At 35.2% G+C, this 144,179-nt stretch overlaps 3 protein-coding genes across 10 annotated transcripts; 1 reads left to right on the forward strand and 2 right to left on the reverse strand.

Moving 5' to 3' along the window:
- Positions 1 to 1,728: 1,728 nt before the first annotated feature.
- Positions 1,729 to 75,710, forward strand: TMEM123 (transmembrane protein 123). The gene is made up of 5 exons (XM_074302316.1): positions 1,729 to 1,795; positions 2,132 to 2,629; positions 68,392 to 68,691; positions 71,433 to 71,583; positions 75,509 to 75,710. Exons 1-5 carry the CDS (start codon positions 1,729 to 1,731, stop codon positions 75,531 to 75,533), a joined length of 1,041 nt encoding a protein of 346 aa, XP_074158417.1. The 3' UTR covers positions 75,534 to 75,710.
- A 20,697-nt stretch (positions 75,711 to 96,407) lies between these two features.
- Positions 96,408 to 122,484, reverse strand: LOC141563400 (baculoviral IAP repeat-containing protein 2-like). Of its 5 annotated transcripts, none has more exons than XM_074304406.1 (9): positions 122,233 to 122,484; positions 114,968 to 117,193; positions 114,774 to 114,873; positions 111,935 to 112,013; positions 110,731 to 110,779; positions 106,649 to 106,891; positions 102,155 to 102,409; positions 98,041 to 98,082; positions 96,408 to 97,863 (listed from the first exon to the last, which is right to left on the reverse strand). In XM_074304406.1, exons 2-9 carry the CDS (start codon positions 115,809 to 115,811, stop codon positions 97,670 to 97,672), a joined length of 1,806 nt encoding a protein of 601 aa, XP_074160507.1. In that variant the 5' UTR covers positions 115,812 to 117,193; positions 122,233 to 122,484; the 3' UTR covers positions 96,408 to 97,669. The 5 variants fall into 5 exon arrangements, with proteins under 5 accessions (XP_074160507.1, XP_074160508.1, XP_074160511.1 ...); XM_074304407.1 differs by having other exon boundaries at positions 122,288 to 122,442; XM_074304410.1 differs by lacking the exon at positions 102,155 to 102,409 and having other exon boundaries at positions 122,288 to 122,442.
- A 7,155-nt stretch (positions 122,485 to 129,639) lies between these two features.
- LOC141563401 (putative inhibitor of apoptosis) lies at positions 129,640 to 143,034 on the reverse strand. Of its 4 annotated transcripts, XM_074304413.1 has the most exons (10): positions 142,882 to 142,952; positions 140,154 to 140,206; positions 138,142 to 139,043; positions 137,941 to 138,040; positions 135,534 to 135,612; positions 134,180 to 134,228; positions 133,582 to 133,812; positions 131,544 to 131,798; positions 130,238 to 130,279; positions 129,640 to 130,149 (listed from the first exon to the last, which is right to left on the reverse strand). In XM_074304413.1, exons 3-10 carry the CDS (start codon positions 139,040 to 139,042, stop codon positions 129,956 to 129,958), a joined length of 1,851 nt encoding a protein of 616 aa, XP_074160514.1. In that variant the 5' UTR covers position 139,043; positions 140,154 to 140,206; positions 142,882 to 142,952; the 3' UTR covers positions 129,640 to 129,955. The 4 variants fall into 4 exon arrangements, with proteins under 4 accessions (XP_074160514.1, XP_074160515.1, XP_074160513.1 ...); XM_074304414.1 differs by having other exon boundaries at positions 133,582 to 133,794; positions 138,142 to 140,206; positions 142,882 to 143,034; XM_074304412.1 differs by having other exon boundaries at positions 138,142 to 140,206; positions 142,882 to 143,034.
- Positions 143,035 to 144,179: the final 1,145 nt, after the last annotated feature.

The following is a 144,179-nucleotide window of genomic DNA, read 5'->3' on the forward strand; positions in this document are numbered from 1 at the left end:
ATACCTTATTCCCCTCCTGGTGAGGTACTCTGTGATGCAATGACCCTGCCCTTCCTCCCACAAGATATTCCATCTCCCAATCCACATCAGAAGGGAAACCTGTTTGGGAAAACCAGCCAGAGCTTGTCTTCTTCTGACATAGCCTTCTAGCCCCCAGGGTCATCTGCACAATTAAGTATCTGAGGATTTTAGCGAGAGTAATTTATTAATTACCAGGGTTTTAAGAAAGGCAGAATGACATATAATGTATAGATAATAATCTTGGAGTCCAAAAGAAGACTAGGACTCACGAGGTGAAGTTTTTGATACATCCTACCTACCTATATGTCTCTGAATAAATTTTTTAATCTCTCAGTGCCCTATTCTAATCTGGAGAAAAGGTGGTAATTTTCATTGCTAGAGAAAGCTCCTCTGGGTGAGCTCCCTGCATTGATGAAATCATAGGTCACATCAAAAACATCATCACAAACAGATTTTAAGACAAGGACTGCACAGTGAACAGCAAAAAAATATGTTTCTTGCTTGAGGAAGTTCAGGAAAATTCTGTCTGAGAATGACATTGGACCTGATTGAATTTCCACATCAAGCTACCTTCATAAAAGTCTAGCAGTTATTTTCCTATGTCCCCCATAGAATATTGTTGTATTTCTCATCTCTGACATGGTAACAAAACTGTATTCCAGCTAACTAATTTACAAATTCAAGGGGCTTAATAATTATAAAGGCACTGGCTCCTCTCCTCCCCCACCTCCTACCCCAGCTGCAGATGTATGCATTTTTTCCTTGCCAACCCAAAATTGGAACTGGAGCTGGGATCTTGTCCAGCTTTGATTAGTAGTCACCATAGATCATCTTAACTTTTGCATATGGAAATAAAATGTAGATTTTGGTGGGAGGAAATGTGTAAGGCAAATGAATTGTCTAGACAGGGCAACACATTGGGAGAACACTTAGAGTCAGAAGACCTGACTTTCCTTGTGCAAAGGGGGACAAGTCTCTTAACCTTGTGAGCCTGTTTATTCATCTGTAAAATGGGTATAATAATAATGCATGTGCTTCCTGCTTCCCAAGCTTTTGAGGTACATTCAAATAAAATATGCGACAGGTTTTTTTGAACATGATACAAATCAATTGGGATTAGTAAGTAATCTCAAGTAGTAAGTTTCCTATATCTAGCCTTCAACTTCTTAAACTGTGGTTCAAAATCCCACGAGTCTCATAACTGAATGTGGGGGTGCAAAATTATGATTTATAAGTTATTGTTTGATTTGTATACCTAGTTCGCATACCTTATATACCCAGTGATATAAACATTGCTTCAGTGAAAGGGGTCAGGAGTGGGAAAAGCTTAAAAACCCCTGTTCTAGCCTAACAGAACCAGTCTGGGCCAGCTTAGATGATCCCGCAGAAAGAGGAAGAAAGGAACAGGAAGCGGCTGAGATTAGGTTCTGCTTTAGAACATCCAGTCTCCTTTGTTTTGTTGCTTATTTCCCCTACCCCAAAGTAGACCACCACAGCATGTACATTGGATAATACTACATACAATATACGGTTTGCTCCTTAATCAAAGGTAAAAGGAAGACGTCTGTTTTTCTTGGAGGTCAAGAGAATTCCAAAGGGCTAAAGTAAGTTAAGGTCATTCCCCACCTCCCCTGGGGGTCATCATGCAAACCAATGAAAATGAATGTCTTTAAATGAAAACTCTAGTCAAAGTTCTTTCTGTAGTAAATGAAGCGCTATGTGCCACCTGGACTAAAAAACCAAGACCCTCCCGCACCGGCCCCTCGGAATAGGGGTGGGCAACTGCACCAACTCTTTTTTTTTTTTTTTTTTCCCGGCCATTCTAGCAACTTTTGTCTTCTCCTTTTCCGCTGCAGTCTACGCAAACACACCTCAAAGTCAGCCCTAGTGAAAACTACTTTTCAAAGACTTCCTCTTTCTCGGAGCGCTCCGAACCGACCGACAAGATCCACAAACAACAAACTTAGATCGATTTTATCAAAACTAGAAAATTTTCCATTTGCGAAAAGGAAGGAAAATGTTCACATGCACGCACAAGTTTGCGAGACGGGATGGCTCTGCGCTCCGCGCTCCCGCTCCCCGCTCCGCGCTCCCCGGCCCTGGCTCTAAGCTTGCCTCCGCCGGGAAGCGGAGGAGCCTGCCTTCACCACGCCCAGTATTGCGCGCTGGGCCCCCGCAGCGCTGCGCTCCGCCCCGCCTCGCGTCCATCTCGCCCTCCCCGGCTCTCCCTCCCGCCCTCCCTCCGCAGGTTCTCGGGCTGCTCCAGTTGCCCGCCCTCTTCCCTGCTCGGGGGCTCCCGAACCCTATTTGGTCATCCGGAGAGAGCGCGGAGCGAGCGAGCGAGCCCGGCAGCCTGCGCGGAGCCAGCGCTGCGCGCAGGAGGAACGGAAAGGACCACGTTGCGGGCTCCGCTCAGCGCTCGGGGAGCGAGGACTGGCGTTGGCCGCAGCCCCCGCGCAGAGCTCGCGCCACTCTGTCCCACCGAGTAGCCGGTGGCCTGTCTCCTTCGGAACAATGAGACTCTCCGCCGTAGCGACTTCTGCTCCCTTACTCGTGGCTGCGCTGCAGGTGCTGTTCCTCTTGGGAGCTGCGCAGATCCCAGAACCCAGTAAGTAGAGCAGACCCTAAAATGGGGAGCACTGGGAACACCTGGACAGCTAAAGCCCTCCCGGAGGCTAAAGTTGAGACCCAGTTGTTCGAGCAAGTTGAGCATCTGGCAGTGTTCCTGGGTGCTGAGGGTGCCGGTTCCTGAACTCAGAGAGCAAAACTAGGAGTCGGGGGAGTGTTGTGGGAGAGGATGGAAACGGGGGTTCCGAAAGAGCCAGTTGGACCTTCAGCGTTAGCCAGTTGTGGGGGAATTGTACCGAACTCGGCTACATGGCTCATCCTGCCAATGAGGTGGCGGTGTGGATTCTCACCGACTAGATTCGAGGTTTGGGGAGCAGATGTAGGTGATCAAAGTTAGGACTTCACTTGAGAAGGAAAAGAAACCTTTGTAGCATTTGATCCTGGTTAGTGTTTGGGGAGGATTTGTCTGAGGCTCACATTGGGGAAACGAGATGATGAAATCGTTTGGAAAAGCTAAACGTGTGGCTTGCCCAGTTTTATGATGTGCGAGGAGGGATTAGGCTCTCCATCGCTACACTTTTTATTTTTCTTAGTAAGTAATAACGAGCCGAGTCATTTACAGTTTTAAGGAATCATAAGGCTAAGTATTAAGAAAAATAAGTCAGCTTAAAAGTGAGATTGTGGGAGTCTCCAGTTCAATAATATGCCCAGACACCTTTTCATCAGCTTAGTTAAGTAAAGTAAGTTGCTTCCTGCTCCTATGTGCAACAGACATCTTGTCTTAGGGGGCATTTGCTGTTGTGAATTCTTTCTGTCCTGTGACAACATTGAGATAATGAAAAATATCTCTGGATCTAGCGGAAATTAAAACCCAATTCATTTTCATATTTCTCCACTGTTTGTGGTGGTGTTTTTAATGTTTCTTTGCTATTTTTACCTATTTCCTTCTTGGTGTTTTGGGGGTATTACGGTCCAGTCCTTCCTGCAAATTCTGTCTACTCTTTGCCAACTGGTATGGGACTTCTGGTTACGGGGGAATGAGTCATCTAAGCCAGATGCAGTGCTCTGATCAGCCAACCAACAAAAACTACTTTAAAATAGTGAACTCAGGTATTTCTTTGTCATAAATGCTAGTCCTAGCCATTCTTCCAAAAAAGAATTGTTTATATTTTATGTTCGTTCTACCTAGCCAAAGTTAAGTGGAGAGAGAATCTGCAAAATTGCCAAGTTAGTTTAGGCAAAACACCTGCCTTTGCTCAAATTATCTCAGTGAATCAGACAAAATGGACATTTTGTCTGAATTTGGCAGATAACTGTAAGTTGGTAGACCTGGATTATTTAAAGTAGGGATGGGTTTTATTGTCAACCCTGGCTGGGCCCTTCATACTTTTCTTTAACTCATCAAGCACTTAATCATAAAAGAAAATTGCTACATATGTTGTGTAACACTACCCAGAATCAAGATTTCTGAATACCCAAGATCTGTCTTAATTACATAAATAAATTCTTATGCCATTTCTGCAGTTATGCTCTTACTCTTCCAAGTGAGGGCTTCTTCTCTCCATTCAAGCATATACTTTTTGTTCTTTCTGAATACTGGCATTCATGTTCCACCAAGAAATCAACATAAGCTTCCAAACAGCACTATTAAGATCCTGTTTCCAAAAGCACAACCTTGGTAGTCAACCTTAGTCAAATTGAGACCTGGGAAAGATCTTAACCTAAAAAGGCTAAAGTCTCCTACTATATACAGGGCCATCTCCAGTCATTCTGATCTATATCTTACCATGAATCCAGTTGGCTATGGAAGAGAAAGTGACTTTACACACCCTTCCCTCACCTAAATCCAATTCACTTTCATTTTATTGGGTTATCCTCTTGATATCATGGTCCTTTTTGAGAAAGAAGGGAGGACAAACAAAAACAATCATAGTAAATCACATTGAGAGCTCTGGTCAGACCTGAATATCTCAATCCAGGTAAGAATTGTAAAGTGGTATAATACAGAATATTCATCTCTCATATCCTTGTTTATTGATTTTTTTAAATTCTACTATAATTATGTAACTTAGCAGTTTTATATAATATTTGTAGACTCATTCTAGAAGGCTAAAATGGTTTGGCCAATTTAAAAAATACAACAGAACCCACATATCCAGAGAAATGCTGGAGATATATATATATATATCTATATCTACAGATATAGATATATATAATTGTTATAGTTATTTGGATAGTCTTTTAAGACTTTTACATAAATTTGTTCTAATTGATATACACACATCTACCTCTGGCATTCAAGATCTTTCCTCTCAGATCTACATTTCTAGTCTTGTTTTATAATGTTACTTTTTATACATATGTTTCAGCTTAGTTGAGCTTTATTTCTGATCTTATCCAGCTTATATCTGCTTCTCTACATTTGTCTATACTACAAACTCTCCAATGTCTGACATGGCCTTCTTTCATATCTGTGACTGCAAAAATCCTTCCTTTCCTTCCAGATTCAGTTGCTACTGTTTTCTTTCTTCCTTCAGGTTAATTTACTTTCTTCTTCTCTCCCTCCCTTCCTTTCACATTTTTATTTTGCTGTCTATCATTCCTTTATAGTTGTATCTGTATCAGTGGATTTATTTTAACCTGTAAACTTAGAGGACAGTGAATAGGTTTGTGGAGATTCCCCTATGCATAGCTGTTAGACCCAAAGCTTAGGAGTCCATAAATATTTTACAGGTGGAAAGAACCTTAGAAATCATCTGATCCAATCCTGTCATTCTCCAGTTAAGGAATGTGAGATCCAATCCTAGTATGTGATAATGAGTTTGGGGACTTAGATGAGTTTTCACAAAAATGCCAGACAAGCTAATTTTTCAGATAATGGGCCTGTATCATTTCACATTTTAACTCATATAAGCCCCTAGGACTTGGGGAAACAGGGCAAGATAAGATGGATGGAAAGCAAAGAAATTTCAGGAGGCTCAGTCCTTGAAGCCTTCAGGTCTCTGAAGAACCAACTGTAAGTCACATCATGCTATGGTCCGGTCTAGCTCCTCTAAAGGGCTCAGAATAAGTCCTTGTCAGGATAAGCAAAAGTCCTTGTCCCACGTTGTGGATGCCAATTTGTAACGTGCTGTTGTCTCCAGAAGCTGCCGATCGCTCTCTGGGAGGAGATCTGCTGTGTCAACTCAAATCTCTCGGACAGATTCTTCTTCCTGTAGAGAACCGTTGTCTCCAGACAGTTGCCATTAACTCTCGTCCAAAGAAGTGACTTCCCTTCCTGCAGAGAGCTGCCTCAAGCCTGGTCTAAAGCAGAGACTGACTATCTCAGGAGTGGTGCCCTCTTTATCCTCCCAGATAATGGGCGTGGGATAATGCAAGGGCTTCTGGGAAGAACCACTTCAACCAATGAGCTTGCTCCTCCCAAGTACGCAAGCTCTTCCCCAGGAAAGGCCGGAACTAGATAATTGTCAAGTACCCGACTTAGCACTTAGTAAGAACCTAATATCTCATTATCTCATTAGCACTTAGTCTTGGATAGTCTTCAACCTAACAACATCAGAAAGAGATGGTCATTTATGATGCTTCTGAAAGACTGCTTCTTGAATTTGGTGCATGGAGATTTCACCAACCTCTCCCCCTCTCTTCCAAGTAAATGTGTAGGACACTTGAGTCCTTTACTTCCTCCCTACAGGACAGCTTGGCAAGAGTAGCAGAAAGTCATGGGTTTATGGGTGTTGCAGTTTCTTGATCTGATTGGTTTTTCCAGTGTAACCAACAGAAGATGGTAGAACTTGACCCTTGATATTGCAGTCATGCAAGTTTGAGACTGGTTACAAAAGTTTCATGCTTTCCCTTCTGCTGAGGACACAGGCATTTAATATTGGGGAAAGAGACACTTGTGGAGGTGGCCACCTTCTGCTAGTCTTCTTTCCTTTCTTCCTCCACAATGTAGGAGCTCAGTTTTCTTGAAGTAAAAAGCTTCCCTCCCTGCTAAGAGGCAGTTGGAAATGGATGGTGCAAGTGGATTGAGAGATTTTATAGTGGTAATGGCAGGGAATATCATAAGGAGTAAACCGTGAAGGTAAAAGAATTTTGGAATTCTGCATAGAACTTGGGAATCTGTGCTGAGCAGATTTGTGGTTGATCACATCCTATTGTTTGACTTCATGCAGAGACTATCTTTAGCTGATGAGTAGGATTGAATAGGTCCTTTGTGAACCTCATCTGCAAATGGATGGTCTCTTTCTAGGGGTAGCAGCAATGGGACGAGTGGCAAGTAATCATAATTTTGTTGAATAATAAAAAGAACCCTGGATTTAAAATTAGGAGACTTGATTCTGAAAATGAGTTTTGGTACTGTGTGATCTTGAGCAGAACCCCTCTTTCTACACCTGATTGTCCTCATCCATACAGTGACATTGGGATAAAATAATCACTAAGATCCCTTCCTACTCTAATAATCAGTGGAGTGCCCAGAACACAGTAATAATATGTAATTATTACAGTGTAATAAATTAGTACAGTAATAAAACACTTAATAAATGTTTATTGATTCATTTTTAAGAATTTTTTTTAGAATTACCTAAGAGTTGGTTACATTCTTTTGAGGTCTCGGGAGATTTGGGGTTGGAGAACCTGGATGCAAAACCAAACTTGTTGAATGATCTTGGGTTTACCTCCCTGAGCCTTAATTTCACCTGAAAAATAAAGAGTACTGAATTAGATCACCTGCTCTAAATTTGTTGTTCTGCCAAATCTCTGTTCTTTGAGGGTAGAGTTAGTTTTTGGAAACATTCCATTCATAAAGCTCTGGTTTGATAAATAAGCTACATGATATTATTGTCTTTGATAAAATACATTGAATCAGGTAATTATGTATTAGGTTACAAGACCAGCATTTTCTCTTGTGGTCCATATGATATCTCTGAAGGCAGTTTCATAAGGAAAGTTCCATAAATGTTTGGGGGAATGGCTGCATCATCAGAATATGTATGTACCTTCCAAGGGTGATGTGCAGATAGGTAACACCTCTTTTTGGAAGTCAAATTTCATACATTTAATAAAACAAATAACCTTTAAATGCCTATTATGTGCAAGGAACTATGATAGGCCTCCTTCAGGATATGTTCCTTTTTTTTTCCAAACTGAAAGGGCTTACAAATTTAGTGAAATCAAGACCCAGACCTTACCTCATGAAATGATCACTCTTTGCACTTGAGATGATGGTATACTTAGAGAGTGAGTCCTTGAGAATCAACTAAAAAAAACTACTCCAAACAATTAACAACTTTAGCAAAGTTTCAGGCTGCAAAATCAATCCACATAAGACCTTACCTAATGAGGCAATTAGAGTGCCCAGGATCACACAGCTAGTGTCTGCCACCAGATTTGAAATCAGGTCCTTCTGAATCCAGGACTAATGCTCTCTCCACTGTGCCATCTAGTTGTCCCTAGCTTGGATAGCTAGCTTTATGATTTTAGGCAAATCAATTTCTCTGCCTTGATTTTCTCATCTTTAAAATGTGTGCTACCTATTTCACAGGGTTATTGCAAGGAAAGCATTTTGTAAAACTTACACCATATTAGTATTAAGTATAAAAATAATAACATCAGGAAACCTTTGAAATTTCTGCAATGAAATGCTAAGTATGAGAGCAGTTGTTCTTACAGTTATCTGAGAATTTGTAGGGAATATTTTTTTTAGTAAGTTACATCTTTCCCATCTTACCCATTCCCAGGTCTATTTGTGAATATAATTTGAGATTTGAGAGAGTCATTTTGTCATGCAAAAATCCATTTATTTTGATCAATGATCAGTTATAAATGTGTGGCCAGTAACTTTCGGGTTGTAGACTGTAACCTTTATAACATTCCTATCTAGTGAACAGATTACAATTCTATCTGTGAGAAATCATGATAGTTTGCATAATAATGTTCTTATCCCATGATTTTGCATTTTTGATGATTCTGTTTAAATTTGTTAGGGAACGGGATGGTCACTTTTTTCCTACACAATTTACATAAAGATTAAATAAAGATTCTATTACCAATAATTAAGTAGGTCACTCTCCCTCAGAAACTCTTCACTTTTTGGAGCTAACTTTCAAGCATGGTATCATTTTAAAAGAATGAAAAGAAGCACAATTTTGTAAAGAAAAATTAAAAGCCCATGCAGTCAGACCTTCCTCTTCTTTTCTTATGCCTGGGCTTTTCATCTGAATTTGAAGTCAAAGTATCTGTTTGTTTTGTACAACTTTAATAGAATAGGGAGAGGGGAGATAGGTAGAAAACTGGGTCACAAAGTTATTCTATCAGGATGTTTCATCCTGTACTAACAGGCAGTCATGGGGTTTGAGTGCCATGATTCACTCTATTCCAAATTGATGGGAGTAAGTGCATTTCTGTGAAGATACTAGATTGTCTAATCTAAAACTTCCTCTGTCATTCAGCAAACATTTAGTACCTATGATGTAGCATGGTGTAAGGGATAGGACTCTGGACTTGGGATCAGAAAGACTTGTGTTGCAATTCCATTTTCCTTAACCTCTCAGTGCCTCATTTTCATCTTCTGTAAAAGGAAGGGTTTGGATTTAGTGACATCCATTATTCCTTCCAGTTCTAAATCTCCATAATCTGTCATCTCTTGATTGTCCTATTTACTCAGTCCTCATCCTTTTTTTAATCTATGTCTTTTGACACTGTTGACTACTCTTTTCTTCTAGATACTGTCTTTTCTTTGGGTTTTCATGGAATTGCTCTCTTCTCCTTCTGTCTAACTAATCTTTATCAAACTGGGCAGTCTTTTCTCTCTTTCGTTGGTTAATTATCTATGTCTTTCACCTTTGAGGTTTACCCCTAGGGTTCTGTCTTATGTACCCTTCTCTTTCTCAACAATTTCATCCCTAGACATGTGTTTCCCAGAACTATGTTCCAACTCTCTCTAATCTCACATTACCTACTGTCTGTTGAACATTTCCAACTGGATGTCTTATAAGTACTATACTTAATATGTCCAAAACAGACTTCAATATTTACCACCTCCCAATATAACCAAGTCCATTCTTTTACTTAACTTTCCCATTTCTTTTCAGGGCACAACTATGCTTCTAGTAACCCAAATTTACAACCTCAGATTATTTCAATTGTGTCCAACTCTTAATGGCCCCATTTGGGGTTTCCTTGGCAAAGAGAGTAGAGCAGTTTGTTATTTCTTTCTCTGGCATATTTTACAGATGAGGAAACTGAGGCATATAGGGTGAAGTGACTTACCCAGGATCACACAGCTGATCCATGTCTGAAGCCAGATTCAAACTCAGGAAGATGAAATGTTCTCAATTCCAAGCCTAGTGTTGTATCCACTGCAATACTTAGCTCACTTTCAAATTTCTTATCTGTCAGTCTTTAAGACTCCACAAGTCTATCTTCACATTTCTTAAATTCATTCCTTTCTTTCTGAGCCAATTTCCATCAGAATGATTTTGGTAGTCTTATAATTGATCTCTCTCTGTCTCAAAATCTCACCCTCTCCAAGAAGTCTACCTTCCAAACAGCTGCTAAATTGATATTCTAAAGCATAGATCTGAATATATTACTTCCTGTGTAGTAAACTCCATTGGTTTTCTCCTTCCTCTAGGATCATATACAGATCCCACTATTTAGCATTGAAAACTTGTTTTAGCATTTTGTTTATCATTGAAAACAGTTTAGCTCCAGCCTACCTTGCTAGGTTTTTTTATATATCATTTCTCTTAATGCATTCTATACTCCATTCACACTGACCTTCTTGATGTTCCTGATCTGTCTCCAGTTTTTGTGTCTGTCTGCTTGTCTGTCTTTCTGAAGCAATTAGAATGCCCAGGATCACACAGCTAGTATCTGCCACAAGATTTGAAATCAGGTCCTTCTGAATCCAGGGCCAATGCTCTCTCCACTGTGCCATCTCGTTGTCCCTAGTCTAGTCTCGTCTCTTTTAAAACTCAGTTCTGTTATTATCTCTTATAGGAGGTCTTTCTGCATCTCCCCAATTGGTAGTATTCAGCCTTTTCCCCAATTGTTTGTTGTTCTTTTTAAATTTAGACCTTTGACTTCTGAAATTTCTGAAGAGGAACTTCCTTCCACTGATGCAAGATGATGAATAGTTGTTTTTCAGAGGGCACTAAGAACTTTTACAAAGTCCTTTAGCCATTGTTGTGTCAGAGGAATGACTTGAAGTCAGAAAAGGGTGGGTTGGGGGGGCATTCTCCATCTACTGTCATATTGCCTTTGTATTCATGTTGTATATATTTTGTATGTATTTGTGCAATTCTATGTTGTTTTCTGTCAAAAATCTAAGTTTTTTGAAAGTAAGGAGTTTCTGATTTTTGTGATTGCATCCGTATTGCCTGGTATAAAGTATGTACTTAATAAATGCATATTTATTGATTCTGTGTGCAAGATACTAAGGTAAGAGCTTGAGGATATTGGGGGGAGGAGGAGAGTTACTGAATGAATAAGATCTAGTTTCTGCCCTCAAATAGGTTAAAATCATATAACTCAAATAACTAGATTAGATCTATCATTTTTCTAAAATTTGCAAAGTAGATAGATCTATCTTATCTAGATAGAGAGATAGAGCAATCAATCTAATCTGTAAAAGATTTGCAGAGCATTTTGCTCACAATCCTGTGAGACATGATGGGAGCTGAAGAGTAAAGAATTTATACAGACTCAGGGTGAGCCCTATAAGGGTAAGGGCATGAGTCCTACCGAAGTTGGATATCTCCCCTAGAAACAATCCTGATTAAGAATAAACTAGGACATTTAGGTACCCATTCTTGCAAGAGCATTTAAAAAAAAAAAACACCTCATTCTTGCATTTAAAAAAAAATAAACTAGGAAAGGATTTTTAAAAATCATTTTACAGCACAGGAATCTTTTCTCTCAAATAACACTTAATCACCTGGCCTGAGCATCAATGTCCTATGGCTTCTCCTGGGTACTCTTTCTTCTATTTCTCTTCCTGCTTCTGGTGGATCATGTTTGGGAAGCTCTTATAGAAACATTTTCACTTTGGACAACTTGTGCTCTAGTTCTGGATCACCTTTAGGTGCTTGGCCTTTCTAGTAGGAGGCAAAATCTGGATCAAAGGTATAAATTAACATCAAAACCATTTGGTACTAGCTAAGAAATAGAATAGTCAATCAATGGAATAGGTTAGGTCACAGGACAAAATAGACAATGACTATAGTAATCTAATGTTTGACAAATCCAAAGACCCCAGCTTTGGGGATAAGAATTCACTATTTGACAAAAACTGGTGGGAAAATTGGAAATTAGTATGCTAGAAACTATGCATTGACTCACATCTAATACTCTGTACCAAGATAAGGTTGAAATGGTTTCATGATTTAGATGTAAAGAGCAATGTTATTAGAATTAGTAGAACAAAGGACTTCAGATCTGTGGAAAAGGAAGGAATTTATGGCCAAAGAAGAATTGGAGTACATTATTGAATACAGAATAGATAATTTTGATTATATTGAGTTTAAAAGTTTTTGTACAGACAAAACTAATGTAGACAAGATTACAAGAGATGCAATAAGTTGGGAAAAATTTTTACATTCAAGGTTCTGATAAAGTCCTCATTTCTAAAATATATAAAGAATTAACTCAAATTTATAAGAATCCAAGCCATTCTCCAATTGATAAATGGTTAAAGAAAATGAACAAATTTCAGATGAAGAAATTGAAACCATTTCTAGTCATTTGAAAAGGTGCTCTAAATCACTATTGATCAGAGAAATACAAATTAAGACAACTCTGAGGTGCCACTACACACCTCTAAGACTAGTTAAGATAACAGGAAAAAATAATGTTGAATGTTGGAGGGGATATGAGAAAACTGGGACACACAATACATTGTTGGTGGAGTTGTGAATTGATTCAGCCATTCTGGAGAATAATTTGGAACTATGATCAAAAAGTTATCAAACTGTGCTTACTCCTTGACCAGCAATGTTTCTACTGTGCTTGTATGTGCTTACTCCTTGACCAGCAGTGTTTCTACTGTGCTTGTATCCCAAAGAGCAAAATAAGCAAAAAATGTTTTTGTGGCAGCCCTTTTTGTAGTGGCAAGAAACTGGAAACTGAATGGATACCGATCAGTTGGAAAAAGGCTAAATAAGTTATAGATATGAATGTTATGGATGATTATTCTGTATGAAACAATTAGCAGGATGATTTCAGAGAGGCCTGGAGAGACTTACATGAACTGATGCTGAGTGAAAAGAGCAGAATCAGGAGATCTCTGAACACAGACAACAACATGATTATGCGATGATCACTTCTGATGGATGTGGTCTTTTCAGCAATGAGATTATTCAGGCCAGTTCAGATGGTCTTGTGATGAAGAGAGCCATCTTGACCCAGAGAGAAGACTGTGGGAACTGAGTGTGGATAACAACATGGTATTTTTACTCTTTTTTATTATTGTTGTTTGTTTGCATTTTGTTTTCTTTCTCCTTTTTTTTCTTTTTGATCTGATTTTTCTTATGTAGCATGATAATTATGGAAATGTATATAGAAGAATTGCACATGTTTAATATATATTGGATTACTTGCCATCCAGAGTGGGGACAGGGTGAAAGAAAGGGAGAGAAAAAATTTAGAACACAAGGTTTTGCAAGGGTGAATGTTGAAAATTATCCACATATAAGTATTGAAAATAAAAAGCTTTAATAAAAATATAGATTAAGAATGACCAACAACAACCTTCCTTCTATACCCCATTTCTGCCAAATGAAAAAGATTCCAGGTACTCATACTGTGAACTTAGGGACTCTCTGTTTCTGGGTCCCTTCCAACTTTTAATCTGTGGTCCCATGATTCTCATTTTACATATCAGGAAACAGTCTCAGAGAGCTTGTGACTTGGCCCATGGTTTTACAAGTAGGGAGTGTCAGAAACATTCAAACCCAAGTCTAACATTTTATTGTGATCTACACAAAACACTATTACAGGGTTAAAACTTGGTAAGTTCTAAGAGGAGATAAAATAGTGCTGAGGGGTTCAAGGAGGATGTCATATTTGATCTAGGTCTGTAAAAATGGGTAGGATTTCAACAGATGGAGATGATAGGAAAAAAAAGATATTCTAAGTAGGGAGGGAATAGAAGGAGCAAATGCATGGAGTCTCAGGGCCTTATTACTTCTCTGGAAAACATAAATGTTTTTGAAGCCAGGAAGTAGTGGGAGATAGGCAGGCTATAGTAGGAGGAAGGGTAGGCTAAGAGTCAGCTTATTGAGAGTTTTGAATGGTATTTGGATGGTTTTCATTTCAGAAATTACCTTTCCAAAATAAGAAAAACATTGTTGGTGAATGCATTTCATGTTGCAATATCATTTCTCAAAAATTTCATGTTTCAGAAAAATGACATGCTTTTATTTATACAGTCCCTGTGCCAGAAGAATTCTTCTATCTTGGGTTTATTCTGTTCAATTGGAAAGTAAATAAACCCCTTTAAAAAAAAGTCTTAAGAAAAATCTGTTGGTGGCTTTCCTTAGAGTACTAAAAATAAGATTTTACTTTTTTTTCAAATGAAAAAGAAGAGGGTCACCTTAGTAACTAAGCTTGGAAAATATTCACTATCTTACATTTCCTTTTGAAATTTCAGAAAGCTCTGACACCTCAGTGTTTCTAGATGTTGACTGGCCTGTTCAACTAATATATCTAATGTTTCTAGGATGGGTTATTTAAAATTACCCTAACATTCTTCCCCACTCCCTTTTTTATTAGTTAAAGAAAGTGTGAGTTTGTACTATGTATATTTCTATAGCAGAGATGACTTGTGGATTTGGCAGTTACTTTTTCATTTGCTGTAGACTTAAAGATGGTACCATTTTAATATTCTTGAGAAAAATAAGCCTACCATTTGAGTGGATGATATGACATGGTAGTTCTTTAATTTTTCCATACTAAGTTTCATGGCTTTGTTAGCCCTGAGTTAATATAACAGACAGTAATACCAGAGATAAAATGTGAGCCCTTAAAAGTTTCTTTCTGGTATTTGAAGAACTCCATGGTCCTAAAAATGAATTAATAAAAGAAACCCACAAAAAGGATGCTAATTGTTTTTGTTTTATTTTTGATAACAATTCTTGTAACAGTCACTTTTAGAATTTTTAAAAATATTTTTATGGTGCTGTCTCTAGATTACTTGTCTAACTTACACTCAGGTTGAGTCCTTGGGGATAACTACCCCAGCTGTCCTAAAACTATAGCATTACAAGCCCCTACTGGTATTTGTACTTAGAATAGTCAGCCAATTGATACAATTGGCTCAAAGCAAAAATATTTCCTGTAATGATACAATAGCAACAGTAGCTACAAAATATTCCTCCCATAAACCTGTAGTATGCATTTCAACACCACCATCAAAAAAAAAAAAAAAAACCCACAAAAAAAACAAAAACCACACACCAGGAAGAACAGTAGAGAGGTATACACAGGACATATGTGGCCAAGTTGATATCCTTTCTCTTCTGCTAGTGTCCTCATGATTTTTCTTCTGGTCTCTGCTGAGCAGGTCACCTCACTGGGCTCCCTGACCCTTTTCCTTACCAGGCATAGTATTCCCAACTGTACTCTGGAGGTTCTGCTTTCTACTGAGTGAGGAATATCTTAGCGAGTGAGTTGCTCCACTGCAAGATACCATTTGAAATGAGCAGGGGATTAAAGAAAACCTCTCTACCCTCTTAACTCCATCCCCTTCACTCAGCTAGAAGTACAAAGGCAAAGGTTGAAGGGCATTTCCTTCTCAAGAATTGAGTTTTTATTCTACAAGATTGTGTCGTTCTTCTCAACTGCCAGAAATGTTTCTCAGCCAGAAGAGACTATTCTTTAGGAGTGTGTCGGCAGATCTGGCTACCTTGCCATAAAAGGTCACTATGGATGAGATTCTTACAATCAACCAATAGCTACATAATATATATATATATATATATATATATATATATATATATATATATATATATATATATATATATAGCTATAATTTCACCAAACTTATGTAATAACCTTTTCGTTTTTCCTCAGGGAAAATGAAATGTAGCCTCTTTTTTACATCTGCAATAACGTTTTCTAAATAATCCATTTGAGGTTTGAGCTTTTTGAGGCGGCACATCCTCTATAAGGTACAAAATAATATATTGTCAATTGTCTAGGACCTGGGCAAACAAACCATCATGTGCTATACTGATGAACTTCTCTGGGAAACCAAATTTTGCCATGATTTTCCTAAGTTCTCATGACTTAAGAGTACCAAAAGCTTTGGTCAGGTCTACAAATGTTGTTTACAGACCTTTGTTCTGTTCCTAGCATTTTTCCCCATAGTTGCCAGGTAGTTAAACACCATATCGACTATTTCTCATCCCCTTCTGAAGTCATACTAGCTTTCAGGTAGATGACTTTCTTCCAGGTGAAGGATCAACCTGTTAAGGAGGATTCTGACAAGAATCTTGCCAACAGTGACTAAAAGAGAGACCCTCTGTGACTGTCACAGGACAATCTATTCTCTTAAACTTTATAGCTAAGGACCACAGAGGCATCTTGTATTTTGTAATTTTTTTGTATCATTTTGTATAACTAAATGACCACCTTCTCCCCACCTTGCAAATTTCAACTGGAATAGAATTAGCACCAAGTGCTTTGCCACACAAAAGTTGCCTAATGGCATTCAAAACCAATGGTGTGAAACAAGACTGTGTGCTTGCTCTCATGCTTCTTAGCATGATGTTTTCAGTCATGTTGTCACATATCTTATACGAGGACAAATATGCCGTCAAAGTCAGCAATTGCACTGCTGGTAAATTTTCCAACTTGACAAGCCTATAAGCCAAAACTAAATTGAGAGGAGTGTGGATGCATGATTTTTGTTATTTGCAAATGATTGTACACTCAATGCAGTCTGCAAAGCTGAGATGCAACAAAGTATACTTGTGCTAATTTTTGCCTACCAATTAACACCAAGAAAACACAGGTACTCCATCAGTTAGCACCAAACCACCCATATGGGAAACCATCAGCTACAGCAAATGGAGAAGATCTGAATTTTGTGGATACGTTCACATACCTTGGCAGTATGTTTCCAGAAAAGTACGCTTGGATAAGAGGTTGATGCACACACATTGCCAGAGCTGATTCATTGGGAGGCTCCAAAGGGAAATGTGGGAGAGAAGATGTATTAGACGGACCACTAAATGGAAGGTCTACAGAGCCACTGTGCTGACCTATTGCCATATGACTCTGAAACCTGGACCATTTACCAGTGCCATGCCAGGAAAATGAATCACTTCCATTTGAATTGTCTTAAGATTCTGAAAATCACCTGGAGAAGGTACCAGGCACTGGGTCCCCGCCCAAAGTGAACTGCCAAGCGTTCCAACTCCACTCTAGAGTGCAACTTTGTTGGGCTGCCCACAGTGTTCAAATGTCAAACATATATTTCTAAAAAAAAAAAAAAAAAGACCATTTTCCAGAGAATTCACTCAGGAAAGTGCTCACATGGTAATCAGAAAAAGCAATATAAGGACACTTTCAAGATCTCTCATAAGAACTTGAGAATTGAATGCATGATATCGAAGACACTGGCACAGATCGCTCTGCATGGTGTGCCCTTCTCAGAGAAGGTGCTGTGCTCTATGAGCAAAGTAGAATGGAAGTAGCTCAAAAGAAATCAAGAGATTTCAAAGTTAGAGAATTCACCCCAAATTTTCACCTGGACTATTTGTGTCCAACCTGTGGTAGAGCATTTCACACTCGCATTGGTCTGATCAATCACAGCTGACTAGCATAGTGATGTCATTTTGATCTCTTTGAGAATAGACAACCAACAAAATAATCCATCCCAAACTGGAAAGGATGAATACTTTATAAGATGTCCTCTGTAAGTCATAAAGTACAAAAAGCTCAATATTTCATTGTCTCTTGTTCAGCCCTTGTGTTTCATAATTTTATCAAATGGGCTGTAAGCCCTTCAACTGATAAATGCAGTATGCTTTTGATCAGTTCCCTATTATAGTTTATTTTTTAAAAAGTCTTTTATACCACAATTATATACCAATACACATTCCCCCTATAGAATTTTCTTTTAGGACAAGAAAAAACGTTAAGTAAAACAACCCAATGTTGCTAACAAATCTGACAATTTATGTAATTTTCTATAACCATGACCTACCATAACAAGAAGAAAGGTAAGGATTCTCAGCAACTAAGATGACTTATTTGCCAGTTTTTGCTACCATCCAAAGCCCCGAGATGACTGATGATATTGGTACATTTGTATCTTTCTGTCATTGACATTCTCAGAACATTTGCCCAATAGTAGCCCTCTGAGTCAAAGAGTGTGTTTCCTAGAACAGTTTGACCACTTTGCAGGTCCTTTGATTTCTTTATTAAAGGGCTTCTCTTCCCTTCATTGATTGACTCCTTAGGTCTTTTATCTATTTATTATTGACAGTTTGAATTTTTTTGAAATTTTGTTCAAGTCTTTCTGTGTCTGTAGAAGGGGGTTGCACTTGTTGATATGTCTATCTTAATTTCCTATTTCTTGGTTATCAGAATTTTATCAAAAAAGCTTTGTGCAGAGATTTTTATCCCTGAAATTATTTTCTTCTTCTAGTTGTGCTGATTTCATCCAAACAAAATATTTTACTTTGTTATATTCAAAATCATCACTATTATTATTATTTGTTAACTTCCCTATCACTTGAGTTAAATTGTATAATGGACAGAGTCCTTGACTTGGACTTAGAAAGAAAGGCCTGAATTTGAATCCTTCCTTACATATTAGATGCAGTAAGAATTACATACTACATGACCTTGAGAAGTCATTTAATTTCTTCCTACCTTTTTCCTCTTTTATAAAATAGAGGTAATGATGACCTCACAGCATAAGTTATCTTCCCAAGCCTTAAAGATAGATAGATATAAGTATATAGATATCTATATATAGATATCTGTATATATATAACATATATATATGTAATTATTATTGTATCCTTGACTGTTGCTACCTTTTTCCATTCTCCTCATGCCTGCAATAGCAAATAGGAAAGGGAAATTCCAAATGTCAGTCCCTCAGAGGGGTTTTTGTGTGAACCCAACATTTCCAAGTGACCATTGGTAGGTAAAGAACAGGCAAAAATAAATGTTTCTTGAGTCTTTTAAATGCACCTAAGTCAGGAGTGTCCAATTTGTGTTAGGATGTGGTTAGTGTTAAAAATATGGTTTAATGCATTTTTTTCTAAATTCACTTGTGCTTTAACTTACTAAGATAGTAACACTTCAAAAGATAAACATAGGCGAATAAAATTCAGCAAAACTGTAGACATCAGAGGATGATAATCAGCAGATAGGCTAACAGATATATAAAAAGTATCATACTGCAATTGTATTCTTATTTTGTTTCAAATTAAGCAAATACTTAGGGTGGGGAGTATGGTCTGCAAATTTTCTTGAGAGGTCTCTTGTCACTTACACTTTAGAGGTAGGGTAAGCCCTGTATAGGCAACTAGGTGGCTCAGGGGATAGAGCTTTAGGCCTGGAGTCAGGAAGATCTGATTTCAAATTGGGCCTCAGATATTTACCAGCTATGTGACCCTAGGCAAATCACTTATCCCTGTTTGCCTCAGTTTTCTCAACTGTAAGATGGAAAGGACATGAAAGACCACTCCAGTATTTTTACCAAGAAAACCCAAACAAGAATCAAGACACCACTGGAAAAACAACAGTAACCACGAGCCCTATGTGGTAAAAATTCAAGTAAGAAGAATCCAAAAGAAAGGACCATTACTTTCTTCTTGGTGAAGAGAACCCTTTCTGCACTTGATCACAGCATCCTTTTGTAATGTCTTAGACACTGAGAAAGTGCAGAAGAGGGCCAGAAATGAAGTGATATGGATCTTAGGATGAAAAGATGGGCACATCCAAATCTAGAAAGATCCTGTGAAAAAAGTTCTATGTAAGCCTTAGGGGGTTTTATGAATTACTGTTTTACGTTCTTCATAATCTAGCTTCCTTGGCAAAATTTCTGCAACTAAAAATGAAAGATGGGGGCTAATCAGAAGTGTCCTATTAGTATGCAGCATTGCCACAAACCACTTTTTATGCTGACTCTCTTTGCCCATTATGCCTTATCCAGGTCATAGCAGATGACTGTTTTCTTCACTCGATGTGTTACACTTATATAAGCTCCTTGAGGTCAGCTCTTTCTTTGGACCTTCCTTTTGATCATGATGCAGTAGATATTTAATAAGTGTTCTTAACTAACAAAGATGTTTGGCAGTGCTTTTTAAGGTCTACAGTTTTTTTTCTAATGAATTCTAAAACAAGAGTCTCTTAAATTTTCATTTTCTGCCTTGCCTCAGGACAGTTATAATTCAAAATAACTGAGTTGATTGTCTTAGATTTGCCAAGGATAACACTAACAAGAAAAAGCAATTAAATTTTAGGAACTGGTTTGTATGTCCACCATGAATCATGGGACCATTGAATTTAGAGCTAGAAGGTCAACCTAGTCCAGTAGTATCGAACACAAATAGAAATTGGGCCACTAAATTGTGCATAAGGATGTTTGCAGCCAAGTATTGATTTAGAAAACCACATATGAACATTATCTTAGTTTTGTTGGATTTTCATTTTGTTAAATATTTTCCAATTTCATTTTCATCTGGTTTGAACCCCATTTGAGAGAGCTGATCTCATGTCTGATATATCTGACACCTCTGACTCCATCACTCTTGTTTTACAGATGAGAAAATTGAGGTTCACAGAAGTTGTGATTCTCCCAGAATTACACAGATGCTATGTGATGAAGGCAGAATTTGAACTTTCAAGTCCTTTGATTCCAAATCAGTGTCCTACCCCCCAACTATACAAAGTTTCAAGGATCACAAAATACTACAGAAAATGGTGGCCTTGAATTTATTATAGCCCACCTGTCCCTCCTCCATAATTTTTTTCTTAAATTATTTGAATATCTTAAATTAATTAACTAATTCTATGATTCTCTGATTGAGTGTGAGAACCTGACCTAAAAATGTCTGTTGTGGAGCTTTTGATAGTAAACTCAGAATTTGACTCTTAACCCAGCAGTCCCAATGGCAGAATTAGAATTCTGTGGACATTAGAGAATTTCCTTGACAATAGGCACATAGGTTCATAGATTTAGAGCTAGAGGGGATTTTAGAGAAGGTCATTTGGCCCAGCCCTCTCATTTTGCAGATTTCGAATTGAGGCCCAAAAACATTAACTGATTTCCATACTGTGGTCACACAGTCACCAACTTGATAAGAAAAAGCTTATGGTCCAATTGGTCCCATAGGGAACTTTATGTAGGTGACTTCCACATTAGGCCAGTATTTAGCTGAGCTTGTATTTAGATAGGGCTGTGTGAAAGGATCACCCTATTAGCAAAGCAGGATGAGTTAAACATATAATGACCTTCTTTGCCCTCACCATAGGAAGTTTCCTTGCTTTTCTTTTTCTTTTCTTTTTTTAAAATTTATTCATTTATTTATTTTGGTAAGGGTTATTTTTCAGCAAAGCCTTTCTGTTCAGGTGAGATCCTTTGATACTACCTCCATAGGTAAATTTTAAAATTCCCAAGGAGACTGATATTCTTGGTACAGTTAAAAATAATTATAGTCACTGTGTTAAAGCCACACTCTGGGGAAATATAAGCAAGCTAACCAGTATATTGACCTAATTAATATTCTTTTTGAAAGTAGGGGAACTATGAACAATTTAGAATGTGTGGAAACCAAAATATAAAATGAAATACTTTTATATCCACAACGTTTTTGTTTGTTTGTTTGTTTTCTGGGTGAGGGGTTTTGTGTATTTTTTCTATAGCTGCAGCGTCAGCCATTTCTCCAACTATGTAAAATATCCATAGTTGTTTAAACTTTCTTTTCTCCAAAAGGTATCAGAACATTCAAAACCAGAGAATTATGGAAAGCCAGGACAAACTTGGCTGACTGGGAAGATTTTCTTGGTTTTCATATAAAATTCAATTATCATTCCCCCTTTAAGTTCCAAAATCATAGCTATATCTAGAGTCTGAATAGACTTTAGAGACTATCTAGTCCAACTTCCTCTTTTATAGAAGAGGAAACTGAAGATCTCATGTGTAATAGTTTCCAAACGTCAGATTTGCGCCCATGTAGCAAAATGCATGTTGTTGCCCCAGACAAAAGAAATTAAATGGAACCTACTCTGCTGCTTCTATTCTTGAGTGGTTTGGAGATATCTCAGAAACTGTTCTTCCTTGAGTCTCTTCTATTTTCATTAGTTTGCAGAGAATTAAGAGATTACAAAGACAGTGACAAGAATAAAACACATTTTTGTTCATCTCTGTCAAGATTCCAAATGGCCTATTTATTTATATATTTATAATAAATCTTACTTAGTGTTTTGGTAGTTTTTCAGTATTGACCAACTGACCCCATGTGGGATTTCCTTAGCAGAAATACTAGAGTGGTTTGCTATTTCCTTCTCCAGATCATTTTACAAATGAGAAAACTGAGGCAGACAGGGTTAAGTTACTTGCCCACTATCACATAGCTAGTGTCAAGCTAGATTTGAACCCAAGAGGATGAGTCCTCCTGAGTCCAAACCTAGCACTTTATCCACTTTTATTCTTGACAGTAGAATTAAGGAGAGATGTTGGAAGAGGTATTATAAGCAATTGGCAAACATTAAGCATCGAATATATGCCAGACAACTTTGCTAAGTAGGCTTTCCCTTTATTCAGGCATCTTTCTTAATTCCTTGTTTATTCTGTGTTCCCTTATTAATAATTATACTCCATTTCTTCAGGCTTTCCTTAGTTCTGTTTTCCAACCAACAAGGAAGTTGAAAGTTGCATATCACATGAGTAATTTTTATCCTTGGTTTAGCATTCTAAAAGAGAAATTTTTGAAGTTCCTCTGTGTGTTGTATGTCTTAAAGACTCATAGTAATACTCGGTAATTCCAGGTAAGATGTCTAGTGGTAGGGATAGAATGAGTAAGTGGGGCATTCCAGTGGTAGAGTTCTCCCTAAATTAGAGGAGGGGGGAAGAATTAAAGATGGGATGGAATCTTAGGAAAGAGTTTCCAAAAAGGTAGCACTGAAGCAAAAGGAACAAATAAACTTAATGATATCGTGGTGTTTGATACCCAAGGAAACAAAGGAGTGAAAACAGATTAAAGGGAAGGAATATAGAAGTAGAAAGATAGAAAATTGAAATTCTGGGGAAATCTTTCAAATGCATTAAAACCCAAATTAAAAGCAGTATAGGGGAAATGCATTTGGCACAGTGCCTGGCACATATTAGTTGCTTAATAAATGTTTTTTGAAAGCTTGTACAGAGAAAAAAAATTATGTCAGCAGGCAAAAATCTGATTATTCTGTCCATCTCTGTAGTTCCCTAGAAGGGCATCATCTGAATCACAGTTCTGTCATTGTTTCTGTTTTACCAGAAATTACTAAAATTAGTTCTCTTTTCACAGAAGTTTACAAATCTGGCTAAGAAAACATCTGAAACTAAAGCAGAGAACACAAAATATCATGCCAATTTATTTTCAATCACTCCCAAACCCTCAAAAACCTTGAAATATGAATGAGTCTTGTTGTTGACTCTAGATATTAACATTAATGAGATCTGTTCTTAATCTTAAACTAGCTTCTTAAGTGATCTGACTTTTAAAGAGTGTTTTAGTCCACAAATAGTCTTTGCATAATTCTGTGGGCCAACATCTGTTCTGGCTAATCAGTAACAAATTTAAATGCTATCACCCTGTCTCAGGATCCAGAATCCAGGAGTTGCCAGGCTCTGTGTTTCTCATTCATCCCACCGTGGAGTGACTGGCAGGGGAAGGTGCAGTATTGCCTCCACAGGTGGTTCCTACCAAAATATTCTTGACTCTTTCTGAGACAATAGAAACTGAGACTCCCTTACCTTTTTTTTCTGCAGCTGCTTGGGATTACTGACCTCCTCCCTCCTTAATGGCCTGAGAATTCCCACATGTCCCTGCCCTGTTCTGTTCTTTGCATCATTGTAGGGCAGTAGAAAAGAAAAAGAGCATTGGGTTTCTTAACTGGTGATGTTGGCTACTCCAGCTTCAGAACTAACTTAGAAGCCCCCTGTTCCATATCATCACCTCACACTCCCCACTCAGAGGCCCCATTCTGCTTTCTTCAGAAAGCCTTGGCATTGCCCCACCCCCAAATGCCTAGAATAGCCTGAGTCTGGTTTTCTTCTGAAATGTAGGTTTATTTTTTAGTTCAATCATCTGTGTAAGAAGATCCACCATTAGCACCTTTCACTTAAGTTTTTTTCTTATAGAAATTAAGTATGAAAAGAGAATGGGGCAGTGTGGTAGTTATGGGAAGAATTCTTTTTCATCCCCCTTCTCTCTTGACATGTGTTTATTATACTTAAATGGTTCAGTGCATCTATAATGTCTTCAGCATTTTTAATTACATTTTAAGTGCTACCTCTTCAGGGGTGCTAGAGCAACACAAACAACTTGGAAGAATCCAACTGTTAAATTTTAAGTGTGAACACTCACACCTCAGAAATCATTGCTATAAATCAGAGATTGTTTTGTTGATTATCTAGACTTAAGAAAGTGATAGAAAAAATGTTAATGATAGAGATTAAACTTAAAAATGGTACTTAAAAATGTACCATGCCTAATTTCCCTCCATTCCTACCTTCCCTTAAATATTAAGTAATTTATCCTTGTACCTCATATTCCTAACCTACTGCTTCCATTACTAATAATCTCTCCTTTTTGAAATAACTTTCCATTACTTTGGAAAAGCTCCAAATTTACTTTCTTGTATGTAGGTTGTATTTCCCCTCTGTAATATAATACAAACCCCTGGTGAGGGGGGGGATGGAGTTCTTTTGTTTTATCTTTACACTTTGATGACTTTAAATAACTAGCACAGTCTATAGAAGGATCAAATAAATATTTATATTGATTTTATATTTATATTTTAGTATATATTATATGTTATACATTATAATGTATAATATTTATATTTTATATTGAATCCTATAGCTTGGATTTTTTCTTTTGAGAATTTGTTCATATCCTTAAAACATTTATCAGTTGAGGAGTAGTTCTTTTTTTAATTGAATCATTTCCATCTTATCCATCTGGGAAATAAAACTTTTATCAGAGAAAGTAACAGCATGCATTTTTCTCTAGTTTCCCTTTTAATTTTAATTTTACTAGATTTGTTTTGGAAAAACTATTTAATTTTACCTCTGTGGGTATTCATTCTTTCTAGAAGGGATTCTTGCTTAGGTTTGCGGATTTGTTTTTTAAAATTAAATATAGGCATATCTCTGAGATATTGAGAATTCGATTCTAGACCACTTCTAAAAATAAATAACGCAATATAATGAGTAGTCACACTAATTTTCTGATTTCCCAGTACATATAAAGTTATGGTTACACTGTGTTATAGTCTATTAAACATGCAATAGTATGTAAAAAAAACTCAATCTACATATGGTAATTAAAAATACTTTATTGCTAAAAATGCTAACCATTGTACGAGCCTTAAGCAAGTCATAATCTTTTTGCTGGTGGAATACCTTGGCTTGATGATTGCTGACTGGTAATCAGGGTGGTAGTTGCTAAAGACTGGGGTGGCAGTGGCCATTTATTAAACTAAGATAGCAATGAAGTTTGCTTTATTGATTGAGTCTATTTCATTGGCTTTATTTCAGTATTGTTGTGTTCCAGAGAATAAGAAAGCTGGGGAAAGGAAAAGAGATTAAAATGGCTGGTTGGTGGAGCAATCAGAATACATAAACTATTTATAGATTATGATTGGCATTTTATATGGGCACAGTTAGTGTCCCCCCCCAAAAAAAATTTACAATCATCAAATCAAAGATTACTGGTAAACACATGCTGTTGGAAAAATGGCATTGATAGACTTGCTTGAGGCAGAGTTGCCACAAATCTTCAGTATGCAATATCTGCAAAGAGAGATAAAAGTAAGGTACGCCTAAATTTTGATAACTATTTCAGTATAATTTGTTTCCTTTTGAAATTCTATATGGTGTTTTTTGTTTTTTGTTTTTTTTTTATTTAAAAACCTTTCTGAGAAGGATTCAGTGATAGAAAAATCTATGACATAAAGTTGAGTCTTTATAATCAATAGGAAAACCTTCCTTTTGTATTTTAATTAAGACATCATCCACATTAATAGCAAACACCTTTGGTAAGTATACATCTCTGTTTTATGCTTCACTTCAGGTTAAAAATCAAAGTATCTTTTCATGGAGTGATCATTTTTTTGCCTTTTTCCAGAAATTTTTTCTAATTTCACAAATTGTATAAGCTACTCCCTTCTTTGCTGTACTGAGTCAAATACTGTGGGAGCTTATCTTCACCTTTCAACTGTATGACTATAAAGATGTGATCTGCTATAGGGAATCATTTATGAAAGCATATTCATATTCTCCTCATTTTCATGCATGATAGTTCAGCTAAGTTTATGAATTTATTGACATTAGCAATTAAAACCTATCAGAAATGCAAACATACTGTATGCATGTCCCCTTCTGGGAAGAGATCAAAAAAGAAAATCAGAGACCTTTTGTTCCATTCTAATTTGGGGATAGGGATAAAGGAGAGGGGAAGGATAAAAACCAAGATTGGAAGCAACAGATGGTAGCAGTGAAAAGAAAAAACAAGGCAAGAACCTTAAGACCTGGGGTGAGAAAAAATGGGGAAAGCTGACTGAAAGCTAACTGGAATTTAATATTGTTCACAGATGTTTCTATTAGCAAGAAGCTCTTGTTTCCTATATGCTATAGGTGGTGACATCAAGATCAATAAAATCTGGATGATGTGGATTGGGACTGAGAAAACAGGGAATGCGAGTTATGAGCCCCCCAGCCCCCAGAGCAGTGGGTGGAAAGAGATTTATTCCCATTGGCCAATAAAAGGGAGGCTAGGGTAGCCCCAGATTCTATTTTAGGGGAAGAGACATCTTTTTGTAATTTCATTAGGAATTCTGAATGTGTTTATTCTCCAATAAAAATATTATAGTTGTTATAATTATACTAAAATACCTATAGATTAGTACAATCCATTCCCAATTCCTAACAGTTGATTTAGACAACTATTTTCAGAATATATTATAATAGTTGGGTCGATGGAAGGATGAATGAAAGGCATTTATTAAACACCACATGTCAGGGGCTGCAGTAAGCTCCAGGGATATAAAAACAAGCAAGCAAAACAGCCCAACACTATCCGGGAGTTTCCCTTCTGAGAAGGGAAGACAGGATATAAAGGAGAGCCACAAGTAAACAGATGTAGAAGGACAGACGATTACAACGTACTAAGGGATGGACTGCATAAAGTGAAAGGTCACCACTCAAAGTGGTAGTCTGCCATAGGAGTCTGACTTCAGATGGGAGAAGAGTAGAACACTGCCTTCACTAGTCTCTGTGAAAAGAAATAAAGAAAGAGGTAAAGAAATAGTCCTATAGAATGAGGTAAAAAATGATGCATATATGCTGTCAGGCTCTGGTCGTCATATTGTTGTTATTTACCTGTTTTTCTTTGGAAAAGAGCAAAGCAGATTGGAGGCAGGGGAGAGGAATATCATTAAAAAATGACAGTGATGTAAAAACAAAGGACATTGTTTTTTAAACTTGTTAAAACTTGTTTTTTAAATAACCCTTGACCTCAAGGAACTTAAAATTTAACTGGAAAGTGTGACATAAGGGAAGCAGATAAAACAGTTAGTCTTTTACAGAGCAACCCATTAACAAGTACGGATTTACCTCACTATAGATGAAGTATCTGAATCTTGTAAAGATAGGTATACCCGGGAGAGAGAACCCTTCCAGTCCTAAAAGGCATTCTGGAGGAACTGAGTTTAGTTAATGTGATTAGTGCACAGAAGTGACCCAGCAAAAAGTCCAAGCCAACAGAGTGCAAGAAATCACAAGTCTTACTGGTCCAGAAAGTTGCCACTAGGCAGCTCATCAGATTCACAATGTTGAGGATTTGACATCTGCATTAATAGAAAGAATACCCTTTTCTATTGTTGTTTGTTTGCCCTGTGTTCCTGAAAAAGACTGACAGGGAGGTGATACCATTATTGAAATATTGAAGTAAATATTTAATCATTTTATTGGCCTTAGAAAATACCTGGCCTACCCCTAGGTGGGACGAATTTTAGCATTTACTTGATCATTTTATTGTCAGGAGTTCTTAATTAATTTATATATAGAACATTTATTAAGCATTTACTATATGCAAATATGGTGCTTAGCTTTGAGGTTATATATACTAGTAATGGATACAAGCTAACTTACATCATCATCATCATCATTATTAGCATTTATAAAGTACCTACTGTGTGGCAGGCATTGTCTTGACTGTTTTTAAAAGTACTATCTCAGTAATCTTGAGAGATAGATAGATCCTATTATAATACCTATTTTATTGTTTGGGAAACTGAGGCAGATAGCAATTAAGTGACTTGTCCAAAATCACCCAGTTAGTATCTAAATCTGTATTTGAACTTGGGTCTTTCTGACTTTAGGCAAAACAGTTTATCCACTGCCCCACCTTAGCTCCCCTTTCTAATTCTAAGGGAAGAGGACAACATATAAAATGGAAGGGGAGGAGTATGATGTGGAGATGACTGGGGAATGATTTGGAGATCTGTTTCTGAGCAGAAAAGATGAAAGCTTTCCTATAGGGTTGGGAGGCTTGGAGTCCAAATTTTTCTTGAAGAAAGCTGGATGATGAGAGCAAGAGTTTAGGCAGCATGTTGTGAATCCAGTTTGAGGACAAGGATATTGCCCAGAATATAAATGTCATAGAAATTCCAAGAATGTTGATTGATTACACAAGCACTATGCAGAACTTTCAGACTTAGAAAAGATAAATCTTTAATGTTGCTTGCGCCTCAAGCTGTTAAAAAGTGAAATATGAAAGGGCTTAGAGGGGAAAAAAAGAAAAGAGTAGGCAGTATGATGAGAGATGGAAAGTCTAATACTATTTCCTGATGAATTCAAGAATGCCTTATAATATTATTGTCATCATAGGAAACTTTGGAAATATGGGAAATAACATTGGAGTTCCTAGGTCTTATTGTAGATTAAACTAAGTCTGATTCTTTCATTATTTTAGAGGTTCATTATGTTTGGACAGCTCTCATTTGCATGCTTTATATATAAACACTTTATGACAGTTATATTCACATATAATCACTAAAGTAGGAAATGTATTATTATTTCCATTTTTCTTTTGAGGAAACTGAGACTGACAGTTTAAGTGATTAAGTGACAGATTAAGTGATTTACTTAAGGATGATTTGTCAGAAGAAAGAGTAGAGCCCAGATTACTACACTTCGAATCTAGTGTTCTGTGCTAACAATATCAGATATTTATTGAGAGCCTAACCTCTACCTAGCATATTAATAAAACTCATAAAGCTCCAGTATGGGAGATTGGTTAGAAGGATGTTACAGTAATTTAGGTTAAGTGGTAATAAGAACCTCATCTAGAGTGATAGCAGTGGGAAGAGACAGATATGAAAGTATACAGAGGTGGAATCTCAGTACCTAGCAACCATTTGAATATGAAGATTGAAGGAGAAAAAGGAAGGAGTTAAAGCTAACTAAAAGATTTTGTGAAATTGGTAGAGCAACAGGACTTCTAAAAGGAATAAGGAAATGAAGGGAAGAAGGTATTTGTTGAGAAAGATGATGAATTTAGTGTTACATGTATGTTTAGTTTTAGGTGCCAGCAGGATATCCAAGGGGAAAAGCCCATCAGTAGTTGGGATACCAATTTGGAAGAGAATTTAAGCTGAGTTCATTATTTATATTGAAAGTGATCTGCTTAAAGGTTATAGTTTAATTTGGAAGTAGATGAGATTTCCAGAGAAGAAGTACAGAAAGAAGAGAAAAAGACCAATAAAAATTTAGAAAGCCATTTTAAGCCTATTCTAAGGGAGTAGGATAATGGGGAGAGATTTCTAATAGTTAAAAAGATAAATTTTCCCCAAAATGTGCACCAGTTTCTTCCTGAGGTAATGAATTTCTCTTCACTTGGAGGTTTTCAAGTAGAGAGTAGTTGGCTGACTATTGCAGTGTTGTAAAGGGAATTCTTGTTTAGCTGCAGGTCAGATTTCTTGGATGGTTAGTAGTTGTCCTTCGTACTTGGAGGACCAAAATGACATCACTGTAATAGAGTCAAGTTACTGTGTGTCCGACTATGGCTGATCAGACCTATACAAGCTCAGAATGCTCTGCCACGGTCAGGTACAAGTAGTTCCTGTGAACATCTGGGGTAGCTTTTCCAATTTTGCACGTCACATTTCTTTTGGGTTAGTTCACTTCTGCTTTGCTCATAGAGCACAGCATCTTCTTTGATGAGGGCACGCCATGCTGGCAGTCTTGTGCCAGTGTCTCCCATTGTCATCCAGTTGGTTCTAAAGTTCTTGAGAGAATACTTATATTGCTTTTTCTCACTACCTTATGAGCGCTTATCCTGTGCGAGTTCTCCATATATATATATATATATATATATTTTTTTTTTTTTTGTGGGGGGGGGGAGGCAAGCCTGCATTTGGCATTCGAATAATGCAGTCAGCCCAACAGAGCTGTGCTGTCTGCAGTAGAGTTGGAATGCTTGGCAGGTTGGTTCTAGAAAAGACCTCAGTGTCTGGTACGTTATCCTGCCAGGTGATCTTCAGAATCTTCCTGCGACAATTCAGTTCCCTGGCATGGCGCTGGTCAGACTACATGACATTGACTCAGAACCTGAGATTTGAGGATTTTGAAAGAGTGCATATATTCAGTCAGGAGTTTTTAGCCTGGATACAAATGTTCAAAGAGGTCCATGGACAGAGTTTAGGGAACCTATGACTTTGGATGGGGGAAAATTACATCTTTATTTCAATAGAATTGATTTTCTTTGTAACCTCATCTACTTCCAAATTAAACTATAACCTCTAAGCAGATCACTCCCAATTCAAAAGACCAACTCAAGCTTGGATTCTCTTCCCAAATGGTACCAGACATACATTATACCTACCCCTGAGAAAGGAGTCCCAAGGTTTTTTCCCAGGTTGCCAAATGGTGTGTGTGTGTGTGTGTGTGTGTGTGTGAGAGAGAGAGAGAGAGAGAGAGAGAGAGAGAGAGAGAGAGAGAGAGAGAGAGAGAGAGAGAGAGAGTGTTAGTTAGTTAGTTAGTTAGTTAGTTAGTTAGTTAGTTAGTTAAAAATCCTTAATTAAAGGGAAAGGAGCTGGTAAATAAGACACAAAGAAGCCCTGGGAGACACCGAATCCTGTAAACCATTCCAATGGAATTGTTCTAGTGAAAAATACGCTGCAGCAAGTGCTCCATATCATAGCTTTCAAACACCTCACAGGCTCCTTCTTGACACCTCTGTTAAACTTTTTCCAACCCATTTTCAATTAAGAATATAGGATATATATAGGATATAGGTGTATATACAGCTCAAACTTCTACAATCGGTTACAAGCTCCCTTATGGGGTCACAGCCTACCATTTAAGAAGCTTTGTTCTAGAATATAAATTGGGGAAAGAGGCTGGAAAAATTGAGAGTGCTGACCCAGAAGGAAATGGAAAAAGGGGTTGTAAGTTCCATCGAAATGAAATGGAAGCAGGAAGGAGCTGGGGGCAGCTTCCAACAGCAATCTTTTTCTTTCTTCACCTTCTTTTACCAGTTTACCCTGTTCGTGCACTCAGGGCACTACAGCTATGTTGTATGTCCAGTTTTGTTGCCTCCTTTGGTGCCCTTTAGCCACATGATGTTGAAATCTGAAAGGAGTGTTGTGGCCTCCTTTATTTGTGGCCTTATTATTGTTTCTGTAGCTGTGCCAAAGCATTGGTAACTTGGTGCCCTTGGCAGGCCAGCTGCATGTTATTTGGCAGGTCAGAAATTACCCATAGTGAACTGAAAAATCAGACAAATGGGATCGCTTTTTTTCCCCATTGTTTGAATGCTAGACTTTTCCCACAGAGACAGTTACGGTATGTATAAGTAGTTCCTAGTTGCTAGGCAGCTTCTTACACATACAGGTAATTTGCCTTCTGTTGAAAGTAAGATGAAGAAACGAAGTAGAATGCTTAAAGTTAACTAAATTCAACCCCTTGGTTTTACTCTTTTGGAAACTGGGGCTGAAAGACATGAGGTGGCTTGCCAAAGACCCCATAGCAAATACAAGGTCAAGAGTAGATACCAGGTTGCCTACTGAAGGACTTGTCATCCCCAGGAGAGATTGAACAAAATGACTTTTCATGGATTTTTTGTTTCTGCAATTTGTAACCCTCTGGACTTTTCATAACTAAGAAGTACTAGTTGTTTTAATTTATCCCTAAAGAGAGCTCGTTGCTCTCTGCACCCCTCATTGTAGAGGTTGAAGGGATTTCATAAGCTATCTACTCTAATACACTCATTTTCTAGTTGAGAAACAGACTTGAGGAAGTTACGGGATTTGCCTCTTGTTGCACCGGTCATAAGCATCAGAAGTAGGATTTTAATAAGCCCAGGCAGCGAGGCACTGAATGTTCTTTCCCCTGTACCATACTGGCTTGTTGTTTAGATTTGTTTTAAACAAATTTAATATATTTTGGAGGGTTAAATCTTTGGGTTATCTTAAGTTGACATCATTTGAAGGGCCAAGTTTTCTAATAGAATGTACAAGAACTGTAGTGATGCTGTATAAATAAGAGGAAAGGATTGCCAAAGGAATCTAGAAATATCCAGAGGATAATGGTATTAATTAGGGCAAGAAAGGTGCTTCACAGCAGGATTTCAAGACTTCTCAGGTCCTAGAGGGTAAAAGCTGTTAAGAAAACAACATGATAGTAAATTTGGGAGAAATAGTGAAATTGATCAGTAAAGGGAAATAGAGAAATGAAAACAGAGAAGGGGGAAGGAGAGAGAACTTTCTTTTCCTGTCTGCTTACCTATTTTTTATCAAAAAGGGAAAGGCAAAAGAAACAGTAAAGAAAATATGAGAGAAATGGAGGTCAAGAGAATGGGGTCACACATAAGCCAGGAAATAAAGCACTCAAGTCAAGCAGACTACACCTTTCCTGCCTAACTTACTTAATGAAGGCACTACTTGTAAGAGTTGGGGGAGGAGACGAGGTTATGACAGGAAGTTTTCTGGATCCTAATGACTCTTTTTTCCTGTTTATCACTTTTGAAAAAAAATTTATTTTCTGTGAAGGATGTGCTTTCATTTTCAGAAGAAGAAATTAGTGACCCTTTTTATATTTGTCTCTTATAAAAATAATGTTTTATTGATTGCTTTCATTGTTATAATCACTTTCAGAAATAAACCCCCATGACCAATGAGACCTTCCCTTGGTTTAAAAAAAAAAAAAAAAAAAAAAAAAAAAGTTAAGCAAAACCAAAATCATTCGATAGAGTAGACAATGTTCTGTATCCAGAGTCCCCTACCATATTGCTGAAAGGCAGGAGGTATATTTCATAGGATAGTAGATGCCACAGAGCCTAGATTAGTTAAAATTACTCATACTTCATCCTTTTTTAATGGTCTTTTGTAATATTCTTCTCTAAAATGTAATCTCTGGGAGCAGGTTTCTTTGCGGGGGCTTCTGGAGGCAGACTTGTTTCAGTTCAGTGTAATTACCCCAATGCATCCAGGAATTAAAGTCCAAATCCTTTATTGTTCTGTCAAAATCTTAATTCCTTCACTTGAGCCTCCAGCCAGCACAAAGGAGGAAAATGGGATGAATCTGTCTCCACCTCTGAGAGTGAGCTTTCCTTTAGTGGGCCCCTCCTTAAATATGCTCTCTTAAAGGTGTGAATCTTGTGGAACTCTAATAAGAGAACTGTTAAGTACCATGCTAAATTAGATAACTATTGTCTCTATCAAGTCCAGTGACTTAGCACCTTGTCTTGTTTTTTACTTTATTGCAGTCATTATGTGTACTGTGCTTTCCTGATTCTGCTTACTTCTCTCTGCATCATTTCATACATGACTTCCTCTGTTTCTCTGCCTTCTTCTTACCTTTCTTATAGCATAATAGCCCTTTACATTCATGGACCAAAATTCATTCAGTCATTCTTAATAGGCCCCCATTTCTTTTCCAATTTTTTTGTGTGCCCATAATGAGAGTTATAAATATTTTAGCATATATATAGTTTTTGTTTCTATTTACCACCCTGAGGTATATGTCCAATAATATGGCTAAGAAAATACCATATTGGAGGGACAATTAGATGGAAAACTAGATAGAGTACCCACTCTGAAGTCAGGAGGACCTGAGTTCAAATGTGGACTAAGACACTTAACACTTCCTAACTATGTGGCACTGGGCAAGTCACTTAAACCCCAATTGCCTTGCAAATAAATGACTGAATACATGAAGGAAGGAAGGAAGGAAGGAAGGAAGGAAGGAAGGAAGGAAGGAAGGAAGGAAGGAAGGAAGGAAGGAAGGAAGGAAGGAAGGAAGGAAGGAAGAAGAAAGAAAGAAAGAAAGAAAGAAAGAAAGAAAGAAAGAAAGAAAGAAAGAAAGAAAGAAAGAAAGAAAGAAAGAAAGAAAGAAAGAAAGAAAGAAAGAAAGAAAGAAAGAAAGAAAGAAAGAAAGAAATCCATCCTATTGAAGCAAATACAAAAAATCACTGTTATAGGCCATTATTATAAAACCTCCTTGGAAGGAAACCTACTTAAGTATGATACATTGAAGTCAGTGGGTATATATGTAAGTAAGCTTTGGACTTGTAATTTTCTCAATCTGGGAAACTCCAATTGTGGAAACAGCCTTCTCTGATCTGCAGTTCATGACCCTTAGCTGTGTTGGACACTGGAAGGTTAATGAGCAAGTTTTCAGTACTCCTAGTAGAAATCAAAATAGTACTTAAACCCATTTCTTCCTGACTTGTAGATTGGCTCTTTATCTTCTAACCCAATATTGCCTTTCTTTATACAATTTGTTCAGTAAAATATAGATAAAACTTAACCATAAAATAAATTTACTATGAAAATTGGAGCTTACATGGTTGAGGTGCCCTCGAACCTGGGGAAGGGTCTGGTAGACATTGCCAGGAAATTCACAGACCCTTAGTAGAAGAGAAGGAAAGATTGGGATGGAGTGGGAATGGGGAGAGACCTAGCTGAGACAGCTACTTCACACCAAACTCCTTTTACTTTTTAAGACAAAGTCAAAGAGAGGTAAGCATATGGGGGGGGAGGGGGATCAACTGGAATGTGATTTATAAACCACAATCAGGTTATACACAAGTCAAATATAGGGGAAATAGAGCTATCTGTAACTAGATCAATATGTTAATAAGAAATATGAGCCAATTCTGATAGACTCTAAGAATCTTGGATTATATTTTAATTTTGTTCTGGCCAATATTTGAAGGCAACAAGCCATTTACTGGAATTTGGAAACTTTTTATTTTTTTCAGAGAAACTTAATTTTTTAAAGCAGCACTTAGACTCAACTCAATAAAGAGCTTATCAGAAAAGAGTTACTTTGAGCTATTTTTCTTCTTTCTGCTGCTTACAATCACATCATACATTTTGGCATTGTTGTAATGGGCCTTGACCAAAGTGGTCAGGCTATTAATATTGTCAATGGAACTTAATGCCTGAATCAAGTTTTATCCTCCTTTCACCCCTTTACTCCTGGCAATCTAGTTCTCCTGAGTTGTTAGGGAGAAGCGGCAAATGTGGTTTTTATTCAATACATGGCCAATAATAATCAAAGAGCAACCTCTGAGTCCAGAAGATCTGGATTATAAATCCTCCCTCCTCTAAGGCACAATCTAGGCTGTGTAACCCTGGGCAACTCACTTAAATTAATGCTTTCAGGGCACCAATCTACTATTGTAAAGGTTGCCCATCTTAGCTGGTAGCTTTTTTACCTAGAGTTCTCTCTACTAATAAAATCATAGGTTAGCACCACCCCACCCCTCCACCCTCCAAAAAATCTTATTGTTCTTTCCTTGAAAAACTTTAAAAGACACAATTCAAGGAATTGTTTGAAAGAAAACAGATTGAAGAGGAAATTGGTTTGTTTTTAACTTTAGGCTCCAGTACTGTTTAATTCAAATATGTGTTTAATCCTTATATAAATCTCTTTTCTACCATTGGGTAGTAGTGGATGGGGCCCTAGTAGTTTGAGCCAAGCTATTAGTGAATGGAAGTCTTTTAGTAGTTTTTAAATAAAACATTCTATTACACATAAGAAGAGGAGAAAATGTTTAAAATGTTAGGGTAGTATGATAATGTTTTATTTTAAATTAAAACTAACCACTATATTTCATATTTTTATGTTTACTAACTATAAAATAAAAATTTCCAGGGCAAGTATTTAAGTTTCAGAGAAGAATGCGAGGGATCTTTCTCATGAGACTTTTGAACAGTCCAGTTTGGGAAGCTTTTCACATCAAGCTTTTCTGTAAATAGAATTAGTGTAAGTTTGAAATTGTCTATGTTGAGTGTTGCTGTATTCTATCATGTGCCTCTTGTTCTACCTTGAAACAAAATATTTATTTTTTAAAGCAACTATAGAGATTATTTTGAAAAGAAAATAAGAGTAAGCAGTAGTAAAGATCTGTGATTTCAGATTTAAAATTTAATCTTCATTACTGCCATCCCGATTGTCACATTTAACAATAGACAAGATTTTTGATTTCCATTTCATATTTGTTCTTTGTTTCCAGAGTTTTAAATAGTATTACCTATATATAAAAGTCATTGGCAAAATCACTTTAATCTGAGTAGCAGGAAGAAGCAACCAGTCACAAGGGGTCAAAGAAAGAATGAATGGTGAATAAGCTGAGGCATGGAATACAAATGATTTTTGAGTCATGCATTTTATTTATTCAATTTTTGAACAAGTGAAAAAGTGTTTATTACTATGTGCCAAGCCATGAGCTAATCACTGAGGGAATACAAAAAACAAAAAGGGAAGATAGTTTTTTATCTCAAGTAGCTACTTAGAGAGAGAGAGAGAGAGAGAGAGAGAGAGAGAGAGAGAGAGAGAGAGAGAGAGAGAGAGAGACAACAAGCATATTATAGTGTTTTCCAGAAAATGATGTTTTGATATGGGAAGTAACACAGATGGTGAATGAGCTTATAGGGATCTAAACTGATAGACCTGTACAAGGAGTACTGAGAGAATTGGTTAGATTATGGTTTCAGCGCTTGGAAAAGGGGCAGTGTATGGAGGCTGATGGAGAGATGGCCTAGAGGGAAGCTCTTGGCACAAATGGATCAAGTCCTGCAGAGCTTGGTGTCTGGGCTGGACATTATGGGGTCCCATAAAGAAATGGCAAGAATAATTAGTAGTAGTAGTAGTAGGGAGGAGAAATGAGATGAGACAGTTAAGCACAAAATAGTAGAGAGAAAAAGAAAAGAATGGAAGACTGCAGATAAGAGAGAAGAAAGGATTGATAGATGTGGAAGAATAAGAGAGAGAAGGCTACAAGAAAGATTTTGCATATTCAGGAGAGAGAGAGAGATGGAAGGAGGAAGAGAAAAGTATAAGGGGAAAAAAAAGATTGGAAAAGGGAGAGAAGCTTAAGATGCTACAGACTAGTAGCTAGTTCAGTAGTTTGAACAAGAGTTCAAGATGCTCTAACACCATTTGTGTTTTATACTTAAATTATGGGAATAGGAACTGGTTCCAAGGAAATCCCAATTAACTTTGGATAGAAAACACCATTTGTTCCAGAAAGAGAACTGTGAGATTGAATGTAAATCAACACATGCTTTGTTCACTTCTTTTTTCTTTTTTTTTCTCTTTTGTGGTTGTTCCCTTTTGTTCTGAGTTTTCTCTCCCAATATGATTCCTTTAAAAAGTATGTTTTAAAAGTTAATATACATTACACACATGTATTGTATCTAGGTTATATTGTAACACATGTAAAATGTATGGGATTGCCTGTCATCGGGGGGAGGGAGTAGAGGGGGGGGATAATTTGGAAAAATGAATACAAGGGATAATATTATAAAAAATATATAATAATTAAAAATTAAAAAATAAATAAAAAAGTTAATATACCTGCATAACCAGAAAAAAAACAATTAATTTTTTAAAAAATAATAGGAAAGTGGCTTGTGATTTCATTGGTATACAGAATTCCAGTGAGAAAAACTTCTGACAAAGAAGGTCAGCACCTTCTTATTCTAGAAATTTATCTATATCACTGAGATGTTAAGTGATTTGCCAGTACCCTACAGCCAGTAGGCCTTCCTAACTTCTACTTCAGTACTCTATCCCTTGTCCCACACTGCTTCTCATTCTCAGTTATAGGCCATGTTGCAGTTTGGGGCGGGAAGGAGGTTGCAAGTTTTGATTTGGGTAGCCCTAAAACCAACCCATGTGAGGATGGCAGAAGGGTATGAAACATTAAGCTTTTTTATCTTGGATCTTTCTCCAGCTTTTCTCTCAGTACCATTAGCCCATTGTGGTCTTAGCTGCAATCCAGGCAGAACAACAATTAACTTCCATTTCCAAAGCATATTCCTAGGAAGAATGGTCATGTGAATCCATTAGACTGTAAGGTCTTTGAAAGCAGGAATTTTCTTTTGCCCTCTTTTTTTGTATCTTAGTACATTAGTACTTAGTGCAATTCTTGGCACATTATAGGAATTTAAATGTTTGTTGACTTGACTTTGAATCAAGATAACCTAGATTCAGCTCCAGCTCAACACATCTTACCATAACATCTCAGTGCCCAGGTAACTCTTAAATTGCAGAGCAAATACCCATTTGCCTTGATAGAGAGAGTTTTCCTTCTTGTGGAACTCCATACACTGAAGAAATCACAGAACAAAAAGAAAACAGCAAATCTCACCCATTCCCCATAGCTTAGCCTTCCATTTTGCCTACTACATAAATTATAAATTTGCTGCCAGAAGACAATTCCAAGGATATGCTGGTAAATGTGTAACAACCAGCTCTCTGAAGTTGATTTTTTTTTTAATACTCATTTTAAGTTTAATCTGTATTATTATCACTTTCTCAAGTCTAGACAATTAACAAAACAAGAAATCAAGACCTGATTTGTAGCCTCTGCTGATTTCTGAGGTATAAATATTTAAACTGAAATTAGGGTATTTGAAACCACAAAATAACTAAAAGATGTTTAATAAATGCTTTCAGATAAATGCCTCCACAAACACACAGAGGACCCTGCTATCAGATTATCAGGGCTGGAAGCCTGTGAAGAGAGTTTGCTTATCTTGTCAAATTATATCCTCCCATTGCCAGCAGCTAATCAACAATAGTGTTCTCTTCCGCAAATTTAGGAAGCATGAGTCACAAAATATCTTTGAAATACAGGTTTTGTTTGAGGAGAGAAGCTTCTGATCTTTCTTAAACATGCCTGGAATTGTTCTGTGAGGAAAAGTCCTTTGAATATAGTGATTTCTCACTGTAAGCAAGGTTTTTAGTGTGTTTTGTTATTTAATGGGGCTCTTAACCCCCTACTCACTGGCTTTGAGAAGAGACTTGGGTAGGCACTAAGGAGAGACCAAAGTTTTTCCTTTCTTACCTTTCTTGAAATTCTTTGGTTTTAGTCTTCGTGCTGCATTTAAGTTTTAAATAATTTTAAAATTATATCAGCATAGATCCCTCCCCCTTTATTTGTGAAAAGTGTGACTTCCCTTACTCTGTTGCTTTATTTTTGTCCATAAGAACTTATTTTTTTTAAACTGGATAATTTGAATTACATCCTTTTAAAAAAATTTATTATATTTTATTCCCCCTTAGTTACGTGTTAAAACAGTTTTTAATGTGGTTTCTTTTTGAGTTCCAAAATTCTATCCCTTTCTCCCTCCCTCTTTTCCCCTCTCTCTGAAATGATAAGCAGATATATACATGTGCAATCATATAAAATACTTCCATATCAAGTATTTTGTATAAGAAGATTTAAATTTAAAAAAGAATTAAAATTAAAAGTAGCATGCTGAAATCTGTTTTCAGACAATGTCAATTCTTTTTGTGGAGGCAGATACTGTGCTTCATCATTAGTCCTTTGGGATTTTCTTGGATCATCGTGTAGCTGAGAATAGCTGTCGTTCACAGTTCTTCATTATACAGTGTTGTTACTATTTATAACATTCTCCTGGTTCTGTCACTTCACTTTGCATCGTTTCATGTAAGTCTTTCCAGGTTTTTCCTGAAATCATCTTAATTGTCATTTCTTATAGCCCAATTATTTTACATCACAATCCTGTACCACTGCTAGTTTATTCTCCAGTTGATGTCCATCCTCACTACCCCTATATATCCTGCTTCATGTACAAATGTATTTTAGTAACAGGTCTTTTTGTCCCAAAAACCAAGGTTTAGAGGATAGTCAATTAATGATATAAGTAAAGTTAGAGACTCAGAACACTATCCTTCATTACAGTCTGAGTTTTTAATTTTTGTTCTTTTGGATTTGTTTTGTTTGTTTGTTTGTTTTATTAGAAGGAAAGTGATGTTTTACCAGGATTTTCCTGTCATTGTATTTGGGCTTACAGACCTTGGATCCTGTAGGACTTGACAAGTATTGCAAATGAAATCACTTGCTTGGGTTTATTATAGCTATTCTAGCTTCCAAATCCAAAAGAAAGACTGAAGGTTAGAAGAGTAATTCTGCCTGCCTTTTCATTATCTACCCCCAGCTCTCTGTGTTGATCAAGCTGCTAACTGTTCTTTGAGTTAATCCTTTATCAGCTCTCAGCAAGGTGTGTTTTGTTTAAAGGAGCTTCTTCTAGAAAAGTGGCTGCTATTTCAAAGTAGAAAACAGTGGGAGGGAATTAATTATACTAGGAAAATATTTTCCTTTATTCCTCTGTTCTTTCTTGCAAATTGATAGGAAAGAATTGTAGGTACAAAATATGTGCATTCATCCTTCCTAGAATGATGGCAATGCAATTTTTATTCCAACTCTTTCTTCTTCCCCTTCCTCCCCAACCTGGTTTGTACCCCTCCATCTTTTGGCTTTTAAAAATTAGCTTTTTCCTTTTTTTGCTGAGGTATGGGACTCTAAAGTATTCCTTCCTCAAGAAGACCTCATTACTCCACCTTTCCAGTTCTCCCTTTATATATATTTCATTCCTTATTACATTAGGAATGTAAGCTTAGTGAGGGCAAAGACTCATATTTTGTATTCCCAGTGCCTAGCAAAAAGATACTTAATATTTTATCTTTCCATCTTTCCCATTTACCATAATGATTTCAGTACCTGAATTATCTAGCTTTCCACTGTTTCTCCACTATTAATCTTCTGCAAATTAAAAAATACCATTTTCTTTAATTTAATATTTAATAGTCTCTCTTTTAACACCACAATTTCATTGTTTCTCAAAATCCTCAAGTATTTTGACCATTAGGCTATTAGTTGACCTTTCACAACCATCTTTCTATTTAATCTTTCCATCTTTTTGACTTGTAAACTATTACATGATTTAAATTTCTTTCTCAGAGCAAGAAGGCTAATTATCTCTTTAATCTGATCTAACAAACTTTTTGCTTCTTTAATATTGTAGAATATTTTAATTTTAGGATCTGTTGTTCACGTATACAACTGTATTTTTGCTTAAACCAATCCCTACTAAATTAAAATCTCCTTGAGGGCAGACATGGTCTTATTTATATTATATGCTTGGTACAATGCCTTGTATTTGGTAAGTGTGTAATAGATGGTTAAATGAACAGGGTGAGAAAATGATATATCTGGAAATTAGTGTGATGTAAAAACAAAAGAATTCCAAAAACATGAAAAGGATAGTTTTTAAAAAAAAATACCAGAAACTTGATATAGCTACTTATCAGTACTTTTTTTTAATCAAAATAACTTTTTAAAATTTCCTTTGGCTACATCATATGCAGTAGAAGTAAGGGGAGTTTCCTTACAAGGGAGTTTCCTATAATCAGTGAAACCATAACTCTAGTCTCTATCCCATATCTAGTAGCATATATGGTATTGCACATTTAAAGACATGTATGAAGTTCTACCAATATTAGACTCCAACTGCATTTGCCATTAGATAAATATATTAATGCCTAATTTATCCAGAATTATTGTAAGAATGAAATACTTCCACATAAATAATTAAAACTTATTTCTAAATTCAAATGATCCCAATTTTGTTTCATCCAGCTTTGCCAGAAACATTTCCAAAATGTAAATATTTACTCCCTTGCCATCCTAAGTAATACACTGAAGCATAATTAATCCTTTTCTTGATTTCTTGGGGTCATTATGAATATTATTTGTAAAGTGTACTCTAAAATTAGCACATCCTCAGAACCTATTAAGATTTGCTTGTTCCTCTAACAAGTGATCTGGGCTGCTATAAATTTTGAATTATTGTGACTACATATTCTTGTTTTTCAAGCTCTTGGCTCTTCTTTCTCTTAAGGGCTGTCAGATGTCACTGCTCACGGCTCTTATATTAAACCTCATTCTAATTTATTGATGCTGGCCAGGAAAATAAGACAGTCCACCACAGAAAGAGTTGTAAGTCTCTGAATTAGAGTCTGAGTAGCTCACCTATGAGTAAAGTCTAGGATCTTTAGTGCAAAAACATTTTAGGATAGGTATCATATGATGCAAAGGTCTAGTTTGCTTACTTCCCAATTTTCTGGTGTTTTCCCATAATTGAAGTTTGAGTAGTAAGTTATTTCAGACAAAAGTTACACTTTGTTTCTAGGCTGGATCATACACAGAAATTTTAAGACAGTAATATAGAAAATATGCATAAAACAAACCTATGGAAATACAAAAGATCAAAGACTTTTGTTTGATACCATAATAAATATTAAAATTGAAAAAGCCTCTATCTTTAATGTTAATATTCCTTTTAGCAGAATGAAACAAATCTAGTAGAGTTGTAATTATGTTTATTATGTTCTGCTGCAGAAAACACAGGATTTCCAGGAGTTTGTAATAAACAAATTAAGAATAGATAAATTGTTTCTGACTATACAAATTGCTTTTATTTTGATTTCATTTATGAGACTCTATCTTTAATATAGCGGAAAAACATTTGTTTTTAGTAACTACAAAAGTTGATTTTTTTTTTCTTTCATGTATTTGATACTAAATCCTTAAAAGTTTTTTATGCTATCACCCAGTGAATAAACATTTCAGTATTCAGGGATTTGGGGGGTAGTGATTTTTTTTTTAATAAAATTCTATCTCCACCTCTTTGGGGATTTTTTTTGTTCTGAACTTGAGAAGCTGGTTATTTTAGAGGGGATTTTGTGCCAACATAATCACTCTTTCTTGTATTACAATACTCCAGCTTATGGACACCATGTGGCTGTTCAGTGATGGTAATTCACATATATTTTTCCCCTCTGAAGTCTGTTCTTCTGACTCTAAATCTCAGGTCTCTTCCAACTCTTGTGATTCTAGAGTACTTTTATTCTGTACCTCACAAGATTGTTGTGAAGGTCCATTGAGAAAACAGATGTAAGGCATTTTGTAAACCTTAATGTCTGTGTCACCTACCTTTCCTGGTCTAATCTCTCTCTCCCCTCATCCCCTTGCAAGACCCCTTCATTAACTTATAGTTGAGAGGTGTAGAAATTCTTCTTTCTCACTGACCCGAACAAAGATCCCTAAAATTAAATTTGCACCTGGAAGAGCATCTAATCCAAACCTTCATTTTGCAGACAGAAACCAAGGCTCAGAGGAGTTTGTCTTGGCTAATATCCCATAAAGTGGAAATATCAGATCTGGGATTTGCATCCTGACTCACCAATAGCAAACAAAGTACCTCTTCAACTTGCACTACTGTGAATTCAAAATATAATCTTTTACCAGTACCTATAAAGATGCAGATGCACACTTGCTCCCTTCTAAAGAGGGTGGAATTAAATTTTTATAGATCACTACCCTAGGACTCCATTGCACTTACCTTGATATAGAGTCTCGTGGGCAGAACAGCAGAAAGGAGTGAGGGGATACTGGAGTAACTTATTGCCAAGAAATAGAGGAAAAAAGAGATGATGAAGGTTGTGACCAGCCTGTGAGAAAAAAGAGCACCAAAGAGGATGGAAATTTAATATATAGTTTCACCACAAACTATTTTCACCACATCGGGTCAAGTCATGTGGCTTAATCTTTACATCTTGCTCCTCTGTTTCTGTTGAGAGTTAGAGGCAAAATAAAATCTCTTTCCAATTTCTGGTTTCTCAAGCCCTATGCTATTTCCTGGGGCCTTTTAAAGTCCCTAAATATTTAAAGAACTAAGAAGGTTCAATCCAGTTAGTACCAGAAAGAAGCAGAGATGGAGAGAGAGGAAAAGACAAAAGTCTGTGAAACTAAACCCTTTAGGTAAAGTTGTATCCAACACAGACTATAATTTGTTTAATTTGTCCTTGATAATGACAAACCTGTATTTATATAAATCAGCAAGCATTTTAATGCCTACCAATCCTTCTCAAGAAGCTTACATTCCATCCAAGAATACTATATAGAGGTATGTTGTGTGGATGGAGAAAGAGTAAAGACAAGGTAGTGAGGGAAGACAGTAATTGGAGGGATCAAGAAATGATTCTTGGAAGATGATGCTTAAGCTGCAATTAGAAGGGAGGATGTAATGAGGTAGAGATAGGGAAGAAGTACATTCCAGGCACTGGAGATGGTCCAGGTAAATGGAATTGGATAAAATATTGAGTGTGAAGAACAGAGAGAAGACCAGTTTGTTTGGATTTTAGAGGGCAAGAAGGAGAATGTTGTGGGAGCAATATCTTCCCAAGCAGGCTTATTTTAAAATTTTTATTTATTTTATTCTGAATTTAAGAAATAAAACAAATATTTCCATAATTTAGAAGAAAAGGAGAAAACAGATGATTGTACCTAAAACTACAAATCTATTATATACAATTTGCTATTTCTTTTAAATGTATAATAAAGTTATCATGTGACTTTTTTCCTCCTCCCCCCCAGCTACTATTAGATATATATATGTGAAGAAATTTGTATATTTATATATTTGCTAACCACTGTGCTAAATTCTGATTATACAAAGAAAGGCGAAAGACAGTCCTTTTCCTATAGGAGCTTATAGTATAATGGAGGAGATAACATAAAAGAACTAAGTACAAACAAGATACATAGAATGAAATGGAGATAGTCTTCCCCCCCCCCCCCCCCCGCTGGGGTTAAGTGACTTGCCCAGGGTCACACAGCTAGGAAGTGTTGTGTCAGATCATATTTGAACTCAGGTCCTCCTGAATTTAGGGCTGGTGCTCTATCCACTGTGCCACCTAGCTGCCTCTAAATGGAGATAGTCTTAATATTAATCATTAGATGGACTAGGAAAGACCTCTTGCAGAAGGGAATATTTTAGCTTGGCCTTGAAGAAGCCTGGAAAACTAGGAGAAAAATGTAGAGGGAAACAGCCATTGGAAATGTCAGTAGATGTGGACTGATATTGTGCAAGGGAAAGCCAGTGTCACTGCATCATAGTGGATCATGTGGAAGGGAGTAAGTTATCAGAATCCCAAAAAGGTAGGAAAGGGCCAGAGTATGAAAGGCTTTTGAAAGCCAGATGGAGAATTTTATATTTGATTCTGGAGATAATAAGGAGCCACTGGAGTTTATTGAATAGGGGAATGGAATAATCAAATCTGAGTTTTAAGAATACCATTTAATTTGCTGAATGGAAGATAAACTAGAATCGAGAGTTTGGACCAAGGATATTAGTTAAAATTTCAGTATCCAGATTGGATTTGTTGAAATCCTCATAGTGGTAGAATTGTCGAAGGAGAGCAAGAACTGTATATGAAGGATGTTGCAAAGGTAAAAGAGACAGGACTTGGCAACTGATTGAATATGGGGAGGGAGGTGATAGAATTTAAGGGATCAAGAATAACAACTAAGTTGCAGGATGCTGCTGCTGTCCATGACAGAATAGTTAGGAAGAGGGGAGAGTTTAGAGGAAAGATATTGAGTCTACTTTTGAACATGTTGAGTTTTAAAATACCAAATTTAAGATGTCCCATTAGGCAGTTGGAGATAAAAGACACAGGTTCAGAAGGGAAGTTAGAAAGATAGTCTACCTCTCAGTTTTATGGAGAAGGAAGGAATTTATGGCCAAAGAAGAACTAGAGTACATTATGAAATGCAAAATGGATAATTTTGATAACTTAAAAAGGTTTTGTACAAACAGAACCAAGGCAGACAAGATTAGAAGGGAAGCAGAAAAATAGGGGAAAATGTATATTCAAAGATTCTGATAAAGGCTTTGTTTCTAAAATATATAGAGAATTGATTAAAATTTATAAGAATACAGGACATTCTCCAATTGATAAATGGTCAAAGAATATGAACAATATTCAGATGAAAAAATTAAAACCATTTCTATTCATATGAAAAGATGCTTTAAATCACTGTTGATCAGAGAAATGCAGAAAAAAGACAACTCTGAGGTACCATTACATATCTCATGGATTGGCTAAGGAAAAGATAATGACAAATGCTAGAGGGGATGTGGGAAAACTTGGACACTAATGCATTATTGGTGGAGTTGGGGACTTACCTAACCATTCTGGGGAGCAATTTGGAACTATGCCCAGAAGGCTATCAATCTCTGCATACCTTTTGATCCAGTAGTGTCTCTACTGGGCCTGTATCCCAAAGAGATCATAAAAGAAGGGAAAGGACCTACATGTGCAATGTATATGAATATTATGGAATATTATTGTTCTATAAGAAGCGATCAGCAGGATGATTTCAGAGAGACCTGGAGAGACTAGTTTCTGAACTGATGCTGAGTGAAGTAAGTAGAACCAAGAGAACATTGTACATAGCAACAAGAAGATTATACAATGATCAACTGTAATGGACTTGGTTCTTTTCAACAATTTTAACAATTGGCCAATTCCAATAGACTTGTGATAGTCAGAGCCATCTGCATCCAGAAAGAGGACCATAGCGACTGAATACGAATCATAACATAGTTTTTACCTTTTTTGTTGTTGTTTGCTTGTTTTTCTTTTCTTCTAATTTTTTTTCCTTTTTGATCTGATTTTTCTTGTGCAACATGATAATTGTGGGAATATTATAGGAGAATTGCACATGTTTTAACATATATTGGATTACTTGCTGTCTGGGGGAGGAGGTGGAAGAGAAGGAAAAAAAATTTGAAACAGAAGGTTTTACAAAGGTGAATGTTGAAAACAAAGATTATTATTATTTTTAAAAAGTATTACATTCAACCAAGGGGGAAAAAAGGTAGACTGGATAAATAGACCTGAAAATCTTCTTCATAGAGATGATAATTGTATGTTTAAGAGCTGATGAGATCACCAAATGAAATAGTATAGAAGGAGAAGAGAACCTAAGATAAAAGAGTACCCACTGTTACTGGGAAAGAGCGGAAGGAAAATCCAACAAAGAAAACTAAGGAGCAATCTGAGTAGTAGGAAGAGAACCCGGAGAGACCAGTATCAAGGGAAATTAGAGATGAGAGTATGATGAAAAGGATGATTGTCAATGTCAGAGAAGGATGAGAATTAAGATTAGATTTGTCATTTCAGGTCACTGGTAACTTTGGAGAGAGCAGCTTGAATTGAGTAATGAATCAGACTAAAACATTACTAAGAAAAGGAAAGGAAAAGAAGTGGGGTGCCAGTTATTATGGCTTTCTCAAGAATTTTAGCCCCGAAGAGACATAGAACAATAGCTGGTAAGGATGGATGACTGAAGGGAAGTATTTTTGAGGATGAGAAAGACACAGGCATGTTGTAGGCATCTAGGAAGCAGCCAATAGTCTAAATTAATGAGATAGTAGAACTGATAGAGAAGATACTCTGCTGGAGATGGGATGTGATCATTGTTCATGTAAAGAGGTTTGTCTTGGTGAGAAGGAGAACTTCTTAAGGTAAGACAGGAATGAAGGAGATAGTGGGTAAAGTATCTAAGTGATATGAGATAAGGTGGATGGGGAGAAGGAACCAAGATTCTCAGCTGAGAGGGACAGCTAGGGGAGGTTTGAGAAAGGATTAATTTTTTAATTAACACTTTTTTATTTTTATATCTTATATTTCCAACTAAGAGTGAGTATTTTTAGAAAGGGATGCTGTCAGGGTCAGATTGAGGAGGATGGGAAAAAGGTGGGAGCCAGTGAAGAAAGAAGAACAGGTTTTGTATAATGACAGAAGGTTCAGAATTACTGAGATGTAAAAGGTATAAGGAGATAGGAACATATTAATCATTGAGGAATGAGGTCAGGTAGGTTATCATCTCTTGCAAGAAGGCTAAGCCAATCTTTGTGAAGGTGGACCGTGCAGTTAGTGGAGAATGAGCAGTGAGACAGAGTCTTCACATGATATACAAGTTCCAGACAGGATGGAGTCGTTTCCTCGGGGGAGAGGGGACAGAGGAAGAGTCCTAGGGATGATATTAGTACTGCTGAGAGCCAACAGGTGTGGATTTGTAAGAGGCTGGAGAGGGAATTAAAATTTGAATTCTTAATTGGTCCAGGGAACTAAAGCTTAATTGTCTTATTCCCTGATGGCCTGGCTAGAAAAGCTTTCACACACTAGCAGTGAAGGTCACTTGCCTCAGGCTTGCAAAATGTCCTACTGTGGCCAATTCAGAGGGAGAGAAGCTGTGCCCAGTTGAATCAATGCTATTATCTTTGATAAATAACCTTTCCATGGCTTGGTTAAGTAAACTTCCTCTATTAACTGTTAGATGATCTGCAATTTAGGTATCAAGTTCAAGGCCCTTGTAGTTATTCCTGCAAAATTCCTGGTGCCGCAGAACCAGATTAAAGTATATATATATATATATATATATATATATAAAATACAACATAGGTAATATTAATTTGTGGGTTTAGAAATCATATGCAACCTATAAGGAACCATTTCTATTTGAGTTTAATACTACTATCTGTCATATTTTATACTCTTTTCTTCATACTGAACCAACAGGTCAGCCTACCCTGAGACATCTCTGAAAAGGAAGGAATAATTGAAATGTAGATTGGAGCCAGTTTATAAAGAATAATAAAAGACAAAGAGGAGTTATGTTTGATTGGAGAGACAATATGGAGCCTCCTGGAGATTATTGAGATAAGTGAATGACAGGGTTCACTTGATGCTTAAGGAAAATCACTTTGCCAACATTTGGAGAATGGATTATAGTGGGAAGAGATTTGAGAACAAAAAAGTAATTCAGAGAGCAGGCAAGTAGAGGATGACAAGAGATGTTGAGTGCCTGAAGCAAGGTAGTGGCTGGCTGAATCTAGAAAAGGGGCTGGATACAAGCATTTTATGAAGGCTAAGCAACAACAATAAAAGCTAGACTCAATAACTGATTGGAATATGTATTGTGAGAGAGAGTGAGGAGTTAGGAAATGACAATAAACTTGGGAGACTGGGAAGATGCTTTAACAGAAATAGGATATTTGGAAAGGAGATTAAGTTTTTGGTGAAGGACAAATGAGTTCTCTTATGGGTATGTTGAGTTGGACATGTCTATTGGATATCCACTTTGAAATGTTCAGTAGACAATTGATGATATGGAACTGAAACTTGGAAGAAATGAGGGCCGGATATTTAGCTTTGTGTGTCATTTACATAGAGATAATAATTAAGCCCATGGGAATCGATGAAGTCACCAGGAGAGTGAGGAGGTAATAGAAAAGAGGGCCCTAGGAAACTATCCACAGTTAGGGGATATAATAATGGCTAATGAACCAACAAGAGACCTTTAAGGAATAATCAGCCAAATAGGAGAAGGAAGGAAGGATTTACATGCTAGAAACTATGTCAATGCTTTACAAATATTAGTAATATTATCCCCCTTTTTCAGCTGAGGAAACTGAGGCAGACAGAGGCTAAGTGATTTGTTCAGGGTTACACAGTTAGTCTGAGGCTATATGTGAACTCTATCCTTCTTGACACTAGACTATGTGCCGCTCCATCTAACTGTTCTGAAGAATGTCAAAGAAACCCAGGAAAGAGAGAGTATGTAAGAGAAAGATAGTCAGCAATGTCAAATACAACAAGGAGGTCAAGTGGATACAATAGAAAACACTATCAGATTTGGTAATTTAAAACATGTATGTATGTGTGTGTGTATATACATATATATATATATATGTTAAGTAGTATTTTTTTCTATTTTGAAATTTTAGTAAAAAGACCCAAGATTGTACTTTAAAATGATGACCTCATAATGGATAGAAAATTGAGATAAACAATTTTATTCAAAATTGTACCTACTTCTTTTTCTGTCCTTTTTCATGCCCTTAGATTCTATTTAAAAAGATATGATTTGAAGACAAATCCCTCTGGAGCATGTCAGCAGAATCTGTTGTAATACAGATAGATCTTTTCATCTGAATTGTGGATAAGTCGAGTTATAATGATATTTAGACTTCATTTTCTTGCTTTTTTTCTTCCTTGTAAAGTGATAGTGACAAAAATCTTAATTTTGGTAATTATTTCCTTTCTAGTTGAATAATTTTGACTTAAGCAAAAAATTATAGGATTAAAAAAAAGATCTTTTTTTTTAAAGATCCCATTTTTAAAAGAAATACAAGATTAAGCAATATTAAGTGTTTGTTGCAGCTGGTATAGACTTTCTTTAGATTCCAAAATGGCAAGAATAAAACTACTATAAACCTAAATGTTGAAATGCTTAAGTGAAATTGGTAAGAGGGGGACCTTGCCATGTTTTAGAATATTTTTGGAATTAGAAGTCTCTTCTTGTAGAAAATTTATTTTTATCTGAACAACATTGATTCCTGAGATGAACTATGAAATGTTAAAATTTAGCCAGCTGATGTACTTTTCAATGCTGTATGAGGATGTATTCTGATGGAAGTGGATATCTTCAACATAAAGAAGATCCAACTCACTTCCAGTTGATCAATGATGGACAGAAATAACTACACCCAGAGAAGGAACACTGGGAAGTGAATGTAAATTGTTAGCACTACTGTCTATCTACCCAGGTTACTTATACCTTCGGAAGCTAATACTTAATGTGCAACAAGAAAATGGTATTTACACACATATATTGTATCTAGGTTATATTGTAACACATGTAAAATGTATGGGATTACCTGTCATGGGGTGAGGGAGTGGAGAGAGGGAGGGGATAATTTGGAAAAATGAATACAAGGGATAATATTATTAAAAAAAAAAAAAAAGGTCAATTACATATAAAAAAAAATTTAACCAGCTGATATAGCCCATATGATTTTTTTTCTTTTGATATCCTTGTGATCTCAAGAAAAAACAAGGAAAGCCTTCAGAATATATGAGTATGAGGATCTGGGGGAGAATCACATAGGATAAATTGGAATGAGTGGAGTTGTTTGGTAGATCATGTTAGACAAAATACAATGATGAAAGCTTTCCCAATGTTAATTATTTCCTATTTATCCTATACTTTGCTTTGCATATATTTGTTTGCATATTGTCTCTCTCATTAAATTGTAAGCTCCTTGACTCTGTTTTGCCTCTTTTTGTATCCCAAGTACTTCGCATAGTGCTGTTAGTACATAGCACCTAAGGGGTGTTTAATAAATGTTTATTGATTGAACAAGCTATGCTATGTGCCAGGTACTCTATTAGCCACTAGGGTACAAAGAAAAATGAAATAAACCCTACCTTCAAAGAGTTTGCATTCATTGAGACAAAATATTCACATACATGTTTATACAAGGCAAAACAGTTTTATCCACATTTGACTATTCAGCTATACACACAGGTGGAAATAACCCCCTCTTGATTTTCTGATCATGATCCTTTAAAGTGCTTTTGTTTATATGATATTAATAACAACAGTGGAGAATGAAAAATACTTATATATATAATTTTTTGTTGTTGATGCATTTGGGGTCACCCAGATAAGAAGTGTTAAATGTCTGAGGTCACATTTGAACTCAGATCCTCCTGACTTCAGGGCTGATGCTCTAACCACTGCACCAACTAGCTGCCCCCCCCTGTATTTATATTTATATTTTTAACCAATTCTACCTATCAGTAGTAGGATTTTTAGTATTGACCTTATAAGCTCTTTAATAGAATATCAAGAGCAAAAACTTATTGTCTAGTTTCAATAATATATGAATTCCTTTGTGTGATCCCATGTAGTGTTTTCTTGGCAAAGATATTGGAGTTTACCTTTTCATTTTCCAGCTCATTTTATAGATGAGGGAACCAAGGCAAATGGTGAAGTGACTTGCCCAGGGTGACGCAGCCAATAAGTATTTGAGGCCAGATTTGAACACAGGAAAATGAGATTTCTTGGCTTCAGGTCCTGCAGTCTTATCTATTATACCATCTAGATGTCCAAAGAACAGAATTACTTTGTAGTAAGTAGGAAGGAATTTAAGAAAATTCAGAAATATGTTATTCTGACCTGATCAGAATTTCCTGATTATTTCTATATACAGCAAGAATTTGTGATTCCTTTCTTCTTTGGTTCCTGCATTTTTTTCTTTTCTGCCTGTCTTCTTCCTTCTTTTCTGCCTTCCTTTTTTTCTTTTTTTTTTTTCAGTGATAACGACCATCTTAACTAAGGAAATTCTTTTAAAGGTGACTAATTTAACAGCAGGAAAAAAAAATCCTTGTGATTAATCCCTTCACCAATAAAACAAAAATTCCTATTAGTTGGTGCTCATTTACATGGTGATTAACCTGTCCCCACTTAGCAATTTTGGTCTTTGGAAGAAAGATGTCCAATCCATCTCTGGGCCTATAAAAAGACTTTGCTATTTGGTAAGACCTTCTAGAGTTTGTCCTTTGCTTTGGTAGCCTTGCACCACCTGGACACAATGAAGAGATCACAGGAATACTTTAGTGATGAGAGTATCTTTTGGAGGCGGACAGGGAAGCGGGAAATCGTGATCCTGTGTATATGATTTCATAAGGTGCAGAGAATTGCTGGTATAGATTCACATCTTTACTAATGCAGGCCAGCAATGTATCTCTAATTTAGAAAGCTGCTTGGGCATGAAGTTACTGAAGATTACAAAGTCCGTATCAGAGCAGGACATGAAGCTAGGTCTTTCTGAGCCAACTCTTCAGCCAGCGACCCATAATGTCATTCTATTTCTCTCTTTCTTGATATATTTTATACTCATAGGAGTAGCTAGATGGCACAGGGGATAGAGCAGCGACCCTGTAGTCAGAAGGGTCTAAATTAGTTAAATTTATGGCCTCAGGCACTTAACTCTTACTAGCTATGTGACTCTGGGCAAAACCCAAATGCCTCATCAAAAAAAAAAAAAAATACATAAAAAAGGGCTTTTTATCAAATGTCTGTAGATTTGTCTTTTTTAAAGACCTTACTTTTAAGACCCATATGACCAACACAAATCACTAGCATTGCCAGTATAGTTAGAGATGTTTTGTATGGAAAACAATGATGAAACTGAAAAGTAGCTACAGATAACCACCATATACCTCCCCCCCCCAACTCCCATTCTAATGTAATGATTTGAGTCAATTGTCACAGATCATTCTGTGGCCAAGAGTTTTCTATACCATCCTCATTCTCCTGGTCAGTAGGCTCCCATTGCTCACTGGTAATTACCTGGTGTTCCAGCTGAGTGACCATTGTGCCCATTGACTGTAATACCCATAAAGCTACTTCCACATGGAGGCTGTGATGCTTTATTTGAAGGCTCATGACATACTCTGGTGGTCCTATCCATTTTGGCTGTGTAATGGCACAGTTGGCTGCTGTAAAGAGGTACAAGTCACTTATTGAATATCTGGGTCCTGATTTCTGGCAACTTAGGATTTTAAGAGGCAAGAAAGAGCATGACCAGAAGGTGCCACTTTCCATTAAAAAAGTATCAGTAAATAGCAGCTCTCTCCTTTCCCCACATATTTGTAAGCACTTGGCTATGTTCAGTCTTTTCCCCTAAATTTGGTAGGGCTTTCATTCTTGATTCTTCACATCATTTTCATTGGTTAGAAAACTTGGCTATTCTCAGTTAGTGTCTTTTACCAGGCCTGGTTTTTTTATATCCCAGGATAATGACAGAACATGCAGATATGATGGCTGACCTGCTGTGATTAATTTTCTAGAAAACTGGAAAAATGACAAACTCTGTATAGAGATTGCAAATATATTACTTTTCTAAAAGGGGAGAGGTCAGTTTCAGTTCCTGCCAAAATTCTGGGATGCACTATTAAATTATTTGGTTCTTAAAAAAAAAAAGAAAGAAAGATTAATGTTTTTTCTTTTTATAACACATTTTCCATGCCTTGTCCCTCCTTACAATAAACCTTTGATTGTAACAAATAAGTACAGTTAAGTAAAACAAATCAATACAATGATCATGTCTGAAAATATATCTCTAATTCTCTAATATCATTAGTAAGATAGAGAGTTTTTAGAGCAAGACCAGCTACCATTCAATGATTAGTTGTTAGAACTGGGAATGTTTAACTTAGAGAAGAAAAGATTGAGGGGAAGGGAAAAAAAACCTATTATCTGTCTTTAAAAATTTAAAGGGCTATCATATCAGTTGGCAGGAGGGATACGCTTTGCTTTGCTTGAATCCAAAAAGCATAATCTAGAAACAGTGGAAATTTCAGATAGGTAGATTTTGGTTCCACAAACTGAAAAATTTTTTCACTGTTAGAGCTTTTCCAAAGTGTAATTGGCCATCTCCTGAGTAATGAATTCCCTGTTACTAAAAGTCTTCAAGCAGAAGCTGGATCACTACCTCTCTGTTGTTGCAGAGGATTATTTGTGCAGGTACCAGTTGAATGATAAGATGCCTGAGTTAATTTGCAACTCTACGTCTCAGTTATCTATACCCCTGACCAGCTCTCTCAAACCCCTTCAAAAACAGATTTAAAAATTCTGTGTGCTCTCCATCTCCTATCTCTGTCTCTCTTTGGCTTTCTTCCAGCTCTCTTCCCTCTCTGGATCATCTGACAATTGCTCTGTGCTTGGGGGAGCCCCACCCAGCCTGCCTTCGGCTGCTGAGCCTGGGAGGTTAACTCTTGATTTCCTGTCATTTTGTAGTGGGAGATGAAGGTATGACTGATCTGGGGAAGCAGTAAGAGTTTACAGCCAAATAGTTGTTCCTATCATTTTTGTAGTCTCAATCTAGAGGAAACTACCAGCATTCATCCAGCTCTTAATTAGACAATTAATATATTTTGATCATTTTCATTTGCATCCCTAATATTAGTCTGTTACAAACTCTTATTTTTCTTATTGTAAATTTCTATACCATCTCAGAAGTAATTTTTTTCTTACTGAGGGAGAAATGAGTTTGTGTTCCCTAGGAATACTGAAAAGTAGCATTAAATTCCTTCTCTTACTCTGCAAAGATCTTTCTGTACTTTGAATAAGATACAAAGAATTGTGTCTTCTCATGGCTATCATTTATTATGCAACAAAGAAATTCATTTAAAAAGGGGAAAAAAAGGAGACACTAACTTTCCCAAGTTGGTAGTTGAATAAATATGATTAACACATAGTTACATAGTTTAGTACTAGCAGCTTGAATAAGGATCATCTATTATTTTCCTAAGTGACAGTTACCTCCATAGCATATTTTAGCCCTGTATTTATATTAGAGTATTTCTGAATAGAAAAAAAAATGGAACAAGAGTGAAAACTACTGACAGATTCATAACTTGTTTTTTTAAGATGGGAAAAACTGATTTGAACAGGAAGCCTATCTATTGAAATCTTACATAGTTGAATTCAATTAAAAATAAATTTGGAAATACCACCTAGTGTAAGGTGAACAAAGCTCAAAATAACCAGCAAGGGATTAACCTTACAAATGAAATTATCTTTTTGAGGGTCTGTGGTACAAGTTGTATAAAGACATTAATATTGTTCCCAAGTTTGCCCACAGAAAAAACTAGACCCATGTATAAATCCCCTCAAAGCATTCACAGAAAACTAAATAATAATATAGGAACATACATAGAACATAGATATATGAAAAATTTCAGTCAAACTTTAAGTGACAGATGCTTTCCTCAGAAAGCAATTCTTAAAAAGGGCAAGAAAGGAAAAATTCTCAGTTCCTGAAAATTCTGCCCCATATAAATGGCAAATCCAGTTGAATAGTTTGTAGCCATAACCTCCCTACCCATCCCCTGCCCTCTTGCCCCCCAGACTGGGCAAGCAACTTCAAATATAAAGTATAATATCCTTGAAATTTTTGTTTTGTTAGGTAGCATACTTTTGATCAGGAAGAAAATTATTTTTCCTCTAAATAAAAGTAGCAAAGAGTCTATGTGATACAGGGGGATTATGTCCTGGTTTGGGAGTTAGAAACCCTAAGTTCACATTCTGCTGGGTTTTTTTTAACCTGACTTACCTACTTTGGTCTTGGCTTCCCCATCTCTAAAATAAGAAGATTGAACTAGATTTTTGTCCAAACATGTTATGTAAGTTTAAAAATGGTGGTTTCCCCAGGCATTGTTCTTTTTTTTTTTTTTTTTTTTTTTTTTTTTTTTAATAGTAACTATTCTTCCACCTGGAGAATTTCTGATTTGGAGAAATTTGCAGCCTGTTGTAGTCAAAGGTGATTTTACAAGTAAAAACTCTCCAATGTCAAAAGTAGTATATTATGAAATCCCCATGGAGCTGCCTGTTGACAAAGTATTTCACTTCCTCAGATATCAGGATGTGGGTGAAACCTATAAAAATAATCTTTCTATTTATACACCTACATATATGTCCTGCCAACCATCATGCCAGAGACAGACAGCTAATTTTATCTTGTTTGCCCACTCACCCAGATTGTTTAGAGGGATGTGTGGCACTGAGGTAATTTGGCAGATATTATTACACGTAAAAACCCTGATGAGTTTGTAATAATCAGAGATTCCCAATGTGTTCGTAAATTTTCTAATGCCAATGGATATGAACAGAGTATTAGGTATCCTTTTCTCCAGTGTTGAGAAAAATCAGTGCATTAAGAACAACCATGAGGAGCTGAGTTAATTTGGAAACCTTTGCATTTGGGGATGGAATGGGTTTGAGTGCCTATAGTTTTCATATATCCTAGCAGCTGAATTCAGAGAATCAGATTCCTCCTTTTAAAAGTGGCAAATAAAAGTAGTCTCCACAGCCTTTGTCCTTATAGGCAATAGGAGCAGAGCTGTCTGCTCTGCTTTCAACTTAAATATTCAATGCATTTCAACAAATATTAATTATATGTGTACATAGACAATGCCTGGCACATCGTAAGCATAGTATAAATATTAACTATTCATCCTAATTCCTTTGGGGTGTAGGTGATAATAGTGCAGAAATACTGGCAGAGTAAGAATGTGCTGTAGGAGAGAGGACACGAGTTAGCAAGTTTATTTGACAGCATTTCATGATCACCTTGTTATTTGTCCTTCGTTCTCAAACAGGACCATGACATCAGGGAGAGATGCCATGACATGCCAGTGAATTGGATTTAAGTGAGGGAGGCTGGGCAAGGTCAATTGCCTCCCTTCTCGTACCCCGCCCCAGCACCTGGGTCCAGTGGCCAGATAGACATCAGGACCACAGGATGCAATGAGAAACCTTGGCCTTTTTAAGCTAAGGTCTTCAACTTTGACATTTGGTGATACATTTGGTGATTAAGGCTAGGTAGCAGTTGAGGAACCTTAAAGAACTTAACTTAAAGGAATATCTATCTATTAGTAGAACTTTGGGGTATAATCTTGTCCTTGTGACTTTCATTAATTTTTTTTTACCACTTGTTTGGATGAGAACATCCATGCTCATGATCTCTATAAATGACACAACATTCTCCCTTTTCTTCTGACGACTATCCCTCATAATAAAAAATCAAAAAGGAAAAACATCCATTAGCAGGACTAACCAACAGTGACCAAATTTGATATTATATTCATAGTGTTCCATACCTACAGTTTACTGCTGTTGCAAAGGAGGATGGGAGACAGTCTCATATCTCCTTTTTGGAGCCAGGGTTGGCTATTTATAATTTAACATCATTCGGTTTTGATCATTTGTAATTCTTTTCATGTTATATTATTATACTTATAGTTCTTTACAGGTATAGATTATAATTCTTTACATATATTTTGTAGTCATTGTGTATATCATTTTCGATTGTACTTACTTTGCTTTGTATCAATTCACATAAGTCTTCCTGTGCTTCATTCATATTCCTTTTTCTCTCAACACAATAATATTCCAGTACATTAATGCACCACAGTTGCTTTAGCCATTCCCCATTCAATGGGCATCTGCTTTGTTTACAATGCTATGCTACTTTAAAAAAAAAAATCTGGTATATAGAGTGGGAGGGGCAGAGCTGGGGTGTTTTTTGTTTTTTGTTTTTAAAGAAGAAACCCAGATTGTCAGTATCAAAAAAAAAAAAAAAAAAAAAAAAAAAGTAAATTACAACAAATGAAGAATTTTTTTAATTATCAGGAACTTTTTTCTCATTATATGCTAATAAAACTGATACGAATTTTATGTATATATAAGCTGCAAAAATAAAAAAAAAAGTATAAATTAACAGAACAAGAAATAGAGGACTCAGTAAAAATAGAAGAAGAAGAAAAAGACATCAAACAAGCCATAAGAGAAACCAAAAGAGAAAAGAGAAAAGAATTAGATGTATCTACAAGCAAGTTTTATCAAACATTTAAAGAGCAATTCCAACATATTATGTAAACTATTTGAAAAAAAATAGAAAGTATCACATGACATTCCTTTTATAAGACAAATATGGTCTCAAAGCAGAGAAAGAAAACAATGAGCCATAAATATCCCTAGTGAATATTGATGTACAGTTTTTAAGATTAGCAAGGAGACTACTGCAACATATCACAAAAACTATTTATTATGACTAGATTTTATTTATACCAGGAATGTAGAGCTAATTCAATATTAAGGAAAATGTAAAAAATCAACAATAATTACAAATCATTATTTGATCAGTAGTTTCAAAAAAGGTTTTTGACAAAGTATATATTCAATATCTTTTTTTAAAAAGTACATAAAACTGGAAGATTAATTTAAGTACTATATATAACCAAAAAGCAACTTCATCTGAAATAGAGAAATACTAGAAATCTTTTCAATAAGATCAGGAATAAAGCAAGGATGTCCATCATCACCATTATTATTCAGTAATGCTAAAATGCTAGTTATAACAGTAAGACAAGAAAAGGAAATTAAAGGAGTAAACAGACAAAGAGAAAACAAAATTATTCCTTTTTTTGCATAAGATAGGATGGCTCACACAGAGAATCTCATTTAGAGGTGGCTAGAGAGTCAATTAAAAAACTAGTCTTAACAATTTACAACTTCAACAAAGTTGCAGAATATAAAATAAATCGACACATATCATCAGCATTTCTTTATATTTCTAATTAAAATTAGCAGGAAAAGATTAAAAAGAGAAAATCCATTTAAATTATATTTGGGGGTCTGCTTCCCAAGACATAGACAAAGAGATTATATGAATTCAATAATAAAACATTATTTGCTCAAAGACAGATCTAAATAACTGGAAAAATATTAGTTGCTCATGTGTAAGCCAAACTAGCATAAAAAAACATAATAATACAACTCAAATTGTGATGCTTCTAATGCTTTTCCATTCATTAAAATTTCCCTCCCACATATACTCTGGCTTCAGTTATAAGAATACCTTGTTTGCTGCCACTTTCTAGGCCTTTGGTCCATCTTCTCCCTTTCTACTAGCTCCTTTCCTATCTATCTACATAATATGTAAAGGAAGATCCCTCCAGTCTTTTAAAAAAAAAATTTCTCATGAGCCATTTATTCTATCTAGTTATCTTCCCATCTCTCCATTGCTAAGCTTCTTGAAAAAGATTTTACATAAAACTGAGTCCAGGAAACTAGGACTGAGAAGAAAAGAGTATACCACATCTTGATTTGGTGAACCTGGGTGAAAGGAATAGTTGTTTTGGAGAGGGTAACAAGGAATGTTGTATCCTTGCCTGCTGTCAGTTCACAAGGTGCCTTATAATTTTAAATGAGCAGCATAGAGGAAATCCTTTTGTAAAGCTAATAAAATGCTATATAAATGTGAATGATTTTTAACAATGATGTCCAAACCTGCCACACCTATTTTACAGCAAATGACTATTCTTGCTATAAAATAGCTATAATTAAAAATTAAAAAGAATGAGACCAATAATAAAATTATCCAACATCTACTTCTGATACTAAAATAATTTTTTTCATTGTATAGTGTGTCAGATCTGAAAGGAACTTTGAAGACCATTTATTTAAACACCACCGTCCTCATTTTTACAGGTAAAGAAAATGAGACCTGGATATGTAGATGTGATTTGACCAGATTTCATAGGTATTTAGTAAAAACAGAAGGAGAAGAACAAAGGTCTTCTGACTCTTAATCCATTCATTTTTTGTTTTGTTTTTTTCTACAATACTCTATTGCTTCTCTCTCCACCTAAGATTCCATTTCAGGAAACACTTGGAAAAAAGCAACCCTCAGCCAAAGAAATACCAAACTCACGTGCTCGCTACTGCCTGAAATTCCTTTCACAGGCCATAGAATCTTTAATGAGAAAGAAAGCTTGCATTGCATGCATTCATAAGGAAGGGCACACAAGTACTCATAGTTGGCAGCTCCTTTGAGAAAAACAGACTTTATTAGGAGGAAAATACCAGACTCCTAAAGAAAAGAACAGGCTTATTATAGGTAGTACAGTGGGTAGAGCACCAAGTTTGGAGTCAGGAAGACTCATTTTCCTGAATATAAATCTGACCTCAGACATTTAATTGCCATCTGACCCTGGGCAAGTCATTTAACCCTATTTACTGGATGATTAGTCCTTCTTTTTACCTGAAGATAGTTCTTCTGTCTAGATCTTGGGAAGTGGACTCCCAAATATAATTTAAGTGGATTTTTTTCTTTTTAATCTCTTCCTGATCATTTTAGTTGGTAATATAAAGATGCTTCCTCACCTGTAAAATGAACTGGAGAAAGAAATGGCAAACCACTCCTGTATTTTTTACCAAGAAATTTAGCCTATGTGAGGTCACAGAGACACAACTCAACAACAGCACTATACTCTTAAGTCAATCACAGCATCATAAGACTTATGTGAAAACCAGGTTTATTAAAAGAGAAATGAATATGCCCGTGGAAACCAAAGAATTCATAGTTCTCACTGAAGTTTGTATATTTATGGCAATACAGCATGAGGAGGAGGAGAAAATAGGAATAAACATGGCATGGGAGATGAAAGGGGCAGGAACCCTTCCCATAGGGGAGGAGCAAGGCAAAAGTATTCTTTACTTGGGAACTGCTAGACTACGTAATAGGAGGGACATTTATTTGCAAAGGGCCCCAACTTCACAAGCATTATTCTAACCTGGCACAGACTGGCTGGCGCCTCTCTTGCCTCTCAGGAACACCCAGGGAGTCCACCTTGGGGTGTCAGTTCAGGTAAGTTTCATCCTTGACACAATCAGGGCCTTCTGCATGCTCTATGTCCAGTATTTTTGGAAAATATGTCAATTCAAAAAGAAAAGCTCAGGAGACATTCCTTAACAGTCAAGTCAATAAGCATTTATGTGTCAGGCGCTATATTAAATGGGTAGTTTAAGGGGGGTTATAAGGGGAGGTTATATAAAGAAATATAAAAATAGTCCCAGTTTCCAAGGAGCTCTTAATGTAATATCAATGACAGCATACAAATAACTCTACATAGCTGTGTGACCCTGGGCAAGTCACTTAACCCCAACTGCCTCTCAAAAAAAAAAAAAAAAGAGAAGAAGAAGAAGAAGAAGAAGAAGAAGAAGAAGAAGAAGAAGAAGAAGAAGAAGAAGAAGAAGAAGAAGAAGAAGAAGAAGAAGAAGAAGAAGAAGAAGAAGAAGAAGAAGAAGAAGAAGAAGAAGAAGAAGAAGAAGAAGAAGAAGAAGAAGAAGAAGAAGAAGAAGAAGAAGAAGAAGAAGAAGAAGAAGAAGAAGAAGGTTCTTCAAGAAGAAGAAGAAGAAGAAGAAATACCGACAGGATAAATTGGAGATAACAAATGTTGAAGGGGATGTGGGAAAATTAGGACTCTGAGATACCACTACACGTCTCTCAGATTGGCTAAGATGACAGGAAAAGATAACAAATGTTGAAGGGGATGTGGGAAGGCTGGGACACTGATACATTGTTGGTGGAACTGTGAATGGATCCAGCCATTCTGGAGAGCAATTTGGAACTATGCTCAAAAAGTTATCAATCTTTGGATTTGGATGTTGGATCAAACTTTGATCCAACAGTGTTTCTATTGGGCTTATATCCCAAAGAGATCTTAAAGAAGGGAAAGGGACCCACATGTGCAAAAATGTTTTTGTAGTAGCTAGAAACTGGAAACTGAGTGCATGCCCATCAGTTGGATAATGGCTGAATAAGTTATGGTATATGAATATTATGGAATATCAGTCTATAAAAAATGATCAGCAGAATGATTTTAGAGAGGCTGGGAGAGACTTCCATGAACTGATACTAAATGAAGTGAGAAGAACCAGGAGAATATTGTACATGGCAACAGCAAGATTATACAATGATCAATTCTGATGGACGTGGCTCTTTTCAATAATAAGATGATTTGGGCCAGTTCCAATGATCTTGTGATGAAGAGAGCCATCTGCACCCAGAGAGAGGACTGTGGAAACTGAGGGTAGATCACAATATTAACATACTCACTCTTTTTGTTGTGGTTGGCTTGAATTTTATTTTCTTTCTCTCTTTTTTTTTTGATCTGATTTTTCTTGTGCAGCAAGGTAATTGTATAAATATGTATGCCTATTTTGGATTTAACATATATTTTTACCGTGTTTAACATATGTTGAATTTCATGCCATCTAGGTGAAAGGGGGGGGAATTGGAACACAAGATTTTTCAAGGGTCAAATATTGAAAAAATTGTCCTTGCAAATGTTTTGAAAATAAAAAACTTCAATTAAAAAAAAAGTGGGATTTCATCTTTGACTTAAAGGAAACCAGATGGTAGAGATGAGGAGGAAAGACATTCCAGACATGGGGGAAAGCCAATGAAAATGAATAACAGGATATAGATTGTCTTGTGCAAGAAACAGCAACAAGGCCAGAATCACTAGGTCATAGAAGAGGAGGGTAAAGTGTAAGAATGGAATAGTAAGAGGAAACTATGATTGTTATGAAGGGTTTTAAAAGCCAAACCAATGATTTTATATTTAATCTGGAGACAATAGACAGACATTGGAATTCATTGGAGTACTGGGGATGAAGGTTAACATGGTTAGATTTGTGCCTTAAGAATATTAATTTGGCAGCTAAGCAGACGATGGCCTGGAAGGAGACTTCGAACAAAGAGACCAACCAGAAAGCTATTTCAATAGTTGAGGTTTGAATTGATGAGGGCATGGCCTAGAATAGTAGCAGTCTCAAAGAAGAGAAGGGACCATGTACAAGAGATAGTTTGAAGGTAGAATAGACAGGAAATGATTAGCAAATAGAATTGCAAGTTTTTGGAAGGAGCAGGGTGAAAGAGAATGAGTAATGGTGCCCTGAACAATAATAAAGAAGTTAGGAAAGGGGGAGGGTTTAGAGAAAAGATAATGAGTAAAATTTTGGACATGCTGATTAATAAAATAAAGAAAAAGATCAGTGAGCTGGGAATGCAACTTAAAAAGCTCCAATTAAATATCAAATTAGAAATTCTGAAAATCGAAGGAGAGATTAATAAAATTGAAAGTAAGGAAATTATTGAACTAGTAAACAAAAATAGTGGGTTTTATTAAAAAAAAAACAAAATAGATAAAGCTTTGGTTAATTTGGTTAAAGAAGGAAAAGGGTGAACTTAACACCAATGAAGATGAAATTAAACAATAATTAGGAGATATTTTACCCAACTGTAAGCCCATAAGTCTAATAATCTAAATGAAATGGATGAATATATATATTCAAAAATATAGTTTGCCTGGATTAAGAGATGAGGAAATAAATTACTTAAATAGTTCCATTTTAGAAAATGAAATTGAACTATTAATGAACTCCCCAAAAAACAACCCAAGGCCAGTTTGGATTTACAAATATTTAAAGAATAATTAATTACAAATTTGCAAATTTTAGAAGTTTTTATTTACAGATATTTAAAGAATAATTAATTCCAATACTATATAAACTATTCAGAAAAAAAATAGCAAAGGAAGGAGTTCTGTCAAATTCATTTTATGACACAGATATGATACTGATACTTAAACCAGGAAAGACAGAAAGAAAATTGTAGAACAATTTCCCTAATGAATATTAATGCGAAAAGCTTAAATAAAATATTAGCAAAGAGATTACAGCAATTTATCACCAGGATATTACAGCTTACCTAATGGGATTTATAACAGGAATGCAGGGCTGGTTCAGTATCAGGAAAACTATCAACATAAGTGACCACATTAATAACTAAATTAACAGAAATCACATGATTAAATACAACACCTATTCCTAGTAAAAAACACCAGAGAGCATAAGTATAAATGGAGTTGTCCTTAAAATAAATAGCATCTATCTAAAACTATCAGCAAGCATTATATGTAATAGGGAGAAGCTAGAAGCATTTCCAATAACATAAAGGGTAAAACAAAGTTGCCCATTATCTGTGTCATAAAATGAATTTGACAGAACTCCTTCCTTTGCTATTTTTTTCTGAATAGTTTATATAGTATTGGAATTAGAGTAGGTAATGAGGAAATAAAACTGTCATCTTTGCAGATGATATGATGATGTATTTAGAGAATCAACTAAAATCTACTGGAAGCAGTTGACACCTTTAGCAAAGTTGCAGGACATAAAATAAACCTACATAAATCAACAGCATTTCTATGTGTTACCAAAAAAAAAAAAAAAAAAAAAACTTAGCAAGAGATAGAAAGATAAGTCCCATTTATAAAATAACTGTAGATACTCTAAAATATTTCAGAATCTACCTGCTAAGAGAAAGCCAGGAACTTTTATGAATACAATTACAAAACACTTTTCACACAAATAAAGTTAGAGCTAAACAATTGGAAGAATATCAAATGCTTGTGAGTAGGCTAAGCTAATATAATAAAAATGACAATTCTACCTAAATTAATCTATTTATCCAGTGCCATACCAATCAAGGTGCCAAAAAATCACATTATAGAGGTAGAAAAAAATAATAACACAATTCATCTGGAAAACAGAAGATCAAGAATTTCAAGGGACTTAATTGAGAAAAAATGTAAATTAAGGTAGCCTATCTGTAGCAGGTCTAAAACTATATTATAAAGCAGCTGTCATCAAAACCATATGATATTAAAAAATAGAATAGTGGATCAGTAGAATAGGTTAGGTTCACAATATACAATGGAAAATGATCATAGTAATATAGTTTCTAGAATAAGAACTCACTATTTTGACAAAAATTGCCAGGAAAACTGGAAAATAGTGTGGCAGAAATTAGGCATTGACCAATACTAACACTATATCAAGATAAGTTCAAAAATGGGTTTATAATTTAGACATGAAAGGTAATACTGTAAGAAAATTAAGAGAAAAAGAGACAGTCTACTTCTCAGATCTGTGGAGAAGGGAAAAATTTATGGCCAAAGATGAACTGGAGAACATTATAAAATGAAAATCATAATTTTGATTACATTAAATTACAAAGTTTCTGCACACTCAAAAGCAATGCAGTCAAGATTAGAAGGGAAAAAGAAAACTGGAAAACAATTATTACAGGCAGTATTTCTGATAAAGACCTCATTTCTAAAATATATGGAAAATTGACTCAAATTTATAAGAATTCAAGCCATTCTCTAATTGATAAATGGTCAAACGACAATTTTCAGATGAAAAAATTAGAGCTGTTTCTAGTCATATGAAAAAAATGTTCCTAATCACTATTAATTAGCGAAATGCAAAGATGACAACTCTGAAGTAACTAACTTCCCACCTCCTAGATTGGCTTAGATGACAAGAAAATATGATGATACATGTTGGAGGGGATGAGGGAAAACTAGGACACTAATAAATTGTTGGCAGGATTGTAAACCGATCCAACCGTTCTGGAGAACAATTTGGAACTATGCTCAAAGGACTTTAAAACTCTGTATACCCTTTGATCCAGCAATGTTTTTACTGGTCCTGTATCCCAAAGAGATCTTAAAGGAGGGGAAAAGCCCCACATGTGCAAAAATGTTTGTGGCAGCCCTCTTCGTAGTGGCTAGAAACTGGAAACTGAGTGGATGCCCATCAATTGGAGAATGGCTGAATAAGTTGTGGTACATGAATGTAATAGAATATTATTGTTCTATAAGAAAGAATCAGCAGACTGATTTCAAAAAAGCCTGAAAAGACATATGTACTGATGCTGAGTGAAGTGAACTGAACCAAGAGAACATCATGCGCAGTAACAACGAGATTATGTGATAATTGTGATAGACTTGGCTCTTTTTAACAATGTGATTCAAAACAATTGTGATGGAAAGTGCTATCCACATCCAGAGAGAATTGTAGAAAGTGAATGGATCAAAGCATAATATTTTCACCATTATTTTTTTTGGTTTCTTTGCCTGTTGTTTTTTTTTTTTCCTTTTGACCTGTTGCTTTGTTTTTGTTTTTGTTTTTTTCCACAGCATGATGAATTTAGAAATATATTTAGAAGAATTGCACATATTTACTTGCTGTCTTGGACAAGTAGGTGGGGGGAGGAGAGGGAGAACAATTTGGAATACAAGGTTTTGCAAAGCTGAATGTTGAAAACTGTCTTTACATGTATTTGGAAAAATAAAATACTACTAAAATTTTGGATATGCTGAGTTTATGTATATGGGATTCAAGTTAAGATCCCTATTCAGAAGTTGAAAATGCAAGATAGAAATCAGTAGAAAATTTAGGATTGTACAAATAAAAATGAAAATCATCAGCATAGAGATGTTAGTTGGATCCATAGGGACTGATGAGACTACTAAGTGAAATAGTAAAAAGGAAGAATGGAAAGGGGGCTAGAGTAGAGCCTATGGGGCAGCAGAATGACCTGGATGAAAATCAAAGAAAGTGGTCGTATAGGTAGAAGGAAAATAAGAACTCTGATGTGGAAACCTGGAAAGAAGAGGCTATTAAGGAGAAGAAGGTTATTTAAAATATCAAATCTTATAGTGATGTCAAGAAGGATGAAGATCAAGAAAAGGCCTTTGAATTTGACCATCAAAGGCCATTGGAGAGAATTGTTTTATTTGAATAAGGGGGATGGGAGCCAGACTACAAAGAGTTGAGAAAGTGGAAGCACTGATTGTCTCAAGGAGTTTAACTCCTAAAGGGAGAAGATATCTAGGATGATAACTTGTTAGGGATGAACAGATCAAGTGAAGGTTTTATGAGGATGGGGGAAACATAGACTTGTTTGTAGTCAACAAAGAAACAGTGTTCTGGGAGAGATTGAAGATTAGTGGGAGACTAGAGGGTGGATGATAGAAGAGGCAATTTGCTGAAAAAATCCCAGAAGGAATGGGATCACACACTTGTAGAAAGGTTCCCCTTAGCAGTTTTACTACTTCCTGTGTGAGACACTAAGTGAAGGAAGGAAACAAAAAATTTACCCAGTTAAGCGCTTTACAAATACTTTTGATTTGTATCAACAACTCTGGAGGTAGATGCTCTGATTATCTTCATTTTATGGTTGTGGAAACTGAGCCAGACAAATTGATTTCCTAGGACAACAGCTGGATTTTAACTCAGATCCTCCTAATTCTGGGCCTTACAAGTTCACATACCTTTATAAAATTAATTTTTTGTTTTTATCCTGAACTTAACAAAGAAATAGAATGGGCATTTGTATACATAAGGAAAAACAACAACAAAAAAAGCTTTCACATTAAATTAAACTCCGTTTCTTTTATGATCAATTTGCTCTTCATTTTAAGTATAGGGCAGGATTAACCTCTAGCTTTCTGTCAGGCTTTTTTCCTCTTTTAATTTTTTTTTTAAAAGATGAAAAGCCACATACTAACTATAGGTGGAAGTAGTTTTATATCCAGTTTTTATTGTTCAAAGAAGCCTTTTCCACCTCCTTTGCTGATGCACTTTGATAAGTATTCCACAGTCAATAAAAATTGGTAACATTATACAGCATTTACCATGTGGTAGGCCCTGTATTAAGCATTTTATTATCTCATTAGTATTTCATTTAATCCTCAAAACAATCCTAGAAGGTAGGGCTATCATTATCCCCATTTTACACATAATAAAACTGAGGCAAACAAGTTAAGTGACTTGCCCTGGGTTATACAACTTGTAAGCATCTGAGGCTGGATTTGAACTCAAGGTTTCCTGATGCTTTATACACTGAAACCACCTAGCTTTTTCTTTAGAGATATGAATCTGCTTCACTTTGCTTATTACTCTCTTAAACTTAGTTTCAGTAAATGGTGAATAATAATGATATGAATATATGTATATATCTTATTTCCAGAAGCGCTTTTATGATGCATGTTCTCATTTGATTTTCATACTTCTGAGAGCTGTATGGCACAAATATTAACATTTTACAGCTGAGAATGAGAAGAGTAAGGTTTAGAAAGGCTGTGAGTGATCCAAAATTAGGAGCCAGGACTAGACCCTCAGCTTTCTGACTTTATAGATTGGTTGTATTTCATATTATTGAATGTCCCTTTCTCAATTATGCTAATTATAACTCACTAGTAGGAAAATGAAGGAATTTTCAAGTGAAATGAGTGCTTATTTTCCTAACTCTCCTTAATGACTTTTTTTTGTTTCCTATTAATGAAAGGCACCAACCAGACCAAAATTGTAAATACTGCCAATGACACAATGGTGCAGCCAAACCTGACCTCTTCCACCCTCAAACCTGTGACCATTCTACCTTCTGCCATCACGTCAGCCCCTCCCAACAATACTACCGAAGCCCCTCAGGTAACAACCAGGTCATCCACCCCAGAGAGGAACAGCACAACACCTCCAACAACAACAAGGAGCGCCCCTCACACCACCACAGACCACAGTGCCTCAAAGTCATCAGCTTCTACCACCAGCAACAGTACAGTGACAACCACTGCTGCACTGACCACAGGTATGACCCTCACCTGGGCTGAAACCGCTTTTCCGCAGTCTGGCCTGCCCAGGACAGAAGGGCACAGGCCGGGGAAGCTGAGGATGCTAGCTAGGTCAGTTGAACTCATGGGTTCAGAATTGCAGCAAGGGCTAAAAGCTCTCTAAGGGGAAATGGAAGATCCAGATTGAAAAAAACAGAATGAGGTAAAGTGGGGAAGCTTCGAGTCCTGAGTGGCCATGTCACATCTCGGGCAAGATTTTTGTTTTATTATCATTTTGAGTCATTTCTGACTCTTGATGGGTCTTCACAAGGGAGATTGTATTTGTGAACGCCTTATCATCCACCACTTTCCTTATATAGATGAGGAAAGAGAAGGTCATCAGGTGATGTTTTCCCTTAAACAATTTATTTAATAACATTCAATAAAAGTATACATGAGAATATCAAAGATTCCAGGCTGGTAGAGTCTCTCATTAGAGATTTTTTCAGCAAAAATGCTGGAGTAGTTTGCCTTTTTTTTTCCCCTCCAGCTCCTTTTGCTGATGAAGAAACTGAGGCAAACAAGGTTAAAATAAGTGACTGACCAAGGATCACACTAGCAACTAGCAAGTGTTGAAGGCCTGGTACTTTATCCACTGCACTATGGGCAAGCTAGGGAAAACTAATGTCAAAAAAAAAAAATCAGAACAAAAATCAAATCCTAACCTTAAGCAATTGCTTCGTTTTAGTTTGCTTCTGCATCAAAATCATGTATGCCAGACATACTTTTTTTTTTTATTAAGGCTTTTTTATTTTTATCCATATGCATGGATAATTTTCAGTATTCACCCTCGCATAATCTTGTGTTTCAGATTTTTTCCCTCCTTTCCCCCCACCCTCTCCCTTATATGCAAGTAATACAAAATATTATGTTAAACATGTGCAATTCTTCTATACATATTTCCACAATTATTGTGCTACACAAGAAATATTAGATCAAAAAGGGAAAAAAATGAGAAAGAAAACAAAATGCAAACAGAAATACTATGTTGTGGTTCATACTCAGTTCCCACAGTCCTTTCTCTGGGTACAAATGGTTCTGTTTATCATAAGATCATTGGAACTTTATACCAGACATTCTTAAGGTACCTTAAATTCCTGCTCTTATTTAAGGTTGTGTGGAATAATGGAAACTGTTTTTGACTTGGAGCCTAGAATACCTGGGTCCAAATCATGACTTTCCTACTTACTAGCTATATGAGTGACTCTATACTACTGTTGTCTCTGGGTCTCAAAGTTTCTTCATTTTTAAGATGAAGAGTTTTGGATTTGATAGTCCCAGGACCCCACCAGCCTGGAATCTGTGGTACTCTCATTTATGCTATGAATCTTATTGAATAAATTGTTTATGGAAAACCATCACCTGATGAACTTCTCCTTCCTCATCTATATAAGAAAAGTGCACAAATACAGTCTCCCTCATGAAGTTGGATCTTTTTTGTTTTTGTTCTTTGAAGCAACTTTGCAAACATTAAAGCATGTTATGAAATTCAGTTAACTCTGATGTCACATTTACTATCAAATGCCAAAATTAGGATTAAAGTTTCCAAATTTTACACACAAAAAAAACCCATTTTTAATGAAATCAGTAGAATTTAGAGGTCCATATTCAGTAAGCAGCAGATGCTGCTGTGTAATGGAAAAAAATTTGGATTTAGAGTCATGGGATGTGAGTTCAAATTCTGAATGCTGTTTACTACTCAAGTGACTTTTTCACTGAATAGCTCTTAAGCCTTTTTTTCTTCCTTTGTAAAATGAAAGACTTGGACTAGAGCAGGGATGTCAAATTCAAACTGAAATAGGGACTACTAAATCTTATGGAAATCTCCCTGATACCAAACCACAGATTAACTATATTTTTATTTTTGTATTTTGTTAAATATTTTTAATTACATTTTAATCTGATTCAGACTGTACTGTATAGTGTTATGGGTTAGGTGATTCCCAAAGGTTTGTCCAGCTCCAAATCCTGAGATACTTAATTTGTTCTGATTCTTAAAATGATTACTTTTCTGCTTAGAGCAATTGAAATATATTTAGTCTTAAGCTCATCAGAGGAGAAGTAGATATATTTTTGAGGTATCTGGGTGGCAGAGTGGACAGAGCTCCTGGCCTTGAGCCAAGAAAACTTAAATTCAGATCCAGACTGGTACCCATATAATCCGAGGAAAACGATTTAACTTTTCTTCCTCTGGTTCTTCATCTTTAGAATGGGGATAATTATAGTACCTAATTCCCAGGGTTCTTGTGAGGATCAAATAAAATAATAGCTGTAAAGCACTTAAGAACAGTACCTGTCATATAATAAGCACTGTGTAAATGTTAGCTGTTATTATTATTGTTGGGTACATGTAAATTATTAAATAGAAAATCAAATCACCTGCCTTCTAATTCTTAGTAGAATATGAGATTTTGAAGAATGACCCCAAGATATAAGATTACCTAGCACCTGAAACAAAATAGTACTTTTTCTGAAGGCCTGCTTAAAATTAGAGTTCTTAGAGATTTCAGTTAAATGAAGGATATATACAGATAAAGGTAAAAGAAACAAGAATAGGACAAGAGATAGCCAATCATTGTGAGCCACAAGAGTGAGGAAGCACTTCTGTCACCCATATTATCCCAACATCATGATACCAGATTTTCTTGCACTAAGATTTGGCTAATGTGATATTTAAAAACCAAATGCTAAACCTCATTTTTTCCCCATTTTGTTTTAGCCACAGCCAACATCAATGCCCAAATAAGTAAAGGATCAAAATTTGACATCGGCAGCTTTGTTGGTGGCATCGTATTAACTCTAGGAGTTTTATCTATCCTCTACATTGGATGCAAAACGTATTATTCAAGAGGCATTCGATACAGAACCATGTAAGTCCAAACACATTAGGACGTTGTATCTTTTCCTGTCTTTTTTTAAACTTCTATTTTAAGGCTAACGGCTGAAGTCTGTCTAATAATGATCCAAAATAGAGGAAAAATTATGAGCAAAATTATATCTGTTTATATTCCACAGGTAGTAAAATCACTCCAGCAGAATTTAATTTAATTTAATTTTTTATTTTAATTTAATTGCCCTCCCAAATTTAACAGGGGTCATAATATAGTGAGTGATATATGATGTAAAAAAGTCTCTGGCTAATGTCATTCAGTATAAACATATGATCCTTCTCACAGAATATGTTAATACACCACTCTTATATTGGCTCAGTCATTCCAACCTGCCCTTACATTAGCAATTCTGAGTTCCCAACAGTGGGCTAAATATCACATACTTACAAACACTCTTTCAAGGACCTATGGATAAAATTGTCCATGCTTCAGTATAACTTCAAAATTTTAAAAATCTCTAATTCTAACTTGAAGGAAAACATACATTCTCTTTACTCAGTAATTTAACTATTGAGCTGCCGTACAATGAATTCTTTATAAACACAGCCATTCATACACAAGATAATTCATCTACACCGTATATGATAGTTACACAAGCAATCATTTACAATAATGGTACTTTTAGATATTAAACATAATCATAATTTAAATATGAAATTAATTTCTACAAATTAAAATATCTTTCCTTAAAGACACAATATAAATAATAACATATAAGTACTAATATTTAAGTCAGTGCTTTAATAATACTTTTTTTTAATTGTAGTATACATATCTAAATTTGGATCATTCTTTTACCAATATACTCAGTGTCTGTGTTGAAGAGTGGGTATACTTGCACAGGAACCTGGCAGAGAAGCACATGAGATGGGAAAATCTATGTGCTTAAAGTAATTCACAACTTGGGTCAGTAGGATTTGACATCTTTGAATCATTCAGGAACATCAGTTGGTCACTAATCATTTGTTAAGCCCCTACTATGTACCATACACACTACCCAGCCATAACCATAAGAAACTGCTTCTCTGTTCTTTGTCTGTTTAGGCCCACCATTCTTGAAGCTCTCAATTTAATATCCATATTAAAAGAATGTGTTACTTCTTAATATGAATGCCAATTTTATTTAAGAAACTGAAAAGTTCATAGAGCCCATGATCTGTAGGTTATATAGACCAAGCTAATGCTCTCTTGCCAAATCAGAACTTCACCTCCAGCATTATACACAAATTGGCTCTTTAAACCAAGCAGACAAACCAGCCAATTTCATTCTATCAAAGGCTTTGCAAAGTGCCTCCTTTGCTTTTCCTTCTTCAGCCAAAGGTAGCAGAAGAGAGCAATGCGAATCCACCTTGTTATTAAAGCTTCAATTTGTACTAACCTTTGGGACACCCTGTACTTTCCTCATGAAATTCCCATAAGACTAAAATGACATTTAAGTATTTAGAGTGCCTTGTATATGCTTTAAAGCACTAAATAAATGTCAACCTCTTACCCAAGGTTACCTAATTATATACCAGTTTTCAAGTTCAGATTGATTTCAGTTTGAACAAGAATAATATTTGTCCTTTAAATAAATAACATAGAACATGTTTACACTTAAGCATAAATTGTAAATATAAATTTAATCAATTATCTATTCTTTCCTGTTTTAATATTCATTATCTTTTGGTCAGTAATCACACATTAAAATCTCTAAATTTTTACATTAGTATTCTACTTCCATAAATTTATGTGTGTTAAAGGATTTATACTTATGCTTTCAATTATTGAAGAATACAAACTAAATTTTAAAGTATTAAATGTTACCAAATAGTATATACATATAGACACATGTTTCTGTATGCTATTTATAATTTATCAGAATAATAAATTTGTAATTTTCTAATTCTTAAATAGAAATATTAGAGTTTTTAAGATTAAGAAGCACAAATATTGAAAAAGTTAATTGAATTGGAAGTGCCATGGCATGTTCTTTAATTTTCTGTAGCAGAAGAGATTCATAACCTAAGGTCCATGAACTTTTTTTAAAAAAGATTTTAATATTTCTGTATAAATTTGTGTTTTATTATAGTCCTATTTTATCTTATGAATTTAAATACATTCTAAAAACAAGTCTATAAGCTTTCCCAGAATTCCAAATCCACAGCTCTAAGGCTAAGGACTTTCTGATATATTATCACATGGTATATATACAGATACATAATTATATATATATCGATGTAATATTATATACTATATCAGTGCATTTGTCCAAATTTGTACTTAATTTGATAAAAAATACCAACTATAGGTTATATTAGTTTATTATTTTACATGATATATATACATATAAACATATATTCATAGTTTTTACTTTATCAAACTAAGTGCAAATTTAGACAAATGCATGTGTGTGTGTTTGCTTACCCAATTCAAATTCAAGAAAAATGTTTGCTATAACCCAAACCCAGTCCACCCAAAAATACTTTTGAATATTGAATATTTTTAAAATATGCCCAGAATTTTTGTGGCCTCCTTCTCAAATCTCACCCACAAACCTAAAAGCCATGATTTGATTATATTTGTCTTATTTAAATGCCACTCATTTTTGTAAAATAGAATTTGTAAAGCAACTGGTGTAGTAATTTAGTCCCAACTCTGCTTTTCTTCTTGAAACCATTTTCAGTGGAATATATAAAATTTTAACTTTTACAGAGGTGGTCTTTCTTCATAACTGTCTTGATTGTCTACCTGCTTATGAATTGTCATGAGGTCCTTGATACCCCTCACAGCAATGAATCTCTGCTGACACCCCTCATTCTGTAAAGGAAGCTTGGTTTTCATAGTCAATATTTAGTGAAATAAAATCCATAAAGGAAAAAGGAATTATATGTGTTCTATTAAATTCTAACTGTAAAGTCATTCTGGGTTTAGAATCAGAAGATCTGGCCTCAAAACACTTATAACCTTGGCAATTCAATTAACTTCTGCTCGCCTCAATTTTCTTATTTGTAAAGTGGGTCAGTGATAGCCCCAACCTTCCAGGGTACTACCAAGTTAGAATTAGAGATTTTTTTTAATTTTGGAGTTATATTGAAGCATGGACAATTTCATCTATATAGGTACTCCTTACAACAGTAGAGATTTCTTCCCATTTATGCTATTGTAGACTTTTCTCATGAATTTTTCTCAACAAAAGTAAAATCATATGGTATCTGCACAATGATAAATCTCTCTAAACTTAGTAAGGTGGTCCTTGGGTTACATACAGTCTGGCACCAGAGCTTAGTACTGGAGCCCTTCTAACTTGATAAACCTTGCCAGAACTATTGTAATCTCTAAGAACTCAGAACCATATCTACCTTCATGAGGGAGCATCCAAGAAAGACTATAGACTCAGTTCCTTAAATTAAATCTAAAATATGAAAATTCTGACTAACATTTTTAGCTGCCTATTTCTTATACTCAAGGATACCTTTCTATTTAAAAAAAAAAAATAAGCAGAGTAATGGAAATGAATCTAGGACTTAAAAACTATTCTGCATGGCAACTTTCCAAATGCACGTGAATAGTTGGGTATTCTTAGTACTACTACAAAACAGAGTATTAAATATAACCAAATAGTTTATATTCATATAGACACATGTTTCTCTAGGCTATTTATAATTTATTAGAATAGTAAATATGTGCAATTTTCTAATTCTTAAAGCAGAAATATTAGAGTGTTTAAGAATCACAAATATTCAAAAAGTTAATTGAATTGAAAGTGCCATGGCCTGTTCTTTAATTTTTTTGTAGCAGGAGCTAAGTTTGTGGACCTTAGGGTCCATGAACTTGTTTTAAAAAAAAAAAAAAAAGTTTTTAACTATTTCTGTATAATTTTCATATTACAATATGAAATTTTCAATATTTCATGTTGTTACAGTGATGAACATGATGCTATCATTTAAAGAAAATTGTCCAAGAAGCAAAGCAAAGGAAGAAGACGATTCGACCCTCATCATTAATTTCAGAAAATCTTTCCCTCTTGAAAAGCATAAAAACCGACCCTACCTAGCAAGTAAAATATATTCTATGAATGTGTAAAACTTCTCCATGGTCACTAAAGGTAAAAAAGGGTTGTTGCATTTGTTTTCATGTTATTTGTTTTTTAACGACAAGGCTTAACAGTTTCAAGATCGCAAATTAACACAAAGCTTGTATCCTCTTTCCACAAATACACTTAAAAACAAATGAGTTTTGACACGGTGAAAGCCATTTGTGGTGCTGTGAAATTGACTCCATAGAGTCAGCAATTGGAAGGCATCCACATGGAAAGGCAGGGATATCATCTGGGCATCCGTCCACAGGGGATGGGGGAGGGACCACTGATGCCTTGGCTGATCATGACTATCACTCTTTGGAAGTGCCCTTACTGCATGAGTACATAATTTCCAGCAGCGGGTATACCCCCAAAACATAGAAACCTTCCAGTTTGTCAATGGTATAGATGCAGCAGAAACTACCCTGCCAGCTAGCAAAGATTGAGGGTGCTGAATTAAAATCAGTCTTAAAATGTGTCCCTTGTTTCTTCAGACAGTACACACAATATCCAGTTCAGTTTTTTAAAAATCCTTCTCTAACTCCCCCTCATCCCCAAACCCCAAACTTTCAGACTGATGCAGAATTTTTGCTTTAGAGAGTTTTACCTGAGCTGTGTTCCATTAGGGATGCCAGCTGGAGAATTGAGATTTTTATTTTTTAACTGCTTCATTTGGGCTTTTAATTGTAGTTGAGAGGCAATGTTATTTTTTCTTTTTCTTGCCTTGGTTTTGGTGAATTATGTTTTACATGCTGTAATTACGGACTAGCAGTTAGGAGCAAACAAATCAGATTGACATGACAGGAAAGAGCTTACACTGTGGATTTTTTTTTTTAATACTGTGAAAATATAGACTGCCACTGGAAATTTCTTCTGATGCTATCAGCTACGTTCAGAAATGTCTAAGGAAGTCTCTCCCACCCTCATTTAAAACAAACAACTCTTTTTGTGATTCTTGGCCTCTTTTAGGGCAGTGTATATAGTAGGGATACTATATTAATGAAAGCACAGTGCATTCCTGGGACACTTGTATTATAAAAGTATTTTCCGGGCATAATTAAGAGTAAGTGCCCAGAGCTACTCTGTTTGACCCGGTGTGTAGCCCAACATGTGAAATCTCTGGGTAAGTCAAGATTGGGGTGGGGTATCTAGTCACGCTGAAAAGGAATTCCTAACAAGCAGCCAAAGTAAACCATCTTATCTAGGATGCGATGAAGACTTCCTTAGGTGCACCTGGAATTAACCATTAACAGGAGCATAAGGAATATTTTTCTAACCAATTCTTATTTGCAGCAAATCCTAGCTATCAAATGGACATTAAATTATTATGCCTTCTTACTATACACAGTGATAAAGGGATGTGATAAATGTAGGGACTGGTAACCACTGATCCCAAAGACCAAGCTGGATAGTTAAGAGTCCATTTGATGCTGCATTGGTTAAAAAAAAAAAAAAAAAAAAAAAAAAAAAGATTTTGTATAGCACCACATGTGCATACTTTGAAGAACAATATGGCCAGATAGCCAAACAGGAGCCTCTGGGTTATATGCTACTGACTTCTCTGACCCTGTGTAGGTCATTCAACCACTCACAGCTTTTGTTTCTTCTCTATAAAATAAGATGAGAGAGTAGGAAAGCCTGCTTCTTCCCAGGTCTGATGCAGGAATAGGACTATATTCTGTTAATACCATCCTGTGAGCCTGTTGTTTGAAGTCTGCAGGAACTTGTGTAGAACAGGCCTCCTAAGTTTTTCTAAAATACTTGTTTCGCACTTTGAAAATGACAAGCTCCTGAAATTCTGAATATCAATATTTGCTTTGAAATGTTCCACTTTGTCCTGTGCTTCTACCGAACTTAGATAATGCTTTTCTCCTGTTCTTTACATGGCAATATAATTTGTTAATGTAAAAATGCCATTATTTACAAAGGCCAGCTCTTGATTGTTTGTTCCCATTGCTTCTCCCTCCCAAATTAGGGGAACTAATACAGATAATGAGAAGTAATTTTTATTTGATTTTGGATTACATTCTGGGTTTTTTGGTTCTGTATTTATTTTCTTAATTATGTTGACTTAGGCATTTATTAAAATTAGCTTGCATTTGGCTGACTTGACAACAGATGAAGATAATCCAGGTGCACAGTTGGATGATGGGCAGAAACTAGCCCAAGCTTTAAAATAGTCCATAGATAATAATACACGGATGGTATAAGTCAAACATAGGTAATTGAGAGTTGGCAACATATTAAAGCAACATTTTGTCTTTTCAGAAATATTTTTAAAGTAAATTCTTATTTCCTTTTTGTTTTTCCTTTTCTTTTGTTATTAGTAACCAGCATTTGGGTATATTGTTGTTGCTGAGGTCTATTTTTAGAAAAGTAATAAAATGAAAATTTGCACTTCATCAACAAATGGTTCCAGTGTTTTGATTTATTTGATTTGATTTAAGTAGCAGAGCAATCAACAGAAAAGCCTGAAAAACAAGAGGCAGCTGTCAGGTGCTAAACAGACACTATAAAGTATTTTGACATGAAATCTTTTGGGGTTTTTTTCTGTGTGAGCAAAAGAGGGATAGCATAGATCACCTCATAATTCAAAATTTTAAGTGCCTTCATAAACTAAATTTGCAAATTAAGCAAAACACAATAATTCATTCAGCAAACATTTATGGAGCACCTTTATTGTTAAAAATCACACTTAATATTCTCTGGGGAATTAAGCAGTAATGTAATAAAATAATTTATAGCCTGGAGGGTTTTTATGGTTTTTTGGGGGGGGAATTTGTTGTTTTGTTTTGTTTTTAACCATCTCTGCTCTGTGTTCTGTGGCTAGATGTGGTAGTGTACTCCTGAGGTTAAAACATGCCTCACAGTACTGAGACAGCCTGCATGAAAGGATGCTGTTTTAAGTTTTTAGTGAAATAAAAATAATATTCTCAACCTTTTATAGAACTTTTGAAGAGTAAACAGTCTAAATTTATTATAATTGCATTTTGGGGAAACATTTAACCACCTATATAATATGTTTTCCTCGTTAAAACAAACTTCTTGAAGATAAAGATGTCATTTTTTTCTGTTCTTGTTTTATCCTGCACGGTCAGTATTTAATGTGCATTGCATGACTAAAATAAGAAAATTAAATTTTTTTTATCCACTCTTGTGATTTTAATTATGTAGGGAACTTCTTCCAAAGTAGTTTTATTTAATGATTCTGCATTTTATAATATTTAAAATTGCTTGCATCATTTAGAGATTGACTTGCCCATGTTCACAGAGTATGGATCAGAGTTAAGACTTGAACACAAGTTTTTCTGACTCTTTAAAATCACTGTACCGTATTGCTCTTCCTTGAAAATGTATAAAGGCACCAAGTTTTACTCAACTTTCTCACTCCCATTTCATGACCTTTCTGGGTGCTCTTAGTGCAGACTTTTTCACAGATCCCTTTCTAGCCCCCAGAGCAGTGATTTCAGTTTGAAACCCAGAACTCACATTCCTCAAGAGGAAGCATACAAAGTACCTGCCTATCCCCATGAAAGAAAGGGCAAGATAATGGAGAAGAGGAAAACAAGACAGCTTAGTGAAAGTTGGCTATAGTGGGGAAAGGAGATAAGAAACCTTTCTGGGGTCAGTCCTTTTTCACCCACAGTTAGCAGTGGAAAGGAAAGACATTCCTAATACATTGGAAATGAAAGAAATAGGAGTTAAAGGGAAATTAGAGAGAATCAATGCAAATAAGAGAAAAACCAAAAGTCAAAGGGAGAAAGCCTAAGTATAAATGAGTTCATGAGCAGATAAATCATCAAAAAGAGGGGAAAAGACAAAAAGGAAAATTAGTTAAAATTAAATGTAAGGTCAAAACACATTCAATACTTTGTTATATTATAAAGGGAAATTAATCAAAAATCAAAGGAAAACAAAGAATTTTGTGGACTCCCTAGAAATCAAAAACATTGTTTGTTGGAAATTGTTTAATGGTTCAAAAGTGAAAAAAAAGAATGGAAATTAGGGTCTGAAATCAGGGTTCCCAAGAAAGGATTAAAGACAAAGAAGATTATTCTGGGATGGTGGTGGGGGTAGGTCAGAAAATTCAGTTCTCCAGATTTCCACTCCTCCCCCAAACAAGACAAAAATATTCCTGAAGGCAAACACAAAGCCGTTAAAAACAAATAGAAGTTGGGGCAGAACAGCAGTCCTTCTGGGACAATCTGAGAAGATCTGAAGAAAGATGCCTGGAAGGAGTTTGGCTCCTGTGAGATGTATACACCTCCAAGCTAGTTCCTCTGAAACACAGGCGATGGAGCTTCAATGAAGTAAGAGATTTTCAATCATTTCTATTGAAAAACCAGAACTAAACAGAAAATTTAATCTACAAAAACACAGGACTCAGGAGAAGCATAGAAAAGTAATAGGAAAATATATATTATTCAAAGGTTAAACCTGTTTATATCTCTAGATGGGAAAACAGTGTCTAACTCTTGAGAACTGTCACTGGAGCTGACAGAGGGGGGCATCATATGGACTGAGGGTGGGATTGTGAATGGTCTCTGATGTGATGACATCAAAGAAAAATTAATTAAGGGGTGGGAAAAGGTCTGTACTGAAAAAAGAAAAGGGGAAGTATAATGGGACAATTAGTTCACATGAAGAGGCTCGAAATGATGAGGGGAGCCCCCACACGCTCTCACACTCTCTCGGACTTAGGTGGGAAAGCTTGGGAAACTCCCTCAGAGAAGCTCTCCCCTAACAGACCTGCCTCAGGGAATCAAGATAAAGTGGTTTCATTCTGTTATCTGGGTGGGACTAGTTGAGTTCAGGACCACTCCTACTTAGCCTGAGCTGGAGATCAGATTTCTATCCAACTCTATTGAGTTGGAGATTAGTCCAGGGATAGGGACACAATTCAATTCCAAGATTCTCTATTCTGATTCCAGCTCAAACTGCTCCCAGATCCCACCAAGAGATGCCCATATAATAAGCTTCCTTCAGCTCAACACCTTGCAGAGGACCTAATCATGCAAAGGAACCTCTCTGCTTCCCTTGGCATATCTGCTGGCTGAAAAGACATTCTCTTTTCAGTGTTACTCCCTCTTTATCTCTCTCACCTATTTCCCTAATGGGACCTTATTTACCTCTCTGTTGAGATTTCTCTGCTAGATCTTTACTTCTCTGTTGGAACCTGCCACTAAGGAAGTCAGCCTGCAAAACCTGATTTCTCGATTCTAATAATAAACTCCTTTTGCCATTTTAACTTTTCAGGTTCGTAAATTCATTTGCAAAACACCTGGCTGACCAGAAGGGGGTTCCCACAACTCTCTGCCCTGCACCAAACTTCCCCATTTTTGGCTCCCTTACTGGGAATTGGAGCCGAACCTCATCAAAAAGACCTGTTACAATTGAGGGAAAGAAGGAAAGGAAATGAGCATTGTCTGAAGCTTGTTTTGGCTCTAAGAAGGAATAACTTAATCATTCAGTTGAGTATAGAAATTTATCTAACCCAAAAAGAAGAGAAAGAGGAAATAAAGGGGAAGGGTAGGATAGAAGGGAGAGCTGAAATAGGGGAAAAGGTAAGAGGAGATAAGGGATGATAAAAGGTAAGGTATTATGTAGAGTGGGTTAAAAATATTACTAAGGACAGGGTGGAAAGAGAACGAAAGTATATACAGGGGAGAAAATAGGGGAATACAGCGCTAGTAATCATAACTGAATGTGAACGGGATGAACTAACATAAAATGGAAGCAAATAGAATGGATTAAAAAATAGAATCCTGGGGGCAGCTAGGTGGCGCAGTGGATAGAGCACCCCTTGAATTCAGGAGGACTCGAGTTCAAATCTGGTTTCAGACACTTAACACTTCCTAGCTATGTGACTCTGGGCAAGTCACTTAACCCCAGCCTCAAAAAAAAAAAAAAAAAAAAACAGAATCCTACAATATGTTTACAAGAAACACATGAGGCAGAGTTAAGGTAAAAGGCTAGAACAAAATCTATTATGCTTCAGCTGAAGTAAAAAAAAAAAATAAAAAAAAAGATGGTAGCAATTCTGATCTCAGATAAAGCAAAAGTAAAAATAGCTCTTATTAAAAGAGATAAGGAAAGTACATCTTGATAAAGGGTACCATAAATAAAGAAGTAGTAATGATCCTAAATCTGTATGTACCAGAGGTAAAAGCAGACAAATCCCTAGAGAGGATTTTAAGCCAATTACAGGAATAGACAGCAAGACTATAATAGTGGGGGACTTCAACCTTCCCCTCTCAGAATCAGTCAAATCTAACCACAAAATAAACAAGAAAGAAACTAGAGAGGTTAATAATAAACTAGATATGATAGACCTTTTAAGAAAACCAAATAGGTACCTTTTTCTCAGCAGTACATGGTACTTTTACAAAAACTGGCCATGTATTAGGGCATACAAACCTCACAATCAACTGCAGAAAGACAGAAATAGCAAATGCTTCCTTTTCAGATCATGATGCAATAAAAATTATATTCAATAAAGGGGCAGGGAAAGATAAGGCTAAAAATCAATTGGAAATTAATCCAATTTTTAAAAATGAGTAGTTCAAACAAATTACAGCAACAATCCATATCACCCAAGGTATTGACAATGAGACAACATACCAAAACCTATGGGGTGCAGTCAAAGCAGTTTTTAGGGGAAATTTTATATCTCTAAATAACTACATGAATAAAATAGATCAATAAATTGGGCATGCAACTAAAAAAGCTAGAAAAAGAACAAATTAGAAACCCCCAATTAAATACCAAATTAGAAATTCTGAAACTCAAAGGAGAGATTAATAAAATTGAAACTAAGAAAACTATTGAATTAATAAAAGAGTTTTATGGAAAAAAACACAAAATAAACCTTTGGTTAATCTGATTAGGAAAAAAAATCACAAATGTCAAAAACAAAAAGTGAACTTAACATCAATGACAAAGAAATTAAAGCAATAATTAGGAGCTATTTTGCTCAACTGTATGGTATCAAGTCTGACGATCTAATCAAAATGAATATTTACAAAAGTATAAATTGCTCAGATTAACAGAAGAGGAGTGTTACTTAAATAGTTCCATTTTTAAAAAATGAACAAGGTTTCTCCTCTGAAACCAGTAGGGACCCCTCAGGTTAGCTGGGTTAGGAGGTACCTCAAAGACAGGAACTTTCATTTCCCAGACAATGTGGGAGGAGTCAGACATCTAAGGATGGGAAGTTTGAAGGAATCTCTGTTGAGAAGAAATGGTAAGCCCAGCTGTGCTGCAGAGACGGCCCTGGGTAAGAAGGAACCAGCACAGGAGAGTGCAGAAGCAGTGGGGCAAAACTGCAAACTGATAGGGAAGTTTGTAGTTTGAGGTCCCAGGCCAGAGAGGAGAACTGAAGGAAAACCTGATGCCAGAGGCGCCATTCCTTCACCACTCCAGGACACTAACAAGCACTTACTTAAAAAAAAAAAAAAAAAAAAAAATGAGCAGGCAATTGAAAGAACTTAACTATGAAACGTTACTGTGGGAATAGGGAAGACAAGAGTTCATCTTCAGAGGAGGAAACTGAAGTAAAGAAAGCCTCTTCTACCCTAAGGAGTAATATCAAATGGTCACTTGCCCCAAAATAATTTATAGAGTTCAAAAAAGACTTTAAAAGTCAAATGATACTGAGGGAAAGATAAATAAAATAAGAACAATCCAAGAAAAGCAAGATTATGAAAATCCAACCAACTAGAAAAGGAGACCAGAGTCTTAAGAATATGATTCTTTGAAAATTAGAATTGAGCAGGGGAGACCAGCAAAGTCATAAGAGACCAAGAAATAATAAAAGAAAATATGAAGAATGAAAAAATCAAAGTGAGATATCTCATAAGAAAAATAACCTGATATGGAGAATAGATTAAGAGAAAATAAAAATAATTGGACTTATCTGAAAGCTATGATCAAAAATAAAAAAAGAATCTTGATTCAATAATATAAAAAATAAAGAAAATTGTCCTAAAATGTTAGAACAAAAGGGGAAAATTTAGAAAGAGGAAAAACCCCACTCATCACCATCTGAGAGAGATTTGAGAAAAATCTGCAGAAAAATCATTGCTAAATTTAAAAATCCCCACATAAAGAGAAAATTTAACAAGAAAAAACAAAAACAATTCAAATATGCTGGAGCTATACAATTAGAATCACACAAGACCTATCAGTGGCTACAATAAAAGACAAAAAGATCTTAGAATATTATACATCAAAGATCAAAAGAAGTAGGATTGTGGCCAAAAAATATTATATCCAGCAAAATTAACCATATCCTGTATGAGTAAAAATGCACATTCAACCAATTGCCACTTTTTCACAATTTGGTTGGAAAAAAAAATACCTAATAGAAAATTACACAATGAAAAATATGAAATGTCAAGAACTAATTTCAAGGGACTTAAGAACAAATGGTTTATGCTTTTATATATGGAAATGTGAAATGTAAACCATCTATAAAATTCTCATTAGTAATTGGGCAGCTCAAAAGAAAAGAGTAGAGGTAGAGCTAAATATAATATGATTCTAAAAAGCAAAACCACGAAGGAAAAGATAAAAACAATAATTATACAAATGAAGTTTTCTAGTTATATGAAAAAATGCTCTAAATCACTGTTGGTTGGAGAAATGGAAGGTAAGACAACTCTGAGGTACCATTTCACACCTCTCAGACTGGCTAAAATGACAGGAAAAGAGGATAAATGTGGGAGGGGAATGTGGAAAAATTGGGACACTAATGCCTTGCTGGTGGAGTCATGAAATGATACAACCCTTCTGGAGAGCACTCTGGAACTATGCCCAAAGAGCTTTAAAACTGTACACAGTCTTTCAGCTAGCAGTGTCTCTACTGGGCCTGTATCCCAAAGAAAACATAAAAGAGGGAAAAGGACCCACATGTGCAAAAATGTTTGTAGCAGCCCTTTTTGTAGTGGCAAGGAACTAGAAACTGAGTGGATGCCCATCAGTTGGAGAATGACTGAATAAGTTATAGTATATGAATGTTATGGAATATTATTGTTATTTAAGAAACAATCAGCAGTGTGATTGCAGAGATTTACATGATGAACTGATGTGAAGTGAGCACAATCAGATCATTATACATGACAACAGCAAGGTTATAGGATGATCAATTCTGATGGTCGTGGCTCTTCTCAATAATGAGACGATTCAGGCCACTTCCAATAGACTTGTAATAGAGAGAGCCATCTGTAAAAGGGGGACTATAGGAACTGAATGTGGATCACAATATAGTATTTTCTACTTTTTTTGTTGTTTTTCTCTTTTTTTTCCTCTTGGTCTAATTTTTCTTGTGCAGCATATTTTTTGAAATATGTATAAAAGAATTGCACATATTTAACCTATATTGGATTACTTGCTTTCTAGGAGAGGGGGTGAAGAAAACGGAGAGAGAGAAATTTGGAACACAAGGTTTTGCAAGAGTGAATGCTGAAAAGTATCCTTGAATGTATTTTGAAAATAAAAAGCTATTTTTAAAATGAAAAAAAAAATGAGGGGAGAGCAAGAACTGACACACAAAAATTTGATGGGGGAAGAGGGCTGGTAGTTCTGAAACCCTACTCATATGAGGGAGGAATGGATTAAAGAGGGAAGAGTACATACATATTCATATATGTGTATACATGTGTATGTGTGTATAGAGAGAGAGAAAGAATAATGTAAAATTTCAAAATTTAAAAAGAAATGAGTAGGGAAGGTATAGGATAAGGCAAGGAAGGATATGTAAATTAACAAGAAAGAAGTAAGATGTGTAGTTTAATGGAATGGGATGAAAAGAAAGGAAAAAGGTGAGGAAAGAGGATAAAGGAGGGAACCTTAGAGGGGGGAAGTTAAGTAATAGTAGGCAAGCTATTGGGTAGGAGTAAAGTAGAATGGCCTTCAGGGATAAGAAACAAACTAACACAATAATAATCCAGGAGTAGAATTTATTAAGAAAAGATGCAGGAGCCCTCTTTGTAGTGGCCAGAAACTGGAAACTAAGTGGATGTCCATCAATTGGAGAATGGCTGAATAATTTGTAGTATATGAATATTATGGAATATTATTGTTCTGTAAGAAATGACTAAAGGATGATTTCAGAAAGGCCTGGAGAGACTTAAATCAACTGATGCTGAATGAAATGAGCAGGACCAGGAGATCATTATATACTTCAACAACAGTACTGTATGATGATCAATTCTGATGGATGTGGCCATTTTCAACAATAAGATGAACTAAATCAGTTCCAACAGAGCAGTAATGAACTGAACCAATTACACCCAGCAAAAGAACTCTGGGAGATGACTATGAACCACTACATAGAATTCCCAATCCCTCTAATTTTGTCCGCCTGCATTTTGGATTTCCTTCACAGGTTAATTGTACACTATTTCAAAGTCTGATTCTTTTTGTACAGAAAATAACTGTTTGGACATGTATACATATATTGTATTTAATTTATACTTTAACATATTTAACATGCATTGGTCAACCTGCCATCTGGAGTGGGGAAGGAGGGGAAAAATTAGAACAAAAGGTTTGGCAATTGCCACTGTTGTAAAATTACCCATGCATATATCTGGTAAATAAAAACTATTAAAAAAATTTTAATTAAAAAAAAGAAAAGATGCAGGGATAGTAATCATTGATCTCACTCAAAAGAAAATAGGGAAACCAGATTATTTGTCAACCATGTTAATAATGTTTTAGTCTATTCAAAACAAATAGTATAAAATTGGACTACTTTTATGGCATAGGAAATTAATTAGTGGGTTTAGAAACATATGGAAAGATTTAGACCTAGGGAAGAAACCTTGGGAGAAACTTGCCAAACAAGCATAGTATAACCTCCCATGGAAGTATATGAATGTGTCTACATATAAATGTGTATAATAATAGGTATCTGTGTGTGTGTGTGTGTGTGTATGCAAATGTGTGTGAATGTATATATCTGTGCTTAATTGTAGCCTATTTGGAGGAAGTGGGGAGGATGAAAAGGGAAAAAAAGAATAAAGTAAAAAGTATTTAGCAAAGAACAAAAGAAAATCTACAAGAAAACAAAGAAAAGATGGCCAGTTCTCACTACAAGGTGTTTTATTATATATGCTTTCTTGAAATGGAAACTTGTTACATTTTTTAAATCCTCTCATGTTCTTCTGTACAGATGGTAATTTTTTTCCTATCTTTTATTTGTTTTAAATACATTTTTTTAAAAACTGACGGACTCACTCCTCCCCGCAAAAAAAAATGAAATGAAAAAAGTATAAAGAGGAAATCAACATTATTAGGAGAAAAAAAAACAAAGAACAAGATACAGAAAGATCAGGAGTGAACAAGGTTGCCCACTATCACCATTACTATTCAATATAGTACTAGAAACACTAGCCTCGGCAATAAGAGCCGAGAAAGAGATTCAAGAAATTAGAGTAGGAAATGAGGAAATCAAACTATCACTCTTTGCAGATGACATGATGGTATACTTAGAGAACCCCAAAGACTCTGCTAAAAAGCTATTAGAAATAATTCAGAATTTTAGCAAAATTGCAGGATACAAAATAAATCCACATAAATCCTCAGCATTTTTATACATTAACAACACAATCCAACAGCAAGAGATACAAAGAGAAATTCCATTCCAAACAAATGTTGAGAGTAAAAAGTATTTGGGAATCCATCTACCAAAGAATAGTCAAGAATTATATGAGAAAAATTACAAAACACTTGCCACAAAAATAAAGTCAGATTTAAATAATTGAAAAGACATTCAGTGCTCTTGGATAGGCTGAGCAAATACAATAAAGATGACAATACTCCCCAAACTAATCTATTTATTTAGCGCTATACCAATCAGACTCCCAAGAAACTATTTTAATGACCTAGAAAAAATAACAACAAAATTCATATGGAAGAATAAAAGGTCGAGAATTGCAAGGGAACTAATGAAAAAAAAGTCAGAGGAAGGTGGTCTAAGTGTACCTGATCTAAAGCTATATTATATAGCAGCAGTCACCAAAACCATTTGGTATTGGCTAAGAAATAGACCGGTAGATCAGTGGAACAGATTAGATACAAAGGACAAAAAAGGGTACATCTATAGTAATCTAGTCTTTGACAAACCCAAAGATACCAACATTTGGGATAAGAATTCATTATTTGGAAAAAAAAACTGTTGGGAAAACTGGAAATTAGTATGGCAGAAATTAGATATGGATCCACACTTAACACCATACACCAAGATAAGATCAAAATGAGATCATAAATAGATTAGAGGAACAGAGGATAGTCTACCTCTCAGATCTGTGGAGGAGGAAGGAATTTATGACCAGAGGAGAACTAGAGATCATTATTGATCACAAAATAGAAAATTTTGATTACATCAAACTAAAAAGTTTCTGTACAAACAATACTAATGCAAACAAGATTAGAAGGGAAGTAACAAATTGGGAAAATATTTTTAAAGTTAAAGGTTCTGACAAAGGTCTCATTTCCAAAATATATAGAGAACTGACCCTAATTTATAAGAAATCAAACCATTCTCCAATTGATAAATGGTCAAAGGATATGAACAGACAATTCTCAGATGATGAAATTGAAACTATATCCACTCATATGAAAGAGTGTTCCAAATCACTGCTGATCAGAGAAATGCAAATTAAGACCACTCTGAGATATCACTACACACCTGTCAGATTGGCTAAGATGACAGGAACAAATAATGATGAATGTTGGAGGGGATGTGGGAAAACTGGGACACTGATATATTGTTGGTGGAGTTGTGAAAGAATCCAGCCATTTGGAGAGCAATTTGGAACTATGCCCAAAAAGTTATCAAACTGTGCATACCCTTTGATCCAGCATTGCTGCTATTGGGCTTATATCCCAAAGAAATACTAAAGACGGGAAAGGGACCTGTATGTGCCAAAATGTTTGTGGCAGCCCTTTTCATAGTGGCTAGAAGCTGGAAGATGAATGGATGTCCATCAATTGGAGAATGGTTGGGTAAATTATGGTATATGAAGGTTATGGAATATTATTGCTCTGTAAGAAATGACCAGCAGGAGGAATACAGAGAGGCTTGGAGAGACTTACATCAACTGATGCTGAGTGAAATGAACAGAACCAGAAGATCACTATATACTTCAACAACAATATTGTATGAGGATGTATTCTGATGGAAGTGGAAATCTTCAACATAAAGAAGAGCCAACTCACTTCCAGTTGATCAATGATGGACAGAAATAACTACACCCAGAGAAGGAACACTGGGAAGTGAATGTAAATTGTTAGTACTACTGTCTATCTACCCAGGTTACTTATACCTTTGGAATCTAATACTTAATGTGCAACAAGAAAATGGTATTTACACACATATATTGTATCTAGGTTATATTGTAACACATGTAAAATGTATGGGATTACCTGTCATCAAGGGGAGGGAGTAGAGGGAGGGAGGGGATAATTTGGAAAAATGAATACAAGGGATAATATTAAAAAATTACTCATGCATATATACTGTGAAAAATAAAATAAAATAAAATGTGTAGTTTTATTCAAAAAAAAAAAGAACAAGATACAGAAAATAGATCTCACAGTGGAGGCTCTTCAATAATAAATTGTGAAGCAATCTGTAAGCATTTTTAAGTGCCTAGTGTATGCTAGGCAATAGGAATACAAATAGAGAAAAATGAAAACCTCTTTCCTTAGGAATGCTGTAAAAAGGTATTATTTAAGCTTAGTCTTGAAGGAAAATAAGAATTCTAAGGGGAAAAAGTGGAAGGGAATATTTTTCAGCCATGGGGAAAATATGCAAGTTCAAAAGCACAAAAATGAGAGAATAAGTGTTGTGTGTGCCCTCTTCACATACAATTAAGAAAGCCACTATAGTTGCACCATAGAGAACTGATTAAAAACCTACAAAAATTGGGGAGAGGTGGTAAAAAGCTCTTAGAAAGGGACAAAATTATAGAAATATAGAAGCAGAACAAAATTTGGTAGTAGATAAAGAAAAGGCAACAACTTTAAGCGACATATTAATTCTACACATATCAGAATGACAGAAGTTGAAGATAGATCACATAAAAGTAATTTAAATTTTGTAAGTTTTCCAAAAGATGATGTAAAACAACAACAACAATAACAACCTGAATATCCTACTTAAGGAAATATAAGACAACCGCCCAAACTGAGTATCAACAGCAACAACAAAAAATACTGAATAGCTCCCCAATGGAAAAAAACTGATGCTTGAAACTAGATGTAATGATAGTAAATTGTAATAATACCAGTAACAAATTGTATAAGTATTCAAATGAAATACCATCAACTGTGAAGGAACATCAATTTGAATTATTCAGGATTTTATGAGTCACAAGAAATCAAAGAATGGGATGAGATATTACAAATAGCAAAACTGTTCCTTTTTTAACCCCAAATGATATTCTGTAAAGTCTAAATAATCAGGTGAAAAAAAAATTGAATCTTCATCTAAAAAGGGGTAGATTGAAGTCATTACTTAAAAAAAAGAAAAAGTGAGCAAATATTTGAATTGTAAACATTACAGGTGACAACATGGAAAAGGCATGTATGTAGTTAAGAATTCTCTTGTCTCAATAAGATACAAACAAAAGGGATATAAATGCCCCAGGGGACTAAAAATTTAAAGAAACCTTATAGAATTAGGAAATGATTTAAATTAATCCATGGACTAAATCCTGGCTTCCTCCAAGAAGGAGGAGGATGTATCTTTGGGAGGCAGGAATAGTAGATCTATGAATGGGGAGATGGAAGGCAAAAAACAAAAAGGTACTGAAAATATGCCCCACCAATTCTACAGGTGAAAAGAAATAGTACTTTACTTTAGTCTTTTCACAAGAATAATGAAGCATTATAGACCTAGATAAAAAGAAAGGTGGGGATGGAGTGGGTTGTGGGAAATAGAATATTATCTTGCACCCTTGAAGGAGGAAATCCTTGATAGCTAAGGAACCAAATAATAGAAAGCAATTTGAAACTACACTTTTTAAAAGGGGATCAAAATGCTCGTGCCCTTTGATCCAGAGATCTCATTATTAACAACATTTACATACATCAGGAATGTCTAAGTCAAAAAAGTTCCATACCTGCCACCATATTAAAAGTGGCACTTTTTGTAACAGCAAAAAACTGGAAACAAAATCAAGGCCTGGTCCTAGGAAGCAGAAGTGGGATCAGTGACTGGAATGTAAAGAGAAAAATGTAAGCTTGATGTAAGGAAAAAATCTCTCTTTTTGTTTAATCATCATCTACTTCTTTGTGACCCATAGCATGCCAGAAAGGTCCTTCTATCCCTTCTTTCTTTCTTTCTTTTTTTAAATTAAAGCTTTTTATTTACAAAACATATGGACCAGTAATTTTTCAACATTGATCCTTGAAAAGCCTTCTGTTCCAAATTATCCCCACCTTCCTCCTACCCCCTCCCCTAGATGGCAGGTAGTCCAATATATGTTAAATGTTAAAGCATACAGTAAAGCCAATATATGTGTACATATTTATACAGTTATCTTGCTGCACAAGAAATAACGGATCTAGAATGAAAAAAAAAATTGAGAAGGAAAACAAAATACAAGCAAAGATACAAGAAAGGGTGGAAATGCTATGTTGTGGTCCACACTCCGTTCTCATAGTTCCCTCTCTGGGTGTAGATGACTCTCTTTATCAGTGAACAATTGGAACTGGTTTGAATCATTTCATTATTGAAGAGAGCCATGTCCATCAGAATTGGTCATTATATAATCTTCTTGTTGTCACGTACAGTGATTTCTTGGTCTTGCTCATTTTACTTAGTATCAGTTCATGTAAGTCTCTCCAAGCCTCTCTGAAATCATCCTGCTGGACAATAATATTCCATGACATTCATATACTACAATTTATTCACCCATTCTCCAGTTAATGGGCATCCAGTTTCTAGCCACTACAGAGAGCTGCCACAAATATTCTTGCACATACAGGTCCCTTTCCCTCCTTTAAGATCTCTTTGAGATATAAGCCCAGTAGAAACATTGCTGGATCAAAGGGTATGCAGTTTTGATAACTTTTTGACCAAACTGTTCTCCATAATGGTTGGATCCATTCACAGTTCCACCAACAATGTATCAGTGTCCCAGTTTTCCCACATTCCCTCCAACATTTATTATCTTTTCCTGTCATCTTAACCAATCTGACAGGTGTGTAGTTATCCCCTCTGTTTCACAGTCTGAGTTCATGTGTTGCTTCCAAAATATTATCCTCTTTATCATATGCTCTTCTGATTCCCAGGCCAGTGTTTTTATGTACTGAGCTACCCTACCTACCTTTCACTAATGATTAGAGTTGTCCAAAAAAAAAAAAAAAAACGGAATGGGCTGCTTAAGAGGAAGTATCTGAAAGTGATGAGGGTTGGGGTCCCTTTAAGATTCCTTTCTAATTGCCCAACCCATGACTGACCTTGATTCACAAATCCTGGTCAAAGGCACCCTTTGAATATCCGGGCCCAGCCCCACTATCAGCTCAGCTTCCCCCAGCCCTCACCTGATCTGAGATAACTGAAAAGCCTGCCTAGAACTTAGGGGTCCCGCCCATCATCTTCTAGGTATAAAAGAAATGAGCCAGAACGCCTTCTTTGCAGGAGCCCTCCCAGCCAACACATGGTATCCTTCCAACCATGTAGGGGTTCCTGCCCACCTAGTGGCCACCTTCGGCCCTGGCATCTTTCTAACTTTACTTCCAAATTTCTACAATAAACCTTTTATTTATCAATCTAGGTTTTCGGGCCTGTAAATTCATTTTACAGGGGACACTGCACCTCATGGGATTATCTATGTGCAAAGAAATGGGGTTCCCCCTTTCCTTTCCCTCATTAAAAGCACATGCTGGGTACTTAATAAATACTGATTAATAGAGGTTTCCTTTTCAGTAATAGTCTTCAGACACAAGCTGGATGACTACAGGTATGCTATAGAGGAATTTCTGTCCAAATTAGGGTAAAACAAAACTACCTCTTTAGTTCTTTCCAACTCTTGAGACTTTGTGATGTCTTTCATCTTGCCTTCAACATATTCAAATACCTGAAAGAGTTGTTCAGTTAACAGTATAAAAAACACTGTGATGTTTAGCTTATATTGGATTATTTGCTGTCTGTGGGAGGGAGGTGGGAGGAAGGGAGAGAAAAAAATTTGGAACACAAGGTTTTGCAAAGATCAATGTTGAAATTTACATGCATTTGGAAAATACAATTGTAATTGTTTGGGAAAAAAGATATACAATGGCTCTGTGCTAGTGGTCACATGACATGCATTAAAAAGGAAATTATGCAAAAAAAAAAAGTTGGGAATTTTTGACATTTTGTAAAATTGTAAAAAAAAAAAAAAAATCTGAATCGTGTAACAATTTCTATCTCCAAATTAAACTACTGGGGTCAGATCAATATGGGTCTGCTGAAAGCTGGATATACTAAGCAATGACTGATTAGGTTTTTTTAAGTACTAACCTGTGATTTAATTAGCACAAGAAACTTCTTTTTAGCAATATAGATAGGTACTTACTCTGCAACTTATTTTTGAGTTGCCTCAGGCAGCAGGAAGTTTTCCCAGGGTCACATGGTCATATTGTTGAACCATACATAGGAAAACTGATTGACTGAATCCTTAGATCACACTGTCACTCCCAAATATTCTGAAGTGCCAAGTTGTACCTAGGTATTTGTATGCATTTAAATTAGGGATCACCCTTTAAAAATATTATATTAGCTATATTCACAAAGCTTTAGAAAATACATGTTTCCACTCAAATAAGCTACTTCCTTAAGATCTTTGTTGCAAGCCTGTTTGCTTAAAAAATAAGATTCTAGGTCTCCAGCTACCTAGTAAAAGCATACCTGTATAGCCAGACTATCTAATCAGAAGAAATGGAATAGTTGCTAGAGTGCTGTCCTTCAAATTGAAATGCACAGAATTATATGCTACCTGGTTTCTAATTTTTTAAGGTAAATCTTGTACTCCTAATACAATACTAGTAGGCATGTAAGCAAATATTTAGTTTGTACTGCCCCTGTGAACAGTGTCTTGAGCTATTTTTTCCAAGTAGTAATGGGTCTTTGCTGATCCAAAATCAATTATTCACCTGATGGTTCTTGTATTGCAAGTTGGTACACCTTATAAAATGTGGTCCAGTCATCAATCAAATAAGTTTTAAGTGCCTATTGTGTGCTGGGCACTGAGCAATCGTCTCATAACACTGCTTAAATCAGGGGTTCCTAACTTTTGTGTGTGTCATAGATCCTTTGACAGTCTAAAGAAGCTTATGGATCTTAAAGAATTACAAAGGAAGACAATTACAGGAAAATAATTAAAAAGTAAATGTATTTTTTAAAGTTCATGGATTCTAGGTTTAGAACCATCATCTAATCAAATGAACTAACTAGTTATGATACTAAGGATACTATCCTTTTCTGGTCCTCTCAAGTTGTTAACACTGTGTTCCTGTTAAAACTTATTCATTCTTCTTCTCTGGACATCTCTGCCAAAGCTTCCTGGTCTCTAATTCTACAACCTTGATCAAATCTACTTCATGGAAGGTATGTCAGGCTAACTACCCTACAATACCACTCACTATAATTAACTTTCCAGATCAAAGTGCCCCTTCCTTGGCCACCATTATCCTACATGTGTCTTCCCATTAGAATGTTAAATTTGCTGAAAACAGTAGCAGAACTTTCTTAAACTTTATCTTTCAAGAGAAAGTTTCACAATGCCTCCTTTCCAAATTGATATTATTGACACTTCTAATGGTTTTTTTCCTTTGACCTTTGCTTTTTTGACCCCCCCACACACACACACACAGCCTTTTAACTCTGGAAATTAAGGTACCTCTGGGATACTCTTTTCTCCTTCTCCAGGTTCTTCTAATTTTACCCAGTACTCATTCTGCTTGTTTGACTACTCCAGTTTTCTTCGTTAGATCTTCTACTGGGCATTCTCCAAGGTTCTATTCTTGGCTCTTTTCTCCCTCTACAATATCTCGCACTATGAGATCTCATCAATTCTTGTCGGTTCCACTAATATTTACATATAAGTGATTCTCAGACTTATTTATCCAGCCCTAACCTCTCACCTTAAGCCTCCCATCATATGCTGGACAACGTAAACTGGATATTCCATGCTTCCAAATGAATTCTTTTTTCCTCAAATTCCCTTTTCTCCTCCCCTCCCTTTCTTCCTTCCCCTCTCCCCCCCTCCCCTCCAGTCAGCCAAGCTTGCAATCTCACCCAATCTATGGCCAAATCCTATTGTTTCTCCCTTCTTAACATCTCTTCCAGTGCATCCATTCACCTAGACAACCCTGGTGCAGGACCTCATCACCTCATCTACAGGAGCCTTCTGGTTGGTTCCCCAGCCCTAAGTTTCTCCCCACTCCAGTTTACCCTCTATTCAGCTGTCAAGAGCTGTGAAACACTTCCCAAAACATGTTATTATGTGGGAATTCTTTTCATGTATAAATGAGACTATGGCCACTGAGGTAATTCCCAATTCTCAAAATGTTATTGTTTTGTGAAATCTTCATTTTAGAATCTCTGAACATTAACAACTAATTAAGACTTATCTAGAAAGGAAGATAAATTGAAGAGTCTGGATAAGCATCAATCTTTGACCTAAGGTCCCTGAAATCACATATAAATCAGTTACAATCACAGAGATCTCTCTTAGGCAATTCTGACCTGACTAGTTTTCAAGACAGTATTAATAACTTCTACACATAGATTATAATAGAAAGTACACTCACTCAAACTACACCATTGATACTACCTCTATGAGTCTGAGAAAATTACTTCAGTGTAATACAGTGGTTAGTGTACCTGGCCTGAAGTCGGGTCTGACCTCAGACACTTACTAGCTGTGGGACCCTCGCCGAGTCATAAATGGCAAACTATTCCAGTATCTTTGCCAAGAAAACCCCAAATTGGGTCACAAAGAATCAGATAAAAGTAAAACAACTAAATAACAAATTAGACCTCTAATGTTCCATCCAATTCACAAATTTATAAGACGTAATGCCTGAAAAGCTACAAACTTCAGGAGGGTTTCCCTTTCTCTGGAGTCTTCAATTAAAGAGTAAATAATCACTTGTCAGATTTATTATAAGAATTCATTTTGTGTATTATTTGAAGTAGAGGACAGCCAAGTGAGGTCCTTTCCAACTCTGTAATTCAAAGATAATAAACAGCTGTCCTTTTTTCTATGGAATAAATGGGAATTAACAAAATTAACCTAAAGTGGAACCACACAAAAAAACTGTTTGCTCTGCCACATGTATTCTTTTCCATAATTAGCCAGTTGATTCTTAGCACTAAAAAACCGAATTCCATGAGGGCCTATGATATCATCTATGTGGTATGTAAGAAATAAATATATATTCTTCCATTTGTTTAACAAGCACCTAATGAGCACTTCTGATGTGCAAAGCCTTGTACTAAGTGCTAGGAAAATAAAGACAAAAATAAAAGTCCTTGTCCTTGCTTTTTCCTCCTATTAAAAAAAAATTACATATTATGAATGTACATAGACATATTAAGTTCTAACATTGTAACAGAATTTTTCTTATGTAACCTTTTTCTTTGTAAATTGAAATGCTTGTTATTTGCTGATAAATATTAAGTTCCTAATATTTTTTAAAGTAGTCCAAGAAAGTCAGAAAAAAACAAAGCAAAACACAATAAAGCTTCAAGGTTAATTATTTAATTGTAATTTTCTTACAATATGAAAAGAACTATCAGGGAGAACCCAGGTACATAAGAACACTTCTACACTGACAATTCCACAATCAAAGCACAGGACTCCCTGTTTCGCTGCATTTATTTATTCTTTAATTAACAAATATTTAGTGACTGACTATGACATGCAAAGCATTGTAGGAAACAAAGACAACAATCAGTTGTAGATAACTTCACACTAAGTGGTATATCAAACATTTATTAAAACTACTAATACGATACAAAGAATACATAAAAACAAATAATTACAGTAGATACACATTACAAAAAGAGACATAATTACTTAAGTTTTACAAAACAAATATAATTTAGCTTATAAAGAATGTGGTATTATCATCCTACCACATCAGCATTATTCAGTTTTTTACAACAGACATACAAACAGCTATGTTCCTGAAATAGAATCACTTTACACACAATACAAATCACTAAAGAAACCCTTTTGTAAATCACATTATTATAATGCAAAAAAGCAGATTTTAATCCTATCTGTCCTAAATTGAGATTCATTTGTTAAAACAATTTTGAGATAATAAGATTTAATCTGAAATCTCTTTAAAGAAAGAATACATTTCTCAATATACACAAATATGTATATGTACACGTGTGTAAATATGTGTATATATACATATATACATATACATATATATACACACACACACTCACACACACACATATATATATATTCAACTGAGCCAAACATTTATATTAAGTCGCTCTCTTAAACATTTTGCTATTAATCCGTTCCTCATAGCTGGGAAAATTTTCATCCCAGCTAATTAGACAGTCTCTATTTTACAACAAAATAGCACTGGAATTATGACAAATTTGGGGGCTCATGATTCCCATATCTATGACTACACTTATATAGTATTCAAAATTTCTAATAAGCTAATCAAGTTCAATAATCCAAAAATGCTGCATAAAAGCAATATGTCTATATATTATTCTTATACTTTCAAGCACTTAAGTATCATATCCTGCTTTTCCAACATGAAATCATGCACATAAACATAAACACATGCACACCCACAAACTTTCAAGGAATTATGACAATAGTATATAAACACCAAATACTTTTAAGAAAATCAAATAACTGATACCAAGGCAGAGTTATATATGTTAATTTACTACAAAAAAGTCTTGAAACATTTTTCTTTCTTCCAAAGGTTTCAGTCTGCTTCACACAAGTTTGCATATATGGATTCTTTTCAAGAAAGAAATGTACGAACTGTACCTTTGATTATACCCCTGCAAATTGGGCATTTTCTTAGAGAAGGTGCACATTCTTTACATACTACCAGATGACCACAAGGAATAAATACAATAGAAACTTCTTTGTCCATACAAACTTTACATGTTCTTTCTTCCTGTAATCTCCTAAGCTGTTCTTCCATAGGAAGACCTACAAAGAAAAGAAATAATTTTAAACTAATAACAATCCTTTTACTCTTCATATAATTCTAAATTCTGGTATAAGTGAGCCATGAAGAATAAAGAATAAAGAAAAAAGAAAACGAACAGCACCTAGAGTCCCTTTTAAGTATTAAAATAGAAACTTGATCGATTATAACAGCTTTACCTGAAACATCTTCTGTTGGAATATACTTCATGTTCTTTTCCACTAGAAAAAAATATACAAACATCACCATACAAAATATGTCTTTTCCTCAAAATGAGACTATTTTGTCAGAGTAATGTATAATAACTGGAATAATTTAGACTGAGGAAATGTTATATTCATTACAATCAGTTATAACTCAATTTTGAAAATGATTTAAGAATATTCTATAAGTAATGAACTATAGGTTATGGAGGATATAGGCATAAATATGGCACATACCCTCATCTCAAGGAGCTTGCCATCCATTGGAAAATAAATGTGATACAAAGGGAAATGTTATGTATGCATAGGATAGATCTGTACAAAATGCAATGTTATATATGAGGGTGGTGAGACCACTTTCAACTCTTGGAATAGGAATAGTAAAGGCTTTAAAAGATGGAAAACAGAACGGATTTTATTATTCACATTATTCAGGAATGGATGAAAGCATGGGCAGGCTGGCAATATGGGATGGGGTAATCAAAATCAATTAGAATGCAAAGTATAAGAGGAGGCACCAGATTGTAGAGAACCACCATTAAAAACAGGTTAAGTTTATACTTCCAAGAAATAGTAAGTGAAATTTTTTGAGAATAGGAGAGTAAAAGAGCATAATATTGAGATTATATGACAAGTAGAATAAAGAAGGAATAAACCAGATATAGAAAGACTAGTTAAGAAGTATTAAAATAGTCCATTCTAGAGAAACAGGGATAGCTATAAACAGCACCAAGATACAACAGACAAAACTTGGCAGCTGAGATATGGTTAAAGAAAGAGTCAAAGAATAAATGGAGCCTACAGATTTTAAGACTGGTGAGCCTGACTTCAATCCCCCCCAAAATAAATAAATGAATGAATGAATGAATAAATAAATAAATAAATGAAGTCTAGAATATATTTTTAAAGTAACATTTAATGAGTATCTAGATAGTGATCTCAAAAGCTAGCACTAATTAGTGGTAGATTGTGCATATGCTTCCACACACAGAAATATGTGGGAAATAGAGCTGACCTAGACTTTAGCCAAATCTCAAATTATTCTTAGGGGGATTTCGGAGAGATATAAGCTAGATGATAGTACAATGAGATGAATTTGGATATGGCTAAATGGCCAGACTCATAATCATTAACAGTTCAAGGACAACCCTAAGCTTAATCATGTGCTGATAAATTGAACATTTTTAGCAATGATCTGTATGACCCAGAGATAGAAAAGATTCACAACAGGATTCAAACAGCTCTTGGTGACTAGGACACTGGGCTGAATCTAATACTAAGTAATTCTGTCTTATATTTGAATTAAAAAAACAAAAAAACAAAAAACGACCTGACGAGGGGAAGATTTATCTTTAAAAGAGTTTTAGTGTAGCACCAGCTCAATGTAAATTAACAGTATAATATGGAAGCCTTAAAAACTAATAAAATCTTTGCTGAGGCAATTGGGGTTAAGTGACTTGCCCAGGGTCACAAAGCTAGGCAGTGTCAAGTGTCTGAGGCCACATTTAAACTCAGGTCCTCCTGACTTCAGGGCTGGTACTGTAAACACTACTGCCCCAAAAACTAATAAAATCTTAACTATCTGATGTTTAGAATTAGGGACAAGATAGTCCTAAATTCTGACCTGATTAAACCACATTTAGATTATTATATCCCAATACTAGGCATCACAGTTTAATAAAGACAATAAAAAGTCAGAGAACATATGGAGAAAGGTCAATCAGAATAAAATTTTCAGATGAAAATATTTAAGGCCTTGGAAAAAAGGAAGTGAGGAACTGGGGTGTGATAGGGAAGAGAGGGGAAGAAGATACAAGAATAATAAGGAATAGCTAGTAATTAAATTTACCTGGAACAGAGTATCTGAATGATGATAATGTAAAATTAGGATGGGAAGATAAGAAAGACTGGAGCCAGGTTGATGAGGGCCTTAAATATTAGACTAAGGAATTTAAATTGTATCCTATAAGTAATAAAGAGACACTAAATGTTAATGAATAGGGTAGTTAAGGGATCAGAACTGTGCAAACAGATGATTTTCAGTTTTATGAAGGACAAACTAGAGATGTGGGAGATTCTAGTCATAGGGAAATTAAAACTATTAGAAGAATACAGGTGAAAGCATCAAATAAAAAAATCAGGAGAGAAGGGGCAAGGATGAAGATGAAGACTGTGATTTTGGATAAGCTAAATTTTCAATACCTGGAAGTTGCCCAATTGGAGATATCTTACAGGAAGCTTCAAGAAATGTCTCCTGAACAGTCAGAACAGGTAAGACTATCAAAAGTTGAAGTGTAGAAAAAAAGAATAGGGCCAAAGTAAAAACTGGAGAGCATCAAAATTTTGAGATAAAATGAGACAGTTCAAAAACTTTATGAGAACAAAATCACAAGCCAACAGAAAAAAAAAATATTACAAAAAAAGGGGGTGTGTGAAGAAATCAATAGGCTATAGAGGTAAGGAAGATGAAAACTTAAAATAAGGTGGTCATTAACTTCAGAAAGAGCCATTTGAATTGAGAGGAAGCAATTAAAAGTGAGGAAATATAGATAGTAAGGATATATGAAAATTCAGCAATGAAGTTCAGAAGAAAAACTTGGAGAAATAAACATATCAATATATAATTTTTAAAATTTTAAGTTCAGAAGAAGGAAAGAAAGATTCTTATTTTAGAATATGGAAAATGTAAGTATGTATTTTGTCTGAGAATGCCAGTAGAGGGGAGAGACTGAAAAGTATAAAACATATGAGGGTAACTGATAAAGGGCTTAAATAAAACAAGAACTAGCTCTAATAAAATACCAATTTCTTTTTTTTTCTTCGTCTTTGAGATAAGTTATATGGGATGATTCTCAGAGAAGAGAGCAATACTAGGAAAAATATTGGTGATATAAAAGAAAATCCAAAATATATCAATAAAACTTTATTGTTTAAAAAAAAAAAAGCCAAGGAACAAAATTGTCTTTTCTTCTAATATTGGAAAGAAAGAAATGATATAGATAAGTTTTAATTAATAAAGAACCACCACTGAAGGAATATATTTTGGATAGCTTCAATCTTTCCAAGTGTGAAGATATTTCTTAAGATTCAGGGAGAGGGGAAGCCAGGTGGTATAGTTCGTAGAGCACCAGCCCTGAAGTCAGGAGGAACTGAGTTCAAATTTGGCCTCAGACACTTAACACTTCCTAATTGTGTGATCCTGGACAAGTTATTTAAACCCAATTTCCTCAGGGAAAAAAAAAATAAGACTCAGAGAATTGGAAAATTCAGAAAATCTGAAAAATACATTACTAGAAGAGATCACAAAATTCTACTGACTGGGTCTATCAAAAATTATATTGACAATTTATGCCCTCAATGCTACATGACAGTTCTTTTACTTATCACATCATTTCTTTATCCCATCCCAATCAAAAGAATTTCATGATTTTTTTTTCAAAGTGTTCATCTGTATGGGAATTAAAAACAGGAAATGGGTGCTGGGAAGGGATAATGATTAAAAGACAGAAAAATCAAGAGTAGAAAAGGAATACTTTATTGAAATGACTAATCAATCATAGGAAAAAAGTAAGGCCACAAGAAAACTAAGGACTGGAAGAACAGCAAAAAAGCAAGACACCAAAAGTCGGGATGAAGAGAAACAATAATAAATATGGTGGAAAATTATTCAGGAAATCAAGAATCAGAAGAGCATGGGTTCATCAGATAGCACACTTTCAAAAGAGAAAAGGTTACATAATGGTGACAGAACAATCTAGAAGTGGAAGTTTAAAACAAGGAATACATTAATTTTACCTGTAGGGACTATGAGATAGAGCAGCAGAAAAAGAAGCCAGAATAGAGAGATCAATTAAGGATGACCGGCAACTTAACTAACAAAATAGGAGTTTCAAGGACAGAACAAGAAAGCACTAGCAGGTAAAGAATAGAGAGGGGATAACAGTACTGCCATGACAACAAAGTTATTCAATGTTGGGCAAAAAGAATGAAATTTTTCTTACATCTTTTGTATTAATTGATAGAGATCAATGTGGTAAAAACTTGTCAACTGATCCACTTTGTTCCTAAAATATTTTTCCTATAAACTTACCAAATAAATTGTTATACAACACAGAATCAATTTCTTTGAGACAGTTTTTAAAAATATTGGCTGCAGCATTTCCTTTGACTAAAATGGTATCAATCAGTTCTCTTGCTTGTAGAGACGTCTGTGTTTTTTGTTTAATAACATCATGTTCCTGCTCATTAATCACACCCGATGTTAAAAGACTATCCAGGATAGGAAGTACACAGGTCAAATGCTGAAACAGAGCCATTCTATTCTTCCGAATTAATGTCAGGTCATCTTTATTGAAAAGAGAAAAAAATTACATCAGACTTAAACCACACAAATGATGATTCCAAAGTGTGGAACTCCCAGTGTGGGGATTCTTTCCACCAAGATAGTCACAACCTGTGACCTGAGGCATGAAAAAATTTAATGACTTATCCAGTGTTACAAAACTTGTATCAAGTGGCAGATTAGAACCTTGAGCTCTACTCTACTCTGCTGCCTTTATTTCCCTATACATACCTTTTTTAGTCCAAACTTATGATACTATCAATATAAAAAAATCTTGTAGAAACTCTCAATTTACAAAGTAGCACTCATGTGTAATTTAAGTACAAATATAATAGGCACTCAAAAAAAAAGATGTTAGGATTTTAATGTTTCTATTATACATCTTTCACAATTTAAGAAGGTAACAGAACATGACTTTAAACTTAAAAAAACTTAAATAGTATTCTGCTTTTATATCTTGCTACTGTTACTATACTATTTTGTCTACTAATGCTATTTTTATATTTTCATATTTCCTTTCAACTGCTAAAAAAATTTATCTTATAATGTTACATAACGGTCAAACTTGACAGGAAAAGGATATCCTTTTTCATTGTCTTCAAAGCCATTACAAAAACATTCATTTGGAATTTCTGGTTTTGTGTGGTAAGGGTATGAAATTATAACAATCTATCATTTATATTTAATTGAAATTTCTACTCTTACCTTCACAATATATGCTATCACATTCAATTTCCAAACTGCATCCATTTCCTAAAGAAGCATATCCTCCCTCCCCAACCAGCACAATTTATCAATCTCATTTTTAGTGATAGTGAAAATCATGAAGAGTTCAACATCATAAGAAAAAAAGCTTCATATTACAGCAATATCTTATGAAAAGTGGTGCTCAGAATTTAATAAAATAGTAAGTCACAGAATATCAAAAGTTCGACAGAATTTCAGAATTTAGCTTGTCCAACCCATATCTGAAGCATAATTCCCTTTATAACAAGCTCAAATGGTCATTTCACTTCTGCTTGAAAATCTTTATGAAGAAAACAATACCCTGCCAAGACAACCCATACTACTCAAGAACTGCCTTAATTATTAGACACAATAAACATTTATTAAGTGCCTAATATGTTTCAAGCATTGTGCTAAATGTTAAGGATACAAAGAAAGGCAAAAGACAGTTCCTGCTCCCTCAGATTTCACAGTCTAAACTTGTAATAAAGTTTTTCCTATCAAATTTAAATTTCTCTCTCCTCAACTTTTCTTCATTGTTCCCAATTCTGTTCTCTAGGGTTAAACAAATTAAGTCTATCTCTTTGCAGAACAACCTTTCAAATACTTGGAAGACCACTATTAAATCTTAAAAAGGCTTCTTTTCTCTAGGCTAAATACTTCAGCTGTTTGTATATGGATAAACTCATTATCCTTGTGCTCAGGATGCTTTCCAGTTTATCAACATCATTCCTGAAAAGTAGCTACCAGAACTGAACATAACTTCAAAAATGTAGTCTGACCAAGGCAAATTATAGTGTGACTATCACCTCTTTAGTTTGGGAACATGATACCTCTATTGAGGCCTTCTAAATAATTACACAGAGCATTAAGCAATAAAAAAAGCCAAGATTTGAACAAAGATCATATGTGATCCACTTTAAGAGGAAATATCTAATTCAAGCAAAGTTAAAATAATTTCTATTTTTCTTTAAAGGAAGTATGATATATCCAGTCACTTTAAGGTACGGGTTTTTTTTGATTCTCAAGTTAGACAGAAATTATTATTTTTTCAGTTAATACTTCCAAGGGTAAAAATGCTAAATGCAATCATTAGCCAACTCTTTGAAATTATGCCTATTCCCTTTAAATTACTATATGGGTATAGAATGAGGAAATGAGATAATAGATACAACTTTAACAAGAAAAGCAGAATGCAATAAATAACCTACCATCCTTAATCATTCAAGTTGTTGCTTAAAAAGCGCCCCTCCCCTCATTAACACTATGTGTGTGGGTATGTGCAAATCCTTACCCTATATTATATCTATATCACTATAAATTTCTTTTATATATTTCTTGTTTTACTTTGCTTTAACACTTTTTTGTATTTTTCTTGTTTATCTGTAAATTTTTTCTCCCCAACTAATGTTGTAGGTTCTTAAGTGCAGACACTTCATTTTTAATGATCTCATATCTTTACAGACAGTGTAGGATAGTTGAATTTATCTAACGCATTCCAAACCCCACCATTTACTTTAATTATAATAGTTCCACATATGGATGTTGTACTGTCGGCTAATGGAGGACCTATATTTTCTTGATGTTCATTGTAGGCCAAAATTAGTAGAAGCAGCAGAGAACTGATCCACACTTTGTTTCATCTCAGCTTCGGAGGCTGAGTTGAGCACACAATCATCTGGGAAAAAAAAATTATGTACCAACACTCCTTCCATTTTAGCTTACGGCCTTTTCTTACTTTCTTTTTTTTTTTTCTTTTTCTGAAGCTGGGGTTAAGTGACTTGCCCAGGGTCACACAGCTAGGAAGTGTTAAGTGTCTGAGACCATATTTGAACTCGGGTCCTCCTGAGTTCAGGGCTGGTGCTCTATCTACTGCGCCACCTAGCTGCCCCCCTTACGGCCTTTTCAAATTGAAGAATTCATCATCAGTGCAGTAGCTGACTTTGATCCCATGTTTGATCTCACTGAAGACATTTGACAACATGGCAAAAAACATCATGCAAAAAAACATGGGGGCAAGCACACACTTGTATCACTCCACTGGTGACAGGGAAAGCTCGAGAGCATGGTCCATTGTCCAGAACCCACGCAAGGTTGCCATCATGAAACTGTGTATCACACTGATGGAATTTTTCTGGGCAACCAAATTTTAACATAATTTTCCATAAGCCTTCATGACTGACAATATCACAAGCTTGGCCTTGGTCAGATCTACAAATGTTGTATTGCAAACCTGGAAACAGCCATTAGGTCAGGATAGCTGAAGATAAGTCAGCCCTGCTACTTATGACTAATGTATAATCTTAATTAAGTCAATCAAACCTTTCTAACTAACCCTTGGTTTCTTTATCTGTAAAATAAGGAAAGATGAATTACAATTATCTCCAGTTTGTGATCCCATTCTGTATTCTACTCCACTAAAAAAATTTGCATATGTGTAATATTTATATAATTTCAAATCTTATCTCAGACTCTTTCTAGCTCTGTGATCCTGGGCAAATCATTTAACCTGTTTGCCTCAGTTTCATTTGCAAAATGTGAATAATAATAGCAACTACCCCCAGAGTTATTGTAAGGCTCAAATGAGATAGTAATTGTAAAGCAATTAGCACAGTGCCTGGCACATAGTAAATTTTTTTTTCCATGCATGCACACACCACCATCACCATCATTTCTTCCTGTTGTGATAAGCTTTCTTCTTTATCTTGCAAAGAACCAGACTTCCATTTCACTACCACTTCTTGCAGTCTCATCACCATGTCCCTTCTTACTCTCTCCCATTTTTCTCTCCCCTTTTATGTGATATTTTCACCCATTAAGATATAATCTCCATGAGTTTTTGTACTCATGAAAGTGGTATTTTTTTGTTTTGTTTTGTTTTAGTATCTCTGGAACATAGCACAAAGTAAACGCTTAATGTATTCATATACCATTCAAGATCCCATCTAGCTATAAATCCTGTAATTCCTGATAAATACAGTACTCTACACCAGAAGTGTCAAAAGCATGACCTCATAAGTGCAGCAGAAATCACATTAAAATGTAATTGGGAAATGTTTAACAAAATAAAAATACAATAAAGCAATGTTAATTTGTAGTTTTCTAAGTCAGCAAGTTACTCTCCAGGATTCATTTCTATTCCATTCCTATTGAGCTCAACACCAGTGCTATACACAAATCTTTTAAAAATAAAGTCAAAGGCCAAAGTCAATTACAATTTCTCTAACACAACTGTGACAGAATGAATGAACAACACTACCACAGGAGCAAAATGGAATTATGCTGAATAAAGCAAATGGGAATATTATTTGGGGAAATGGGAAAAAATAATAAGAACCTCATTTCATTATTTAGAATCTTATTTTTCAAGTAAAGGCATCTACAAGTATCAGGAGGGAAATAAATGCTACAAAGTTCAAGAAAACTACTTTTCCAAACATTAAAAGATTAAATTCTACATTAATTTTATGAACTATGAACAGATTGACTGCATGTGACTAAAAATCAAATACACACCTGATGCCATTTCTTCAGCTTGTCTCTCTTTCTCCTCCTTCCTTTTTTCATCTTCTGCATTGAGGAGATCCGATACAACTTCATTGACTGTTTTATAGTTTTCTCCAGTTGTTAAGATTTTACTCTGGACAATCTGCTTTACTAGACTTCTACTAAAGCCCATTTCCAAAGCAGCTTTAATCACTGGAGTGTTCATCATGACTGTATCATCAGAATTATTTTCTCCAGGTCCAAAATGAATAACTGTTTGAAAACAACATATATAGAAATAAATTTTAATTAATTAATTTAGATTAATTATAGCAATACATATAGATTCATAGAATAAATTAAACTACTATGAAATACAAACCGCAACAGGCAAAATAATAAAGAGGAAAGAACATCTGACTTGAAGTCAAATGACTTGGATTTGAGTCTCAGCTCTGTCATTTGACTTTGTATAAGTCACAATCCCTTTTTGATTATAAGACTCTCATCTTCAAAACAGGAATATCAACTGACTTACTTAATTCACATAATTATTTTGAAGATGAGAAGAAATCATTTATATGAAGGTACTTAGTGAACTATAAAAACTATTAAAGTATTACTTCACAATATATTTCTTACCTTATTCATTTAACATATCTAACACCTATTATGGGCAAGCTATGTATTAGAAGCTATAAAGGTTATAAATGTAAAAGATCTCTCTGCTCAATCACTTTACAACCTAGAAAAAGAGAAAAAAATAGTGGAGCCACATTCAGGATAACACAAGATTTAGCAGTTTCTATATTAAAGAACCAGAGGGCTTGGAATATGATATTTCAGAGGGCAATGGAGCTAGAATTTTAACCAAGAATCACCTATTCAGAAAAACTGAGTATAATCCTTCATACAATGAAACAGGATTTTCAAGCATTCATGATGAAAAGACCAGAGTTGAATGGAATGGATTTTCAAATATAGGACTCTGGAAAAGCATAAGGAGGTAATCAGGAAAGTATTATCATAAAGGACTTGAATAAGATTTATCGGTTAACATTCCTACATGATAATACTTGTAACTCAATAGAATTTTCTCATTATTATGGTGCTTAGGAGTTTTTATAGACAGAGGGCATGGATGTGAGTGGAATATGAAGGGATAATATCTTTTAAAAAAAATGATGAAATTAAGGAGAGAGGCATATACTGGGAGAAAAGGAGAGGGAAAAGTGAAATGGTACAAATTATCTCCCATAGAAGGGAAAAAAAGGCAAAAAAAAAAAAAAAATCCCCCGGAATAGATGGATTTACAAATGAATTCTACCAAACATTTAAGAACAATTAATCTCAATATTATATAAACTATTTGGGAAAAGATGAAGGAGTCCTAACAAATCCCTTAAATCCCTTTTACAACAAAAATACAGATACCCAAACCAGGAAGAATCAAAACAGAGAAAGAAAATACTTCAATTTCTCTAATGAATATTAATGCAAAAAATTTAAATAAAATACTAGCAAAGATTACAGCAATATATCAAAGGAATTCATACTAGTAGCATTTATACCAGGAATGCAAAGCTGGTTCAATACTAGGAAAATCATCAGCATAATTGACCATATCATTAGCAAAACCAATAGAAATCATATGATTATCCCAACAGATGCAGAAAAGATCTCTGACAAAACACAGCATCCATTCCTATTAAAAAACAATAGATAGCCCTCCCTCTACTTTATTTCTCTTAATAAGGGAGGAAACAGGAAGCAACATTGATAACCAAAACCAAAAACTAAAAACAAAATTTAAAGTTTTAAAAAAAAAAAAAAAAGAGGAACCAGTGGAACTTTGTAAAATGAAAAAAAAAAAAAAAAAAGAAAAGGAAGCTTAGAAGGAAACAAAGAAACAGAGCAGTTTGAAAAGTAAAGTTATATACTAAAAAAAAAAAAAAGCAATGTGAAATGGAAAACCAGAGTTTTATTCATGAAGAATTCTTTTGTGTCATCTTTGTATTTCAATGTATGAAAATGGTGTAATATGACAGAAGATGGGATTATAATTAAAGGAATAAGCAGGGCTGAGGAAAGATTATTTTGTGGGGTAAGCATTCAAGTTAAGACCCGCAAAACTTATAGGGAGAAGTAAAGTAGCCATGGAAGAGGTAGAGACCTCTTCTTTCATTTTTCATTTCTTTTCTTTCATTTTCAATGAAAGAAAAAAGAGAGTTAATAAAATGGTAAAATTCTGATCAAGAAGACAGAGAATAGGACCAAAAGCACAGTTGGAAAGGTTAGCCTTAGAAAAGAGAGGATTATTTTAGAAATGGGAAGGAAAGAGGAATAGAAGAGTAAAGAATACAAAGAAATTTAGTCTGTCTCATTTTATAGATAAGGAATTTAAGATCCAAAGAGGTAGTGACTTGTTCAAGGTCACTGTATTAAAAAATTATTTCTTGCTCTTGTCCCCCCAACTACCCCAGTCCTCTTTTGGGTTAATATGGTGTTATAAGCAGTCAATAGGAAGGGGCAATAGCAGGAAATTAGGCAAGAGCAAGTGAAGAAGCTGGAAATTAGGTTCCCAAAGATGAAAGGAGGATAATTTACAAATTGTATATTAAGCAAATTCACAGCAATACGTGCCAAATCTGTAGAAGACATCGACACGGCTGTCAAAGTTTTTGATCTGATGATATATAAATCTCAGCCAAGTTTCAGACATCTACAGAATATCAAAAGGTACTGGTATTTTAAGATGATATTGACATGTTAACTTTAAAGTTTTACTGATAATTCTAAAATTATTTGGACACATTAATGAATTAATCCCAAATAAAGAGACTGCTTTTCCTACCTTCATAAACCCTATAAAAATGATATCTCAAATCCCTACTCCCCCAAACATTCTTCCATTTTCCATGAGATCCATGTTGCCAAGTACTCTCAACTATAATTCATAGTTATGTGAGAGAATGGGCCTTTTCTCTCTCCCTTTCTTCTCCCTCACACTGCCTATCACTGCCTATCACCCTTACCATTTTATCCCAATCCCACACTACATTCCTTTTGCTGTTTTACCTATATATGTGCTTATTATTAAAGTATATCTGTGGCACTACTCCCACTGTCATTGTGGAATTTCCCAAAAGCCTGAGCAGACATGCCACCATTTCATAAATTATCGTCAAATACTACTACTAATAATGACCTAACAATAATGACAATAATAACAGTAGTTAATATTATGTGCCAGGTTCTGTGCTAAGTGCTTTACAAATATAGCCTCATTTGATTCCCACAATAACCCAAAGAGGCAAATCTTAGTATCTCCATTTGATAGATAAAATTGTGATTGATAGGTTAAGTGACTTGCCCAAGGACATAAACATATCAGAGTCTGATTCTGAACCCAGTTCCTCTGACTCCAAATCTACTGTTCTGCTATAAAACATTGTCTTAGGGAGAATCCATTGAATGGCCTAGATCATCCTAGTAAAAGAAAAGCCAAAATCATCTAGACACGGTGAATCTGAGGAAGTAGAAAATGTATGAAAATGCTCTCTGTCCCAAATTTAATTTTTAATGTTTTATTTTAAAAAGACATGGCTAGAGGAAGATTATTAAAATAACTACAAAGAAAAATTCCTATATTTACATTCAAAACAAAGTATAACATCTTATGCAATTCTTTTCCCTCCCCCTCTTATTGCCAAAGCTAACATTACTAATATAATTTTGGTAAAAAACTTGGTTAAAAAAAAAAAAAAAAAGTGAAAAGTAATTTTGCAGTCACTATCTCTTCTGAAATACCTTGTTCCTTTTCATAATCTGACATTTAGCTAACAATGCAAAACAATATGTGGTATCTTTGCATGTTTTTATGTTCTGCCTGTCTAACTACAACAAAGAAGTTCGGGAACCAGTCACCATCTCATACTTCTCTGCATCTATCTTACCTAAGAGCTTTGTGCCACATGCACAAAATAGTTTGCAATAAAAAATGTAAGCCTGATCCATCTTATTTTTCATTTAATTCACAATTCCATTACATACTTTCATTCTTATTTTTTTCAGGCATTCCTTATATAAATTCAAAATATTATTTCACGTACTTGGTAGATCAGCACTTTCATCCCCTGGAGCATCAGAAGTTGACAACAGCTACAGAAGATAAGACAGAAGAAAATAAAGTAAATTTCAAATTATCTGCAAATAGTAAAAATGACAAGAATTCAGTACCTAAGCAATCATCAAATTTTGGCAAAACTTCTAAAAAGAATGATAAAAATGTATTATGTGTTTTTGTCCCAAAAGTTTGAGCTTAAAAACTTAAAACATACTAAAACTTTTGAGAAATTATGTATTTATAAGACTGTGTGTATGAATATGTGTGTGTTGATAATAAATACTGAATTCTATCATATGATCCCATTTATAGCTGCTTTTAACTAGGCCAAGTATAGGCAAGATGAGGGAACACTAAATATCCTGCAGAGAAAAGAGTTTGGGGGGAATGGGATTCTCCTTATAGTTTCAGAAAAGCTTGGAAGTGGCTAAAATTTTAAAAGTATGAGAATATTTTATGTTCAGCTTAACAAATTTTATTTAATTGGCTTATTTTATACAGCTTTATACATGCATCAGGTAGTGTAAGGCATGACCTTGGATCCAAAAAAGTTTTATCAATAGAACAAAAGCCCTAGAGGTTCCAAGTTAAGATAGCCTTCTCATTTCTGTCCAAAATTAAGTTTGTGTCACCTAGGGACTAACAATGTATGGAAAAAGTAACTATCAAGTGGATGTACATTTTTGATTGCTGCCTAATGTAGTGAAGTCTGTTTCTATTCATGAGGAAGTATATTCATGCTGATGAAATCATCCATCTAGCAAAGTGTTCTTTCTCACTTATTTGGACCAATACTTCAACTCTGTGATAAAGATTTGAACCTTAGCCACCAAATTATCATTTTAAAAATGACTTTTCAAAAAAAAAAAAAAAAAAAGATGAGGTAAATGATATCCTTTCTCTAATCTCCACAAAAATTTAAAAGTCAATCTATTGAGTTGTCACCTTTAAAACTTAAAGAATGGCAATTAAATGAAAATTAGTCAATCAAAGGAAAAAACTACTATTCCTCATACTTAAAATTACCCTCAATTTCTTATAGATTCAGGAAGGAAACTTTATGATGTTCTATGAGTTCAAAGCACAATATGAACAATATTGCTATTTTTTCTCTAACACTAAAATCATATATTTCCATAGCTATCAGTTAAGAAGTATTATCAGTGAAGATAATTAAAATAACGTTTTACCTGTTCAAGAAGATGAGGATACCTAGCTTGAACTTGATCAACAAACTCTTGTCCTTTCATTCGTATCAAGTATTCACACCTAAAAGATTAACAGAAAAGAACATTCAAAAAATTTGTTTCATATGGTAAAAAAAAAAAAAGATGATTCCAAACAATTTACTTAGGTCTAATTTGGATCTTAGTGTTTTGGAACACTAATGTATATAATTATGTATTATGAGGCACATTTCACTTTTAAAAATAAAATCTTAAATATTTAATATTTATTCCCAGGCAACAATTTAGAAATGAGAACAATTTAGAATTGGAGAAATTCCAAAAAAATTTAAATGGTGAAGGGTCTTGAATCCATGCCATATGAAAATTACTTAAAGGAACTGGTAATATTTAACCTGGAAAAGACCCAGAGGACATAGAATGGATATCTTCAAATATTTAAAGGTGTGTGAACCTGAAGTTGGAATGTATTCATTCTAATTGGCCTCGGAGGGATTTAAATAATAAAGAGATAGATTCAGCCTTTATAGAAGGATGTCAAAAATGTTTTTCTTCACACTTTCCATTTAAAGGTTTTCAGAAGCTAGATTATATCACTAGTTAGATTGTAGTACAAACTAAGGGAGGGAAAGACGGTTGAGGTTACACTAAATCACCACTGAGATTCCTTAAGACAATTTTTTTTTTAATTAATCTTTATCTTCTGAGACACTACCTCATACTTATTACATTGGCTAATAGGATAGAAAAGGAAAATGACAAACATTAGAGGAAATGTGGAATACTTTTGAGCTATGAGAGATGAGTAGAATGCTCTGAGAAAAATCTGAAGTGTCCAAAGTAACAGCAATAATATAAAGTGATCAGCTGTGAATGCCTTTGCTATTCTCAGCAATACAATGATCGAAAACCTCTTTGAAGGACTGATGATGAAAAACTATCCATATGCCCAGAACTTATTGTGTCTAAATACAGATTGAAGCATTCTTTTTTCCCTTAAAAAAAAAACAAAAACAAAAACAATTCGTGTCTATATTTCCATGAATTGCAATGGAAAAAAAAAAGTATCTAGTGGCTAGCTTTCCACTGCTATTCTTTATAACCTATTTGAGGAAGGGAGGAGGGGATGAAAGGGGAAAAAAGGAATAAAGTAAAAAAAGGTGTGCAGCAGAGAACAACTTACAAGGAAGTAAAGATGGACTTCCATGAATATAATTTCTTCTACTAATATATATACTTTCATGAACTGGTAATTTATTGTTACATATTTTGGATTCTCCCTGATGTTCCCTTTTATTTTGTTTTGTATTCCTTTTCTGTTTCTTTTTTTTTCTGATTTTTAAAAATAAGTTCATAATTTATAGATAAATAATTTTTTAAAAAAGATAATGATTTAGATGGAATATGATTACTCACTGGTAAAATTTAATTATCTGGAAAAATAGCATTCCTTCTCCACATATCAGTGAAACTTAAGGCTAGACTGCAGCACAAAGAACTGAACATGATCAATTTATAAGTAAAATGTGAATTTAGCAATAAACAGGCTCAGCTTCCCCAGCTAAACTAAGCCTCCAAATAAAGGAGACAGTTCTCTTTTATATTTTGGGGAGGCTAGAAGGATAGATGTAAGGAAACATGGTTAAAAATTGGGTAATAAGAGCTAACAGCAACAACTCAATCCTACGACTAAGAAATGTTCACTGTTTTAAGTCTAACTGTGAGGTTAGAGATAGTGGACCAGATTTCTTTAGAAAACAAAATAATCATTCTTCAGAGGTGACAAGATGAGTGGATTTCTAAACTAAATAAGACAAGTGAAATTATGAATTAAGTCCAAAAACAACAAATCATGACAGGCAATTACAGAAGAAAATCAATTAACTGTAAATGGGATCAATTTTTAAAATCAACATATAGATGCATGGATCAAAAGAGAGCCATTACTTTGTTGAGAACTTAACTATAGGAAGATAAATTGTTCTTTAGCTCCAACTACACTTGATGGAGGAGAAACATGGTCAGTGGTTTTCCTGTTATGCTTTATTTTTCTTTCTGGTTTGAGAATAAGAAATTTGAATCTGCTTTTCCATGAGAAGTGTTCTTTTACTGAGGGCTGATTAAATAAGTCACAGACCTCTCGTGTTTGAAGATCTGTCTGAAGAAAGGCTTCAAGGCTCTGTCACTGCTTTAGTTTGAAATAGTCCCAGAGCAGATCTAAGAAGTTTGAAAGTGAATTGCTTGTCACTAAAAGCACATGACATTTCCATACCCTGATAAGGGTAGCTATGTACTGAGAGTTTATTACTTCAGAAGGCCAAGAGTAGCAAAAAATCAGCTAACTACAGCAGAACTATGAGGGCCAGAGAAAGAACAGATAGAAGAAAAATGGTTTTGCCTAGCTGGATTCTTCTTGAAAGAAACCAAGAATCTCACAACTTGCCATCCAGAATTGTGAATTGCCTAGGTGCAAGGTTTTCTTATTTGTATCCCTCCTTGGCAAGCTTCCATACGAGTGTGTGTCAGCTCTACTTCATGCATACTATATGCTTTGATGGAGAATATAATTCAAGTTTATGGTTGGAATATCATATTTTGATTATTGTTTTTGTCTTCTATGTAGTAAATATTTTGATTATTCCTACCTTTGCCTTCTATTGAATAAATGATTATTCTAAAAAAAAAAAAAAAAAAACAACACCATAATCAATCTGATTGAAATAATCAGACTGATTATGGTGGGTTTTTTTGAGCTTTATTTTAATACAAATTTCAATCCAATGATTCATGTAAGCCTACTTCTCTTAACAGAATCTTGTAAAGCAGTCATCAGAATACTTGCCTTGGAAACCATTTGGCATGTTCCACCCAAGGATCATCTCCAGATTCCCAACACCGCAATCCACCATCACAGCAAAAGCATTTGACATCATCATTTCGACCTAATAAAAAAGTGAAGCAATTTACAAATTTATAAATAAAAACAATGGTTAAGATCTATGATGAATATTTCATCTACTGCTTTAGGTTTCTTACCTACATAATAAAAGCCAGCACTTGCAAGCTGCTCTGGATGGACTGGAATTTGAGGTGGCCAGGTCACAAAGGTTTTCATACGGGCTGCATGGGTTTGCATGCTCAGATTAGAAACACTGAATCTTGATGTTTCTTGGGTATGATTCTCCAGGAAAGGACAGTTAGGAAAATGTCTTCGATGTTCTGACATGGCATCATCTTTTGGCTCCCAATTACTCAGTTTCCCACCACAAGCAAAGCAAGCTACCATGTCTCCAGGTCCTATGTAGTAAAAACCAGCTCTTGCCAGATCTAATGGTGACAGAAATGTCAATGGCCATGTCTGATAAGTTAGAATTCTGGCATCCTCAGTACTCATTGAATAACTATAGGGGTTGGCATTCAAAGGGGACAAGTCCTCAACTGCTCTGGAAGTCACTGGCTCCAGTGGGAAACTGCAATAAGAACCACTGAAATATCCACTCTGTCCTGAACTGGAAGATAATGAACGTGTGGCATTATTCAGTGAAGAAGAAAATGTGGACTGAGAAGATCCCAGGTTAACAGCAATCAAATTCTGAATAAATGCACAGCTGGGATAAAGCTGTTTATGTTTGTCAATAGCATTGTCTCCTTGTTTCCAATTATCCAGCATTAAGCCACAACAGAAACATTTAACTCTGTCATTCACACCCGTGTAATAAAATCCAGCCCGAGCAAGACTCCTTTCTGAGATTGGAACATTGACTGGGAAAGTAGAATATGTAGACATTCTGTAGAGTTCACATGACAAATCATATTTCATTTCATTTGCTTCACTATTCATCAAACGTGATAACAGCACACCATCCTCTACCGCATTCATAATTGAGTATTTTGGGAACAAAATGGGACAAGTCTTTTTCTGGGAGGTAGTTTTGTGCGTGGGTTTATAACACTAGTTTTATATTTTGCTAAAAACATAAAAATGAATTTTTTCATTTTTTACACTAAAAAAAAAAATGAGTAACTTTTGTGTTATTGAATGTCCAGCATTAAAATTATATCAAATGACTTCTGTAAAAAGTAAAGTAATTTTCCCAAGTCACCTGAATGACATCTAGTATTGTACTTTAGATTTAATTAACTCTTTCAGGCTTATAGGGTCTTTCATCATCCTATTGCTTATTTATTATAATGCTACCTCAATGGAATGAAAGTTGATGCACTTTTAAGGATGTATATCCTAAACCCACATTTATGTAAATATAAACATGAGCATTTCTATATTCAAAACATTCTAAGTAGTACAAAAAATTCAAATTAACTAAACCTGATCTAATGATGACAGAAAAGTCAATGTGTATACTATATTACAGAAGAGTAAAAAAAAAAAAAAAAAAAATGCTTTACATCCTATTTAACTCTTTATTTTCCTAGAGCCATTTTACAAGAAACCAAGAATATCTTAAATATTTGAAATCAACTTCATAGTTTTAGAAACATTTTAAACTATATTGCTAAATTGAAGCCATGCTTGAAAAGTTATTGCAATGTTTTAAAATCTGGCATTCTTTAACTTTACTTTCAAAGCTCAACACACATACACTTGTATAGTAAATAAAGATCGATATGGTTTCATATGACCAAATTTTGTTTTCCTTCTATATCTTGTCACTGCTAAACTGTATACAAATAGTTATTTTTTTCTGTTTTGAAGTAAAATGTTGCTGATTCATTCAATGCTTTTGCAGTATTTGTTAAGTATTCTATTTCGCTATAACTGGTACTCAAATTTTCTACAATTTAGAACTACCTGATGTTACACTTTTCCTACATATCAAATTTTTCTACAAACTTCAAAAAGGTGTTTAATTTCTAGAACAGAAGCTTTTCTTTGCGTTTAAAAAATTAAACTATAGGATGTTCAAATGGGGACCACATATATAGAAGAGCTATCACTTTTACCAAAGGAGATATATATATCAGGTCACAAACAGAAATATCTTACAGCATTTTCCTATATACTTAAAAATTGTTGCCATACCAAAAAAAATATTATATAGGTATGTAATGCATCATTAACTCTGAAAAAATCCTTCTAAATAAGCTTTTGTCATTCATATATATAAATATATATTCAAGCACAAAACTACCTCCCAGGGTTTAGACCATGTCCCTTTAAAGAATTCTAGGTCTCCATTCTAGAATTTATTATTCTGAAGAAAATGAAAATGTCTACAAAAATAGTCTTCTTTGATGTAAGATCTGAAAAGAAAACAAATAAAAAACACTATTTTAGAAAATATAGTATTTGTTGATATCAAATAGAACTCAAAAAACCTGAAGCACAGAAAATTGTAAAAATAACTTCATAGAAAAAAAGATTTCAATTTCATTAATTTATTAGCAAAATGTACTAACTTCACCATGGGAAATGACTGGTAATGTAGGCAAAAAACAAGAAACTGAGGATAGCTTGCTTCCAGAAAACATGGAAAATAACAGGAGAAATCCTTTCTACTTGTCTTGATAACTTCCTTTTTAGGTTTATCATCCATATAATGCTGCCTAATTGTAGGTAGTTCTCAAGATTTTGTCCTGGGCCCTTTTCTCTTCTCTATTCTACAACTAGTTAAATTCACTATCTCACATAGTTTTAACTAGCAACTCTATACAGATAACTCCTAGATCTATATTCAGTCTCCCATGAGCTTAACTAAATATGACAAACTGAACTCATTATCTTTCCCCTGAAACCTTTCTCTCTTCAAATCGGCATTTCAGTGATCCAGATTCATAATTTCAGCATTATCCTCAATTCCTCACTTTCCTGAACTCCACTGAGCCAGTCAGTTGTCAAGCCTTGCTCTTTCTACCTTCAGAACTTCTCCCCTTCCTTGTACAGACAGACCTTGTACAGACTTCCACTTGTACAGCCACCACATTGTTTCAGGCCCTCCATCTCTCACTATTATCAGTGCAAAGTGGTTTTCTGCCTAAAGCCTCTCATGGGGCAGTGGACAGAACACCAGCCCTGTAGTGAGGAAGACCTAAGTTCAAATCTGGCCTCAGACACTTAACACTTCCTGGCTATGTGACCCTGGACAGGTAAGTCACTTGACTCCAATTGCCTCAGCAAAATAAAATTTAAAAATAAAGCCTCTCATAATTCTATTGCATTCTACACTGTTGCCTTATAACTATTCATGTGACTCTTTGACTTAACCACTCAAACTCCTCTGTTGAGATTCTAAAGTCTTACAAAATGACTCCAATTGCCTCAGCAAAATAAAATTTAAAAATAAAGCCTCTCATAATTCTAATGCATTCTACACTGTTGCCTTATCACTGTTCATGTGACTCTTTGATTTAACCACTCAAACTTCTCTGTTGAGATTTTAAAGTCTTACAAAACCTAGATTCAACCTGCCTTTCTGGCCTTGCTGGACATCATCTCTCCTTTACTCTGCAATCCCAGTCAAAAATAGTTTTTTATTTTTTATTCACTTCATTCCAGAGTTTTTGTGCACTTACTGTTCCCTATGCCTAATAAATAAACTCTTTAAGATGGATTCACACAGTAAATGAATTGAATCCTTTCCTGATTGCCTCTACTAGTGTAGTGCCCTCCTTTCCATGGTCACATAAATTAAACGACTTTGGATGTTATCTGTGTTCTCATGTGTGTCCTTGTGTCTATCTGTATGTATTAAAAAAATTTTTATTGCTGCCTATGTGTTTTCTTCTTCATTAGAATGTAAAGATCATTGTGAATAGGAATAATTTTATTCTTTGTCCTCTTCTCCCAACATCTAGCACAATGTCTGATACATATGTGGTAGACATTTGACTGAATAACGCATACACAGGAGGTGCAGTTGAGGCAGTTGTGGGAAGCAGTGGACAGAGCACTAGTCCCGAATCAGAAACACCTGAGTTCACATTCAAACTTGGAGATTTACTAACTATATAACCCTGGGCAAATCATTTAACTTGCCTGTCTCAGGCACTGTTGTGAGGATCAAATGAGATATTCTTATACGCTAAATAACACATATTATTAATATATGGTTAATATATTAACATGTATGTATATTATAATACATATTAATATATACTTAACAAATGTTTGTTTCTTTCATTCCTTCCTACTGGGCACAGAGTTTTCCTGTTCATAGGAACCATCCTACCCATCTGGTCAATGTGTTCTATATGTGCCAGATACTGAGCTAAGCACTGAGTACACAAATGTGAAGGTTTAAAAAATGTACACTGATCTCTCTCCTAGCAAACAGGATAAAGGGATTAGAAGTACATCTTATTCTTCTTACTATCTGTGTGATCCTGGGCAAGTCATTTAAATCTCTCAATCTCAATTCACCACCAGTAAAGAGAGAATGTTGAATCAGATGGCTTTACAGCTCTATATCTAGCATCCTGTCATTTCCCTGCTTTCTAGGTTATCACAAAGAAGTTTTCCTTTAAAAAAGATAGAATGCCTTTACATAAAAACAAAGATGAAAGGATATGATGAGGTAGAAGAGATTCTTGGTCAGTTTGGGGAGGGAAAAGGGAAAAAATAGGACAAAGAAGATAAGCTACATACTTCCATTTAGGCAAAGTTATTAGGCTTTTCCCATGAGGGGAGCTGGATCCCTTGGGGTGAAAAAAAAAGCAGCAGCAGCTGCTTCTCACCCAAGGAACAATGATACAGATCCATAGTTGAAATCAAGGCAGAAATGCTTTTGGAAATTCTTTTTAATTACAGCTTTTTATATACAAAACACATGCATGGGTAATTTTTCAACATTGACCCTTGCAAAAACTTCTGTTTCAACTTTTCCCCTCTTTTCCTCTCCTCTCCCCTAGATTCTGCATTTTGTTAAATACTATGTACAGTCATGAGCAAGAAACTAAAGACTTTTTGATATTTTCATCACTATTGCTGTTAAGAAAGCATGAGTTTCAAGTGAAGCAAATGTGGGTCAGTAAAATACTATTTTCAAACAATATTTGGATTTCTCAACCACACCTTAAAATAAAGAAATGAATTCTTGCAAGGGACAACATGAAGATAACATGTTGCTAGAAATGTAGCTTGAAAATTCAATAAAAAGGATTTTAAACTTAAAAGGGGAGGGAGGGGAGTGGTCAGCTAGATCTAGTGGATAGAGCACCAGTCCTGAAGTCAGGAGCATCTGAGTTCAAATCTAACTTCAGACACTTGATACTGCCTAGCTACATGACTCTGGGCAAGTCACTTAACCCCAATTGCCTCAGGAAAAAAAAAAAAGGGAGGGAAAAATATGTATTTCTACCAAGTTTCCGAAGAGTTTCCACAACATAAGATAGAGTACAAGTAGAAATAACTTGTAATTCAAAAGGAAAACAGCCAAGAAAACAATCTTCAATAAAACTAATGATCTTAGGTGCCTCTACACAAATGCACAAAGAATGAGTAAATGTAAAATGAACAAGCTAATATAGAGAGCCAACTCTGGCTTAAGATTAATCACTGAGACTTTGCAGGAAGTGGTTCATAACTGGAATATGGAGGTCAAGGCACAAGTGGAGTAGCATATATTTAGAAGACATTCATTTATATTCTTGTAGAGAAATCCAGGAAAAAGAAGGAAGAAGAGCAAAGAATACTTAAGTTGAGAAGTTTACTAGTGACTACATGGACAGGAGAAAGAAATATCAGAGTAGAGAGAAAAGAGATCATAAGCCTAGAGAACATGACAGGAGACTTCAAATTTCTAAGTATTTGCAAAGAGTTCTCTCTCTGCCCAAAACAAGTCCAAAAAAACTTCTTGGCTTGCCTTAATAATAATTTCACTCCCTCAAAAGGCTAAAAGATTAACTTATTCTGGAACTGATTCTTACCAAGACGGAGACTTCATTTGTATTCAAATGAAAGTTATAATTTTGTTCAATTCTGTCATTACACCTTATCTATAGAAGTAGTACAGTGTCTTGCATATTTACTGAGTACTTACTAAATAAGATTAGCTCAAAGTGCAAGTTATTATCATCATTTTAGAGATGAATAAATAAGTACAGAGGCTAAGTGAGATTTGCTCAATCACAGTTTCAAAATCACAATTCAAACAGGTTTCTAGCGTCCAATTCCAATATCATTGGTGCCTGTCACATAGTAAACTTATAATAAATGCTTGGGGGCAATTTTAAAAACTATTCTAAAGTACACCTTTAATTTAAATTATACATGCAATCTCCTATCCTAATAAGTGGAATGCCAGTGAGACAACATTCCTCCATTTTGAAATCACAAGACCTAAGGTGGATCCCCTTTTGTGACAATAGAAAAGTCAGTTCACCCCTTTGGCCATCACTTTCCTGCCAATCAATCAATTAATTATTAAGCACCTACTACTTGCCAGACCTTATTTTAAAAAATAACAAAATGTCTCAAGTTTTTAACCAGGGACCCATGAACATTCAAAAACTTTATTTAAAAAATAATAATAAATTTTTTTCTAAATTCAAAAAATTAATGCCTTTATCTTATCCTATAATAGAAATTAGATGGACAAACTGAATGTCCAGCAGCTACTCAGAAAAATTTAAATAAATATAAGCCACTTTCCTTTAAAAAAAAACTTTATTAACTATTTCAACATAATTGACTTCTTTTATCAATTTATATGTATATGTATATGTGTATATATATATATATATATATATATATATATATATATATATATATATTTCTTTTTACTTTAAAAACGATACACACCCACAAGGACGAGACTAACCTTAAACAAGATGACCTACAAGGAGATCATCTCCCGGGGTTCTTCCGTCTCTAAAATATTAACTGTAAGGGCTGCCACTACGGATAAGGTTAAGAGAGGGGGGCCGGGAGGATCGGGTAATAAACATTCCTTCTAGGTCTCTAATACCAAACGAAAGCTTGGCAAACACACGAGAAAACAAGCAGTCAAGTTGGAAAAACACTTATCAAAGCTCCTACTGCGTGAAAGAGCAGCTTTCCAAGAAGGGATTGGGTATTCCCATCAACGAGCATGGAACACGGAAAAAGAGAAAATTAAAAAAAAAAAAAAAAAAAAAAGGCGACAGGGAAATGCCCACAAATTTCGTGGACCGGTGAATTTCCTTCTTGGGACAGCCCACACTAGTCCAAGGGCTCGAAAGAGTCCGGCCTAAGGGCCCGCCCCTCTCCGGCTGTCCTCTCCGACCCCCAAAAGCGCTTCTGCGAATAGGACCCCGCCCCGCCGCCACGACTCCAGCCCCGCGTTCCCCCAGGTCTGAATACTCACCTTCCCTTAAGCCCCGACCGCTGGGATCCGGGTAGGAAAAAAAGGCTGAACTCACCGCAGTCCCCGGGGGGCGTGGCTGGCGAAGGGAGAAAGACTGATCTGACTTCTAGGGCGGCGCCTTCCGGGCCTTCACCCGTCTTTCCCGGAAAACTGAGGTAGCTAGGAGTCAGGGCCAGGGGCAATCCTTAGGTCCGCACCCCTCCCAGACACAGGCGCCCCGGGCCCTCTCCGGGCGGAGGCAGACGCCGCACTGACGTCATCACGCCCCCTGCTGTGGGGAGTAGAATAGGAAATAGCTACGCCAACCGCCATCCACGGAGGCGGGGTGATGTGTGACGGGACTGGGCCACGGAGCTCCGAAACTCGGCGGGGACGAATGGCTGGGCAATGTGGCGATTAGTGGCGGAGCAAGCGGCTAAACTAGGTTAAAGGCTAGGCCGGAATCATTAAAAAATGGCACGTTTTCCTTTGTGGATTCCTCACCATCAACTTTATGTGGGATCGCCTAACAGCATTTCGCTTCGCAGTTTTTTCAACAGAGCAAACCCATCGCAGTCTAAACGTAAAGAGGCCAAAATAGGAATAAATCAATTTCAAACGATAACAGAAACCGCCTTGCGGCAGGTGAGGGCCTACGTCCGGGCAGGGCACTGGTGACGCATAACGGCTGACAGCGCTACCGACATCTGCGCGTGCGCGGAGTGTACCCAGAGCTGTGCTTTTTTGTGAAGGCTTGTGCTTGAGTCTCTTCTTTTTCAACTTGTGCAACCTTAATACTCGCGCTTCTTTCCTACTCCAATTTCTAATTCATTATCTTTATGGGAACGAAAATAAGCCCTTTTTAGGGGAACTTGCTGAAGGACACAAACTTTAGGCCTGGAGTAATAACCAGTCAGCCCGGGAAATTCCAGGACCTGAACTATTTCCTGTTTCCTATCTTTGTCTTCTTGCCCTGATAGTCACTTAACAGCCTATAATAGGGGGGGGAAAAACTCATCCCCCTAGTGAGCAAAAACAAGAATCTCGACATCTATTGAGAACTGGTTCTGAGTTTCATTTGTCAGACGTAAAAGACAAAAACACAAGATGGGGAGAAGTCACATAAAAGAGAATGTTAGGATTATTGTGCTGGAAAGGGTCCTCGGAGGTCTAGGTGACTACCTTTCATTTTATAGATGAGAAAACTGAAATTCTCTGAATGTTTTTTTGTCAGTACCTGAAATTATTTCTCTGAAGTTTCAGAAGTCGTTTTCTGACCCTAAAGCATGTCCTTCCACAACAGTCAATTTCTCATGGCTTCAGCTATTGCTTTATCTCTAGTTTTTCTCTGGACCTGACACCTCAAGTTAAATGTGCCAAAACTGAATACCATGTGTATTCTATCTATTGACATACATATCATCTACTCTGATGTCTCTGTGAGCCCCTCAAGATAGGACCTAGCAACCACTTTACTATCAGAACCAAGTAATTTTTTGCTGAACCATTGGCAGTTGTTAAAAGGAGCAGACGTACCTGAATAGAGCCATTACCATGTTAAGCTATTAACTGGTATCTTGGAAGAAGCAGAATTAACTGATTGACTGACAAAGGTCTGTTAAAGGCTACCAGAGTTACAGCTTTAGACCAATGTAAAGCTGAAGGGCAGCTTGAAAACGTGTTTGTCTTTCATTATAGAGCATTCTTCATAGTCAAAGCAGATACTTTAACCAAAATTTTCCACTACTATGCATTTCCCCTTGGATTCTTAGTTTTTTTTAAGGCTTCCACCCTCTCCTCATCCCCACCTTTTGTACTCTTTCTCTGCTACAATTCCATTTTACTTGTTCTTGTAGTTTATTATCTGCACAATTCTCCTGTCCCATTCCAGCTGCCAGACAACTCCCATAGAACTATCCCTACCTATAGAGCAGGCTAAGAGTAGAGAGAGTATGGATATACATACTCAGTCCCATCTGAAGAGTTGTTCTTTTTTTTTAGAGAAAAGACCAGCCTTAGTATACATTCTTTTTCTTGAAATTTCAGTAGGAATCTCAAGGATATCTGAAAGAAAATGTTTTCTATGCAGAGACCCGGTTGGAACCAAATTCTTGCAGAGATTCTTGCACAGATCTGCACATTTATTATACCAGCCCTGCAATTAGTATAACCCTTTGACTTCTATAATAGGGATCAGAACACTAACTTTAAATACAGTATAAAGATAGGTACTAGCATTTTTGTTCAGTCTTTTAGTCATATCCAACTCTATATACTTGTCCACTCTCTCCCAGGGTCTATACAAGCTCATGTTCATTGCTTCCATCACAGATATTGATCTCTTCCTCTGTCATCCCTTTATCCTTTTGCCTTCAATCTTTCCCAAATTAATATCTTTTCCAATGAGTCTTATCTTTTAGGTGGCCAAACTAATGTGATCTTAGATAGCTACAGAAAACCTGAAGAACACTGATAGAATTATAATACTCCCAAATGTGTTTAGAAGAATTGCACATGTTAAACCTATATTGGATTACATGATGTTTGGGGGAGAAGGTAAGGGTAAGGAAGGGAGAAAAAATTGGAACATAATGTTTTGCAAGGGTGGGTGAAAACTAACTTTACAAGTATTTTGGAAATTAAAAGCTATTTTTTAAAAATTTAAGGATTACAATATTCTCAGAGGCTAATAGGAAAGGGCACTGATGGGATCATCTCAGCTTTAAAGGAGTGTTTTATTCTTAAATAGGTCTTTTGTTCATGTGGACTAAAGTCCTACCCCAGGTGAAGGTCTCAAGAAAACTCTTTTCCCAACTCTCTCAGCCCTATGAAGCTGGTGAAACTACCTCACTTTTAATGGTTTTTTCCCTCCTATTAGTTGTGAACTAGCCCTCCATGAAGTATTCCAGCCTCATAGTGTCTTTCTCCTTATTATAGCTAAATCTTTTTAGAATGCTAAATCCCTTTTAGGGTTAGCCAACCAATCAATGGTGCAATCTCCTTTCCTTACTAACCCCCTTTTGGGGTTAGTCTGCTAAATTTTTCAATGGATTTAGCCCTTAAGTCAAATCAATGGTGGTTGTGTTATCAGGAGCCACCTGACAGTGGCTACTGGAAATCCAACCCAGACCTGAAGAATAGATGGATCTCCTCTTGTGAGAGCATGAAACAAGGAGACTGAGAGTCAGGTGCTGTTCTCTTCTTTTTCCTTATTCAAAAACTTATGTAAGATGAAAGTCTAAGAATTAAGAACCTAGTGGGCAGAGATTCCTGAAGGACACTAATTTGTTTTTGTTTTTGTTTTTTTTGGGGGATGGGGCAAGGACATGGTTAGTGTCCATCCTTTTTAGCATTTTCCCATTTAATTATTTTTTTTCCTCCTGAATAATTGTGAGTTCCACTAGGGAACTTGTCTTTCCCCTTGTTAATTGTTAAAACCCCTTTCCTTACTAACTCCTGTGTGCTATTCACATAATAAAATAGCAAAACCTTAATAACCTGTGATGGATTGTCTTTTCATGGTTGCTCCATGTTGTGAACTTTTATATAATATTCTTTTACAATTAAACTTTCCCAAATCTGTTGCTCTCCCAAAACCACTCCTTCAAAAATATTTGAGCTCCAGCTGCAGTATTTGACTCCAGGAATAGTTTGAATTAATTTCTGAATAGTTCTGCATTTCTAATAGTTCTCAATTAAAAACTATTGACTGATTTGATCTTGCCGACCAAGGGACTCTTCAAAAATTTCCTACAGTCCCACAATTCAAAAGTGTTGATTCTGCTATGTTTAGTTTTCCTTAGTTAACTCTCACAGCCATACATTGCTACTGGAAAAAAAAACATAGCTTTGACTACACATACCTTTTAGTATGGAAGTACTGTAAATGAAGTCTTCCTCCAAATCTTTTTGAAAATCATAGAATCTCATTTTCAAGAGAACTTGAAAGTTATCTAGTTGAACCCATACTGAACCAGAAGCTGCCTCTAGAAATAAAAAGGGCTTTAAACTAAGGGGGAAAAAAAAAAAAAGAGAAAACTTCTCATATATCCAATTATCTGTACTATAGAGTATGTTGTAGGAAAAATAGCAGTAAAAATTTACAGGAGGCAAAAAATCTAAAGTGAAAAAGCAGCAATAAACATAACTATAGATTGCTTATACACAAATGTACAAAGTATAGGAAAGATAAACCTGAATCTTGGATGCAAGGAGTCATATTTGATCCTACATAACAATGCCTTACTACCTTTGTGTTAACCTCTGGTTTCATGTGGGATATTTAGGGTAATCAAATATAGCTCTTAATTCCCATTCAGTACATTCTCTATCACCTAAAGAGGTAGAAAGCAGAAATCAAATACTCAAAAGTATTTAATTAGGACAAAAGAGTAAACTAAGAAAAATTAAGTGGAATCATTTTCAATTTTGCCTCAATGTATAAAAAACAATAGAATATATGCATGTAGGGGAAGAGCATACTCCCTAGAAAAGTTATACTCTCTACTAGTATGTATTCTCTCAATATCAAAAGAATGGAATTTGCTAACATGTTGGATGAATTCTCTTTGACAAATTTACAGAAATGCATAAAATTCACACAATAAGTATTAAGAATTATACATGGATTATACATTTATATATACCAAGACTCAGAGAAGCTAAGAAACTTACCTAGAGCCATTAAAAAAAGTGGGCTTTGAACCCAGATTTTCTCATCTTCAAATCTGACAAGTTCATTGTACTGAGTAGGTTATTACCTTGGTGACAAATCTTCAGTGCCTCTAAGATAGGACACAAATCCCTCAGCTTGGCATTTAAAGTGTCCCAAAATGCTAATCCTAATCTTCCCAACTCTTAACCTTAAACCCTAACCCTAACCTAATGTACTCAGAACAATGTATTCACCAGATTATTTTTGGCAACTGTTTGAAGGATATGAGAGAAGTATTGAAAGCATGGAAACTAATTAGGCTGTTAGAGGTAATGAGAGCCTAAATTGGTGTCCTCACTAAATATAAAGGCTATAGTTGCAGAAAATTGGGAGATAGAATCAAGATTTGGAAACTAAAAGGCTATTGGGGATAAGGGGAAAAGGAAGAATCAAGGATGATTAACAGTTGTGAGCCTAAGTCACAGGAAAGATGGTGGTACCCTGGCAGGGAAAAAAAGTTTTGAACAACTGGCTCAAAGGAGAAGAGGGTACTCGGAGAAGATAAATATACAAAGGTTTTTAGGTATGGCACAGAAGTACCATCTTAAGATGACTTTGATTTTCTCAGTAATACAATTATAACACCAAAAGTAGCATCGGGTTTTAAGGGAAAAAATTCTGGAACAGCTGATTAAAGGAATGCAGTAATAAATAGAAAAATAAAAGGAATAGTGGGCAGTAGTGAACATCCAGTTAAGATTAGATAACAGTTTTTATTGGACCCACTTGATATGGTTGCATAACTTTTCTCAGTAGCAATCAGCAGTACAGAAATAGGAATGAAGACAGTGGGGATTACCTAGAATTGCAGTTTGTCTAGGTGTAAGCAGCAAAAGCATAAAAGGAGGTATTCAAGAGCCTCCACAGGATCAAGACTGAAATGACTGGGGAAGAGTTAATGGGGTTATGGATAGCATATGCTAACAGACCCAAGATGAATGTGAATTATACTGAATTTTTTTTCATAATCTTTGTGCAAAGGATAGTCTGGGTTATAGAGGAAAGAGGGTTATATTCAAAAATTTTAAAAATGAGCGGAGCAGAGGTTGGGAGATCAAGAAAGTATAGAGGGGCTGTAGACAAATGACGAGGGGGAAGGCTAAAAGGAATGAGGCAAAGGGAGGAATAGATATCATGAATGTGGCAGTTAGTGGTTATGATGAGAAACTAAGTATGGCTGTGTCCCTATGACTGGTTGAGGTATAATGGTATCATTGGAATTCTTGAGATTGACGACTTGGGAGGTCAGCATTTTTTAGGAAACATAAACATATTAAAGTTCCTAAAAATAAAGACAGGTTTGAGTGAAATATCTATTGAGGAAGAGTGAACTGAAAAGGTAGATGGAGTGAACCAGAGAGGAATTTCCATGAGAATAAGATGAAAAATGTAAAAACAAGAAGTTTGGGATGAAGGGAAATTTGTTGATAATAGAACACTCCAGAACTAGAGAAAAGGAGGGCAGAAATGGGGTAGGGCTGAGCTAGATCATGTTGAGCAGAGAATGACAAGATTATATCTTGAATTACTGGTGATACTGAATTAATAGATTCTGGAGTACAGAAGACTATCATTTGGACAAAACATTATTATTGCTGCCTATTGAAGGTAGATTAAGTAGAAAGGTGGATTTAGGAAGAGATTAAATGGGTAAAGATATTGGTGTTGGCATTTTGGCACTGAGATTTGGATTTCTAGTTCATGGCTTAAAACATAGGAATGATAGTTCTTTATATTGCTGTATAGAAGAATTGTTGAAGGATTGGAGAAGACCAGTATCCTTAATTTTTAATAAATCTGAATAAATATTAAGTTAAAAGTTTAAAAAAAAAGCAAAAGAGGATTGGATCTGCACATTAAAAGTTCACTTTCAGTTATTGGCAAAATTTGAGGTAATTTTTTTTTAAAGTTTATGAGGATTTAGGAAGAGAAGCAGTCATTTCCAAGAGCCATACTGGATTCCTCAAGAACAGAACATATTACACTAAATTCATTTCCTTTTTATCAAAGCATTACTAGAGTGGATTAGGGAGAGGGTTATCAACATCTATTCATTGAAAACCCCAAAGTCCAAAGTCTCTGAGCCTTTGCAAACCCTGAAACTCTCCTTCATTTTTCAGATTCCATAGCATCTTCAAAAATAAGCTTAAATGCTACACTCCTATATCAAAAAATCCTTCCTTGAGTATCCTAGTTATTGGATGCCTCTCCCTCCCCAATTACCCTATATTTAAATCATATTTTTTTCCTTCAATGAAAGTTGGAAATATTTCCATTTTTTTTCTCTTTGTTATTTAACTCCTAGCAGAGGGTTTGGCATATACAGTAAGTACTAAGTAAATGTCAAATTTTCTGAAAAAGTATTCATTAAAGGTTGTGTCAACCTGAAAAGAAGTTGTTGGGTTTCACATGAGTCTGAACAATATTTCTCCTCATTCCAACATTTTTATTAGTGACTTGCATTGTCTTATATGACATTCCAATCCAATTTTTAGATTGCACAAACCAAGGGAATATCACATCAGATAATGGCATTGAGGGCTAGAAAGCATAGCATGGAAATTGATCATATTGACAGTTTGTAGACCAAAGTAGTCTTTTTCGATTACTGCATTACTCATCATAGATTCATTACATATGAAACTTTTACCAATACCATGTTTCATTTCTCATTTTACAGAGAAAATTTAGTGCAAAAATTATGAAAAACTGCATTTTTCAGTTATAAAAACTCTCAAAAGTTTATTTACAAATTGCATACCTGTGAAGCATGAAATTAATACAATACTTCTAATATTTTATATTTCTTTATTCAGGAGTAAACTGTGACATCTCCTGCATTTTCCCAACTCCCTATTCTCCCAATAAATTTCTTATGACAAAGAGTAGTAAATTCAATGTGATAATTTATTTTTGGTGGGAGAGAGGCAATAGACATTCATTAATCAGATATAAATAACAATCTTTGCCTTTGAAGTTTTAAGATATTTCAAATCCCTTAGCTATAAAAGTTGGGAAGATTATTTTTCTTTATGAAATAAATGTACGAACTGTACCCTTGATTGTACTTCTACAAATAGGGCATTTTCTTAGAGAAGGTGAACATTCTTTGCAAACTACTAGGTGTCCACAGGGAATAAAGACAACTGATACTTCTTTGTCCATACAAACTTTGCATGTTCTTTCTTCTTGTAATCGCCTCAACTGTTCTTCTACTGACAAGTCTACAAAGAAAAAAATAATGAAATTATTTTTTCACATTAAAATAAGAAAAAAGATCAATAATGTTCATTTTAACTAACATCATTTTACCTGAAACATCTGGTGCTGGAATATATTTGATGTTCTTTTCCACTGGGGGAGGAAAAAAATGAAAAAAAAATTACCACCTTAAAGATCTTGTTAAAATAGAAGCCACAGAGCAGATCTTCACAGACTATTCTAGCTGGAAGAAACTTCAGAGTTCATCTAGCCTAACCTACAAATAATAGAAGTGATTTTTCTTATAAGAAAAATTGAGGGTACCCAGTATCTCCATTGCATATCCTATTCTACTTTTAGATAATTCTATTTATTACAAAGTCTTTTTACATTGAACCTAAATCTTCCTCACTTCCTACCCATAGTTTTTTTGTTTTGCTTTGATAGTCAAATCTAATCCCTCTTCCACAAGATCATCTTTCTTTTTTTTTTTTTTTTTAATTCATTTTTCCAAATTATCCCCTCCCTCCCTCCACTCCCTCCCCCCCCCCCCATGGCAGGTAATCCCATACATTTTACATGTGTTACAATATAACCTAGATACAATATATGTGTGTAAATACCTTTTTCTTGTTGCACATTAATTATTAGCTTCCGAAGGTATAAGTAACCTGGTTAGATAGACAGTAGTGCTAACAATTTACATTCGCTTCCCAGTGTTCCTTCTCTGGGTATAGTTATTTCTGTCCATCATTGAAGATCATCTTTCAATAACAAAGGCAACTATCATGTCTTTCTTAAATCTTCTCTAAAAAAGGACCATCCCCTCTATCTTTGCAGAGGTTCCAGGACTAGGATTGTGTAACACTACATAATATCAGCATTTTTTTTTTTGATGGATTGTTTGGTTTTGCTGAACTGTATTCCCCCCTTTTTTTATTCTTTGTTATAAGAGTTGGCTTTCCCCAGCATAATTTAGCACAGTGCCTGGCACATAGTTAGTATATGCTTAATAAATATTTGTTGACCGAGTGACTTTGTGGAAGGAAGGAGGAAAAGATAGATAATATAAATTTTCTAGCTAAACATTCTTTGTATTCTTCCAAGTTGATCATCTGAATATTCTCTGGCTCATTTATGCCCTTCCTAAAAATGTGGTATCTACCCAGAACTTAATAGAATAATTCAGGTATGGGTAGGGTACAGTGGAATCATCATTTCTCCAAAGTGTAACAACTGAGATTCAAGTTGAATATCATATATCATAAATATTTAATATTCAAATAAACCATAAAGGGAATAAGATTTTTTAATCTTGCCCACAAGTAATACTTAAACTACTGTCTATTACTTGGGTTAAATTGATCACAGATAATATATATGGCCAAAGATCTATGTTTTTAGCTAGTAAACTCACCAAACAAATTCTCATGTAAGACTGGATCAACATCTCTGAGACATTTTTTAAATATATTGGCCGCAACATTTCCTTTAACTAAAATGGTATCAATCAGTTCTCTGACTTGCAAAGATATCTGTGCTTTTTGTTTAATAACATCGTATTCTTGTTCATTGATCACAGTGGCAATCAATAGGCTATCCAGAACAGGATGCACACAGGTCAAATGTTGAAACAGTGCCATTCTATTCTTCCGAATTAATGATAAGTCATCTTTATTGAAAAAGAAAAATAAATTAGATTTAAACATATTAACTATAATCACAGATCTTCAATGTTTCATTTAATTTTTTTTAGTTGTTGCATAATCTTAAGAATTACAACTGACAAGATAATGAAAGTTTTTTATGTAGTCTCCACAATGAAAATATAAAATAAGCAGAAATAGGTATGATGAAATTGATAGATGTACATGGATATAATGAAATTCAGATTTCAAGAATAGAACAAAATAACAGATATAATAGACAACCATAACTTATATTTCAACAGTACCATGAAATTCATAATATAAAAAATAAAGTTTTAATATATTTCATTTAAAACATTTTTTAAACTTCTTCATCAGTAATACTATTGACCTAATATGGGATGTTTAAACCTTGATGTTATCAACTATTCCATCTCCATGGATTCTTAGTTCTTTTAATTTTACCTTCCCAATTTAATTCATAGTCATTTTCAATATTTCTCTATTTTCATTGACATCATCCTAATAAAGTCGTCTTCTTGGCTGCTAAAATAGACTCATATTAGGTCTGTCCCCTAATATATTATAGGATTATAGATTTAGGCTAGAAGAAACCTTAGAAATAGAAGAAACCTTAAAGAGGACCTTGAGTTCAGTGTTTTCATTTTATAAATGAGGAACGTGGTAAGTTAAGGTTAAGTGACTTACCCAGTGACATATCTAGTAAATGCCTGACAATTTTGAATATAGGTCTTTCTGACTGAGTGCAGTGTCCTATCCACTATACTATATTAATCTTATATAAAGTTTTGGTCATATCAACCTATTTACAACCTTTCTTGATTCCCTGTAGACCACCAACTAAAGTTCAAATTCTAAGCCTAGCATATTTGAGGCCCTCTTCAATATGATTAGGACCTATCTTTTCAACCCTATCTTGTACTAGATTTGTCCACATATTTACATTGCATGCAGCAAAATAAAACCACATTAACGATCCTTTCCATAAGATCTCATTTTCTTGTTCCTATACCTTTAGACTGCTCCCTTTGATTGTCATCTCCCACATGTGCCCCAATTCTTAAAAATTTTTATCCATCCTTTAAAATCCATTCAAATTTATCTCATATCTGAGTTGGCAATTCATTTTTCCCCTTCTGAAATTTCAACTAGTAATATGTCCTTTACTTTCTACTACTGTGAGTAACATAAAGCCTGAGAAGATGAGATCTACACAAATAACTGATACAAAAGGCTATTGTATGAAATAAAATAATTTCCATTAAACTTATGGTGTAATGAATTATTTAAATTCAAGGTATTATCATTATATTTAGTAGAGAATGAGCCTCATTAGAGCCCTATCTTAACTAAATCTTTCTTAGTACCTAATGCAAGTAATTCTCCACAAAATGCATAAATGGTCATGGGGATCCTTTTTTTAAGAATCCACAGACTGGACTGCCCTTTGAGAACTGCTGATCTGGTCCAAATCAAACATTTTACAGATATGGAAGCTAAACTTTCAGCTTTGTATATATTTTAGGAATAAAAAGTAATACAGGGGAAAGAAAGATTATCCAGAAAGATAGGACTGGAACAAGATATGTATATGTAAGTTGACTTTCAATTAAATGTTCAGTGACATACCAAATAATCAAAAACAACATTTATACTTAATTTCTGCATGAATATCATAGGAGAGAAGGAATACGTTTTCAAGTCCAGAAAGCAATTATTACATGTGTTAAGAACATAGAGCTTGACTAAAATCAATTAGCTATATAACTAGTAGTTCATATATACCTGATTCTATTTCTTTAGCTTCTTTTTCCTCTTCCTTTGCTTCATCTTCTCCCTTAAGTAAATCTGATACAAGATCACTGATTGTTTTGTAGTTTTCTCCAGTTAAGATTTTATTCTGAATTGTCTGTTTTATTAGTCTTCTATTAAAGCCCATTTCCAAAGCTGCTCTGACAACAAATGTATTCATAATGACTTCATCTTCTGAATGGTTTTCTGCTGGTCCAAAATAAACTATTTAGAAAGAAGTATTTTATGAAAATTAAAATAATTTTTAAATGCCATAATTTGCAATGATATAAAAATGTTTTAAAATATATAAATCAGAATTATATACATTTTATACATTAATTTTTGATTTATTAAATTACAAATAATTCAGTTTAGTAAATAAAAAAGAATACTAAAAAAGCCCCATTTCCCAAATATCCAGCATACTTTTATTATTTTAAATAGTAAATGGGAGAAGGAAAACACTTTATTTTATAGTTTCCTTCAATTTTGTGTTTCATGAACTTATTTTTATAATCTTGTAAACCCTTTCTTTACATGTTTTCTTTCATGCTATTTAAATTTAAAGTAATATTATCATTGTACGTACTTGGTAGCTCAGCACTTTCATCCACTGGAGTATCTGATGTAGATAGCAGCTGTGGGATAAAAAGATAATGTAAGTAAAAATATTAAATATACTTTCCAATTGCAAAAATAATTGCTTGGTACATATTATCATGCTAACATTAGCAAAATTACATGTATTTTTAAAACCACAAATAAGACACTAAAATATTTCATTTATATTTTATAATCCAACTTAAGATCTTTAAAAATATTATGATTTTCTCCTTGTGGCTATAACCAAAGCTGATATATATATTTATCGTATGCCTTCCACAAATATTTTAATAAATATAAGAAACAATCACTGGGTCACCTTTATAAGAAGCACAACTACTATGTCACTTAATAAAAGCTGATTTTCCAGGAAGGATAGGTAAAAAAGCAAAAAGATTTCTTATCCCATCTTAAAATGTTTATATAGTTTGACTATTCATTTTGTCTGTTTTGCTAAATATTTCCCCCCCACACAAAAATGAAGGGGAAAAAAAAAAAAAAATATATATATATATATATATATATATATATATATATATATTATAGCCACAAAACTATTTTCCAGGCTCATGACAAACTAGAACATGAATCATAGTCAGAAGATAGGTAAAAGTCTCATCTGACACTTTTTGGCTGTTTTTTCATTTAGCCTTATGACCAGTTTTTCTTATCCATATAATAGGAAAAAATGCTTACTATGTAAATATTAGTTGCTGTATTTCAGCTAAGTAAGATAGTGGATAGTCTGTAGTTCCTAGAATCAGGAACAGCTAAATTGAAATCCAACTTGACACTTAGCTATGTGATTCCAGACAAGTCATTTAACCTCTTGGTTTCAATTTTCTCATCTGTAAAACAGAGCACCTACCTATCTCACAGGATTGAGGTAGAAATAGAATAACATCCACATGTAAAGTATGTTACAAATATTTGCATATATGTAATACACACATATACACACTAGCTATTATTAAATAACATAAATTTACAGTTTATCAACTTTTTCTGTAAGAACAAAAAATACTTATAAAGGAAACATCAACTTCAGGCCAAAGTTTTTTTTATTTCATTTGTGTGGAAATACTGTAGAACACAACCAGCAATAAGTACAATTTTGCCTGAGGTAACAAGTCAAGGGCCTTGATTTGCTCATGTTTAAATTGCTATTATCAAAGGGGAAGAGGTGAATCTATTTCTTCCAGACTCCCAAGACCAGCATACTATATAGTAACAATGCTGACTTTTGGATTTTTTTCCTTAAGAGTAGCTGAAATTGGACTTCCTAAAATCATCAGAGGAAACCCAAGACATTAGTGAAAATTATAAAAACTTAATTATACCTGTTCAAGAAGATGAGGATAACTAGCCTGAATTTGATTGATGAACTGTTGTCCCTTTATTTCGATTAAGTACTCACACCTAAAATATTAATGAAGAAATTAATGTATGAAGGAGCAATTAATTATTAACACTTATTATATATAAAATATTGTGCTAAGCCCTGAGGATACAGATAAAAAGCAAAAAGACTGTCTTCAAGGAGCTTATATTCTAGTAATGAGAGATAATACAATTTTGAGAGTTGATTGACATCTTTCCAGAAGCAAAGGCAGAATTAATTTGATCCTGATTCTAAAGGTATAAGGAGTATAAAGTGGAAGGTAATGTTATTGTGTGCAGTACTGGGTTTAGTGAACTGTTAGGAGAGAATACAGCTGGTTGTAGCCTGTCTGAAAAAGTGGGCTAGGGCAGGAAATCAGGAAAGGGATAGATGCTCTAGTGTGGAGAAACCTAAAACCTCCCAAGGCCTTAATAAAAGTGAAGCTGGGGACTAATTGTATGCAATTTTTTTAAAATAACATGAATGTACACACCTTAACGTCAAGTAACCAATGGTCCAAACCAGGAGTATTCAGAATCATTAGGCCTTTTAGTCTATACTTGGAATAATATGAATAACCAAATCCCTAAAGCTGAGAATTAGTTTTCTTAATTACGTTTGCTTAATGAAACAACCTTCTCAAAAGTCTGTAGCAACTTCCTAAATGCCAAATCACTTCTCAGTTGGTTTTCCTTTTCCTCGTTGTGTTTAAAAAGGCACTGAGATTCAAAGATGAAAAATAACTACATTCCTGACCTATTACAATCTAGTAGGAAGTCTTAAGATAATATACAAATAAATGATGAGTTAAAGGTGGTAGGTGCAAAAGAACCAAAAAATGTGTTACAAGAAAAAATGAGATCACTTAACTAAAGATGAAATTACTTTGTGAAGGGACATAAATTCATTTTATACCAAAAGCAAGCAAGAAAACTTGAAAAACTTGATACAAAGAGGCAATATAATCAGATTTTCAAATTAAGAATATTTTGGCAGTTATATGAAAAATAGATGGGAAAGTTGATTATGAATAGCTCAAGAGATTGTCTTTTCTCTTTGCAACCTTAGTAGTGCCTAGTAAATTATAGGCATTTAATAATAAATGTTATGAGTTAATGGAAGCAGGAAGACCCAGTAGGAAATACTTCACACAATTCCATCCCCAAACCTGAATTACATTTCTCTCCATCTCTACCTTTCAGAATCTTTGTTTTCTATCAAGGTTCAAGTCTATTGATACCATCTAACTGAAAATGCCCCCCCAAAAGTTTTCTATCAGATTAAACTCTCATCACATTTGAGCTTGTGTCAGTAGAATAAAAAGAGCTCTGGAGTCAGAGGACCTGAATTTGAATCCTGCTTCTGCCACTTTACTACCTGTGTAACCTCAAATAAAGTATTACATTTCTATGGTCCTCAACTTAATTCAGCTTTGAGGTGGATTTAAACTAAATTGATTCCAAGATTCTTTCCACCTCTACATCTCAGATCCTACTTATTTTGTATATATGTCATATCCTGACTGGTAGAATTCTTAAGAATATTTTAAAATATCAGGAACTGAACTTGAGTGGCAATGAATGATGGGTATAATTGTGACAGAGTGAGGAATGAGGGGGCTAGCATGTGAATTTGGCAACCAAATGGATAGGGTTGTGTACAGTAGAATGATAATCAATTGATGTTTGGAGCCTGAATAGCCATGATAATAGTAGTGTTATCAATAGTTTGAGAGGGAGAAAAAGTTAAGAGGGGGTTGGGAAAGAAAAAAGTACTCACAAAGCTGACATTCTATTAGCAGAAGGGAAAGAAATTGAAATTGAAGATAAAAATGACCAAAACAAGAAGATATATGATCAAAGCCATAAGTAGGAAGGGGTCAGACTTGTCAAAGAGGATTTTGTCCTTGAGAGCACAAAAAGGGAAATGAGGGAAAATAAGAGAATGAGAGAAGACAAAAGTTTTGAAGTATGGAGGGGAGTTTAGGGAGCTTATGACAAATGGCAAGGTGTAAATAAAGCAGAAAATGAGATCTACTCCAAAGTAGGGTGCCATAGTAGTTTGAAATCTGGAGCTAAAGAAATTGAATCAACTGATCAACCAACACTAGGAATTCTGGTAAGCAGTCAGTCACCATGTATGTGCTAGGCACAGTACTAAGTGCTAAGGATACAAAGAAAGACAAAAATCAGTCCCTCAAGTTCTCAAGTAGCTCATTACCTGTAAAGGACAATAATCAGAGACTGAAGGAAAAAACTATGTAGTAGAGAGGCACCAGTTTGTATTAGAGAACATGAAGGTCCTCATTTGTCCATTTAAACAACCATTCTCATAGAACTCTACAAGGCAGAACTAAAGATAATTACCTTGGAAACCATTTGGCATGTTCCACCCAAGGATCATCTCCAGATTCCCAACACCGCAATCCACCATCACAGCAAAAGCATTTGACATCATCATTGCAACCTAACAAAAGTGAGCCAAAAATTGAATGTGTACAAGTTAAATGAAAACTTAATGGCTAAGAGCTATGATGAATATTTCATCTACTGCTTTAGGTTTCTTACCTACATAATAAAAGCCAGCACTTGCAAGCTGCTCTGGATGGACTGGAATTTGAGGTGGCCAGGTCACAAAGGTTTTCATACGGGCTGCATGGGTTTGCATGCTCAGATTAGAAACACTGAATCTTGATGTTTCTTGGGTATGATTCTCCAGGAAAGGACAGTTAGGAAAATGTCTTCGATGTTCTGACATGGCATCATCTTTTGGCTCCCAATTACTCAGTTTCCCACCACAAGCAAAGCAAGCTACCATGTCTCCAGGTCCTATGTAGTAAAAACCAGCTCTTGCCAGATCTAATGGTGACAGAAATGTCAATGGCCATGTCTGATAAGTTAGAATTCTGGCATCCTCAGTACTCATTGAATAACTATAGGGGTTGGCATTCAAAGGGGACAAGTCCTCAACTGCTCTGGAAGTCACTGGCTCCAGTGGGAAACTGCAATAAGAACCACTGAAATATCCACTCTGTCCTGAACTGGAAGATAATGAACGTGTGGCATTATTCAGTGAAGAAGAAAATGTGGACTGAGAAGATCCCAGGTTAACAGCAATCAAATTCTGAATAAATGCACAGCTGGGATAAAGCTGTTTATGTTTGTCAATAGCATTGTCTCCTTGTTTCCAATTATCCAGCATTAAGCCACAACAGAAACATTTAACTCTGTCATTCACACCCGTGTAATAAAATCCAGCCCGAGCAAGACTCCTTTCTGAGATTGGAACATTGACTGGGAAAGTAGAATATGTAGACATTCTGTAGAGTTCGCAAGAAAAGTCATATTTCAATTCACATAGGTTACTGGTATTCATATTTAATAAGAACATGCTCTTTTCTAATATGTTCATGAGATTTTGGGAGCAAAAACGGGACAAGTCTTCCTCTGGGGAGGTAGTTTTGTGCATCCTAATACGAAGCTAAAAACCTGGAAATTAAATTCTTTGTAATTTTCCATGCCAAATATTTAATAGAGATATTCTAAAGTTTATTATGGTAGAGACTTTATTTACATACTTTCAAAAAGGATCTAACTTTGAAATTAGAATATGTGCCATTATAGAAACTTAATGGTTTTAAAGCTAAGATAACCTTTGGAGAGAGGTGTATAGTGTTTCTGGCCCTCAGATACTGAGAAACATATATTATTTCTAATTACAGAGGCAACATACTACCAGCCTTAAATTGTTATCCAATTTAATAGTTTTGCTTACACAGCTCTCTATAGTCAAGAAATACTTCTATTTTGTCAAACTTTTCTTGAAAATAAAAATGCCAGATTTACAAAATACATCATATTTATACCAGCCCCATTCATGTTTTGTTTTTAAAAAGTAAATCCATCTTTCATCTATCACTCTTACTATGACTATGTGAGTGATAAATCTCAGACCCTTTCAGCATCTCCTAGTCTTAATGTAATTGATGTTGATCAGACAATATCTTAAAGCTGTTACCAGGAAGCAGAATTCAGTTGCTTTGTGTGAGTTATTTGAGTCACATGATCCCTTAGGAATTTATCTACTGTATAGGAGTTGGATTAAGCAACCTCTGAGGTCCTTTCCAATTCTAGAATTCCTTCATTCTGTGGTCTTCATTGGTCTTACAGGTGTTTAGACAACTATTTCATGTATCACTACTGACTTCTTCCCTACTTTCTTTTAACTTTTCATGCCAGTCACAAATCTTTTTTAACATGACACATGTCTGTCTTAAAGATTTAGTTAACTTCACAAAAAATTTGAGATTAATCCCTTGCTCTAAAGAATTCATTTTTAGCTGATAGCACTGGGTAATCTTCAAAGGATTATTGTTGTACACTGATGTCCTTAATATGATCACTTAGGCCAAAATGAGATAATCAATTTTGTTAGACTATCAATGAATCGTGTTTCAAAATTTAACAATCATTAGGTGCCAATAATTTTAATTATTTACTTATGCACAAAACTACCTCCCCAAGTTTAGACTTTGTCCCTTGTAAAGGTTTAGGTCTCCATTTTGGTATTTTTGGTCCACAGAAAAAAATGGGGGGAAAAAAAAGAGAAGGTTCTTTCTTCTTCCTGCAAAATCTGTTAGGGAAAAAAAATAATTTTAGAATGCAAAGTATTCATAGGGATTAATAACAAAATATAATTTTTATATTATAAACTTATAAATACAACTTTTTAAAAATGCCATGCAAATTCCTTTTCAACATAGATGTAATATTAATTCCATTATATGACCTAATATCATATGAACTGATTTTGCTTTTTTTGGACCATCATAAAGATATGCATTACTAGTCATAAGAATGGGAAAATATACAGGTGCATCAACTCTTTATTACCATTACTGAAGACTCCCCTTATTTCCTTATTATATATTCCCTTATTCAGTCTCAGTATTAAATACTTGAAAGAGGCCTCGAAACTTAAGTAGATTCAAGTTCTATCTATGACAAATACTAGCTGTGTGACCCTGGGCAAGTTTAACTACTCGGTGATGTAGTAAAAATTCAGAAAAAATTCTGATCCTCATCGATTGAGGAGAGAACTCCTTGGGGTGAGTCTATATCAATAAAACGACAGGTCTGATTCTATCCCTATCAAATAATTTACCTTGACTGATATATGAAGGAACTTATTAACAAGTTTCTGGAGTTTGCAAAGAAGAGGCAACAGGTTAAAAAGTTTTCTTATCAAAACTAATTCTAAGGTGTTTTTTTTTTCGCCCTATTCCCCCAAAAATCTTTTTTTGAATTAGATATTAATTTTAACAATTGTAGAATGGCTAAGCAGTAATTCAAGTAATGTGACTTGCCTGAACTAATCCTTTAGTCTACAGAACAATCCCAAAATGAAATATTGAAAATGAGAAAAAGAATTTTGTAACTAAGCAGAATAGGACAAAAGTCCCGGGTGCTGGAGGTAGGAAAGAAAGTTCATATGGAGGAATGCTTTCTAAGGGATATGGGGTGGAGGGGGGAGATCAAAAGAGATAATTGCATACTTTACATTTTTATGCCTTTGAGTTACTTCAGTCCAGAGGGACTAATTTAAGTAGTTATGTAATCAGTTTTTGTCAATCCAGCAGCCTTCCTATAGATGGGAGAAAGATACTTGCATAGCTATGCTACTTCCTCCTCCCTATCAATTTTTAATACTAAGATAAAAGACAGTATTGTATAATTTCCTTTTTGAATATATCCTCTCCTTCCCTCTGCTCTCTGCTCTACTGCTTTCCCATACTAAGCATCAGTTACACAGACACCCTGCATAATGATGCCTCAATAGAAGATGGTCCTTCACTTTAACATGGATTATCCAAATGTTAATTCTTCCTGTGGTGTTGAGTAATCAATAATACAAGGCAAATATGTTTCTGAATTGGCAAAAATTTAGAGCAAAGACCTTACTGAAAGTCAGTGTCTTTACACACACATACAGAATAGCCTGTTTTTTAGAGCCAATCTAAAATATTATATTAAGATCAGCACGAAAAGCCTGTGTTTTTTTCTCAGATTTCATGCATTTCTTTGTGGATAATCATGCTGGTAAAATGAGTTCCAAGTTGGCATTTCCATCCTTGGCCACTTGTCTCAGGCTCCATTCTAGAGTGTCCAACCATTATTTGCTAGTTTTTTTCTAGATATCCAAACCATGTCCATCAACTTTTATTCCCAAACTGAATCTCCTTGTGTCTATGTTCATAGTACCAGCATCTGGCAAATAAAACTTTCAGAATTCACCTCCTACCCAATTACCAATATTTTCATTCACAATATCTTCATTCACACCTAGACTTCTGAAACTCCCCTAATTATTAGTTTCTCTCAAATTTCTTTTAATTCTATCAATATGCTCCAGGCAAACTTTCTGCTTTGATCATTTTATTCCCTTAATTCAAAACTTCAGTCATGGCTTCTCAAAACCTAGAAAACAAAATGCAAACCACTTCAGCCTTTGCAGAGAGTCAGCCTATCCTAGTGGGCGGAGGATTGACACCAAGGAACACTTGGGTTCAAGTCCCTCTCACAAGCACTGGCTGTGTAACTGACGGGGGCAGGGATCCCTGTCTCGGAGCCCCTCACTCCAATCTGTTTTTCCACACAATTGCCAAACTAATACTCTGATCATGTCATTGATCTCCTCCAAAAATCCTATGGGTTGTTTTTTTTTGATGCTTTCAGGATCCAATACAGAGCCCACTCTGGTTTTTACTCTAGCCCTTCACCAGCGGCTCCACGCATCTTACGTCTTCCCTCACTTTCCTTTCAGAAAGGCCCGGCTGTTTCTCCTACTTTCCCCCCTTTCAGAATTCAGTTGTCAAACTCCTCCCTCTCCTTCACATCCACAACACCCAGCACAAATACACATTCGGCACATGCGCAATAAGCTTTCGAATCATTAACCTCTTCACCCTCTTTCATCTATTCCTGGCAAACGCTGACCCTCCGGAAGAAGATTCAGAGGCTGTGGAAGTTTTAAGGGAAAGAACCTTTAGTCGGAAGGATTTACGGCGGCGGTACGCGCACAAACCACCCCCTCCTCCCCCTTCCCCGTGCTGCGGCCGGGATTGTTTGAACTGTTCAAATTTAGCTAATCCGTTCCGGAGTCCGCGGCGCTCCCCGACCCCTGAATTAGGGTAATGAGTCAGCACCAGGTGGAACCCTCCCTTCCAGACTTCTGCCTTCATCGCCCTCAGACACTCCCGCTAAAGACATGAAGAATGACAATCTTACACGACTCAAATTGGCACCGACCTGCTTTTCCCAAGCAAGGAAAGTTAATTACTCTTCTCTGATGGCTGATAGAGCCACTGACCACGGCAAAGGGCCCGGCACTGTTCAGAAAGGAGACTTTTAAAGTCATCTCAGTTCCTCCCTCCTTTAGCCCGCCCCCCGACCTTTGAATGAGGTGCTTTCCTCATTGTAGGGGAACTCCTAGGGCAGAAACCACTGAAGACTTCCCCTTACTCAGCAGACCCACCAGGGGAATTCCGTGACACTAAACCACTTAGTATTTCCTGACTCTCCACAATGTTCAACAGTCATAAATAGTATAGCAGAAGTACTGTGATAAGAGGTCATTGCTTCCTATGACGAGAAGAGCCCTCTTTTTTCTCTTCCCCTCTATAAAAATATGCTTTGGGTTAAAACATTAGTTTTCCATTTTAACTCACCACTTTTTCAGACCTTTAGTATAAAAAACCCAGAATAATTTTCTTTTAAATTATGGGATTAAAATTTTTTTTTTCACTTCTGGCCCCAATCAAGCTAAGATTATGAACAAAGGGTATGGAGGAGATTTGAAACTTAAATAACCAGAAGCATACTATAAAAAAAAAATTATATTAAAAAATTACTATGGCAATTTATAATTATTCCTCTTGATTTTCTTCATGCTTTGAGATTGTAATTTACTAAAATGACCAATTTTTTTGCATACTAAAAAGAATTACTTGTTTTTTAAGTAGGATATGGTTGTCAAAATTGCTCCATTTTGCACTGTTATCCCAAATGGAAGCACTTTGTTTGAACTGGCTTTTTATCCATAAAACTTAGAAAGTCTAGAAATCTTGACTACATGACACCCCCTTCCCCTAAACTTCCCAATTGTTGAAAGCTTTGCAGCAGATAATCTAGGTAGTGATAGACAAAGGTTTATCTTCTAAGTGTAAACTATGGTTTTAGTTATTATATCTAGTTATTCTTTCAACACTCCCCCAGCCCAGAAGGAAGATAGTCCTAGAAAGTTAAAAACTTCCCAAAATTCACATTTCTCCTATGTCCTTCCTACTCTTTAGAAATCCATCCTTCAACTGAAATAAACAAGGCAGAAAAAAAAAAAAAAAAAAATATATACTTAGAAGCTGAAGCTGACTTCAATAAAATGGATCTGTGTCAGTGTGAAGCCAATGTTCCATAGCATCTCCAGAGTGCTAAATGACTTTTCATAGTCAATAGTATGATTTAATTATGAAAGAATGAAATCATTTTTTCATGATTCAGTTTTCCTGTTAGATTTCGTTTAGTCTGTTACTCTCTGGGCCATTTTTTAC

This window comes from Sminthopsis crassicaudata, chromosome 3, assembly GCF_048593235.1.
Source record: "Sminthopsis crassicaudata isolate SCR6 chromosome 3, ASM4859323v1, whole genome shotgun sequence".
Taxonomy (NCBI): domain Eukaryota; kingdom Metazoa; phylum Chordata; class Mammalia; order Dasyuromorphia; family Dasyuridae; genus Sminthopsis; species Sminthopsis crassicaudata.

Coding starts and splice junctions, on each gene's coding strand:
- TMEM123 (XM_074302316.1), top strand. CDS start 1,729: ATGAAGCGCTATGTGCCACCTGGACTAAAAAACCAAGACCCTCCCGCA. Junction 1,796..2,131: donor ACCGGCCCCTCGGAATAGGG/GTGGGCAACTGC, acceptor CCTGGCTCTAAG/CTTGCCTCCGCCGGGAAGCG. Junction 68,692..71,432: donor CACTGCTGCACTGACCACAG/GTATGACCCTCA, acceptor ATTTTGTTTTAG/CCACAGCCAACATCAATGCC.
- LOC141563400 (XM_074304406.1), bottom strand. CDS start 115,811: ATGAATGCGGTAGAGGATGGTGTGCTGTTATCACGTTTGATGAATAGT. Junction 112,014..114,773: donor CATGCCAAATGGTTTCCAAG/GCAAGTATTCTG, acceptor TTAATCTTTTAG/GTGTGAATACTTGATACGAA. Junction 97,864..98,040: donor TCCAACAGAAGATGTTTCAG/GTAAAGCTGTTA, acceptor TTTTCTTTGTAG/GTCTTCCTATGGAAGAACAG.
- LOC141563401 (XM_074304412.1), bottom strand. CDS start 139,042: ATGCACAAAACTACCTCCCCAGAGGAAGACTTGTCCCGTTTTTGCTCC. Junction 135,613..137,940: donor CATGCCAAATGGTTTCCAAG/GTAATTATCTTT, acceptor TTAATATTTTAG/GTGTGAGTACTTAATCGAAA. Junction 133,813..134,179: donor TGAAAGTGCTGAGCTACCAA/GTACGTACAATG, acceptor CTTTCTAAATAG/TTTATTTTGGACCAGCAGAA.